The sequence below is a fragment of the Rattus rattus genome, chromosome 2 (assembly GCF_011064425.1).
Source record: "Rattus rattus isolate New Zealand chromosome 2, Rrattus_CSIRO_v1, whole genome shotgun sequence".
Lineage (NCBI taxonomy): Eukaryota > Metazoa > Chordata > Mammalia > Rodentia > Muridae > Rattus > Rattus rattus.
Genome location: NC_046155.1, coordinates 39,862,766 through 40,006,944, shown reverse-complemented (window position 1 = coordinate 40,006,944; position 144,179 = coordinate 39,862,766). Strand labels below are relative to the sequence as shown.

The 144,179-nt window shown below is 43.5% G+C and overlaps 2 protein-coding genes across 6 annotated transcripts; both read right to left on the bottom strand.

Annotated features, from left to right (window-relative positions):
* Window positions 1-29,141: 29,141 nt before the first annotated feature.
* Ccnj (cyclin J) lies at window positions 29,142-47,420 on the bottom strand. 5 transcript variants are annotated; one of them, XM_032891944.1, is made up of 6 exons: window positions 47,129-47,420; window positions 45,971-46,080; window positions 40,696-40,906; window positions 32,769-33,068; window positions 32,526-32,685; window positions 29,142-32,020 (listed from the first exon to the last, which is right to left on the bottom strand). In XM_032891944.1, the coding sequence occupies exons 2-6, from the start codon at window positions 46,037-46,039 to the stop codon at window positions 31,621-31,623; spliced, it is 1,140 nt and encodes a 379-aa protein (XP_032747835.1). In that variant the 5' UTR covers window positions 46,040-46,080; window positions 47,129-47,420; the 3' UTR covers window positions 29,142-31,620. The 5 variants fall into 5 exon arrangements, with proteins under 5 accessions (XP_032747835.1, XP_032747836.1, XP_032747834.1 ...); XM_032891945.1 differs by lacking the exon at window positions 47,129-47,420 and adding an exon at window positions 46,991-47,025; XM_032891943.1 differs by lacking the exon at window positions 47,129-47,420 and adding an exon at window positions 46,637-46,819.
* Window positions 47,421-50,546: 3,126 nt separating this feature from the next.
* On the bottom strand, window positions 50,547-135,538 carry Cc2d2b (coiled-coil and C2 domain containing 2B). The gene is made up of 34 exons (XM_032895496.1): window positions 135,497-135,538; window positions 132,386-132,455; window positions 131,327-131,391; window positions 130,430-130,495; window positions 128,668-128,751; window positions 121,034-121,232; window positions 120,745-120,881; window positions 120,514-120,642; window positions 114,979-115,188; window positions 113,626-113,723; window positions 111,992-112,132; window positions 107,883-107,985; window positions 107,635-107,753; window positions 101,531-101,708; window positions 100,571-100,721; window positions 98,575-98,722; window positions 96,521-96,659; window positions 95,381-95,584; window positions 94,016-94,108; window positions 90,979-91,070; window positions 89,797-89,967; window positions 88,218-88,314; window positions 87,352-87,461; window positions 75,969-76,065; window positions 71,093-71,191; window positions 68,659-68,841; window positions 68,311-68,508; window positions 66,901-66,990; window positions 63,985-64,098; window positions 61,556-61,690; window positions 61,095-61,217; window positions 54,772-54,830; window positions 52,771-52,945; window positions 50,547-50,735 (listed from the first exon to the last, which is right to left on the bottom strand). The coding sequence occupies exons 1-34, from the start codon at window positions 135,536-135,538 to the stop codon at window positions 50,547-50,549; spliced, it is 4,308 nt and encodes a 1,435-aa protein (XP_032751387.1).
* Window positions 135,539-144,179: the final 8,641 nt, after the last annotated feature.

The window sequence follows — 144,179 nt, the reverse complement described above, 5'->3', positions numbered from 1 at the left end:
TACCATCCACAGCTTACTTATGTGATGCCTTGTCTATGAGTGAATCAGATGCCTCCCCTTTTGCTGAGTCAGTGAGATGCTTCCCCTTCCTATCCTGAATAAGAACGGTAGACAGGATTATCTAGGGTTCCCCAAAGCTTACTAGCATCTTCCAATCCCGCCATGAGTTTCCTGGAGTGGTTGTGATGGGAGCAAGTTCTGGAAGAGCAGTTGGGCTCTAGCAGCAGTCTTGGTTTGCAGTGGTCCTTGCAGCTGGAATAGAGTTCTCTCCATGTCATGGGGTGTTCAATAAGGCTGGACTGCCCTGGGCATGTCAGTCAGTTGCCAAGGAAGAGCGTATAGCTGACACCTCCAAGGTCAGGGCAGCTAGGCTTTCCTGCAAGGGGCCAGATGTCCCATTCTTGACTCCTGCTCAGTCACAGGGGAAAATATCATAGGATGCTTACAATGAAGAGCTAAGAAATTAATATTTTTAACATTACCTAATAATGCTGAACCCCTCACCATGGGTCCCTCAGGAGGGTTGGCTCTTTTTGATCTTGATCTGCCTTCACCGTACTGATGATATTCAACTACTCTTTTCAACAACTAAATCTTTCATTTCCAAGACCTGTAACTGACTTATAAAATAACTTATACTTGTCTGTGTATTGAAACTGTTTATGTCCTTAAGCAGGGAACATGCATTTTTTAATACATTAACAATTCATGGTCAGTTCCCTGTTTGCTACCTCTGTTCATGGTTTATGGTCCTTAACTGTCTACTGAAACTTGACATTGAACCTACCTTCAGAGTTGGGATTTCTTGCTGGTCTTGAGTGAGATCTTCATGGTAAAAGAAAGGAAAGTAACTTGCTAGGGGTTATTGTCTGCTTCCAACAGGAGTGAGTGTATTATGAGGATCTTGGGTAAGGAGTTGTCACCTAAGGGCATCAACAGGAGCACAGGTAATTAGAAAGTGAAAGGGTCAGCTGGAAGGGCCAGGGCTGCCTACCTGAAGGGCGGGTGCCTGGAAAGTGAAAGTGGCAGACAGGAAGAAGAGGGTCACAGCCACGGGGAACGGAAAAGCAACAGTCACAGAGGAAAGAGAAAGAAAAAAAAGTACAAATTACATTAAAACAGACATCTCCTGTCAGCATAGGAGGGGCCCCAGAGTTGTGAGACCATGATGGAACTCTGGGTACAGATTTATAGGATTCGGGGGTCCTCATCTTTCCAGACTCTCTCCTCTTCTTCCTCAGAGGTTTCACTTGGAGTAATCTTCCAGGAATTCCATGGATGGGCCAGCCATTTGTAACAATCAAAATATCCTGGGATGGGCAGAGAGCAATCTCAGGAGCAAGTGACAGCCCCTGCCTTCCTGATCAACCTGTGTTCTCTTAAACCCTCCTTCAGGTTGGATAAAAATGGGCAGCCAAAAAGAGATATCTGAGTTGCTAGTTTTTTGGATTGCTCTATGCTCACAATTAGTAAACTGAGAGGTATTTACCCTTCGGCCAGCTCCTTTCTAAAAACCAGACACCTGTATTATAGCACTTGATTTTTTTTGTTAATATTTTATTATTTATGCTTTTACTGTATTTGTTCCTCATTCTGTACTTCAAAGATTATACACTGTGGTTGACACAAAGTAGTTGCTCAAAAATGTTTACCAAGCCTATGGAAATGGTTCACTGGTTAATGATCTTTCTGCACAAGCATGAAGACCTGAGTTCAGATCCTTAACATCCATTGAGAAACCAGGGGTGGATGCATGCTCCAGGAACCCCAGTGCTTGGAGGGAGAGAGATAGGATACTCTCCAGGGCTCAGTAGCTGCCAGGCTAGCAAAAAAATGGTGAATTCCAGTTCAGTGAGAGACCTTGTCTGAAGGGAGTGAGGCTGAGAGTGATAGAGCATGAGGACACTTGGTCTCATATGTATGTGTGTGCTCACTCTTCCCCCCAAAACACACACACTCATGTGTGTGCATGCAAACACAGGCACAGGGACACACACACACACACACACACACACACACACACACACACACACACACAGAAAAAAGTTTAAAATTTTTTGAGTTAAAAAATTTAAGTCTGAGGAATTCAAACACTCCCAAAAGTGGAGGCAAAGGTGGAGGCAGCAAGATCAGAAATTCACTGCTGTATTCTGGCCATTCCACATGACTACAGGAGACCTCGAAATGCCAGTAAAAGCATCTCTCAGGAATTTTGGCTCTAAAGAAGCAGGGACCATAAGAACACATGAACAAGCAGATTGCCCTACATAAGCAACATTCAGTTTCTCTATCAATACTTCACCTATCCATTGCTTTGGATTTTCTACTAATCCAAGCCAAGCAGGCTTTGTCTTCTAAAGTCTCGTCTCTCTTCTTAGGCATGTCAAAAAGGTTCTGACAACTCTCTCGCTCTTGTGGTCCACACTTGATGCATTATTTGCCTTGACACACTGTGGTACAAATGGCCAGTATCAACATAGTGACTCTCTGTCACCTTTGCCAAAACTTCTTACTGTTCCATTTCTCCTACTTTTGACATTTCTCAGATGTCAGGGTATTTTGAAAAATACCATAGTATCTCTAAAAGCTCTGATGATACATAGGCACTTCTCTGAGTAATGTCACTGGAATTAAAGGAGTGTAGGGGAGTAGATAACACTGTAAAATTCCTTCTCCTCTTATCATCTCTAAAATCCTCTCTTAAGACTTGAAACTTGAGGCTGAGATAGGAGGACAGCAGCAAGTTCAAGGCCACCACAGCTACAGAATAACCGGGTCAACCCAGACTGTATTACAGTAACCTGAGATGTAGGAGAGCACATGATGCTTGTAAAGTTTCCAACAATTATGAAACCAATCTTGAACTGCTATGGCTGTTTAACACAGAGAGCAAAATTGGTCAAGGGTCCCCATGTACTACACTCAGAAATCCTTTGCTGCATTTGCATCAACACATGCTGTTCCGGTCAATGAAACAGAGATATAAGGCAAACTGGTTCCAGGGAGGTCTCCTCTGACAAGTGATTTTTAGATTGAGGACCCTTAATGGATTTGTTCAAAGTTAGTTAGACTGTTAAGTAGGACACTTTCACCAACCTTTCTGGCCACTGCCCATCCCATCTTAACTGTTTCAGACTTGGAGCCTCCCCTGGTTCTTGCCCATTTTTGTGCTGAGTGTTCCCTTTATACATTTTTCTGTACATTTACTCTCATCTTTAAGATCCCCTCCCCGCCTCCAACAGACTCAGACTTACATAAAGAAATCCCTTTGGAAACATGTATTTTGTCAGGACCTCACTTTGGCAGTTCAGAGTTACTGCATTGTAGTGCTGAGGTCATTATTATTATTATCAGCAGCAGCAACAGTGAATAAATAAGGCAACAGTGAAAGTGCAATATTCTGATAGAAGACAAAAGTTTTATTGTGCCGAGTCTGAAATAAATTGTTTAAAACTACAGTTTCCCAAGGTTTGTTCCCTAACACGGGAAGGTACTATAACCCCAATGAAGTCAGAATTTAAAAAAAAGATATTTAATTAAAATCATGGGCGAGCTGAAGTACCACTTCTTGGGCTACTATGCTGAAGAAAGGCTTGCAGAGGCAACAATCTATGGTGACAAGGTATAGGGATTTAAATTTTCCAAAAAGGGAGTCATCACGAAATACTGACTTAGGTCAAATTCTATTCGTATGGGCTTAGATAAATTGCTTGCCCTCTCTCAATCTTAGTTCCTCCATATATATGAAATAAACACAACAGTTTCTGTCTCTCCGATTGTTGAACAAGGTACAGCAGGGTTGGCTTTAAGCACAGTGACTGGGCTTGTGTCATGGGCCACGCTCCTCCTACTGCCCAGTCGGACCAGCAGAGTCAGATTGCACCCACTTCCGGAGACCACTTCACCTCAGCATCCCTGGGTCGAGCGCGTATCCTTCCGCGTCGCGTCACTTCCGGGAGACTCAGGACTTGGCTCATCATCATACCCGGATGTAACTGTCATGGCCGACGTTTGTGAGCGCTCGCAATGGACGTGGAGTAAAGGGCTGTCCGAAAGGCGTTTCAAATTAGGGGTTTCGAAGCCTGTTATCTAGACGCAACGGACAAGACTGCCGCGAGGCAGGGCGTCCCCTGGCGGCTCCCAAACTGTGCTCTCGCACTCCTGTCAACCTGTCAGGCTTTTCCAGACCTGTTGCTCCCCCTTGGCAGGGCGAGGCCGCGCGGCCCACTCAAGTCTTTCTTTGATCCTTTTGCAGTCCAGGCTCTGGGCGGGCATTGCGACTGCATCCTACAGGAAAAGGCGGGCCGGACGCCCGGAAGAGGTGGGGGCACGGAGGACTCTCCGCCGCGGCGCTAGGGACCCATCACCAAGTGCGACGGGGCGCCTCCGCCCTCTGGGGTCCTGGTCAGCTCTCAGCTAAGGTTGTTCTTACTGTGGGGCACTTCTTTGCTGACTCAGCCACACGCAAACAGTCTGCCCTGCTCTAGATTTCTGTCCTCTGAGTCTCAAGGACGGGTTGAGGTGTGGTCTGATTGGTTTCAGAGTTCTAAAAAAAGAGTGAGAGAGAGAAAGAAAAGAAAAAAAAAACCCAACTCAAATATAAGCAAAGCAGTACTAGTTTATAATTCAGAATTTATAAACAATTTCACGTGTCAAGTTGCGACAGTGTTAAAGATGCGATTTAAAAAGAAGTGTTCTTGTAAAACAAGAATAAATACGAACATTTAGAGAGACCGAACTCTGCTACCACGGTGAACTGGAGAGTTCCTCGTAAGGTTGTTTTTTGCCAAAGGTTTCTGAAAATATTCTAGGTACATTCATTTTAATTACATTTTCTCTTACCAGGAGTGGGGAGTCCTAAAGATCCTGTCACCAAGTTAACAGAAAGAAGCATTAATTGGTGTATTAACAGTTCATAGTAGTTAAAGTCAACTTACACCACTAGGGTTAAAAATCTCAGTTAAAACTTTTCCTGCCTGAAATGGGTAATATAAAAGACAGACTGTAGCTGCTGCATTTATAGAAACACAAATGTAGAAGTACTTAACAGCAGGCTGACTTCACTTGGTAGTGTTATCTTAAGCCACACAATTAGCAGAGATGACTTGGAAAGCATTTTTTTAAAAGTAATAATAGTAAAAGAAAAGAGGAATGATGGGCATGACCCATTTTTCAGACTATTCCATTACTTAAAACATAATACATGAAATTAGGAAGCACCTTGGAAAACAAATTTTGTTTTCTGTTGTTGTTTTGAGACAGTCATAAACTATATATTGTTCAGGGGGGCCTGGAATTCACTGTATCCCATACTGGCCTCAAATTCACAGCAATCCTGTCTTAGCCTCCTAGATTTTTTTTTTTATAATTATGTACAAAAGCACTAAGTTGGTAATGAATGAGAAGGTGCTTTAAAATAGGCCAAGAAAAATCACAATCAGCTATTATGCTTCTGACCAAATTATGTGTCCTGTCATAATTCAATCACCGGTGTTTCAGTGTGTGTGTGGGGGGGGGCACGTGTGTGTTATATACTCACACACATGCAGTTTTAGTTTTTGTTTGTTTTGACTTAATTTTTTGAGACAAGGCTTCTCTTTTTAGCCTTAGCTGTCCTGGAACTCTGCAGACAAGGCTAGCCTCGAACTCAGAGATCTTTCTGCCTGTGCCTCCAGAGAGCTGGAACTAAAGGCATGTACCACTTTGTTCATCTAGTTTCAGTATTTCAAAGAGAACAAAAGTGAAGTAGCTGTTTAATTACTGTATTTTGTTCCTTGTATTAAGATTGTTGTGTCTAATAAAGTGTTTAGTAATTTGAACAAGGTTAACCTAGATCCTTACTGTTTGTACGACCTCGTGAATGCAAGTCTTCTGGGCCCATGGCATAGTTTACCAACAAAGTAGAGTTGAAGTGGTTATTTTTGTTGTTGTTGTTGTTGTTGTTTATTTGTTTAATTGCTTTAGTTGGAACATTAATCATTGTATTGGGTTTTTCATTATTGTAGTTAGCTGCAGGCCTTGTGTAATGTCTGTTAGTTGAGGGATAATCGAGGCTTCCTTTAAATTATTTCCTACTAAATGTAAATTTGATCATAAGGCCTTGCCATTTATAGAAGACTTACCATATGCCAACCTCATAGTGCTTAGTTAATATTTATGGCAATACTATAAAGTGGTCTTTAAACAGATGGAGAAACAAGGCTAAGAGGGATTTGCCCATGGTCACAAGACTAGAGCCATATTCTTATGTACCTTCTCCTTGTTCTCTTTTAGTGTGTGTGTGTGTGTGTGTGTGTGTGCGTGTGTGTGTGTAGTTGTGTGCATGAATGCACAGGCAGAGATTGAATTGTCTTTCTCAGACACTCCCCACCTTATTATTTGAGACAGGGTCCCTCACTGGACTTGGAGCTCACAGATTCAGCTAGACTGACTGAACAGTGAGCTCCAGGGATCCTATGGTCTCTGAACCCCTAGACCTGGTAGCAGGAGGTGCCAGGCTCCCCATCCTCTTGTTGGCAGTTGGTGCCTGCTTGTCTTTGAACTCTAAGAGTTGCAAAGGTACAGGTAGTCTGCTATGTTTCTGAGACTAGTGTCAGAAAAGAGACAATTTTCAAGGCCCAAATTATTCATTAAATTTGCCTTTGTGTCCTAAACCAATAGGATAGGAAACTTGGAAAAAGGACAAGTCCTAGCCTATGGGAAAGGAAGGACAAGAATTTCCCATGAGGACATTACAAATTATTATCTTCCAACAAATCAGCCACTTTGCTTTTCTCTCTGCAGAGCAGACTACTCAAACCTGCTTTGTTTTCTCTAGTCTCTCAGATTTACCGTCTCACGACTCACGGACTGAACATGGCTTCAACATACAAGGCAAGGTTGATGTGGTCTCTTTCATCTGACTTCATTTCCTTAAAACTGAAACAGACCTGGACTCAGCTGTACCTACCCAGACTTGTCTGTGGGGGGACATAATCTAACAGTTCCTACGTCTTACTATTTTCACATTTAGTAAGTTAGCCCATAGACCCTTACCTTTAACCTTTAATCTTTTGAGACAGAGTCTTGCTATGTCTCATGCTATTCTTGAATTTGATATATAGCCTTAACTAGCCTCAAGCTCCTGATAATGCTCCTGTCTCAGCTTCCTGAGCACTAGGTTTACAGATGTATACCACCATACCTGGATGAACTTTTGTATTCCTTCAGATCTTGAGATACCCAGAATCTTTAAAACAATCTTTTCCTATCGAGTCTGGGATTTTCTTCTAAGACCTCATACTGATTCTGTAAGTTTCTCTGCTTCACTTGTGCTCTCTCCACCTCTGGCTGTTTGACTACATCCTAACTATGATGTCTCTGATTTCCAAAATGTCCAGGTTTAAAAGAATGTACATCTTGGATTTAGGCGGTTTTCCCATCTTAATTATATATCTTTATAGCCTTTTATTTCTGTATTGTGTGGTTTTGATATGTAGAATTCAAGGTTGAAAAGGAAAAAGCTCTTGTTAGGCATAGTGGTGCAGGCCTGTCACTTCAGTTCCTGAGAGGCAGAGATAGGCAGTCAGACCAGCCTTCACTACATAACAAGACTCTGTCCCAAAAATAAAGCAAAGCAAAACAAAACTGAAGCTCTGTGGTGATGGGACAGTAAGAACCGTTTCTCTCATTCTCTCAATCAGACATTAGCACAGTAGACATGCAGTAAGTTCTAGGTAAACATTTGCTAACTGGAAACATGCTGGCACATGCCTGTAATGCTAGCACGGTGAGGCGGAGGGAGGAGAATCAGGGATTTAAGGTCAGCCTTAGCAACACATCGAATGGGGTCCTGTCTGAAAGAGACCCCTCCCAAATCGCTAAATTAATTAAAATTTAAATTATTACAAATGTATTTTTAAAAGATTACATGTGGCTTTAATTTTATATAAAATACAGTATACCAAAAGTGCAAAAGTAAGGCTGGAGAGGTGACTCGACAGTTAAGAGTATTGGCTGTTCTTCCAGAGGACCTGGGTTCAATTACCACCTCCCACATGGCAGGGCACAACTGTCTGTTCCGGGGGATTTGACTTCCTCACACATGCAGACAAAGTACCAATGTAAATAAAATAAAAATAAATATATTCTTCTAAAATGCAAAAGTACCTGGGCCTAGTAGCACCAACCTATAACCCTAGCTCTTCAGAGGCTACAACAGGAGGATTGCAAGTTCAAGATGATTTGAAAGCCAGTCCGATTTAAAGAGTCTCAGGCTCTATTCGTCTGTCTGTCTGTCTCTGAAACAATACTGGGAATGTAGTACTTGCCAAGCATGCCTCAGTTCCTAGCTTTAACACTAGTACTGAAAAAGTAGGGTGGGGGAAGGGGGAAAGGCAGAAATGGTCATACTGTTGTTGTTGTTGTTGTTGTTGTTGTTATTGTTGCATTTAGAGAGCAAACACTGGGCTTGGGAGATAGCTCAATTGGTTGTGTATAAGAGACTTCCTGGGCAGACACACACACACACACACACACACACACACACACACACACACACACACACACACACACACACACACACCAATGAAGCAAGGAGTGTGGGGAGGGGTTAATCACAGGGAGCAGGGATGACTCAAAAGCAGCTGCCTCACAGAAAAGTAAGGACCAGGAAAGCGGCAGAGCCCTGTGCAGCTGCTAGAATGCTGGAGAGAGAGAGACATTCCTCCTCCCCACAGTTGTTTTCCTCCTTGTTTCTGCTGTGGAGGGGTCCTTGAGACTCAAGTTTCTGTTCTTCCAGTCTGTGACTTCCGGCTTACCTTCTGCGGCTCCTGAGTTTCTACCTTCCTCCTGGTGGGACTGTTTTAAAATGCTAGAGTACAGTTGGTTAGTAACAAACAGTTGTTACTTTGTAAGGGTGAGGATCTGGGCTCCCGCTCCAGAATCCACATGGAAAAGTCTGGGTTTGATGTTGGGTGTTTGTCATCCCAGCACGGGGGTGCGGGGGCAGGGTGCCGAGACAAGCAGATCCCTGGGACTTACTGGCCAGGTGCCTATCCTGTTCTGAGTTCTTCTGTGACCGCGAGATCCTATCTCTAAGAACAATGTGGACAGCACCTGGGGAAAGGATGCTCAAGGTCACACTCAGCTCTCACACATCTGCACACACAAACACAGGCACACACACAGAAATCACACTGTCTCCAAGTTCCTGTGTGCGTGCGTGCGTGCGTGCGTGCGTGCATAGTGATGTGCATGAGCGTAAAGGCAGAGACTGAAATCACCTGTCTTTCTCAGGTACTCTCCACCTTATTTTTTTGAGGCAGTGTCCCTCACTGAACTCGGAGCTCACTGATTGAGCTCACTGACTGACTCAGTGAGCTCCGGGAATCCAATGGTCTCTGGACACCTAGTGCTGGGGTTACAAGGTATGCCACGGTGCGCAGTTCCTCTGTGATGGCTGGAAATTCAAACTCAGGTCCTCAAGCTCTTTACCAATGGAGTTATCTCCCCAATCTCCACAAATAGCATTCTTTTTATCCTGATAACTTCAATCACCTTTTGTCCCTTAGCGGTGGCCTCGTAAAACTGAAATGCTGGTATATACAATCGTAAACAAGAAACCTAACCGATCTTGTTTTCAAACTGACTAAAAGTCTTTGCAGTAAGAAAAGTTATAAAAATGGTGATAGCTTATTACATCCTTGTACCATGGAGATGTGTAAACTTACAAATAGCATGGGGGTTTTCCGAGCTCTGAATTTTAAAAACTATAATTGAAAGATAATCTGAAAATGTGTGAGTAGACAAGTGTTCGGTGGGGGTGGTGGTGGTGAAGGGGAATATGGTGCTCCAGCCCAACTCAAGTGCACCTCCTGAGCTCTGTACTTCTGTTAAAATGAGAAGGGGCTCAGGGCTTACAGTACTGGATACAGATGGTTCCCTGCAGCTACTCTGCGGCCTGTTGTGTCTGTCTAATCGCCCTCGTTCTTTTTAACCCTGTCATTGTCACTTGAAGCAAGTTGGTAAAGCTAGGTAAGCTGATTATTCTGGCTAATGGCCACCCAAGGGACCCTCTAAGAGGACATTTAAGGCTTTGCTTTACCACAAAAAGGATGGTTGAGATTTTCTTTTTGTTTGTTGGGATTTTCCCCCTCCATCCAGGTGGAAATAGGCAATGCCCTTGGTATTGGTGGTCCTAAGCTCCAGACACTCAGAGGATGGGCCCTGGGACCTAGAGATTTACAGTGAGGCCTGGAGGACTAAGGGCTTTGGAAGCCAAAGATTTGCAGCTGCAGGTACTCGAGTAAGGGGCATAAGAGGCCTTGAGTACCAGTGACCTGGCACCCAGCCGCTGGAGTCCCAGTGCAAGCTGCAGATGTTGAGCCCCAGCTCTTAAGTGTTGATGGCCCTCTGGAACTTTTCCAGTGGCAGCTATGGTCATCCGTAGTCCCCACGGGTTCTACTTCCAGCCACATTCTGGAACTCCTCAGTCTCCTCTTAGCTGCTGAGTTGAGAGACTATAGCGTGGAAGTCATGAGGACTTATAGCTTAGGGGGTCTCTCTGATGCAACTGTCTACAGCTGCCAGCCAGAATTGTGTGTGTGTGTGTGTGTGTGTGTGTGTGTGCGCGCGCGCGCGCGCGCGCGCGCTACCAGCCATCCCACTCTATCCACGATAAGGACCATCTGAGAGATGCGTTGACTAGGGCTTCATGTTGAAGTAGCAGGGGAGGGGGCAGTACCTGGTGAGGAACCTCCTGCACTGACCCAGGGAGTCCGAAAAACACATTGCTCATAATCACAGAAGGGCGTGGCACGCTTGTGCACAGCCTCTAGGTGCAACAATCTCAAGTCTTGAATGTGTACCAATCATGAGCCTTTCCTGAGTCACTGAAGGCAGCACTCCTCTGAATTCCTGGTGAGAAGAGCTACAAGATGGGTGGGGTCATCTGGGTGTCACAGAGGCTTGTCACAGCTGTAGTGAAGTCTCCCGGAGCCAGGGCAAGCTGCCTGGAACTGCTCCAGTTAGAGCAAGGCCTCCTGCAACTGAAGTTGATGCTTCAACCATGGCAGCCAGCTTTACACTGGAACAGAGATCTCAAGGCTCCAAGAAGTGTTCACTGCTCAAAATCGCTGGAATGTCTTGATGGAAACCCAGAATGTAGCTTAGGAAAGAACTGTTTGTTTTACAGTTCCCTGTTCAAAGCATCTGCCAATCAAGTGGCTGACACGACTGTTCCTAACAGTTTGGCTACTTGAAAAAAATATTAAAGGATTTGTATGATAAACATTTACCAGTGACGTTAATATTCTCAACAGTACTTAACAGTGTTCAAAGTCAAGTACTCATAGGGGGAGTTGGGTCCCTCTGATCTCACGAGAACATTTTTAGTTTCTCTGTGCAGCAGATCTTTCCCTGTCATTGGTCTTACATACTTAAGAAGGCAAACTTTGCTCTTCTATATAATTGGAAAGATACCAGTAACTTTTTACCCTTTGTGGTAGTTGATATTACAAACTTGACAGGATCTAGAGTCACTTAAGATGCAGATTTCATATCTGTGGGTGGCACCATCAATAGTGGGGTTCCTAGACTGAATTAAATAGAGAACTGAATAGCACAATATCTCTCTGCTTCCTGACTGAACACCCATTATGACCAGCCACCTCAGTCTCCTGCTGCCCAGCCTTGATGGACTGTATCCTCAAATCGTGAGCCACAATAAACTCCTCTTTCCATAAGCTGCTTTGTTAGGGTTTCTTCAAAATAATGAGAAAAATAACTAATTTATGATTTACCTCAGACATCATAATTTCTGAGTCTCATACTTCTCCACAATTCTGACCTGACTTTGAGCCACTCAGTTTCACCAGCAAAGAAAGACTGGTGAAGAGGGAGTTTTTTTGTTTTTTGTTTGTTTTTTTTTTTTTTTTTTTTCTTTTTTTCGGAGCTGGGGACCGAACCCAGGGCCTTGCACTTGCTAGGCAAGCGCTCTACCACTGAGCTAAATCCCCAACCCCAAGGGGAGGTTTCTTGTAAGCCTCTCGATTCCTGAAAGATGCCCTGAGGGGGAAATCAAATGCTGGAATGGAACTGCACACCCTGAGTCAGTGAGCATAACTTCGCCTGTTTCCCTGTCTTCGTAAGAGAACCCATCTGTTCCCTCATTTCAGTGATGTGGGGACTTGTGATGCTCACATTGGCCTCTAGTTCCATTTTAGCTTCTCCAGGAGCTTCGATGAGCACAACCACTGCTCTGACATCAAGGACTCTGGAACATCTGCTTCCCTCAGTCCTCCCTGTTCCTCCAAAGCTCTCGGCATTTTCATCCCCCACAGATTATCTCTGTGATTCTCAGAGAAGAGAGAATCCATAAAGCAGGGGCTTCTCACATTATTAGTACCACAGGACACTCTGGCATTTCCCTGATGTCCTTCTTTGTTCCCTTCTCCTTTCACGTGAAGAATGAAAGAGAGAGAGAGAGAGAGAGAGAGAGAGAGAGAGAGAGAGAGAGAGAGAGAGGAGAAAGGGAGAAAAAGAAGAGAAGAGAAGAGAAGAGAAGAGAAGAGAAGAGAAGAGAAGAGAAGAGAAGAGAAGAGAAGAGAAGAGAAGAAGAGGCTCTGGGTGCCTTCCCTGTCCTGCCTTTCAAGTCCCAATAGCTCCTTCATGTTGGTGCTATCACCAACCATTGGGTGCTCTGAAAACCATCTACCTTAGAAGAAAACAAATAAACCTTCTCCCAGTACTTTATCTTCCTCAGTTCTATGCGATGCCTTTTTTCATGCCCATGGTTCATGAAAACATGCCTCTACCCACTTTTTTTTCCACTTTGCACTTCCTCTTAATTCTTTGTTTAACAGCAATATTTTATCTCCACTCAAATTAACCAGTTTTAAAATGATTAGTTACCACACTGTTTCTAAATTCACCATGTACCTCTCAGGACTTGTCCGACTTGGCCCAGGCTCTAAGGATGACAGATTAAACACTCCCTTATCTTGAAAGCTTTTCCTTGGGCCTTATTGACAGTGGTTTCCTGGTGGCTAATAGCTATCTCTCTAGTAATTCTTCCTTGAGTTTCTAGAAATCTTCATTCATCTGTTGTCTTATTTTCATATCTTCTTACCTTCATAAAACATCTGTCACATTCCAGTAAGTACACTACTTATGGGCTGGAGAGATGGCTCGGTGGTTAGGAGCACTGATTGCTCTTCCAGAGGTCCTGAGTTCAAATCCAAGCAACCACATGGTGGTTCACATCCATCTGTAATGAGATCTGATGCCCTCTTCTGGTGTGTCTGAAGACAGCTATAGCATACTTATATATAATAAGTAAATAAGTAAATAAATAAATAAATAAATAAGTAAATAAATCTTTTTTAAAAGGAAAGAGAAAAATACCTTGTTTAAAAAAAAAGTATACTATTTATTGGAAACTGAGAAAAAATTGCAATGTTTAGATGCTCCAGAAAAAGGCAATCCTTAACATATACCCAAAGTTTACTTAGCATGTGTTTTCAAGCATCTCACAGTTATATGTGTTTGCTTTCATTCTAGATTTTTTAAAACTGATGCTTCAAGACCTGTACCGTATTTTGATAGAAGCTTTTACGGAAACATTAAAATTTTTTAATGTTTCTGGTAGGATAGTTAGGGAGATGTCTAAGCAGAGAGAGTGCTTGCAGGGATGGGAGTTAGGATCTCCCAAGCCTATACAAAAGTTGGGAACCTGTAATTCCAGCATGCTGGAGGTAGAGACAGGTGGTCCTCAGTGCAAGCTGGCTAGCTAGAATAGTTATAAATTGGCTTCTTCAAGGTTCAATGAGAGACCATGCCACAACTTTTATTTAAAAAAAACGAGAATCATGGGAAAACATCCAACATCAACTACACAACTACACACACACACACACACACACACACACACACACACACCACACACACACACACACCTGTATATACCACACATATATACAGACTAAAGAAAAGTGTCTCAAGAAGATTAAGGGTTTAGGCTATAGCTTAGAGATGATGTGTGTGTCTACCATGTAGCTACTGGTTAGATCTTCAGCTCTGCAAAAAAAGAAAGAAAAAAGGTTAAGTTTTACAAAAGAAGGAAGTTTGCAGAAAGCGGAAATGAAGACAGTTGCATAAACTGAGGGCTTGAGCAGCAGATGTATAAACTGAGGGCATGAGTGCTCCAAGGCATGTTCAAGGAGAAGGTTTTTATTGTGGACACGAAGGAGAGCACAGCCAGAGGAATCTAGAAGAGTCTAGAGCAGGGAGAGAAAGTAGTACACTGAACATGGCAGGAAGACTTGATTAGACCATGGGTGTGAGGGGAGTAAGAGAGGAAGAAAGAGAGGGTGCAAAGGACACCAAGAGAGAGGGACACAGGATCCACAGGCAGGAACCTTAGGGATAGCCCCTGTTCCAGTTGTTGGGAAAACCAGATGCAGACCAAGCTCATCTGCTCCATATGTGCTGGGAGGCCTAGGTCTAGCCATGCTCACTCTTTGGTTGGTGATTCAGTCTCTGGGAGCTCCCAAGGGTCCAGATATGTTGACTCTTGGTCTTCCTATGGAGTCCTCTTCAGGTCCCTCAATCCTTCTCCCAACTCTTCTGTAAGACTCCCCGGGCTCCATCTAATGTTTGGATGTGAGTATCTTCATCTCTTTCCATTGGCTGCTGGGTGGAGCCTCTCAGAGGACAGTTATGCTAGGTCCCTGTCTGCAGGCATAACAGAGTATCACTGATAGCGTCAGGGATTGGTTCTTGCTCATGGGATGGGTCTCAATTTAGGTCAGTCATTGGTCAGTTATTCCCTCAGTTTCTGCTCTACCTTTGTTCCTGCATATCTTGTAGACAGGACACATTTTGGGTCGAGTGGAAGAGGATGTGCCTAGTCCTACAGTGTCTTAATGTGTGTGTATGGTTGTGGGATGTTAGTGGAGAGTGTGACGTCCAGAGGGGGCTTCCCCTTCTCAAAACAGAAGAGGAAGGTGGAACGAGGAGGGGGCAGGACTTACATGAGAGGCTACTTGGAGGAGATGAGGGGCTGATACTAAGTTATAAAGTGAATACATTTTTAAAAATTAAGCAAACAAAACAAGAAGGATATCAAACAGACTCTAGAAATAGAAATGAATCTTCATTGACTGAGAAAATCCAGGGCTAAAGATAAGTACTTTCTGCAATTTCCCTAGTTTGGCCAAGGACTAAACACAAGGGCATGGTCATATTCTTCAGGTAATAAATATTCTTTCTTTTCATCAGAGGAAACCCTGGGTAAAAGACAACATTTGTCTCTTCACTCTTGACAAGCCACACTCAGTTCATTAAAGACGCGGAAATGGAATGATAGGCTAACTTTACTCTGAGATGAAGCTCAGTGGTGTCTTACCTTCTATGGCCTTCTACTAGAGCAGAGAAGGGGCTATAGAGGGGGCTGAATGATTCCTTACTGGATGATGAAGTTATGTCCATCGGCAAACAAGGATCCTGGTGTTGATATCTTACAGTCACAGTACTAAGCTACTTGCAGTCTGGGCATTATCCCTGTGTGTCCTCCATACTTAACTAACTCCCTCCATGTTGAATGGAAGCTAAGACGACCTAGCTCTGTGTGTCTAGCAAGATATATTATTAAAGAAGGGGTCTTCTAGCTAAAAATCCCAGAGTTGGCTTCCTAGGGACATTAGTAACAACAAAAGAAAAACTATGTGAGATTCATGTTTCATTAGGGACTGCTACCTAGAGCCAAACAGTTATGGATTGCCAGTAACTCCAAATCACAGACAAACATAAAAACATCGAAATATATACCATGGATCACAATTAACACGAGAACTGGACTGTGTCAGGGAGTCGGGAAGTCTTTCTAAAGTCATGCTCAGCTGAAATCTGGAGACACAAGGAAGTGTTAACTGGAGGAAGAGGGGAGGCTGAAATGGACAATACCTTCTGTGGAAGAGAACAGTGAAGAGGAAGAATTGGAGGACAGAGTCGGGAGGAGACGATGTTGAAGCCAGCTTTGGACTTTGAGATGGCCTTAGCTACACTTGTACAAAGCACTACAGTGGGACAGGGAAGACCTCAAGGGGCAGCCACCCAGGCATACATAACAGTAGCTCTCAGCGGTGGTGATGGACAGTGGGAACAAATCGGTAGTTACCTCTCACTGTTTTGATATGAACGCTAGATTAGACTGATTATAATTTTTTGAAGGTAATTTATCAGAAACTAAATTTTGAGTACTTCTTTAGGCAGTGGAATAAGAATATTGGCTATAGAAGTATTCACGGGTATGAGGCCTTTTAACAGCACCTACAGTGAAGGTGGAAGGAGCCCTGAGTGAGTCTATCATTCTCGAAGAGATATACGTAGAAACACTCCATTCTTTTAGAAGACCAAGTACAGACATGCTATGCCTGAAAGCAAGTGTGTGTGTGTGTGTGTGTGTGTGTGTGTGTGTGTGTGTGTGTGTGTGTGTTTAGGGCGTCATAATGGAAAGTACTTATTGTTGGCCACGTTGGAGGTATGAAGGATACAAAAATATCTGTATTAGTTATAATGGTTTTGACTACAAGAAACAAAAACCCAGGGTCAAAGATTAGTACAACTGTGGTGGTTTGAATAAGAATGGCCCTGATAGTCTCATAGATCTGAATGCTTAATCATTAGAGGGTGGCACTATCTAACAAGGAATAGGAGGTGTGGCCTTGTTGGTGTCGATGTAGCCTTGTTAGAGGATGTGCGTCACTGGGAAAGTACTTTGAGGTTTCAAAGGCTCAAGTCAGGCCCAGCGTCTCTCTCTTCCTGCTGCCTGTGGATCCAGATGTAGAAGTCTTAGGTACTTTTCTAGCACCATGTCTGCCTGTGTGCTGCCGTGCTTCCTACCATGATGACAGTGAACTAAACCTCTGAAACTATAAGCCAGTCCCAATTAAATTCTTTCTTTATAAAGGTTGGTGTGGTAGTGGTGTCTCTTCGCAGCAATAGACTACTAAGGCAGCAATTAACTTACAGAATAAAAACTGCAGATGGAAAGGCATGTGTATGCAGGCTCAAGGTGTGTGGCGCCTGTTCACAGTGATATCATTACAGAAAGGCTATTGCCACTGTCTCTGTCACTGGCCCCACAACTCCCGCCCTCCTCCCCCAGCATGTGCCACACACACACTCTGCAGGGGACTGAGCCCAGTGCTTCAGGAGCGCTATGCAAACACTTCACCATTGAGCTACGTTGCCAGCCTTTGGTTGCATTTCATATTATAGTTGGTGGATAAAAAGGTGGCATAACTTCAAAATCAAGCTGCAGCAATGCGGCTACAGCAGCTGCAGGAATTCCATGCAGAGCTGGCAAGGTTCTCTTGACATTGTTAGACAGCTACTCCAGGAATCCAATCATGAGTCTTACTGGCCCCAAATTAACCACGTGTCCATTTCTGAAACAAAAACACATTCTTTCCCCTTCCCATGTCCAAGCTGGAAGATGAAGTGAGCAGGTCTTGCTCATACCTGCTGGAGGATTATTATGGTAAGCCTGTTCTGGTGGAGAAGGCCTACAGTTGTCCTGTCCAGCCTTTCTGGTTGGGAATACTGAAGTCTGTTGTATTTATCTGAGTGGCCATTGGGTTAACACATCAGAGGCACGTCCTCAAGTCAGAGTCTTTTCATTCATCCTCAGAGACAGAGAGGGAGCTGAGCAGTGAGCGTGACTGGGAAACATTGGAAAGGAAGGATCTGACTCTAGAAGCCCTCAGAACAGGGCTTCTCAGACTGTGGGTCACAACTGCTAGAGGAGTCAAGTGGCCCTTTCAAAGGGGTCACATGTCAGATATCCTGCACATAGGTATTTGCATTATGATTTTAAATAGTAGTAAAATTACAGTTACGAAGTAGCAACAAAAAATTATGTTTGGGATCACCACAACATGAGGGACTCTATTAAACTTTATCAGGAAGGCTGAGAACCACTGCCTTAGAAACTGCTTTACTCAGCTCTGAGACTCAAGGGACTCTTTTCAGGGGAACCTGCAAATGTTTTCTATCTGTATCTTGCTTTGTAATGGGCTGAGTTGCACAACCCTTTTCTAGATCTAGATAAAATTGAGAGCCCCAATCCATTTGTTAATAAGAGTAAGTGTGCCAATTGTGTGTGCTGCTTTAGAGACCTCGCTGGACGGGGGAAAGAACTCTGCACATGTCCTGGAGCACACTCTTACCATGTGGGCTGGCGTTTCACCAAGGCTCGCAGCCATCACGAGAGGCCTTGCCAGCTGCAGTGTGCAGCTCTTGTTTAGAACCTTGGCTTTGTCTGCAACGACACCGTGCCAACCTTGTGTCAAGATTGGTATGTGTCAGTTTTAGCAATCTTATCTCTTTTGGCAAGAGCCTCATTAACTTCCTGGGGCCTATAGATGGTCTTGAGATCCATTTCTAGATGGTGAAATAAGAAGAAACCATCTGAGGACTTCTGGGAGGATTCTTATTTTTCCTATAAAAGTGACATATATAGCTCTTCCTGCCTGGAAGCCGTCTGACTTTGTTCTAATGATAGAATTCAGGAAGTCTCCAGAGAGCATTGACTCTTGTGCCTCATCACTTTAAATACTGCTCCATAGTCTTCACATCCCTGCATAAAGACTGGGGCGCTGGTATATTTGATCACAACAGAGCTTTTTTCTAAGGTCAAATGTATTTGTATGTTTTAGTTTTAGTTTGAGACAGGGTCTTGAGTTGGGGTCCTTTTGCTTCAGTGTTCCAAGTACTAGGATTCTGGGACATGTGGTACTACACTTGGCTTATAGTCTACATTTAGCCAGTGCCTGGCTGGCTATTCCTGATAATAGAGTATTCAGAAAAATGTCTGTGGAATGAGGGAAAAAATAATTGTTGAAAAGATTAACGAGTTCTATAATCCTAGTGCTAAAGAGGGGAAGATAGGAGGATCTCCGGGACTTGCTGGACAGTCAACCTGGCCAAATTGGTGAGTGGTAGGTTCAGTGAGAGAGCCTGTCTCAAAAACTGATTAAAGAAGACAGTTGAGGGGATGGAGAGATGGCTCAGCAGTTAAGAGCACTGACTGTTCTTCCAGAGGTCCTGAGTTCAATTCCCAGCAACCACATGGTGGCTCACAACCATCTGTAATGGGGATCAGATGCCCTCTTCTGATCTGTCTGAAAATAGCTACAGTGTACTCATAAATAAAATAAATCTTTAAAAATCTTAAAAAAAAAAAAAAGAAGACAGTTGATGTGGATCTCTGGTCTCCATGCATGTACACAGATGTGCATGTGCTTCTGCACACATAAGATCACATCTGCACATGCGCGCACACACACACACACACACACACAGAGAGAGAGAGAGAGAGAGAGAGAGAGAGAGAGAGAGAGAGAGAGAGAGAGAGAGAGAGAGAAAATGTGTGGGTGAATTAATGAATGCTTTAATGAATCCAAATTCATGAATTTCTAACATGATATGATTTGTTCTTTTTGTTACTAAGTTCAAACAAAACACTACACAGAATTAAAAGCAAACTGGGCTGACAAGATTGTTTAGTGGGTAAAGTTCTTGCCCTTCAAGGTTGATGATGCCAGGTCTACACACAATAATAGCAAATAAATTAATTAAAACTTAAAAATAAAAACAAACAAGATGATAAATCTCACAAACAGGATGGAAAATAAAGGAAAGTCAATCCCAAAGGGAACATAGCGTATGTATTCTTTGTTTGAAAGTCTTGGTGTCCTGAGCTAGCAGGAGTAAGGGTTCTGAACAGCAAAGTATTGTGTGGAAGGATCCGGGATGAGAAATAACGAAGACAAAAGCAATAGCTGGGACCAGTTCTTGTATATGCTGATGACTTATACCAAGCAAGTTTATTGAGAAGTATGGCCTCCTGTTTACTATTTTCAGGGGGGATGGGGAACAGCCAAGGTCAGCAGAGAGTTAAGTCAGGCAAGGTTGGCAAAGAGAGCATGAGATACCTCAGACACAGCTGTCAAAGGACTGATAATCATAGCCCAGGAGGGTCTGGTCCCCAGAAGCCACAACCTAGAGTCTTCTGAGGCACTGGCTCCAGCCCTAGACCAGCCCTGCCAAGTCCATTCCTGGACAAGGACACGGAATTAAAGTTCCCTTTGTCTTCTGGGAAAATCTTGGGTTGCTCTGGCCCCTTACATCTAGGAAAGATAAGTTAATCATACATCATCAGGTCCTTACCTTGTGGCACTGTTCTCAATGGCTGCCTCAACCGTGGGTTTGTTACAGGGAGGGTTGAGCACAGGGGAGCTCATCGGGCAATGGGAACATTCTGAGTCTTGATTGTGGTGGTCATCACACAGGTCTGTATTTGCCAAAGCATACTGAAGGTGTGCATCCTGCTGTTTACACATTACACTCGAACCAAGTGTGGTAGTTCACACTGGTAACGCCAACATTTGAGATTGAGGCAGGAAGATTACAAGTTCGAACTTAGCTTGGACTACAGAGTGAGACCCCGTCTTCAAAACAAATAAAATGGCTGGTTGTTCTGGCTGGTTTTGTGTGTCAACTTGACACAAGTTAGAGTCACCAGAGAGGAAGAAGTCTTAGCTAAGGAAATGCCTCCCTGAGATCCAGCTGTAAGGCATTTTCTCAACTAGTGATTAATGGGGGAGGACCCAGCCTATGGTGGGTGTGCCATCTCTGGTGGTGGCCTTGGGTTCTGTAAAAATGCTGGCTGAGTAAACCGTGTAGAGCAAGCCGTGTAAAGCAAGTCAGTAAGCAGCACCTATTCGTGGCTTCTGCTTCCTGTCTCCAGTTTCCTGCCCTGTGTGACTTCCTGTCCTGACTTCCTTTGGTGATGAACGGTGATGTGGAAGTGTAAGCTGAACAAACCCTTTCCTCTGCAATGTGCTTTTGGGTCATGGTTTTTCGTTGAAGCAATTAAAACCCTAACTAAGACATTAGGCATGTAGCTCAGTGGTAGAACACTTGATTGCATGTGCATAAAGCCCTGTATGAGAGAGGAAAAGAGAGAGAGAGAGAGAGAGAGAGAGAGAGAGAGAGAGAGAGAGAGAGAGAGAGGCAGAGACAGACACAGAGACACACAGAGTCAGAGAGACAGAGACATGAGTAGCCAGTGGTAGGGAGGAACACCAAGGCTGAACACAATTGGTAATTCACAGAGACATAAGAGGCCCCATGTTAAGCAAAACAGAGATTAAAGTGTTACTTTCCAGACAAATCTGGGGCTGGAGAGATTGGCTCAATGCTTGCTGCCCTTCCAGGTAACTAGAATTCCAGTCCCAGTACCTATACTGTGCAGTTCACAACCACTGGTCACTGCAGTTCTAGGGGACCTGATATCCCTGATGGCCTGTAAAAACACCTATACATATGAATCTGTCTTCGTGTTCTATTGCTGTGAACAGATACCATGACCAATGACAGCTCTTATAAAGGAAAACGTTTAATAGGGGCTGGCTTAGAGTTTCAGAGGTGTAGTCCATTATCATCATGCTAGAAAGCATGTCAGCACATGGGCAGATATGATGTTGGAGTTTTAGCTGAGCGTTTTACCTCCAGATCCACAGGCAGCCGGAAGAGAGAGACTCTGGAAACCCTAAAGCCCAACCCCAGTGACATACTTCCTTCCACAAAGCCACACCTCCTAAGCCCTCTCAAGTAATGTCACTCCCTGATGACCAACACTCAAATCTATGAGCCTATGGGGGCCATTCTTATTCAAATCACCACAAGGTGCACACATTCTGAGACATGTTAAATAAGCATTTCCTTTAAAACAGTTCTAAAGCTTCTAGAAGTTAATTTTTTAATGCAAAGACTCGGGTTTCTTCAAACTGCGGAAAAAAATCTGCATAACTACCTGTTGAAATTTCTATCTAGGACAGTTTTTTTGGGCTGTAAATTGGTTTACTTCTTGATATGAGAAGCTATTTCTCATACACACACACACACACACACACACACACACACACACACATACATGTGGTGTTCAGACTTACATATTGCTGTGGATTGCCCTGAAGTTATCTGTATTTTGATGCTAATTCCACTGCCCCAAGGACAGCTGCCTAAACAGAACTCAAGTGACTTCACCAGAACCACCTCCCCATTGAATTTGTAAAGTACAGGAGAGGGGCAGGTACAGGATAGAAGGAAGCCTGTCATTGGAGGAGAAGGAAGGATGGGCGGGAGAGAAGTTTGGAGGAGGAGGAGGAGACTGAGGAGACGAGAGAGAGAGAGAGAGAGAGAGAGAGAGAGAGAGAGAGAGAGAGAGAGAGAGAGAGAGAGAGAGAGAAGCCGTGGCAGGACAATATGGCAGGTGACGTTAAGATTCTACTCTGTGTATTTGTTGTTATCAATGTTCCTAAGGGATGGATGGTACAGGGCTTTGTATGTTTAAGTGGACAATTGGATCTTATCAACTGGATCTAAGATTATTGTGTCGTGTGTTCTTTTATATGAGTGTTTGAGTGTAGGAAAGTGTGCGGCTGGGATGTGTTTCCACCAAGATGTCTAGCAGATATCCAAGGTGCCGGACCTAGCGGGGTAAAAGACCACAATACTTTTTTTTACTTTTATATTTTTACAACAACAACAGATGGGCAAAATGGGCACACACATAAAATAATTTTTAAAAAGATTTGAAGAAGGCTGAAGGCCATGTGTTCACAGTGCTTACTTCTGATATCAACTATCTAAAAGACCCAGCACATACCGCAGGTGCATGGCACCTCTACAGTTCTGTAACTGGGTATTTGTCTGTGCTCTATTGAGAAACTTCTGGAGAAAAATGTGGGTTCCAGACTTTCATCCTTACACTATGATGTTAACATAATAGAATGGTCAATAGCATGAAAGAAATGAAATATCAACTATACATTTTGGAAGGAAAGAGGCAATTTTTAAAAATACATAAATTTTAATTGGGCAGTGGCTAGTGGCGGCACCCACCTTTAACCCTAGCACATGGGAGGCAGAGGCAGGCAGATCTCTGAGTTCAAGGCTAGCCTGGTCTACAGAGTGAGTTCCAGGACAGCTGGGAATCCACATGAAAAGCTCTGTCTCAAAACAACAACAACAATAACAACAACAACAAGACAACCCAAAGAAACAAACAAATAAAATAATTGAGTTGGGTCAACTGGGTAACCAGCTCAAAAAGATCAAGTTGCATTCACATCTCAAAAAATTAAATTTTGACCTGGGGGGGAGGGAACAACTTATCAGGCTGAGGTGGCACAGAAGGCAGAGGTAGGCAAATCTTTTGAGGCCAGTCTGGTCTACAGAGCAAGTTCCAGGACAGCCAGGGCTACACAGAAAAACCCTGTTCCAAAAAACCCACAAAGCAAACCTTTCTAAACGTATATAAGAATTCTAAATGTGATGAACTTTTTACGTAGCTATATAGATGTAAAGCAAGATGGGGTGGATTCCCTATTCCACTATTATTCGTAAGAGTATAATATCACACGTGACTGACATCCTTTAGTAGGGGGTGTCTTGCTATTAAAGTATCATTAAAAAGTAAAGTATTTCTCTATTACATATAACTGGCCACCGAGATACATCAGAGGATGAAGATGTTCTTACACGAGTGCATACAGGATGACATATATCTTACATGACCTGTATATTAAATATGTAATTTATATTCTACTTTTCCTATTTCACAAAGTACTAGTACCACTCTGCATGAATTCACTATATAATCAAAGCATATTTAGAAAGGTTGTCAGAATAAATTGTATGAATGGCACATATTTTAAGCATTTTTAATGTGTTGAAGTGATCGCAATTTCTTTAGTAAACATGCATTTTTACTTCTCCAAAACTTACACCTTCTGATGTCTAGTTGCATTTTCCTGAGTGTTTTCCATGTTAATTCTATTCTTTGAACTGGACTGCAGCTTTTCTTTGCAGACGAATGCAGTCAAGAATTGTTCTTTTTTTTTTTTAAGTTCTGATTAGTTTAACTTTATCAAAGGAAACATGAAGATAAAATTGCCAGTTTGCTGTGTTGTAGAGGGAATTAGTAATAGGCTGCATTCATTGAATAACATCAAACACGAGTGTCTTAGCAGTTTAGAAACCATAATTTCTTTCCCCTTTGAGTATCTGCAGACAGATAGAAGAGGGCAAAGAAGCAAGTTACTGTAGTCTGGCCTTAGGCACCTGGCTAGGCTGATAAAGACAGTAATTTCAGTGTCTAAAGACTTGTGGAGAAAGGAGCGTCATCCTTTGGAAAGCATCGTAAGATACATATGTTGTGCCTCCACTGTGGCTCTAAGGCCTTCACCTTGAGAAGGCAACCTGGGGAAAACGGGGCTGTCCTGCCAAGAGCAAGAGAAAGTATAACTGCGTTAGCCAAGGCTAACACTAGTCTATCACACGTTCAGACATGGATTCCGTGAAGGAACAACATTGATGTTACAGCATCTAGTTCATCTTGAGAATTTCAATCAGTCATAAAACAAAATAAATGTTCTATTTTTTAAAAAAAGACTTGGGAACTGGGTGCTTTGCTGACGGCATGGTGACAGGCTGTCTCCAGGAATCACTTGGTGTCTTTTGCTTCCGCCGCCATCTTCGTTTCATGTCCAATTTGTACCACATTCCTTCTTAGAACTTCTGTGCACACTGTCAGGGTACCGGAGTGATATGCTAAGACCTTTAAACCCTTATGTTGGGACAATTGATTCCTGCCACTCGTGTTTATCCTTTATTTCTCCTAATTTCCCTATAGTTTATGTTCAATGTTGCTAAATTATTTGTTCCCAGCTGCTCCTAACTGCTCGCCCTTATTGCAGGTACAACTTTGACACTAGATGCGTGTCTGTTAGTAAGACTGTGTTTTGTTTTTTTTCTGTTTGTGAGATAGGATCTTCCTACGTCCATCTGGCTGGCTTTGTATTGTTCCTAATCCTCCTGCCTCAGCTTTCAAGTGCTTGGATTACAAGACTGAGCCACCATACCTGGCTTGTTATTAAAATCCTGATTTTTTTCCCCCCTCTGAGTTTTTAATGGTAATTCTTAACTTCTATATTCAGTCTTTCTGAATAATGTTATAGAATCTTCCATAGAACATTGAGTTTTGATTCCACTTTTTAAGTGGTGAATTCCCTTGATGTTGTGTTACGTATGACACATGATGGATGTGCGTGTCTTAGCATGCTTATGCTGAAGCCAGAACTGTGTTATCTTTTATTCTCTTCTGCCTTTTCCCCTTGAAACCTGAAGCTCACCTGCTCAGGCAGGTTAGCTAACCGGGGACCTCTGGGGAATCTGCTTGGCTCTGTCCTCTAGTACGTGGGCTACAGGTATGCCTAGCTACTGAGAGGCCTGGGGATTCAAACTCAGGTCCTTATGCTTGTCTGCAAATGCTCTTCCCGCTTTGCTATCTCCCCTGAAATCACCTCTCCCTTGGTGGTTGTTTCCCTGAATTACATTGATCTGCTACTTTTAGACTTAAGTTTTATTATCTTTTGTTAAACTCCCGGCTCTTGAATTTTTCTTTAGGTAACATTTCTTACAAGAAATGCTATATTGACTTATTACTGTTTTGTCTCAAATTGTTTACACATTTAAAAAACCTTTTATTGGTTCTTTGTGAATATCCCATCATGCACTCCAATCCCAATCATCTCCCCCTATCCTTCTACCTGGTCCCGCACCCCTGCAACCTCCCCTACAACAACGGGAAAAATCTCATTGTGGAAGCTGTAATGTGTCAGCGTGTCCCACAGTATTTTCTTCTGTCAACACTTCTTTGCTTGCCTTTTTTTTTTTTTTTTTTTTTTTTTTTTTTTTTTTTGTGATGATTCATTGGTTTGCTAAGAGGCCTCTGGCTTCTGCTACTCTGCCAATACTGGATCCTCACTGTTGCTCCTCTCAGACGTTCTGTTGTTGCCTTGTGTCGTGGAGAGCCTGTAGTTCCCCTCCATGCACTGCAGCATTTCATCAGTCATCCATACGGTAGATGTTGTGGATCTGGGCCTGAGAGGTAGCAGAGATGTTCAGCTCTCCAGTTCTCACGTTCTTGACACCCTTGGAGCCAGCTCACCTGCAATCCCTGAAACCAGGGCCAGCTCTACCTTGCTACCCAGGTGAGGTGCAGAGACTGCTCTCCATGTTGTGGCTGTGAGGGACATGGCCAGTCCTCCCACTCTCACAACCCCTACACAGCTCTCCCGCCTGCCATAGATGGTAAGAAATGAGGGAAGAGGGTGTCTCTCCTTGTCTACACCACCGCCCAGCAAACAAGAGACAGGACCAGCCCTTCCACACTCATGCTTTCAGTGGGTGGGGGTGGGGTGGCTCACCCACAGTCCCCACATCCTGTGTCAACTTTACTGTGCTGCCCAGGTGAGGGGCACGGTCTGCTCTCCCAAATGCTCTCCCCGGCCTGCCACTGGTGGTGGGGGTAAAAGAGGGGAGGAGATATCAATGGCACGGCATGGCAGGCAAGAGGCAGGGCTGCCAGCACTTGAACTTTAAAAAAAAAATATTTAATGGGTAGTTGATTTTTTTCTGTATTTCTTTTAATAACATTTGTAGTTTTGTTCTTAGAGTTCTATCTGTGGAATACCATGATTGTATGATCACCTGTTTTATTAGCCAGCATCTTGCTATCTGTAAGTCACTTTTGTAAATAATGAAGAATTAGTTTATCCATTCTAGTCTCTCTTGGTGTTCACATCTGTATATAAGCACTGTGTACCTCTACTTCCTGATGTCATTCGTGCGAACTCATGCTGACAGTCTCCTCTCACCTCCCACTGTGTGACATCACAAGCCCCGAGGCATGGACATCCCGTGACGCTCACATTCCCTGTCAAAGCGCCACAGACCAGTGCTAGCCTACCCTCACCCTCACCCTCATTACAATCAGAATACTCCTCCTTCTAGGTTGGCATAAGCCTGTTCCACAGCCATAAGCCATTCAAAGATAAATAAAGAAAAGTCCATAAGAAAATGTACCCAGGTACCTGACTCAAAACTGTCAAAATCATCACTGAGATTCTGTTATAACCCAGAGTTGCTTTAAAAAAAAAATCTAACTACTAAATGTGATATGCTGGGTAGGAAACTATAATGGAGGAGAGATATTAGGGACCATGTAAGTCAGAATTCTGTTGCAACTGAGAAGCAAAGAGTGAGGAAGAGAGAGAAGTCCCAACCTCCCCTTCAAGAGTTCACTCCTATCTCCCATCCATAGGCCCCATCTCGAAAGGGTTCCAGCACCTCTTGTTGAGTTAGCAACCCTCCTCATGATTGAAGACAGTTGACATCAACCTCTGGCCTACACAAGCATGCATACACGTGTCCCCCTCATCACATACACATTTACAGGGAGGGAGGGAGGGAGGGAGAGAGGCTGGATGGATTCAACAATACAAGTCTGTAATCCCATCCTTGTGGGTTAGGGACAGAAATTCCGGAGCTGGCTAGCTACCTGGTCTAGCCAATTAGCTTTAGTTCAGTTAGAAGTCATCTCTCACCCCCACTTCCCCAAATGGTATAGATCAATTAAAGATACCTAAGGTAATCCTCTGGCCTCCACACACAGATGCACATGAACTCAGACATAGAATACAGACTCCCAATAATGTCCCAGTATCGGTTCACGGTGACAAATGTGTTACACAGTGTACGATGAATGAGAGGAAACTGGGTGTGGGATATATGGGGATCCTGAAAAGCTCAATCTGTTCTAAAACGGAAGGTTATTAAAAAGGAAAAGGAACTCGTCCTACCTGTGGAGCATAGCAAGTCAACAGCGTGCACAAAAATGGTACCGTGGACCGGGAGACAAGATCTCTGCTTTGACAGAACTTTAGGGACAGAGGCTATCTCCTCTCTTCCCTAAGCTGCAGAGCATGCCTGAGGCCCATGACTCCAGTTTAAGAAGTCCCTTAAGTCAGGGTGGCAGTGAGTCTCTGACACCTTGGGAACAAATGTAAAGAATACAGTGGGGCAGGGGGAAGTAGCAGCACGTACCCCTTCCAGATGGAGTGACTTCAAGCTGTGTGCGGTCAACTGACTGTACTTTTACTACTTTAAAAAAAAGAAACGAGGATTTTAAAATGCATTTTGAGTGATTCCTAAACCACCATTATTAAATAGAGTCCCAGACTCTATGGCTCATTGTTACTAATGTGCCAAGTTATGAAGGTCAATGTAAGCTGCCCGTGGGAGGGCGAGTGGTGGTCTCACCGTCTGCTTCAGAAGCAGCTATCAGCATCCTGTCTCCTCGGCTCGGGTCACAGTGCAAAGCTTAGAACACTTTGCCGCGCCTTTTCCTGCTTCCTAAATTCAGCCTTTCGGGACACCTCATAAGAGCAGGTGCTAATGCGGCATCAAAACCTGCTTAGGCTTCAGCTAAATTAAGTAACAAACAATATTTATCCTGAGGTGAATAAAAAGGTTTACTCATTGCCAAGACTCTCACACGCCCATCTCTAACCAAGAAGCTATCCCCAGTAGACAACAGCACACAAAGGAAAAATTACCTTCTTCAATGGAGTCTCACTGAGTATACAAACCACACTCAAGGCAGGCCCCACGCCCAGCAGATGGTCAACTCTAAATGAACGAATGATGCTTTGGGAGGCTTTGTTTTGTCTGTCTGTCTCCTGATGATTTGGCTGTCTTCCCCTTACTGGTCTTTTACTTATATATTCTGGTTTCTGATTTCATGCTTTAATGGGTTTTCTGTGTGCCCCGTCTCTGCGTGTGTGCATGTGTGTGTGCGTGTGTTGCTTTTTTCTGTTTTGTTCTATCCTGTATTTTTGCTTTTGCTTTTATTTTTCCTGTTTGTTTTCTAAAGATTGAGATAAAGAGGCTTGGAGTTAATAGGTGGGAGGGATCTGGGAAATAAGGGAAAACTTACCAGAATATGTTATATGAAAAATCTATGTTCAATTAAAAAAAATTTAGTTCCTAACACACAACTCATTTTAAGGCAACAGAGTTGTCTGCTAAACTCTAATAGCTTCAATGCTCAGGATGTAATACACAAAAGAACAAATGTTTCCAGCCCCTGCACAATGTTTTATATCTGGGTGCCTCTTATTAAATATACTTGTGACTGCGAGTTTGACACACATGACAGCACAGCCCATATTTAAAACAAAAGCGGATCGTTTTAGTGAAAATTACTTTTATTTTAAAATCAAGTGCACAGCACTCACTGACCCTGCTGTGTAGACCCTGCTGTGTAGACCCAGCACCATACTCACTGTGTGTAGTTAGTCAGAGCACAGATATTTTGGTTTGCATTTTGTACTTGAATAGTGTTTATTTCATGGACTCTGGTTAAGTCCTTTACACACATCATTAATCTTTTCACAGTACACATTTAATGATGGTCCAGTAATCTCAAAACAAAACAGAAAAAAACCTTTAAGACTAATTAATAAATTAAACAAAATGAAACCCACACACTCCCACCCCCCAGCTAACTGTCGTTGAGTTGCATTTATATCGAATCCTGCTGTTTTTAGAAACAGTCATGATTCTCCAGCCTCCCCATCTGGGCATGCAGCAATAGTCATGAATTATTTGACTCCACCCCCAGAAGGATTAATCCAGTGTTCTTTAGCTTTTAAATATAAACTGGAAAGTGTTAATAAGCTTTTTAAAAAAGGCAAGTCTTCTTTGACAACAAGAATGACACATAACCAATCAATAAAAGCACTGACAGGACATTAAGTTACCACAGGCACTGACTGTTGCTTCAAGTTAGGATTCTATCCCAATCTCTTACATTCATAGCATTACTGAGGTAGTTACAACACTGAAAACTGGACTCCATGTTGCTGGGCTCTATCTGTGAACGTGAAAGATACATTATCTTTTGAACCTACTTCCTCCTAATAATTCAAGTTTTCTTAAGAGTTATAAAATCCAATTAGCAGCCATTTTAAAGAGGAAAAGCGATACGTTCCTACAACAGTTTTCACGCTTGAAAACCATTCACGAGTGTTCTTACCTGAGTGGTTTTCATCACTGACTAGTAGTAAGTCCACACCATGCCTTATGTACGCTAAATATAAAAGTTAGCTTCCTTTTAAGGAAAACATTTCTCTAAGAATTCCTGTTGGCAGAAGCTACCCACCGCACTTCTCCACCGGAGCTTCCTCTCTCAGTCCACCACGCTGTGGAGCCCTGCCCTGCCCTGCCCTGCCCTTCCCTTCCCAGCAAAGGCCACTGACTCCTGCTGCACACCCACATCTTTACAGTGAGCTCTCATCATAGACACTGTGGTCTCTCAGCGGCCACAGTCTCCCTTCTATTCAAGTGCTCTCTTATAAAAACACACACATCTGACTCGTCTTAAGCCAGGAAGTCTCCCTCCACCAGCTCTCTGCTCTTCCATGGTAAGAGTACACCAGACTCACAGCTTGTCGGTTCTCACGTCTGTCCTCCCCACCTCCTGACGGTACCTCACAGCCAGGTCGCCCTTGCTAGGACTACTGTTGCTGTTTCACTCACGCCCAGTACAGTGAGTTGTCCCTGGGTAGTTACAGTCAACCACAGAAAGCAGCTATTGGAGTCAATGCCCTGCCCTGACTTTCTGGATCCCAAGGGTGCTCAAGAACCACCCTCCCCACAAAGTGCTGCACCAGCCCGACCTGAGGACGACCCTAGCCACCCTCAACTCCAGAACAATCCTACCAGACTCCACTCTAGCACTGACCCTTTCCAGGAGGCCTTCTCCTGAACACTGTCTTACGAGCGACAACCAATCTGAGTACAGGCCTCTGACTGCACTGCGTGATGCGCACGCCGTCCATGCACGAACTCAGGACCCATGTCGTTCATCCTGTGCTATGATCTAGTTCATCCCAGCAGGGGCACTGCAGCCTTACACAGGTAGTTCATGTCCTAACATTCTCAAGGCATGTTGGTTACAACTAAGTGTTTCCAAGTACTACAAGTTCCCTGAGTTAGATGTGCTAAACCCTGAAGAATCGGGGCTGATCACTTAGGGGGAAAGGTAGCAGAGCAAAACAAAATTATGACCATGATTTCAAGGTATGTATCTGCTTCGCCTCTAACTGTAGTATATAAATCCAGCACCTATATTTATGATATGAAGTTATATAAAATCATATGGATTTTTTAACTGCACAGATTAGTATACTTAGCAACCGATGAGTTTGAATTTAGAAACCTACCAGTAGGTCACAAAACTCTGAGCTGCAGGATTAAAACAATTCTTCAAAAATTAATACTGTAACTTTCCTTCATAGAAGATGGTTTGGCAAGTCCACAGATAAACACTAAGTCTTTGACATGTATGCCAGCATAAGGCCAAAGCCCACCACAGGTCAAATCTTAGAATGGCAAATTTTCTGCTGTATTGAGCATTTCGAAATATTTGGACCATCAGCCAAGGACTGGGACATTTCTGTCACATAGGATTTGACACATGTCACTACTTGCCAAGTCCTCCTAGGTACTCATGGTACTGAAAGGGACACTCAGTCTTCTGGTGCTGGGCCGCTGCTCTGTGGTACTATTTGCATCCTTTCCTTCTGAAGAGGAGTACATGAGCCTGCTCCAGAGCTCTCCGTCTCAGCACCGTCCGGGTTATCTATGACCCGCACACATACGTCATCACCTCTCAAAGCATGGGGTAATGCATGGGAAATGCTCGTTTATCTGGTAACTCCGGTTATAGGAGACACTGAGGCAGGGTTTAACTTCCACTGGTATTGCCAGGGACATCCCAACACCAGTCTGCATGTGGCCAAGGCCCTGAACACTGGTCTGAAAGCCGGCAGGACAAGTCTGCAGCGTGTAAGACGAGGCGTGTGTGGCAGACACAATCTGCTGACGGCTCGGCTGTTCCGACACAGGATGTCGATACTGCACGGAGGGCTGATGAAGATACTGAGGCTGCTGGAAGTGAGCTGGCCGTGAGGGCTGCGCTGTCTGCAACACAGTCAGCTGTGCTGACTGAGGAGCCGACTGTCCCCTCTGTTTGTTTGCTTCTTTCACGTCATTGTCGTGAGCACTGAGACAGAAGAAAGGGAACAGTAACAGCACCTGGCAAGAACACAGCGAAGCCCCTCCTCCCACCCCTGCCACTGCTCACTCCACAAACCACTGCTGCCACCCAGGTCTGTCAGTCCAGCAAGTCACACCTTCCCTGTATCCTTCTCAAGTGTCCATCTTGACATGAGCAGTGCTGGTGGCTTTGGGGACTCTAGGCCACACCCTGGCAACTCTTAAATTCAGTGGCATGGACATGGGAATGGAGTAAGAGTGGCCTGGACTCAGTGCTGTGGGTCTGCAGACATACAACAAAGCTCCTTGTCCTGCCAAGTGCTGAGGGTCATAGCAGTGACAGGGTCACAGCAGAGGGCTCCTGGGCTGCAGAGCCCGTTTGTTCACAGTAGTGAGCGACTGACAGAAGTGCTCTGAGAACCTCGAGCCTCTGAGAAGTAACTTTTAGGATACACTGTACACAAAGGAAAACACCACCTAGAAACTAAAAATGCAAGAGCAAAAAGGCTTACAGCAGCAGCCGCTCAATACACTGCACCAAGAAGTCCCAGGAGTAAGCAGTGAGACGGTGCAGTCTTGTGGGCCATGTTGGAGACAGACGAAGGATAATTCTCGAAGAAGCCACACATGCAGCAGCTACTAAAGAAGGTGCATAATTTAGAAAGGCATAATCTGTGGAGACATCAAAAACGAACTTGAGCAACAGAACACGTGAGTCAGCATGCAGTCACACGAGGGCACTCTCAGCAACTCACCTTGCAGAGACACTTCCAGGAAGTAGTCTGCATACTTGGCCATGTAAAGTTTAGTCTTTTCCAGGCAAACCATCGGCCAGCCGTCATGAAGGTCCGTCTCGTGTACTGCCTCAGAGAGGTAATACTCAATGAAATGGGCAGCCGTGGGAAGGCAGAGGTTCCACTGGAAGGTCTCCAGGAGCAGGAGCTCCATGTGCAGCAAGTTCTGCTTCGTCAGCACCAGGTTCATATTAGTCATGCAGCCCAGGCTGTTGAGCTGCTCCAGCTTAGGCACGCTGTCCTCTTTCTCTTCAAATTTACCTTGTAAAAAGGAGTGGGAATGTTAGCAAAGTGGGGTTCGGAGGTCTCGCCAGCCAAATGGGATGTGCCAGCAGGATTCAGGTTTAAGAACCGTTTCCTCTGTGTCCTAAAGATGCACTTCACCAGAGCGCTCTTCTGTCCCGTGTCATCCTCTTCCTAGGATTCCCCACCCTTGACCTTTAACCATTCTCTGAAAACAACATGTGCATATACCTGAAGTGTGTCCTATGGCACAAAGGAAACAGTCTATGTGCTAACAAGGCCAGGGGTTTTTGTGGACAGAGGGTAATTGGAGAACATTATTTTCTCATGTCAAGAATTTAACATGAGAACTTTACGTGGCCGAAGTAGTTCTTAACTTCTTCTGAAAACCAGTCAGCACCAAGTATATTTAATCTTGGCAAGTTTTCAACATAATCTCAAGAGCAGAGAAAAACAAATGATGGAGGGAAAACCGAGTAAATGTGTCTAATACAGGCACTTCTATTTCATAAACAAAAGCACAAAGAGTAAGCCTACTGCTAAGTCTCTTTTCTGTACATGTGTTTTTAAGAAACAGAGCGGGACTAGGTATGGTGGTGCATGCACACAGCACGTGTGCCTGTAACATCTGGGAAGCTGACACAGAACAGGAAGTAAGAGGCTACAATACAGACTACATAGTGAAAAGCTCACTGAGGTGGTTCAGTGGGGAGAGGTGCTCAGTGTGCAAGCCTGGAAACCTGAGTGCACCCCCAGAACCCCAAGGGTGGAAGCAGAGATCAAACTTCACAAAGTTGTCCTCTGATCACCACAAAGCACACGTAACCCCAGGGTGGTGCGCCCCTTCCCTCTAGTACTGTTTGAAAGCCAGAGGGGGGGGGAGGAAGATTCTTATCCTCTTTTAAATCCCTTAGCAAAGCAGAACAGTAGTGAAGGTCACACTGTGGAGCTCATTATCTGAGCATTAACTTCTCAGAACATACCCAACTGATGTTCCAACTATTCACGGTGAGGGGTAAGCTTTCCTTTCTACCTAAGAAAAATGTTCCTATGGTTTATGAAACAACTTCCATTTCCATTTCCAAATAAACATTCCTATGCGTAAAGCACGCCCTTGGGTACGTCTGTCTCTGGGACATGGTGGTTCACAGAAGAACAGAGACTGGGACTAAAGCACACACTCTCTCAGAACTGTGTTCTATTTTACACTGAAGGTAAAAAATTATAATTATAGACTTCTCTCAAGGGATTATACACTAATTCTTTTTCAAAACTATTATTAGAAAGTTATTTTCCAGAAGCACACATTATTATATATAAAACTGTTTTAATATCTTGACAATGATCTCAATATATCTGCTTGCCTTGGAAACCTTGTAATTTTAATCTACCCATTTATAAACATTTTATAAAGAAGGGAAATCTGCCAAAGCAAGGAAAGTAATATTTCCTGGTGAAGGGTCTCTTCTTGAAGGGCTGGATTTGTAACCCTGGTTAAAGCTGGTACCACAGATGGCAGAGGCCAGGGCCACTGGGCGGGCTGGTGTGCCGGTGGTGGGCAGCCAGAGGGGCTTTGCTCACACTGGCTCACCTCGGAGAGAAAGAAAATCCCGCTGCTCACCTAGGAGTCTGCTTAGGGAACAGAACAGGGCTAGGAAGATGTGTCCCTGACACCAGGAAGCGCTAAGCTATTTTGAAAAAAAACTTAAACCCAAAGAAGCAGAAGACAGCTATTCTTGCTCTAGAGAGACTGAACTTCTTTAAATCTAAACTCCAACTGCTCTTGAATGAGCTTTATCCACACGTTAGCAACTGTTTTACAAAACGACACTGCTGGCCCTTTTCAATTTTAATTTCAAAACACGGTTTACACTGCCCAGGCTGGTCTCCGGAGTATCTGGAATCCCAGATACACCCCACCCCACCGCTGCCGCCATCTCTCCAGCTCGAAACCATTCTAAATATTACTGCTGAGGAGGAAAACTTAATAATGCAGACTTTAGGGATCCAGACAGCCTCTCCCAGTTCAAGTCATGTGAAAGTGGCATTTTACAATACCACGACAGTGGCCTTCACATTACAGTGGTGCTCAGCATTACCCCTGAGCAGGAAAGGAAGCCACTGTCCCCAGAGTAATCACAAAGCTCGGTGGAGGAGAATGGTGCAGGTGGTTGCTGTCTCCCATGAGTCACTAAGGCTTTCAAGCACTTGGCCAATTGGGTAGCAGCAGTACTGGCTGCACACTTCAAAGAAATGTTATAAAAGTTAATGAGTTTACTTATGTCATATTTTAAGTTGCTTTGAAAACATTAATATACCATAATTCACCATAATTCAAGGATCAAGGGGGTTTCAAATCCCCCCTTTGAAACTTTCATCATCAAAAAATAAAAACTATTTATGGTCAATTTCAAGCTCAAGAAACCAAGGCATTACGTAAGGTTAGCCAGTTCACCCAAGGACAGTAAGGTGAGTGAAACCAAAACTGAAGGGCAGACGGACGACTTTTACATTCCCAAACCAAAGCACGACGCCAGACTACATGGGACAGCTATCAGGATGGCAGACTGTATCTATGTTTATAAATATTCAGCTATAAGTGTCTAGGAGTCTATATGCTGATTTTCAAACTTAAAAATAAACTGCATGGGCTGGAGAGACGGCTTATCCATTAAGAGCTCTGGTTCTTTCAGAGGAGCCATATGGCAGCTCAAAACTGTCTGTAACTCCAGCTTTAGGGAATCCGACACCCTCATACAGACATTCATAAAGGCAAAACACTAATGCGCGTAAAATAAAAATAAATCTTTTAAAAATAAAAATAAAATAAATTTTATGCCAGGCACAGTGCACAGGCTTTTAATCCTAGTTCTTGGGAGCAGAAGCAGGTGGTTTAGGCCAGTTTGGTCCACCTAGGAGGCATCAAGTCAGCCAGCTACACAGTAAGACCCTGTGAAAATAGACAAGTGACACGCTGCACAATAACCACACTGGGGTCTAATCCAGTCTTAAGTTCCTAGGAACCTTTCCATCATGGACGGGGGAACACACCCAACCGCATGGACAAGAACTTCCCGAGCTGTGAAAACATACGAGCTCTGTGCATCTGCACCTATCCCTGTGTTAACTGCCTCATGTCTCTTGTTACATAGATCACAAAGATCGGGGTTTCACTTGACAGGAAATACCAGAAGCCATGTGACTATATCGATAAAGGACTCAGACAGGAAACGAGGACACAGGAAATTAATTCATCTGATTCCCGGAAAATAAAGAATTAGAGGCCAGAAACAAAATACCATGTTGTCTTCCCTTTGCAGGAAATGTAAGATCAGACATGGAGACCGCGGTTCCAAAGTCAGCCACAAATGACGGCTTCGTGGCGGAGGCGACCGACACAGTGACTAGGCTGACGATGCTCTCTGGTGCCCAGCCAGTGTTCTCTCCCTTCATTACCAACTCAGAAAGTCATCCACATTGTACACAAAGAATCCTCACAAGCACTAAGGCCATCAGCTTAGAAGAGAAGCAGAGAAAGAACAAGAAAAGGCAACTTATGGGGACTGGGAAGCAAATTCACTAAAAAATAAGACTTAAATCAAGCCAACTGTAAGCTTTAATTTTTCACCTAATAAAAAATAAAACTCAAGTCGGTATTGATGAGCAAAGAGAAACATCACTTGCTACAAACTGTTAGCACTAACAGCCTCTGACTGAAAGTCTTCACCTTGAGTCCACGATCATGAGCATCTATCAGAAGCCTCATTTCAAGGCTGCTTGCAAACTGCCCGCAAGCTCAAGGCTGCTCGAACAAGCCAAAGCAAGCCACAGAAAACAACTGAAATGTAAGAAGTTATTTTCCTGAAAAACACAGATCCACTTTAGAAACAGGCAGAGTCTTTAGGAGTGGAACAGGGAAACTGGTCCATACAAAGCAACACTTTCTATACTGCAGTTTTCCTGTGTGGCTCTATTTGCTCCTAAGATCAACTTGATAAGCCCAGTGTCTTTATTTCCATCTTATAGAGAATTAACCTGAGACTCAAAGTACTGCACTGGTGATTTAAACCTACAAACCTCACTAGTACAAGTGCTTTCAAATCAGAGAACATCCAGGCTCCTTCTTCCCACCTCAGTAGTGTAGCTCCCCAGGCAGGCGGTTTAAGCATTAGTTCCAAGAACATACAAACTCTGATCTGTCTTTGGCCACATTACACACAGCACCCAATCTATTAAATAATTGTCTCCTGATCTAATAGTTATGAACTATTCTTTATTTCATAATACACTCTCATATGCAGGGAGCAGACAGTGGGCAGTCAGAATATGAAGTCAATCTTTCTAATGGAGAGCTGCCACTGGTATCCAAATGGAAGAAAACAGGCAGAATATAAGAAATGCTGGCTACGGTGGCACAGGCCTTTAATCCCAGCAAGTGCACAGCAGAGGCAGGTGGATCGCTGAAGTTGAGGTCACCCTGGTCTACAGAGCAAGTTCCAGAACAGCCAGTACTATAAAGAGAAACCTTATGCGGGGCAAGGATTGAGAAAGAAGGAAAACAAAAATACAAGAAATACTAAAATAATCCCACAAATTTATACGAAGTATCAGACACTAAAAACAGACTATGTCTGTTTTGACCCATATTAGAGACTGAGAGAGGGGAGGCTATATTGTTGCTAACTAAATTCCAATCTTCTCAGTTCCTGACTGAGAATTGCTCCAACTCTGTAGGGCTGATGGGTTACCTGGACACGCCCCACTCTACAGTGGAAAAGTGGAATGTAAAAGCAGTTCTCTCAGGAAAACAGGTAAAAGGTGACAGCAGAACAAAGGGAGGAGGTATCTGGCTCTTCCAGTAGTAGCTGACTCCGGTGGTTTGAATGAGAATGTCTCCTAGGGTCGTATGTTTAAATGCTTGGTCCCCAGTGAGGTCTCAGAAGCCCCCACTGTTCCAGTTGGTATTCTCCCCCCCCACCCCTGTCCCCTCTCTCTCGTGGTTGTTTTCTCAACATGTAAACACTCAGCTACTGTTCCAGTACCGTGCTCGCCTGCTGCCATGCTCTGTGCCACAAAGGCACTGACACCTGCCCTCTAGAACAGCAAGCCCACTAATGCCTTTGTAAGTTATGGTCACGGTGCCTTGTCATGGTAGTAGGAAGTAACTAAGACAGTGACATGTGTCATTCATATCTAAACTAGCGCAAAGACAAACTACACCTTGTTACTAGAAAGAAGTTTTAAATTTAACAATTACACATTGCCACATAATTACACCAAATAATATTCCATAGAATAAAAGATCACAGCCATATACTGCAGTACATTTCAACCTATCCTAAGACACTACAAGAATCAAATTCCCTTCCTCTGTTGTGGAAACAGCAGACTTAGCATCCTGCACACAGGCTCTTACCATGCTGCCTGAATGCAGGTTCTACCATATCTGGCTTAAAATTCTTTAAGAACCAACTAACTCTCACAGTGAACCTTGGTGATTCTGTATAATATAAGAGACCCTACCTAGTTTGGTAAGTTAGTAAGCAAACTAATCACAATGTAAGCTATTTTATGAAACTACATTACTGTCATTCATAATTTCACAGTTCATCAAGCTTAGCTTCCTATCTGATTCAGAATACTCCGAGAACCACTGAAAGCAAGGTGGGACTTAGCAATCGTTGAGTTGACAGCAGCAGCCATAGCAGGCTAAAAAAAATATTTTTCATTAATGATCTAAAAAACTTAAGGTAGCACTCCCTGCTTTTATGTCTGATTGCCAGAGTTTGGCCTACTATGAGCATTATACCCTTAGCCTACATTCTATGGGATTAAACAAAACCAAACATGTTACCTGTGGATTTTCATACACCTGACCTATCAAGTATGAGTTTTTCCAATCTCATGTAGACAATTAAACACTAAAGGGCTCCAATTCAAAGCCAGTCATGAAACATCAGTAGTACTGTATATGAGACATCCTTTGAGTATAAAACTTTAATTAAATTATAATGTGTAAGTACTATTTCTCTGTCTAGATCTTAGAGGAAAACCGATTTCTGTGGGAGAATAAGCTATTCGGGGAGTACAGAGTACTCTGATAAGAACGGCACCAGAGGCACACACTGAGACTAGGCTGATGTGTAGTAAGGGTTCTAAATGCTCCACTAAGCAGTTCCTACGCTAAGGTAGGGCAGCGGGAAGCCATCACGGCTGGGGTTTTATTTACATTCATTTAGTTTCAAGAAGGATCTGAAGTTAATTTACAGAAGCCACTCAAGTAGAAGTCTCGGAGTAAGAAAATACAATCTAAGAGGATCAGGTATGGAAATGATCACTAACAGTGCACAGGGTTTCAGGTTTATTAGTGTGGAGAAGCTTCACAGCCTACCAGGAATGCTCTTATCATAGCAACCATACTGGATTCAAACTTTTCAGTGAGATCTGAGTCAAGGGAGATGATAGCAACTATATATTACTTTGAAATGAGGCTTAATGGCATAAATAATATAAAAACAGTATTACCAATTCCACTTCACATCAGATGTGACCTTTTTACATTACTGAATAAAGAGAATAAAAACTCAATTTTAATTATTTTACTTGTCCTTTCTCTTTAGTGCAGACACTAGCAAACCTCAAAATGAGTTTTGGCACCAAGAGGCCTAGCAGCACATTCTAAGTGGGTAATAAGTACAGTTCTATCAGATTATATACTGAAGCCACATTTGTACCTGTTGCAGAGAACCCGACTAAGTTCAGTAAGCCTATGTCAGCAGGCAAGACAAAGAAGTAGGGGCACCTTTAAGACAGAGTTTCTTAACGTCAGCATACATTCATGTTTTGAGAAAGAGAATCTTGGTTCCGGGGAACTGTTCTTCCAATTATAGGATATTTAGCAGCACCCAAAGCATTTATGCATTAGAAATTAGTAGCATTCCCAAAGTTGCTTCTGGTTGTCAATCACTGATCAAGAAAAAATAGATCTCAATCAAAATGGTACATCGAAATCACCTGTGGGATTTTTAAAGTGTTCAAAATAAAAGCACCCAATGCCTATTACTCAAATCCTGGCACGGATCTTAGTCACCCCTCTGCCTGCTGTTCCTGAATGTGTTGGCTAAAGGAGAAGGATTTACTTTGGCTTGTGGTCCAGAGGAAGACAGTCTATTGTTGGTGGGGAAGACAGTGGTAGGAATGGCTCCATCTGTAGGGAACAGGAAGCAGAGGCAAGGGAACGTAGGGGTTAGCTGGCTTTCTCTTCTTCTCTCTATGTAGTCCTGGCTCCAGCATGTAGTGTCATTTGCATTCAAAGTGGGTTTTTCCTTAGTTAAACCTCTCTGGAAATTCCCATGTGTAAAGTATGTCTCCTAGGAGATTCAAAATCATGTTTAGTTGACAATTACCAGTATTGTCTGAGGTGCCTAGAATTTGTAACAATCTTGATGAGGTAGGGTTTGGGCATTTGTTGTTCTAAAAAAAATGCCTGAACTATTTTTTAATATCTAGCTAACAACCATAATACGCATTTCCTAAAAGTAATAACGGGAAATGACTGGGCTTTGATAATAATTCAGTGAGTTCTCCACAGTTTTATCATATAAGCAAGTACGTCTTGGGTCGTGTAAATCAGAACCATACTCACTTGCCAGAAGCAGACAGGAGAGCGCAACTAAATGCAGCTGCTGGATGGAGCTGTCATAGCGGTCCATGAACAGGTCCAGCAAGTAGACTGCAAGATGTCGGGCAGAAGGGCAGAGTGTGAAGCGATTGCTCACAATGGCGATCAAATCAGCAAAATACCGCCTGAGATTCAGCTGAGGAGACTGGCCCTTGTAAGAAGGCAGCTTCAGCTCCTAAATGAAGAGGAAGAGTATTCCATCTATAGACATATCCTCATAATATCAAGAAAACATTTTGCTAACATATTATGTAGTAATTAATAGCTTAAAGACACGCTTTGCTTGAAGGGAATGCAGAAATAAAGTTGAGTGGAAGGTGTAGGCTTTAAGAAAAACACACACACAGCCAACCATACTGCAAATACAATCTTCCTCCGAGGAGGTCAACACTTTGGTTGAAAGGGAGCAGACTGGTGAGCAGGCTCCTGGAACTATGCAAACAATGTACCTGCAGGGTTGGGAAGGACCCAACAGCATCTTGTAATCTTGCTTCCCTCCCATAAGTCACAATCTTTATTTTGCTTTATTTTGCTAACATTCTTTATATACCTAATATTTTTCTAATCAAGATAATATTAAACAATTTATTTTAAAATTCTGTATTATTAGGAGATTCTGTGGGTGAGAATATAACTTAGTTCCTATCATGTACTAAGCCCTGGGTTCAGTTCACACAACACAAAACATACACACACACACACACACACACACACACACACGGGAGGGAGGTTGTACAAATGTGTATCAAGATGGAAGGCTTTGAAATTCATTTTGTAAGATCCATGTGACGTTGAGACTAAACCTCACAGGTAATCACAACAGAAGAACCATGAATACCAAAAGCAGAGAGAGATAAAACAAAAATGAGACTTCATAAACAAAGTGTATCTTGAAGGAAACCATCAGACTGAAAAGGACAGTCCACAGGACAGGAGGAAACATTTAAATTCATATATCTGATAAGATGTTATTAGCCAAATTACTTTTAAAGCTTTCTTTCTCTTGTTCTAGAATATGAGGAATTGAACCTATGGCCTTGCACAGGCTAGAGACCATGTTACTGAGATACATTCCCAATCCTTCCCAAATCACACAAGGAATTCCTACAACTTAAAAGCAATAAAACAACCTAATTTTAAAGTGGGAAAATAACGTAAATAGCCATTTTCCCTAGGAAAACAGACAAGCTTTCCAGGAAAGCATGGGGATCCAAACCAAACCCCCAGAACCTATAAAACGCTGGGGACAGCTGCCCATGCCTCCAACTCCAGCATCAGGGGAAGGCAGAGACAGGCAGACTCCCTGGGTTTGCTGGTTGCCAACCCAGCCAAAAAGAGTTCAGTGAGAGACGCTTTCCCAAGGCAATGCAATGGAGAGAGGAAGACACCCGGAGTATTAATTACACACACACCACACACACATCAATTCAATGTAACTTGAAGACATACAGAGAAAAAAAACCAAAGAAACCAGAAAGCACATAAATAGATGCTCGACATCTTTAATCATTAAGAAAATGCAAACCCAAAACCACAAGCTTCTACTTCATACTCATCTAGAGTGCTATTATCAAAAAAACAGCCCACCCGCAAAGAGCCCTAAACAAAGGGAAAATAACAAGCATTGTGTAGGATACGGAGAAACTAGACTCCCTGCCCATTACTAATGGTGATGTAAAGTGAGGTAACTGCTATGGACAGCGGTCTGGTAGTTCTCAAAAACTTAAATATAGAATCGCTCCAGGACTCCGCATTTCCACTTTTAATCATATATCCCAAATATCTGAAAGGAGGGAGAGAAGACAGGCATTTGTACACCCATATCCATAACACCATTACCCACAATGAGCAAAATGTGGAACCAGCAACCCCAATGCGAAGGGGCAGACGTGTGGGCACACATGCTACTTGGCTTTCAAAAGGAAACTGACATATGCTGCAAGGGTGAACCTTGGAGATCACACACAAGGACAATTATTATATTAATATGATCCCATTTACCCGAAATATTTGGTCAAAGTCATAGAGGCTCAAAGTAGAATAGTGGTCACTGGGGTAGGAACCTGAGAACTGGGAAGTTTGTACTGAGTTTTAGTTTAGAAAGCTGAAAACTTAGATTCCCAGGGATAAACAGTGAAAACTGCCTCAACAGAATTAGAATGCAGAGATCATACAATGTGCTGCTGAGAACATCAAAGAAGACCTAGGGGAAAGGGAGTTCTAGAAAAAGAGGCCTGAATATTACCTTAAAAGGCAAACTGTGGATCATACCTGGAAAATATTGGTGGGCTTTATTTTTAACTATGATAATCTTACCAACATTAGTAAAATCAGCCTGGACCCCAGGGCCATCAATGAGAGTTGGTTCTCACTGCTATCACTGTGTGAGTCATGGTATTTGTGGGTAGGCACACAGGCCATCAATGAGAGTTGGTTCTCACTGTTATCACTGTGTGAGTCATGGTATTTGTGGGTAAGCACACAGGCCACAGTGCACACATGGAGATGAGAGGACAGATTTGCAGAGTTGCTTTTCTCCTTCATCTTGGTGAACTCGGGGTAAAACTTGGATCATAAGCACCTTTACCTGTTAAGCTACGTCCCCAGCCTCAACAGAAGAGTTAAAGTAGCACGAAGAACATGGTGCACTTGCCTTTCTCAGTGGGAAAGTACAAGTACTCACCAGACTGTCAGAACCTATTGTCTGCGCAGGTATGGAAAAGAAACTACGCTGTCCTCAGCTGCATGTTCCCTCTGCTATCTTCCTTAGTGCCTTAGGATGGAATACCCATGCTCAAATCACAGGATCAAATTGGGAATCCAGAGCACAGGACGCCAGATGTAGCACTGTAAGTCTCCTTTCTAGCCAGTTTGGAAATAAAGGCCTATAGGAAACTAACAGGTGTAACTACAACTCCTTGGACCAATACTCTTAGTTTCTCACAAAACTATGATTGTTCCCATTTGTCTGTGTAGCTCCTCAAATACTTTCCAGAGAGTTACGAGACTGGAAGATGGGGCAGAATGATAAGAAGAGAAGACAGGCAGTTAAAGGGACAGCTGAGTGGTAAGTCTTTTTGCATGGGAAGCTGTATCTACAAAACTAGCCCAGTTGGCGTTCATTATATTTCACTTCTTCCCAGTCAATACAATGTTGGTCACATCAACTATTTCTTTAGAATTAGGTGGGTCTAAACCTAGACTATCTTTCATAGGAGATGAATGGCAACTGCCCTGGGGAAAAGTTACATTCAGATGCCTTCAACTTAAAAAACAGATCGTTGGAGTCTATGCGGGCAAGGGTCATGCTGGTGTCACCAGTTACTGCTCTAACTCCTTGCACATATTAGGTACTGATCAAACCACTGATTAATAGCTGACTTTAGCATTTTTAATGAGAAAATTTATTTAACTTGACTCCAGTGCACTACAAATAGTGACCTGTCCAGCTGTAAAGTTAATGTGAATCCTTTATAAAATGTTACCATTGCCTGAAATCGGGACCATCAAACTGAGCTTAAAGACAACATAAAGGCAACCCTAAGTAGTTTGCAACAGGTGGCTGGAGACAGGCTTCAGAGGGAATCCTCCACATCCATCCAACTGACTGCAGGGCTACCTTATTCCCTGGTTCCTTCAGAGACTATGTAAAAGCGTGCAACAAAACCTAACTTAAAAAAAAAGAAAATTCTTCTTCTAAGATTACCTACAAAACTAATTCTGACAATTACTTATGATTAAAACCACCTACATATAAAATATTATAACTAAAAATCATAGAGAGCACCATGAAAAAAACATCTTTAAACTGTCACATACTCACACACAAAGTTATCATTTATACCAAGTTAACTAGTTTTGCTACATAGTAGAGAGGTTAAAAGACTGACACTTAGAAAATCCAAGCATCTCTCCCCAAAAATCAAAAGTGAATTGGGACAACTTTTCCCTCTAACATTCCAAAGAACCATTCCATAGTTGGGACATTTATGTAGAGCAATCTCACAGGGGCTTGGGGTGTATTGAGGGTAAGCGACTGAACATCAGGATTAGTAAAGAACTGTTGGAAATTTCAAGCTGGGTGTGTGCGATTTTATCAACAAGCCAAGATCCAGTGTCCCAACCTGCTTAATTTGGTCAGATACACAAGATACAAATCTATTATCATTCTAAAATCCTTAAACCGAAAGCTGCAAGATCTTATTAAAGAGTCAGCTGTTTTGATTCTTTCCAAGTTTTCTACACTTAACTTGGCCCTTTCCATCCAAGGTGAAACCGAGTTGAGTTAATCTTTCTGGATCTTTCCTCTGGCTGTCAGAGAAGCAGGGCTAGCTCATAAATCTGACTTATGACACACATGGTGAAAATCATTACTTAGACAACAATATACATACTTTGGTCCCAAAAGAGTGTATTCTTTTTTTCAGTGTTTATTAAATACACTGTTTCTGCTCTCTACACTGCCATTACGAAGGGTAGCTCCTTCCACCATAACAAGGCTTGCTGAATAGCCTCGATCTGAAGGACCAAGTAACAGTACGTTAGCACATACTCTTCCACTGTTCTAAGTTCCTCTACGGTATATGCTTATCAGACTTCACGATCATCCCATAAGAAATGTTCCATCGGGGATTGGGGATTTAGCTCAGTGGTAGAGCGCTTGCCTAGGAAGCGCAAGGCCCTGGGTTCGGTCCCCAGCTCCGAAAAAAGAACCAAAAAAAAAAAAAAAAAGTTCCATCGTTATTTCTCCTTTTGAAGATGACAGAAACTGAGAAACAGAAAATTAAGTAGTCTGAAGTCTCACGGCAAGTTTGGCAAAAGCCCGGAGAACTGAGTATGTATGGGGCTTACAACAGCTACTTGTAACAGCAAGGTATGAAGGAGGGGTGTTTTCTAGAACAAGGCGCTCGCTCTCTCTCTCTCTCTCTCTCTCTCTCTCTCTCTCTCTCTCTCTCTCTCTCACACACACACACACACACACACACACACACACACACACACCCATGGTCCACCTGGCAACACTGGAACATCATCAACCTTCCTTCTCCAAACTACCACGCCCCAGTTCTCTTCACATTTACACGTTCTCCTGATGCATTCGAGGGAAGGAAGAAGTTAATTAACTTTGACAAATAAGCAAACTCGCCTTCTCTGGCCTGGAAGGAAGAGAGTAAAGAACCTGACTGGCCTTTCCAGGAAGCCCAAGAGCCGGGATGGGAAGGTCGGGTCTCGGGGTTACCTTGTACCGAAGCGCCTGGTGAATATCCGCAGCCAGCTGTCCTCGCCACCACTGCCCCTCCAGCTCCATGGAAGCCGGAGGCGCGCCCAGCCAGACGCCGCAACTTCAGTCTGGAAGACACGCCCCAGACGCGGTCACCTCCAGCAACTCTCCCCGTGTCCCCCCACGACCCTCCGCGTGCCCCCTCCTCCAGGGATGTGATCTCAGGTCACCCCGCGCGGCTGCTCATCTTCACCTGACCCGACCCCAAGCCATCTTCCAAGGCCAGCAAGGCCCGATCTACCCAGTTGGGAAGCTCCGGCTTAGTCTGCAATCGCCCGCTGCACGAGCTACAGAAAAGTGCGAGCTCGGAAAGCTCAGGGTCGGACGGCCCGCTTCGGGCTCTCTGAGTCCTGGGTTCGAACTCAGTCGCCCGCACATAGGCGCGGGAGCCCTGACTCTGTCGGGACGCCGCCGGAATGGAGGGTGACCAGGGCGCGAGGCCAGGTCCGCGCCGACAGCCCGGCACGCTCCACCACCCTGGGGATCTGAGGTGCGCCCGCCGCGGCGCGGCCCCGGAGCAACGAACAAAAGGCCGGGCGAGCGGGCGGCCGTGCTGCGCGCCTCGGAGCCTCCTCTCGCTTCGCTGCCCTCCCGCAGGCCTGCCCGGCCCACGCGGGTTCTTACCCGGAACCGCGGCCCTCACAGCCCCAGCCCGGCCGGCGTTCGCGGGGCGCCGGCAGCGTTCATGCCGCGGACGGTCGGCCGCGAAGCCCCCGCCTCAGCTTGGGCCCAGCACCCGGGCGCTCGCGCCGCCCATTGTTAAAGGACCGGCAGGCGGCTCGCTGTACAAAGCCAGCGCCGGGGCACGGGCCGCCCGGCGCTGCCAATCCGCTCTCGCGATACAGCGGAGTCGCGCCGCGCCATCCAATCGGCGGCCGGGCCGAGCCAGGTGCGAGTCCGTCTCCACAGCCCCCGCCTGGTGTCGGGCAGTCTCGCTCTGCAACCCGGGCTGTCTGTCGGCGCCCGAGGGCTGCTCACCTGCAGAGAATCTCCGATCCGTCCCGGGTGCGGGCAAAGAGCGGCGCGGGTCTGGCCCGCTGTCTCACTTCCGAGGGGCTGCTCTCCCGGACCCCCCAACCCCAACCCCAACCCTTCCAAATGGGCTTTAGCTCTTACCAGTCCCTAAAGCGCTTTGGTTGTCAAGTTCTACTCCAGTTTCCTCTCTAAATCCAGTACTCTTTGAGCTCTTCTAACTCAGCTTTTCTTGTTGCTTTCGCTTCAGCGATTCACGACTGGAATTAACATCTTTAGCAACCTGGCTTGTCAAATCCATAATGGATGTAATTGGCCATCTGTGGTGGTCAATGAAGAAACCCTAAACGGTGGGAACAACGCTCACTCAATAGAGGTGATGCTGGAATTGGTGTGTGAGTAACAGAAACCCCATCAATTGTATTTGAAAGTGGACCACCACAAAAGAAGTAGACCGGTCCACAGATATAGAGCGACTTTTTTTCAATATTTAAACATAAATCATGAGACCTCACCCCTTACTTTGAATATTTTGTTTAGAAAGAGGAAGAGTGACAAAGGGCTACTACAAAAAGATGAGTGCACACGGCGGGGAGCCTGACTTATCACACCGGTGTTTGCATACATCCCGGAAGGACTGCTGCAGACCCGGGTGTGACAATGTTACACAATGCCCTGGGAAAGCAGGGATTCAGGAACTGATGGGAAGAAAATGGAAGCGTACACGTGAAAGTTGGCAGAACCCAGCCTAGCCTGGTGCAGTTGGGGAAGAGGCTACTGGCAGAGGAGAAGGACGTTATCTGACTAAAATTTTCATGTCGTTTATGGTATTTAAATAGTCCCCAAGTCCTCGGTTTCCAATTCATGACTAGTAAGCAGCTTTATGGCGATAATTTGGCATCCAAATGACTTAAGAGTCCAGGCCTTCTTAAGAACCTTTTCGGAAAAGTGGGTCATAGACTGTAATCGTCTGTGTGATCCTGTAATAAGCAGGTTGTCCTACAGTCTCTACTTTGAAGACGTTTGCCGGGAGATACTGGTTTAGAAAGCATGTATTATTCTAGGCTTAGATGGCTCAGAATAAGATGCCAATATTCATTCTTGTTCATGCCTGTGTATGTCTCTGGTGGTCTTAGAGTCCTAAAAGGAATTTCAGCCCCCCCCCCTTTTTTTTTTTTTCATTTCTTTAGAGTGAGCTGGGCAGAAAGTTACCTCAATTGTTGTGTTCCCATAGTTTACATTCTACTGGGAAGAGAAAGTCATAATAGATGAGAAATAAATCCATACCACATGGTAACAGGTGCGGTGAGGAAAACAAAATGAAAGACTAGTTAGGTGGATGTTGTTTTATGATAGGAAAGCCATGCAAAGGCCTGAGGGGAAGTAAGTGACTGGGTATCTAGCTGGCGGACGGGTGTGCCAGACAGAGGGGCTATAAACGCAAAAGGGTTCTCAGGAGAAAACGGATTCGGAAGGAAAGTGGAGGACGATTTACATCTTCTGTAAAGATACTCCAAACTTGAAGTGACTAGCAAGGGTTTCAAAGTGAACCGGACAAGGCACCCCACAGCCAGAGAATGGAACCTTGAGTCGGGTTGCAAGAGGTGAGGGGGGGACCAGATTCTCCGGTAGGCCTTTGTAATTCCAGGTACTTCAGGCAGTGGGAAGCCGCCATGCTCTGGCGGCCAAGACACTAACTAACATCAGAACACGCAGGGGAGGGGATTATTCATGAAGTTCTCTGTACTTGATGCAGTGTTTATCAAACGCTGTATGCTGAGAACTAGGAGAGAGGGCCAGCAACACAGCGTTTGCCCAAACATACCTGAGTCCCAGGCTTCAAGCAATGGTACCACAAACCAAAACATCGTAAACAACACACAAAATGTATTTAAATGTTAAAAAAAAGAAATCTATTGCTTTTTGTCAAAAAAGAAAACACTTTTAAAATAAATGCAAGCAAAAGGCAAAACATCCAACCGACATAAAACTATGCATAATAACCAGCTGATTTATTTCTCCACTTCTTCCAGAGGTGGCCTTTCCCAGAGGCACCACTACTGTCGTGGTTTCTGCTGTATCTTCCCAGAAGCATGCAGGTCTTTTTCGTAGCACCTGTGTAGCCTACTTGCCTTGTTTGTGTAAAACGGTAGTTTACTCCTAGGTATACTGTGCACCTCTCTTTCGCCCGCCATACATCCTAGTCTAGTGAGCATTCTACAATGGAACATTCGGGGCTCTTCCCAGGCTCTATCCAATTCCTTTGGATATAGAACTCTCACTAGGAACCAGAAGTCCCGGGCCCTGTTCTTGATTTGTCTCCTTGGTACAACTTTACACCTGGGCACTGTTTAAGTCACCACCAACACATTCGCATCCAGTGTCTTTGCCCGCAATGCCGTCATCTCCCACTTAGATTTGGATGAGCCCATTAACTGCTCATATTGCTGTGACATCTGTCATCCTTCTCCAAAATATTTGACACTTGGCACTTGGAGCAGTTGGGAGAAGGGAGATCACACCTGTAACGAACTGGATCCGGGGGAGCCTGGGTCATAGTTCCGAGCCACGACGGTGCAGAACGTTAAGGTTAGTCTTTATGCTATTCTCAGAAACCGGAATCAAAATCCACAGGTATTTATAATACGTAATTTATGAATCTACGTGACTGGGGCACCCACTCATCAAACATCCTGGATTATGCCCTGGATACTCGTGGGAAGGCAGTGCTGGCTTGGAGAATATGTGACTTGGTAAGCCAAATAAAGCAGACTGCCCTTCTGAATGTAGGCAGTTCTCATCCAGACAGCTGGAGGTCTGAGCAGAGTTAAAAGATCGCCCTCCCTCAATTGAGAAAGAGATTGGGGATTTCCTCCTGCTTAATTTCTTTAAGCTGGGACATAGTTCTTTTCTGACTTTTAAACTCAAACTGAAACAGGTTTTTCTTCCATCTCGAGCCTGCTGGCTTTCAGACTAGAATATGACCTCAGAGTTCCCTCTGAGAAATTTCCACCTGGAACTGTACCAGAACTAGCATCGGATGTACCCGCGTCTCGTTAGTACTGATGACATTCCGCAAGGGTGGTCTCTCACTCCTCATTGGGATCGCAGTTGCTTGGGAGCTTGTTGAAAATGATGCAGCTCTCCTTTCGCAGGTTCTGATTCAGGAAGTCTTGGGTGGACCTAAGCATCTTCATTCTTAACAAGACTCCCCGGATGGCTCAGATGGAGATGTTGTGACCTCCACATTTTGAGCAGTCTGAAGCAGGCCAGAATTGCTTCTTTTCCAGAATGAGATCTAGTGTGGACTGAGGTACACAAAGCAGCCAGACTACCTGAAGTGTCTCCCAGAAGAGGTGTGCTGGCAAAGAGGTCTTCTCGGCTTGTCAGCAAAGGCTGGGGAAGGGGTGCTGATGTGATCTCCACAGTACTCAACTCTATGTAGGAACCCAAATTATGCCCAGCATTGATCAACTCAAAAGAAAGCAGCAAAATCTTAAGGTGTCAGGAAAGCTTGGGTCTAAGAGAACACAGTACTCTTTGTCTTTTCCCCTCTTCCGTTTCACTGATGTCGGGCTAAGGAAGCCAAATAGATCCACACAGATAAAATGTTGTTTGGGTATGGATGAATGTACACAGCCAATGCAAATTCCGTCTGGGGAAATTCAGAGGAGTGAACTCCTGTCTGGTACACGGCATCAATGACTGCCTGGACATCTGTGTAGGGCATCTGGATGGGAAATCCTGTGACCTGGATCAAGGTTAGAACAACACAAAGGTGTGTTACGGTCTCAGAAGTAGCCTGGGAATATGGTATGCAGAAAGATCACAGAAACATCAGCAGTGTGGCAGTTACAGCAGTAGTTGCCTTTTGTGAGTGACTATGATATTCTAGATGGTGTTAAGTAAGCAACAGATAACTGTTTGAGGTAAGTTCTGCCACTGCCCCTGCTCTACAGACCGGGTTGGAACACAACCAGGGCTCTCTGATGCCAGAGTGTGTACAGTTGTTGTAGCATAAACTTGGACCCTTTAGCTAGCAAACTGCCAACAGGGAAATGTTCTACCGGAGGGCTTTAAGTGGGAAGTTGAAGGGTTTACTCAGCAGCAATCAGGCTTATTTGGAGTCACTACTGTGTGACAGTATTGAAGGAACAAGGAGCATGGGTCTAAGTAACTAACGTTACATAATAGGACACAGATGACAACCATGGACTCTTCGGTCAGTCTCCCATCGCTTCCGTCAGGAGAATTTTTCTCACCCTTAGATCTGCTCACTTGTTTTCCCCATGTGCTGCCATTTCTCTAGCTCGCCTAACAAGACTTCATCATTAGGAGTTTCTGATCTGCCACTGTAGGCCAGACCTCTGTGAATGCATTTGATTATATCTTTACTGTCCACTGCTTAAGTCCTGGCACAGAACGGAAACAATGTCTAGCATTTACTAGATAGATAGTAGAAGTTGAGCGCAATGCTAAGAATAAACTCATTTAATCTTCACTACAACCACAAAACAAACAACTATTTTTACCCTCTTTGTCCAATGGGGCAAAAGGTAGAGATGGGTTAGTTACTCGGCCTCTGTTAAAACCAGTAAATGGTCAAAATAAGATCTGACTACAGGCTTCAATCTTGATCTGATCTTGACCTGTCAATAAGTCAATACCTATTAGTCTGGTATTTTTACACAGAAACTCCAAGCTTCAAACCTTGGCTTCTATTTAACTATATTTAATTCGTCTAATTCCAAATTCTATTAAAAACAACAACAAAATAGGAACAACTTCCTCCTTATTCCTGAATGGTTGGTACCTCAGACCCCTCCCTGGCAGCTGAAATACTCAACAGCTAACAGAGGTCATTCTTTCTCATAGGAACTTCTCCTGGGAGACATCTGCTTCCTGGAGGGGGGAGGGGAGAGGGGAGAATCTAAGAACCTGGTGGAGCAGTTAATAGAGAGCGGCTGAGGTGATGAAGGGATGCTGGTACTAGACAGTAAGGAAAGGGAAGAGTCTATCAAATGACTGCCTTGCTTGTTTATGGACCTGCTGAATTTGAGATGTCTTTTCGCTCTCCAGGGAGATGTCAATGCACAGGTGATGGTAAAAGGTGAGGTTGATGCACTTGAAACTGGAAGTCATTGACACATGGAAGTCACTGAAGTTTTCTGGACTCCTCTTGCCCAGAAGCAATGACACAGAATCAAACATATTATTCGAGATCATTTCTCAGTTTCCCAGTTGCATGGTGGACATCTCTTTTCAAAAAAATCATCATTTATGTGTCATTAAACATACAGTTGATTCTAAGAAAATGCCATTCATGGGATGATCATCACAGCACAACGTTTTGGTCTATAAGTAAGTAGGATCCAAGCTGAAGAGCTCAGTCTCAACCCAAGTATTGTCTACTGTGCTCTATTAGTTAGATATTCTCACACAGAAGCTCCAAGCTTTACACCTTGGGTTATATCTGACTATATCTCACTTATGTCTTTAGAAAATTAACATCTTCACTCCTACTTTCAAATGAACGGTACCTGCAGACCCTCCCTGACAGCAGAAGCACTCAACCCCTAACAGATCGCTTCCTACTTTGTCTCAGGAGAGTTCTGGGAGACATCTAGCCTCCTGGAACAGGAGGTTCTCAATCTTTGGATTTCCAAACCATCTGTCTTTGGTGACCAAGAAAACAGGCATTTCAGAAATAGTTTAGAGTGCTATTGTTTGCCAGTTAACAACAGGTTAAAATCAAATGTCATTTGCACATTAGGTCGTATACGAACCCAATAAAACTGTAGCAGCCTTTCCAACTCACTGTCTTCAAACGAAGCAAAGCTTCCCGTGTAAAACTCTAGTTTAGGAAGGATTTGCCGCAGAACAGAAGTGCACTGTCGATTCCAGCGTGTTGGGTGTTTAGGCCGCCATTCCATCATCTTACATTTCAGTGCTCTTTCTATCCTACAGTGAGAAGGCAGAGATAACTTGGTGACAAACTGAAACTCTACTCACTTAGTGTCACAAGAACTTTGTCACTTCACAAATGAAAAGAAACTTCTGGGATTTAGGAGGAAAACCAGGCACCTACAGTGAGGGGTGCCAACTATGATTCACAGTGATCGATCAGATATGGAGAGGCAGGTTCTTGTTGGCTCAGGAAGGCCAGAATCTTCCATGCACAGCCAGAAACAGGGCTACTAAGAGAACCTCTTCCAGACACCCAAGTATAAGCAGGTGCTGTCATGTGATTACTGACTGAGACAGTTACCAGCGGTCAAGGCTCATTTGACAGAGGGCATAGTGTTTCCAGGAATTTGCCTTTACAGAAATGCAGATGTCTAGTCTGGGGTATTAGCATGAGTGGCATCATTAGTTCGGTCAATTCAGGATGTGGACTTGGAAGAAAAGGAACCACTCCACCCACAACCACCCACCCACACTAGAATGTAGTTCCCCAGGGGCAGGGGTGTGAGCCACCCCCAGTACTAGTGCCTGGCGGCACCACGGTGAGAAAAGGGAGAAGGTTGTAAGTTGGATCGTGGGATCCTGTGAGTGAGATGACTTTGTGGGGTTGTGTCTACAGGTTGTCACAGAGAAGTTGCTAAGAGTCTCTTCTTGACTGAGTCTACAGTGCAACTCCTGAGTTCATAGTACGTCGGCTGAAGTGTGCAGTGGGTCTCGGTGGTGTCTGGCACCTGAGTGCTTTACCTTCTGATAATGGTGTGAGTGGACTCTAGGCCATTAGAGCCTATATGTATGTGTGTGTATACACACACACACACACACACACACACACACACACACACACACACACACACACACACGCACACACACAGAGTTCAGTTAGTTCTGGAAGCAGCTCCAGTGCAAACCAGTTGGGAAACCTGTCTCTACTGTGTTTATTCCTTGTTTTCTTAAGAACTGGGAAATGATGACTGGAGAGATGGCTCAACGGGTAAGAGCATCGGCTGCTCTTCCAGAGGACCCAGGTCTGATTCCTACCTGCCACATGGTGGCTCACAACCATCTGCAACTCCAGTTCCAGGGGATCCAATGTCCTCTTTTGGCCTCTGTGAGCACCAGACATGCATGTGGTGCCCAAGCTTACATGCAGATGAATACCCACGCACATAATAATATTAAAAGTGGTTTTAAATACAAAAGGGCATAGTGATGGTTGTACATGGAGTAGGCCTCAATGCTAGCAAGAAAAGGTAGTGATGGGATTATTTTGGCCACAGTGATTTGATTAACTGACAGTGGGTTACATGCCAGACTGCAGTGTGAGTGTGATCCCCTGCAGGAAATCAGATCTAGAAAGTGCTGACACATGAGGAGGAGGAGTGAAGACTACTACAGTCTATGGCCTGTTTGAGGCTTGACTGAAGCCTTCCATGAGGCAATGAATTTATGGGGAAACGTGACAGTGTTGTGGGTGCTTCTACTCTCCAATGGGTATGCTTTCCCACCACCGTGGCCATGGCCATTCCTTCATACCCTTCGAGAGAGTGTTGGCTCTTGCATACCACGGGCTTATCAACTACCTACACTGAGGCTATTTCATGGCCAGTGATGCCCAGAGTTAACTTAGGCTATGCTTGCAAGGGCTGCCTTAGTTGGTAGAGGGACCATTTATCAATGCTGACACCAGGACTTGGTAGTTCAGTGGGTCTAGCCATTGTCATCTCCCTTTTCCTGCTTCTGTCCTCGAGTCTAATGAGTAATTAGGGAGGCTGGGCTGGATGGTTAGAAGGTGGCTGGACATGAGATGGGAGGGAAGACAGCACCTGCTCTTTAGATCTTCTACCATGCTTTTATTGGTATCCGAGTAAACTATTTCTTCAGGCTGAAATACAGACAGATGAAAGTTAGTAGCAAGTCTAGAGACCACCTTTAAATCCCACTCACCCCTGAAGTCCTGGTGCTGGGGAGGCCAGACCCAAACCAGTCTCATGAAAAAGCAATCTCAAGTTCAAAGGTCACACATTTCCTCTGACTTCCACACTACTTACTCAGCATGGGGGAGGGGTTGTAAAAGACAGTTTTCATGGGCAAAGCACATTTGCTATTCTCATTTCTTTTTGAGGCCAGTATCTGGCATACTTACTGAAAGCACTAAACGATCTCACACACTGGTCTCTTACACTTGTGGTGACTTTGGCATAGTTACAGGACGTAAGTTTGTTCTGAACCTCAGATGCTTTGATCGTAAGAACAGGAAAAATAGTTATGGCTGCTGCTGTGGATTCTTAGAGCAATTGTAAAATGAAGCAGTACATGAAAAGCCCAGCATTCATGGGCTGTTCAGTAGACATCAGACAATGCCGTTACTCTTCTGGCACGGTTTATAACTATTCTTCTCTGGGTCTATGGGGTCTGGGTTTCTTATAGCTGGCAGGAACCCATTCTTTGTGTCCATGTGTACCTGCATTTGTGTATGTACTTAAACACACACATTTCATCTCCCATCTCCAAACCTCCGCCCCATACACCCTATCCTACAGTAGGGAGCATTGTTCTTCATGTTTCTTCATTTCCTGTCCCAGGTCGGGTTTACATCTCAAGGTCCTGCCTAACCCTACTCAGTTCCTGTAAGAGTCACAAGGCCAGTGGTGAGAGGCTGATTTTCAACAGTCTCTACCTTGGGTTTCTGAACCAAGGAATAGAAGCAGCTGAAAGGATGGGAACAGGTGATTCCCAGAATGAAAAGAAAGTTGTGTAAAAAGGGAACAACACTAGAACCTGTCGGGTCTCTAGGTCCCCAAACTGTGACCTTACAACCAACCCCAGACAATCTGAACTTGTTAAAAACACAAATTCTCAACTCTGCTTTCATGGCCACTGAATCAGAAACTAGGGTGAGATCCAGTGATGCCGGCTTTAACCAGTTCCCCAATGATTCTCGTGCATGCTGTGAATAGACACTATTGTAGTAAGAAGCGGACTCAGGCCCATTGATCATGACAGAGCAGAGCAAGAAACAGAAGTCTGAACTCCAAACATCTTGAGGGGGCTGCAGCTACAACTAGACAGAGCAGGGAGACTGAGTCTGTGATCCAGCAACCACCTCCTACCCACGAGGCAACTCCCGTGGATTAGTGAATTCCTCAGGTCTGAGAATGGGGCCTGAGTATGTTGACTTGGTAAATCCTGTTTATCAAGGGGTTTTGGGAGCTTTTTGATTTCACTGAAGGGACCTTTCTTTGCAAGAATTTGTGTTCTTTAAAACTTCAAAAAGGTTCCCTGTTAATCCTGCATCTGGGCGTGCTCGTATTACACAATGAAACATGTATTCTTGATCATGTAAAATAGTGGTCAGATAGGAGCTTATTCTGGGATGCATGTGGTAAGTCAGGAGACTGACTGGAGAGAGGTACAGCTCAGTGCTAGTGCTTGCCTTGCATGCACAAAGCTCTAGGTTAAGTTTCAAGCACCATAAAAACTCAATAGAGAAGCAAGTCCAGCAATTGTATTTCATTATAGCCTCCCCTCATGGTGTTGGCTTCTGACTTTCCTGAAGATTGAGGCTCAGGTCCCTACCAGGATTTTGCTCATCCCTCAACCCATCTCTGCTCATGCAGCAACCAAGCTACTCTGGAAGCTTCTGGAGAGACAATCCCTGGCCACTGCAGATTTTGCTGCTAGCTATCTCCTAAAGGCCATTCTTTTCCCTGGATTTCAATAGGCAAGTTACCTGGGTTACCTCACTCAAGATATTTTCTAGTTCCATCCATTTTGCAAAATTCATGATGTCCTCATTTTTAATAGCTGAATAGTATTCCATTGTGTAAATGAACCACATCTTCTTTAGGACATGGTATGTATTCACCAATGAGTGGGTATTAGCCAAAAAGTACAGAATACTCATGATACAATGCACAGACCATAAGAAGTTTAACAAGAAGGAAGGCCCAAGTGAGGATGCTTCGATCTCTCTTAGAAGGGGGAATAAACTAATCATGGGAGGCAGAGGGAAGGAGGGATCTGGGTAGGAAAGGAGAGGGATAGGGGAGAAGGGGAGAAGGTTCAGGTATGTGGGGTGCAGGAGAGACGCCCAGAGGGCCAAGAGAATGAATGGAAATATGCAGCTGTAGGGGTGGGGCACGGAGAACCTCTAAAAGTCCCAGAGACCTGGGATACGAGAGGCTCCCAAGACCTAACGGGAATGACCTTAGCCAAAATGCCTAATAGTGAGTGGGGAGATGGGGCCTGAAGAAAGCACCTCCAATAGGTAGACAGGGCCACCAGTGGAAGGATGGAGTCCCCAACCTACCTTCACGTTTTTGACCCAGTATTATTCCTGTCTAAAAGAAATACAGGGACAGAAATGGAGCAGAGATTGAAGGAAAGGACATTCAGTGATTGGCCCAACATGGGATCCATCCCACGAGAGGGCATCAAACCTTGACACTATTACTGATACCACCTTGTGCATGTAGACAGGAACCTGGCTTGGCTGTCCTCTGAGAGGCTCTACCAGCAGCTGACTGAGACAGATGCAGCCAACCATTGTACTGAGATCTGAGGTCGGGGACCCCTATAGAAGACTTAGGGGAAGGATTGAAGGAGCTGAAGGGGATGGCAACCCCATAGGAAGACCAACAGTGTCAACTAACCTGGACCCTCTGGGAGCTCCCAGAGACTAATACACAAACCAATGAGATACATGGGCTGGTCCATGGCTCCCGGCACATATGAAGCAGAGAGCTGCTTTGTCTGGCCTCAGTGAAGAGGATGTGCCTAATCCTGTTGAGACTTGGTGCACAGGAAAGGGTGATGTGCTTGGGGGCTGGGGTGAGGGAGCACACTCTCAGAAACAAAAGGGAGGAGGGGTGAAGAACTCTTGGAAGTGGGACTAGGAAGGGGAGGGCAATGTTTGGAATGTAAACAAAACAATTTTTAAATACAGAGGCAAGTCCTGCTCACTTAGCTTGTCATCCACTCTCCTGAGAACCCACCCCATCTCCCTTCTCCTGCTGTGAGCTCCCCCAAACCCCCCACCACCTCATCCCCACCCCCCACCCCACCCCACCCCTCCCCACCCCCGCATTCATGACTTCTGCAGCAGTTCTCCTGACTCCCCATGGCTCCTGCTGGGGATTTTGTTGTTGGCTTTTTCCTCCTTGAAAATGGAAGGTCAAAGAATAGGGATTTGCCTTTTACCTTATGGCACGACCTCTAACGCCAACACCAACAGGAAACCACTAAACCCCACCTGACTGGACAAGAAAACGCTAAACAGACCAAAACAAGACAAAACAGAAACAGAGCTAAAACCTCTAAACAGACGACTCTCTCTAGGAGGCAGCAGTGTCGCAGCCAAGGCCGGAGGAGGATCAAGGAAAGCACAGATGGACTGTACTTGTGGTTTCGCAAGAAAGATAAGCACGTTTCCCTTTTGTAAAAATGGCGTTTCAAACAGGAAATATAAAAATACATAGATATGCCTGATCTGCATGGAGAAAGTTTAGGAGAATGCACGAGGAACTGGTGGGCAGGAGTTATTTCTTAAAAGTGTTGGGGGGGACTTTGAAGGTGGGGGAAAACTGCATTCCTTGGTATTTTGATGTTGGCCCCTGTGGCTATGCATTTCTTTTGGGTTCCTTGAATAGACACACAGTCATAGAGCATGACAGAATGGATACCTACCTGATATACGGCCACTCAGCTGTATGTGACCATTGCATTCTCTGTACCTGCTTAGGTTTTTATTCGTTTGTTTCTATTTTTATTTACTATCTATTTATTTGCAGTACTGAGGATCGAACCCAGGGCCTCATGCATGATAGCCAAATGCTCTACCACTGGACTATAGCCCCGGCCCTTACTTTAGATTGAAAAAAAAATGAATAAAGACAAGATAGCTCTCTAGGTATGTATATTTCACAGCTACTGCTCCAGTGCGTGCCTGCAGGCTGCCATGCATCCTGCCATGATGATAATGGACTGAGCCTCTGAAACTGTAAGCCAGCCCCCAGCTAGATGCTTTCTCTTATAATGGTTGCCTTGGTTATGGTGTCTCTTCAAAGCAAACAAATAGTGACTAAGGTAGAAGCTGATACCAGGATAGTAGGGTATCGTTGTGACAGACCTGACTGTGCTGTTTTAGGGAGGATCATGGAAGGACTTTGGAACTTTTGGGCTAGGAAAGCCCATGGGTGGTAAGAGCTCCTTGGCTGTTCCATAGGAGCTTAGAAGATAAGAGTGTTGCAAAGAGGACGGCCTTGTTGAGCACCAATGGAAGGAGAAGCCCTTGGTCCTGCCAATGTCAGGGCAGGGAGGCTGGAAGGGGTAGGTGGTTGGGGAGGGGGGAACACCCTCATAGAAGAAGGGGAAGGGGGGATGGGATAGGGGGTTTATGGACGGGAACTGGGAATGGGAATAACATTTAAAATGTAAATAAAAAATATCCAAGAAAAAAAATGAAGAAAAAGAGTGTTGCAAATAACGCAGATGAGAAATGTCTGGCTTGTCCCTTCCAGATGTAAGCAAAGGCTTGTGTGAAAAATCTGTGGTGTCTGGTCTGCTGGGCCAGAAGAATCAGCTCTGATTAAGAAGATGCCAGCATCCTTGAGGTAAAGTCTTTGTGAAGTGTTTCCTCAGAGTCAGCATGCGTACACTACACTCCTTATTCCGCCATGCATACTTCTCTCTCCCCCTCCCCCTCCAGTCTACCCTCCAGGTAACTTCCAACCTGCATTTGGTATTAGCATTCCTACAAATGCTTTTACAAATCTATTGTATATAAGACTATGTATACGTGTATATACACATATAGGTACACAATGTCATTTGCAAACTGCACTAAGTGCTTTCATACTTTGTGCATTATTTCACACCCTCTTTATTCTTCCTCCTATGACACTTTTTATATCCATTCCTGTTGCTATGCATAGCTCTCGGCCAGTGCTTCTCAACCTTGGCTGGAAACAGGACTTTGGGGAGCTTGAAAAACTACTGATATGCAGATTCACCCATCCATCCCAAGGCGATAACGTATAGATTGAGAGCTACTGCAAGCTTGTCCAAATATTTTTCCACTGCTGCGGAAGGATTCGCTGTATGGGTATTTCACAACTCACGGGCTAATTTCCTAATTGGGAATGGTTTCCGACTCCTTGCTACTTCGAATGATTCCCTGCTGACCACTGTGTTTTTCTAACCTGTGTGTATTCTCTAGGGCACACAGCTAGATGGTTCAATTGATAGATCACAAGTTTAGCAAGTTCAACTCTATCATACTACCAGGCAATTTCTACCTCCACCATTTCTCTGCTTCTTGTTAGCAGTCGTCTGATTACACATCTTTTATTCTCACGTTACATTTCTCCAGTTTTATGTGAGGCTGAACATTTGAATTTCTGCTTCAATGCACAGGGTTTTTTTTTTTTTTTTTTTCCTATTGTTCTTTTTCCCCTCTTTCTTTCCTCCTCCCCACCCTCTTCCCCTTTCTCTTGGCTCTTAGTCTGTGGACTCTGTATTGCTTTCACTCTGCCGCCCTGTGGCCCTCAATTCAGAAAGTTCTACTGATGGCAGCACAGATCTGCTCAGCTGTGACATTTCGATCCTGGGTCAAGCTGGTCTCCCGTCTCCCGCACACCAGGCCTTTCCCCTCCTGTCCTATTTCAAAGGTAAACGAAGCGAGCTCCATCACAGAAGGAGCAGAAGGGATGCCTATTCTAGCTCCTTCACTTGCTGATGTGGTTTTAGACCTCGCTGCCATCTTTGCTTTACCCCCAGCAACTGGTACTGTTTCTGTCCTGTCTTCATCCTGCAAGATCATCACTGTCCAGAGAAGCACATTTATTTATAATTTTTTATACTGGATCATCACCACGCGCGAGAACTTTATAAGCCATCTTGAACGTATTTCTGATGGGAAAGGTGATAAGACCTAAATATAGCATTTGAGATGACATTCTTTTTCTCAAATGACTTTTTTTTCCTGCAGATACAGGAAAGGCATCAACGAAGCCCAAACAAGCTTGACGGCAGAGAAGATTCATCTTGGGTGAGCACTGCTGAGTAATTCAACAATTGGGCTGTCGTAACTAACAAAGACCAGAAGCAATGGTAACACTCACGCAGGTACGCCTGGAGGAGTGTTTACCTGTACACTCTGGGCTTTGGTACACTGGAAGTTTTTTGGAAGCAGCTGTTTCCAGAAGCTTTCTTTTGAACAGTCAAAATGTACAGCCATTGGTGTATTATTTTGTTGAATATTAAACCAGACCTGTGAAAACATTAACAAAAGGACGCTGTGAGCCCCCAGGGACACACGGCCTGTATCAGGGAAGGATGATGCAAAAGCTTACAGGCTTGGAGTTAATTTAAGTGGCTGGAGCCAAGGGGATCTGCAGGAGGAGCAGATTCCAGGCTTTGGAAGGGTAGCATTAGCTTGGTGGTGCAAACATTAGAAGTGCTAGAGACTGGCTCTAAGGGTAAAAGCTGGGCTAATCCCTGCCCCAACAGACTACTGGGTACCATGACTTCAAAGGTCTTGGGAGACTCTAATGTGTGCTCAGGATGACACGAAGAAATAACTCAAGGTTTTTTAATTCACATACTTACATTTTTATCGTTGAACAAACAATCTACACTTTGCAAAGGGCAAAATGGGTCAAACTGCTTATAACATTGCCCCGTTGATGGATTCCAAAGCAAACACTCGCCAGTCTCTTGAGTTAATACATAAGCCACATGGCCCTGCATAAGCAAAAAGGTTCATCATACAATGTATTTGTTGACTACCTTCTATATGTAGAAATTAATAATCACTCTGAGTTATAAAGTTTTCTTTGGGTTTAAAAGACTTTTTTAAAGAAGAAAAACAACTTAACAGCAAAAACAAACAAACAAACAAACAAAAAAACTCAAACAAACAAAACCCCAACAACAATAAAATCAAAGTCAAGAAAGTTTCAGAAATCCTCAGACCCAGGTAGAATGATGACTTAAGTAAGAGAATCTGTGACCTGGTGCTACCGTTAGAGGTTCTATAAGGAGCACTGGTGGCAATAAAATGTTACTCTAACAAAATCAATATGCTATAACGACTTTCTAACAAACAGTCCTAAGGCTCAGAGGGAATCATTAAAGGAGTTTAAAATCCACTAAATTAAAACTGGCAGAAAGACTTGGAACTAGAAGGTTAAGTAGACAGGAAGGCAGCCTAGTGGATAAGAAGCCCAGGACTGGGAGCATCTTAGCGGCCAGAGACACTTGCCCTTGAAGGCTCTTTAGTAACCTGAGCTCTGTCCTGGGGACCTATGAAAAACTGCAAGGAAAACTCCACAGAGTTGTCCTCTGACTCCTCATGTGTGCCTTGGCGTCTCCTCACCACCCATACACGTACGCACTAATAATGACAATAATGTTTACTTAGAAAAGATAGGAAGTATTAGCTATGGAGTCAGTGAGACGGCTTAGCTGGTAAAAGCCCGCTGGCCTAGCCACAGGAACCTGCCCAGGCAGCTCGAGTTTTCCTATGACCACCATGTGTGTGCTGTGGCATGTGACTCCTGAATAATAAATACAATTTTTAAAGGTTTTTTTTTTAATAGTGATTATTTTGCTCTACGTGTATCTTCTCATTGTGTTGAGACTTTCTTAGTGGAAAAATAAATAATTCAAGTAATGATAACAATATTTAACATTTATTGGTTATGCTAAGATTCACACTGATTTTCTCCTTTCGATTTACTCTCAGTTCTGAAGGTGGGGAAGTTTATTACGCACACTCTTAATGAGGAATTGGAGTTTAAGGGGCTAACGTGACAGTGAGAAGCAGCATTCACTTTCAGGCAGAGGTTAACAGGATGGAGAAGCAAATAAAGCCAAGCCCACACCTGAGTGAAGCTGCTGGCTTTAACCCAAGCCGGTCTTAGCACTGCTCTGCCCAGCTTGACATCCCTGTCCTGTGTTTCAACATCTCTGGCCCAAAGCGCTTGCTTTTTATTACTGTGCCTCTCCTTTCACCCCAACCACCAACTGAGGTGAAACCTGCCTGCTATGGAGTTCCTGTCTGGATCAAATAACAGCTATTTATTGAGATCTTAGTAGTGCCACCTACTGGTACTTACAACCTGAGTAGTGGATCAAGGGGGACATTAACAAATTTGACAAGTAATAAGATATGGCAAGGGATCTTGGGAAATAAGTCATGTGATAGTAAAGAAGAAGAAAAAGAAAGGAGAAGAAGGAGAAGAAGGAGAAGGAGGAGAAGAGAAGAAGGAGGCGGAGGAGGAGGAGGAGGAGGAGGAGGAGAAGAAGAAGAAGAAGAAGAAGAAGAAGAAGAAGAAGAGAGAAGAAGAAGAAGAAGAAGAAGAAGAAGAAGAAGAAGAAGAAGAAGAAGAAGAAGAAGAAGAAGAAGAAGAAGAAGAAGAAGAAGAAGAAAAGAAGAGGAGGAGGAAGGGAGGAGGAGGAGGAGGAGGAAGAAGAAGAGAAAAGGAGGAGAAAGGAGAAGAAGAAAAAGAAGACAAGGAGGAGGAGGAAAAAACGATGGGAGAAAGAAGAAGAAAAGAGTAGGAGGAGGAGAAGGAGGAGGAGGAAGAGGAGGAGGAGGGGGAGGAGGAGCTGCAAGACTGGAAATGCTGAAACACGACCAGGCATCCATGTCAGGTTAGAAGCAGAAAGGGATACATTCAGAAGTATAATGTAAAGTGTTGAAGCCTGGAAGACTTCAGGAAGACACCATTAGAGTGTTTGTTCAAGCCTTTTAATGCAGTTTCTGAAACCGGATGGTGGCGGTGGATAAGAAAGGCCACAGTGCCATGCACGGGATGCTGCGTAACCCCCCTGACCTCATTCACTGCACATTCACCAAGCACAGCTGTTGTGGTGTGAGGTGATTTAATATTCCCAGAGCCCATGTCAAGCAGCACCACTTGACAAGAAGAAAAGTAAAATCTCTTCTTTGTACTGCAGAAATGTTGGTGCACCAGCATTGCCTCCACATCACAAATGCTTGTCCGTGAAGCTCACACTTTCCCAGCACTTACTTCTAGTACTGAGGTTCCCAGGATCACCAATGCCTTCTTCCCGAAGTACAGAAAGAAATTACAGAGAAGTATGGCGTGTTCTTCTTTGTTTCCAATAGCCAAACTAATGCAGCACTGGGCAAAAAAAGGGACAAGAATAACCCAATGTGTTCTAAAAGGAGGGGGAGAGGAGGAGAGAGGAAAGAGAACGTGGAGTCCAGTATAGGGAGCCTTACACTCCCTGCAGTTCTTGCATTACGTTATCAGGCTGTTAATATAAAAGCCAAGCAGAAAGCTGTGGCTTTGATAAGCTGTAAGAAGAAGAGAATATTAACTTGGAGCACCAGGCCACTCTGATAAAGGGACAGTTGATATGAATATTACATAGAGTGGCCATACAATTTATATCCAAAACAAGACACTTCGTTCAAGACAAATATACCACCCTGAGCGTCCAAGAGAGTGTATCTGCTAAGGAATCACACAGGATTCAGGGGGTGAGGGTGGGGAGTATTATTTTGGGCCTTGGAGGCACAGTCTGTCTTGTACCAGACTCAAAGTCTTGTGCCAGAGTCAGAATATGTCTCAAATGAAGAGGTATAAGTTAAATGACGCCCAGTCAGGACGCACAATAGGAAAACGCCTTACCCTAAAGTGCTAGACAGATGAGCTACAGGTAAGAGATCAAACACGGGACACGGAGTAAGGGTGTGTGACAAATAGGAATGGGTACAGCAGAAAGGGCAGCCTGGTGGCCTATGACCTCGGCAATGCAAGTACGTTTTGTTTGGCCCTTAGAGACTTTTTGTTTGTGTGTTTTGTTTTGTTGTTGTTGTTTTGAAAACCTGTCTGTTCTAGAATTCACTTTGTAGACCAAGCTGGCTTCAAACTCAGAGATGTTTGCCTGCCTCTGTCTCCTGAGTGCTGGGATTAAAGGCGTGCGTCACCATTCCCAGCCTCAGCTCTAGAGCTGTTTTTTTGTTTTTTTTTTTTTTTTTCGGAGCTGGGAACCGAACCCAGGGCCTTGCCCTTGCTAGGCAAGCGCTCTACCACTGAGCTAAATCCCCAACCCCTGAGCTGTTTGTTTTTAAGAAAACTTTTGTGTAAAACTTTAGATTTCTGGCTTCTGTTGAAGAAATTCTGACTATCTATTAACAGCATTGGGCCTCCATGTTCAAATGGTAGCTGTTAGGTCTCTCAGGCTGTCCAAATACCCAGAAATGAGCTTACACTGTACTATAAGATTTCTGGCACTTAAATGAAAGCCAGAATTTCTCAGGAACTTATGGAACTGGTTCCCTTCTACCAGGAGGAGTCATTTTCCTCACTTCTAGCGGAAGGGACACATGGCTACCTGTGGCGCCTATCAGGATATCAAAGTCCATGATGGCCTCTGGGTTCCCTCGGTATCACAAGCACCTGTTACCCATTTCAAAGTCCATGCCTGCATCCTAGGCCTCCTCACCTCCTCCTCTACCCTCCCTCTAGCTCATAGACTTCCCTCCCCACAGCCATTCGCCCTTCCTATATCCCGCTATTCACTACTCTCTTTGTCACACACTTTCTCTCTCTAGCTCTCGCTGCCCACTTACTCTTTCTCTTTGCCTCTTATTCCCTCTAACTCTCTCTATTTCACTGTTTTCTCTCTCTAGCGGTTGCTATTCTCCCTCTCCCACAGATAGTCTTGGCCATGACAAGTCTGCTGGCCACATTCAGTCTTCTTCTTCTCTCTGCCCTGGGCTCCGTCAGGTGGGTCTGTCTGTCCTCTCTTTTGTATCTACAACAAAGCCCCTAACCAGATCCTGGAGCAGCTGGTCATGTCAGCAGTTTCTTTCTGTGCCCACTGGAATACAGTAGCAGCCTGCTGTTGGGTAGCAGTGATAACATGCAGATGAGAGACATGCTCTCTGGTTCATGAGAGCCCTAGAGAGGGAGAGGGAGAGCCAGGGAGATGGGGTGGGATGAGGAAGCCGGTGAGCTCCCGGTACCAGCTGTTCATTCAATAGACATTTTCTGAGAACATAACAAGAGGTACAGTCACACCAGTGTGCCCTGGCTGCGTCTGACCCTAGGTGACAGGGTTCGGAGAGAGCCTAATACTGCACTGCTGACTTTCCCACAGAGCAGAAATATTCAGGGCTCTCATGAACCAGAATTCTCTCATCTGCATGTTATCTTTTACTGTATTCCATGGAAAATCACATGACCAGCTGCTCCAGGATCTGGTTAGGGGCTTTGTTGTAGATACAAAAGAGAGGACAGACAGACCCACCTGACGGAGCCCAGGGCAGAGAGAAGAAGAAGAAGAGCAAAATAATTCATGAGGAATTACTTTGACTTTTGAATGGAAAATCACCTTAATGACTTATTTTCATAAATGATTATGGAGCAGGCAAGTATACACAAATTATCAAATACTTTCTGTTGTGAGGTATCCACCAGAGAAGACTGCTAGGACATGGGTTTAAGCTGATGGAAAGCCTTTATAAGCTGGCTGGCTACTACACTGGATGCTTGCCATCCCAGTGTAGCGCTGAACCCTTTTCAGGAAGAACTTTTAAGCACAGAAACCATGTTCTGGGTTGACATACTTGAGTTAAGGAGAATAGTTAGCCAGAATCAGAACTACAAAAGCCGAAAGGCAAGGCTAATAGGTTTAGAGACTTTCTCAGAACTATGGACTTTGATGGATTAGGCCTTTTTTGGTTTTGTTTTTGTTTCTGTTTTGGCAGGTGGTGCTATGTGCTGAGTTTCACAGCCTGAATGGTATTTCCATCATGGAGTCAGTGGTGCTAGGGTCTCGGGGCCTACTATGGTCTGGGGCCCTGTTACATTCTCCTATTTCACCTGGCAGAAGACTATGTAAGAAGTGCTGCCTTAAGAGGAAAGGCAAGTGAGAAATAGTACACATTTTAACTATAAAATGTTGTCTGTTACCTCGGATGTCATCCATATGTCAGCACCATCATTTTCATCCAGTGTCTCTGCCGCAAAAGGAATCAGAGATACAAACCGGGCGATGAGGTCCTGGAATAATATTAACTGGCATTCACTGCACATGGTCATCGTCCAGCACAGCACCCTATAGGCAGCATCTGCCACAGAGCACACTACTGGCCTCTCAGGGGACAGAACGAATGAGCTCAGAGGGATAAAGTTCCTCAGAGTCACAAAGGTAATATGCTATGTGAGCCTCTGGGGATCGGGCCCAAACAACCTGACCCAGAGAACACTTGTCTGGCATTATGTTTTATTGTAATAAATTATACAATTTTAGAATACTATAGCACTGCATCAATATTAAATGTGTACTTTACAACTGCTCAGTATTTTTTAAAGGTGAGAAGCAATGAATATTTGACTTGCTTTTGGTTCATCATCTTCCTGAACTCCTCTTATAAACTTACATGGGCTGCTGCAGCCAGAAATGGAGAGGGGTGTGACCTGCTTCCTCGAACACAAGTTACCCTGAGGATGCTCCCTCCCCACCAGAGTGTGGCAGACTGAGATGCAGAGGCCAGACAGAAAGGAGAAAGGACACCACACAAGAAATTCTTTAGCATTCAAAGTGATGTGTAATGGATGCCCATTATGAACAGCCACAACATTTTGCACTCATGACTTCACGAGGTTAAGTCCTGTGCCCCACTGTGCTCAAGAAGTGCCTGGAATACCCTTAGCTCCAGGACAGTAGGCCTTAAGACCAACAGGCAGGAAAAAAACATAACAGAAAAGCAGAGTGCAGTAAAAAGGAATCTACCTGAATCTGGGCTTTGATTTTTTAGGTCAAAGAGTCCTGTTAAGAGAGCATTATAACTCACAAATAACATAAATTGTCTGAGGACAGCCAATTACTTAGTTCGATCCCCAAATAAAAGGTACAGTTGAGCCTAGTGGTAAAGGTGAGTGTCTTCAGTCACAGAACTCAGGAGGTAGAGGCAGGCAGATCTCTGTGAGTTTGAGGCTAGCCTGGTCTACATAGCAGGTTCCACGACAGCCAGGACTACACAGAGAGAAACATACACATACACACACACACACACACACACACACACACAGACACACACACACACACACACACACACACACAGAGACAGACATGCACACAGACACACACACAGACACACACACAGACACACACACAGACACACACACACACACACACACACACACACACACACACACACAGACACGCACACACACACACACAGACACACACACAGACACACACACACACACACACACACACACACACACACACACACAATACTCTTGATTCTTCATAGGTTCTCTATAATCTCGATGAAACTGCCAAAACCAATAACTGAAATAAAAGTTGTCACTCACAAGTGTTGCATTTGAGTCGTGAAGAAATATATCCAGAAGTTGCTGAGGTGGATTCAATGCCTTGATATATCTTGTGACTAAGATTTGCATGCCTTCACCATTGAAAACAGTCGCCATGACTCTCCGGCTGGGAAACATGGCCTTACAGTTCCTGGTAAAAGTCTGTGCTCGCTGTAAAATGTCTATTTGATCTGAAAACTAGAACCAGATTTAAGACATGTCAACACTATGCCTCCCCGCTTACAAAATAAGGGAAAAGGCAATGTTTACTTCTGATAAATTTGAATTTTCTACTGGTCTTTCGAACTGTCTACACTTTTTGATGATCCGTGTCAGCATGAGACCTACCTCATCTACTTTGGGGTTGTACATGACGTATGATATCTGAGGTTCAATCGTAGCAAAAATGTTTAGGAAGGTACATTCTTTGGGGCTCTGTCCACTGCAGTCTTCTCTAGGAGAGACGTAAGTGTTACTCCAGGTGTACCCCAGCAAAATGGGTGGGATGTTCACTTGAAATGTCCCGCTAATCTGAAAGAACACAGGATGAGAATCAGCTAAACTTATATCCCAGACTAGTCTTCTGCCCAGGAGACCCTCGGCTTACACATGGACATGGGCTCCTACCGGAGAATGACCAGGCTCTCTGGGATAATCAAGGGACACTCCTGACACCTTGGATCCCTGATCAATATGTGTTTCTTGAAGAGAGCAAAAGTAAGAAAAGGGTGAACCAAGGAAGCCAGTTACCACAGCACAGTGACGAGAGCTCTCAGGAAATCTAATTTAAGGGGCTGGAGGGATAACTCAGTAGTTAAGAGTGCGTGCTGCTCTTCCTGAGGACCCTAGGGTGTCTCTCAGTGCACACGTTGGGTGGCTCACAGTAGCCTGCAACTCTAGCTCCAGGGGATTTAATACTCTCATCTGGACTCAAGGGTACATAGCCACACACATGTAGAACCCAAAATAAAATAAATCATAAAATGAGGAAATCTAATTTAGGCTCAACGAAGATGCTGAAAGATCATGTCGTCTTTTGCATTTGAGTCTGGAGTGGGGGTTGTGGGGAGATGTATGGGCAAAGCCCACAGCCCTGAGTACAGTTGTGGAAGCAGGGACTGTGAATGTCAGTGAGAAAGTTAGAGGCACGGGGTGGGGGTGAATCAGTGACACAGGCAGCTAAAGGTCAGGAGCCCTGACTGAGGGCAAGACCCTTACACTGTGTATACAGCAGTTCCCAGTGTGCCAAATGCTGGGACAGCGTGTTCCACTCAGCGAGGCAGCTACCGCCTTTACCTTTATTTAAAGTATTAAAGCTGAGGTTCAGAGAGCTGATGCACCTTGTGAAAGATCGGAGAACTAATGAGTAATGGAGCCAGTATTATAATCCTAGCTCTGCCATCTTTGAGACCCACACTTCGGAATTAGCTGTCCGTCATACAGACTGGCCTGAGGCAGACAGATGTCTGCAGAGATCTGCAAGTATAGCAAGCCCTGTACCTCTGACCACTTGGATCTCTTCATCAGTAATGTGTTCTGTCATATCATGGCCTCATTCGATTGTCCACAACTTCTTTCTATCTTTCAACTACCATCTATGATCTCGTTTTTTTAAAAAAACAAAATGGCAGCAGCTTCAGTTGGTACCATGACAGAAGGGCTGTAGTCACATAAATAAAATGCAAGCAGAAGTCTGAATGGCTAGAGAACTTCTTCCCTGACATGGGGACTGGCTGTCTTGTTTCTCCCTGCCTCCCGTCATGCACAGCTAAGAAGCTGGAGTTGTAGTGGACAGTTTGTATCTCTGAGGAGAAAGAGGACAGCAGAAGGATAAAGATAACCTGGGTACGTGATGATAGCCTTGAGCAGCTGGCCCCTGGCATCATCTGAATTTCTTTCCTGGAGAGGTAAGTAGACCCCTGACTTACACAGCCATGGTTGGTTTTTCTGTTGTACTTGCCCTAATCAGGTCCTAATAAATGATTCGTTTTTACTCAAACGCCCTCAAGTGCTTGTGAAACTCATTAAAACACTTACTTCAAAGAGTCAAACAAGTAAGGGAAAAATAAGTCACAGAAACAGTCTTCTTTTGCCTACCACCAAACTCTCTAAGCCTCTATTGCCCTAGCAGCCCAGGCACAGCAAGGTCCTGCTGCTCTGTACCCTCAGAGAACCCATCCCGAACCAACACGGAGATACTATAGCATTTCACACTGCATGAAAATGAAATTCACTTCTGAATCTTCAAATCCTCAGGGTTTGGCATAGCTTCTGGAATTTCGGGCACCCTGCTTTCAATAAGATCTTTCCATAAGTAGCTGCGCCTAATGTGGAGCCTAGACTAGAGTTCCATACTTGCTGGTCATGCAGGCTGCTTGCTGCTGCAGAATCCAACAGGTGAGCCCCGCCCCCAGGTTCTTTCAGAGTCCAGTCTCATCATCAACCAGACATATCTGATAAGCAATGCTGCAAGGATGAAGTTCTTGGTACCTGGATCTGGACTTGCAAAGGCCTTCGTGCAAATACAAACTTTGCTTTAAGACTTAGAACTAGCTATTTTATTCTGTCTTTGTAAACACTTTAAAAACGCAAGAAATAAGTTTATGGGTATCGCCTAGAGATGGCCATGCCTTGCAAGCCCTCTCCTGCCCCACAGTACCTGGTAATGGTTAATAACCTTCTGACCTGGTAGTAATGGAATCTGACTTAAAAACTCCAGAAAGTACTTTTGTTAGACAGAGACAAATCTTGGGGTAATATTAACAAAGAATGTTTCTGTTACCTCAGGCTGTTGCAGAAGGGCTGAGAAAGGGAAGCTGATGGAGCCCAGCCAGTTCTTCTGTATGTATGAGTGGGCACTGCAGCTCTTGAGACAATGGTCCTATTAAAGCAAATTTAAGTTTAAACTCACAGAAATGTTTCCTATAAGACAAATACTTTTACAAACTCATAGGTAATTATGACTAATCAATATTTTTCTGTTCTCTCTCTCTCTCTCTCTCTCTCTCTCTCTCTCTCTCTCTCTCTCTCTCTCCCTCTCCCTACTTCCCTGTCTCTCTCTCTCTTTCCATGCATGCATTTTTGCGTGCATGCATGTGTGCATGCGTGTGCCTGTGCCTGTGCATGTACATGTTCCTCTGCGTGCATGCGTGTGTGTGTGTGTGTGTGTGTGTGTGTGTGTGTGTGTTTTGCATCCAGGTACACTTTGCATGCCTGTCTCAATGGGTGTTCTCTTTCACTTTGTCTAACTCCTTTGAGGCAAGATCTCTCCCAGAGCCCATGAACATAACAGACTGACCTTGAACTGTGAGCCTTTACCTTGAAAGCGCTAGAACTCCGACCTGAATTACCACACCTACTACAAATTTTATGTTTAAAATGGCCAGTTTAGTGACCCACTTGTATCAGTTAGTATGGGTCAGGAGGATGCAGATTCAGAGTCAGTTTAACATTTTCAAATGCTAACATTTCAGCATATAATCCTTACAAATCGTAATAATCCTTTCCTTTTCATCTTAGGTTGTGACTTCTTTGTAATCTAGCTTGCCCAGTGGGGCCTTCTCTTTTTATTAGGGTCTGTTCAAGAGCAGCCATAGAGTGGGACCAGTGACCCCATGAAACTGGTGACCAGGAAGTAAATGATCGGATTGCTCATGCAACTAAACAATGCAGCTAAAAGTTAAAGCTGGAAGCTTACACTGAAACCTCTCAAACGTTTAAAAATGTAAAAGCATAATATTCAAAAAAAACACAAACTAAGGAAGAATATGTAATAAAAACACACACAGAAAATAATACAAATTAAAAACAGTAGATACTCAGAAAATATGCAGACCAAGATGGTTTGAAGATGAGGTCATAATTTTAGAACAGTTCTATCATTCAGGATTGAGTCAGAGACAAAACAAACAAACAAACAACCGAACCAAACAAATAGATACTGAACACATTTGCCCAAATAAATTCAGAAATCCTGGTCACAGCTATATCAGGAGAACATAATAAAACTCCAAGCAGAAATAAAACAGAAAACGCAGAGTGAAGTATAAAAATTCAAATAGTTGGTGCTTTTCTAAAACATTGAGAAATCTGATAGAAGTTCCATGAAATTCTAAATTTTAGGCACAAGGGCCAGAGGAGGAGAAAAACCAGGGACACTAATTAATCAGTTATCAAGACACAGACCATACAGAACCCAGGCCTAAAAAATCACTCCAGCATATCAGCAGCAAGTGCTGCCCATTCCGCTGACAAGGACGACCCATGCAGAAGCAAGTCTCTCTGGTCATGGGCTATCCTCCTGCCTCAGCTTTTCCTGCTTGGTGTAATCCCACCCCTCTTATCTATGGCCAGGGTAAGTCCAGGCTAAGTGGTTTACGCTCTCCTAAGTCACGTTTCCACAGGTCTTTTTATTGGCAACTGCTGTCAGGCAGCTGCAAGACCTCGCCCAGGGACCCCAATCCTTGGGACTGAAAGCTGTGATAGTTAAATAAGCTTTCCTTTTATTTCAAAACTCTTAGATCTCAAAGAATCTGGGTGCACTGGTGCACACTTGTAATCCCTTCCTTTGGGAGACCAAGGCAGAAGAATCATGAGTTCTAGGTCTGTCTGAACAACAGGTTAAGATCTTGTCTTAAAAATCAGATACAAGGGGGGCTGGAGAGATGACTCAGAGGTTAAGAGCACTGTCTGCTCTTCTAGAGGTCCTGAGTTCAATTCCCAGCAACCACATGGTGGCTCACAACCATCTATAATCAGACCTGGTTCCCTCTTCTGGCCTTCAGGCGTACATGCAGGCAGAAAGCTGTATGATGTATACATAATAAATAAATGTTAAAAAAAAATCAGATACAAGGGGCTAGAGTGATTGCTCAGTAGTCAAAAGCATATGCTGCCTTTCCAGGGATCTGAGTTCGATTCCCAGCACCCATACCAGACTGCTTACAACCACCAGTAGCTCCCAAACTCCAGTAGCTAACTCAGTCCAGCTTCAGGGGAGCTGACATCCATCCCTCTGGCTTCTGTATACACATGCACATAAACACACATGGACACATGAATGATTAGTGACACAAACCTTTTAAATAATAGGACACAAACGATATAATCGGAAGAAAGCAAAGCACTTGGAAGAAGTCAGAAATGACAAGAGGCTAACAGAGCGAGCGTTAGAGCTGAGACTCTGGTAATGATATGCTAATGATGTGAAGTCTTTCAAAACAATCTTTTTTCTTCCTTCTCCTTTCTTCCCATCCGTTCTGCCCTCCACTGAACTCTCCACCCCTTACTCCTGCCCTCCTCCTTTCCTATTTAAACCACCATCTGAACACTGGATTCATTGACGTTCATTCTGTGCCTATCAGGATTATGTTACAGTTGTCCGTAGCCCAGGTTCCAAGCCTGGAGTGCCTAGTCCAGCTCCAAATGCCGTTTGCCACCTCTAGTGTTGAAAATCAGTGTTGTGTCTGTGAGACTTGCAAGTCCTCAGGGTTCTGCATGCATATACATTAACAAAGGGGAGATCTGTGGGGAGTAAAGATTTGATAATGGGAAAATAATATAGGAGGAAAGAGCCTTTTGGAGGAGAATAATGAGAAATTATAACCCAGACTGCCTTTCAGGTGGGGGCTTGCTCTTGTGGGATGTTCACCATGCCTGGACATGGGTGCAAGCCAAGAGAAAGTCTAACAGCCAGCGACTACACTGGTGTTAGGGATCCATACCAGTGTAGCCCTGAGCCTTTTTCAGGAAGACTTTTAAACACACACACACACACACACACACACACACACACACACACACACACACACACACACACACACACACACACACACACACACACACACACACACACACAAACAAAAAAACAACAACAAAAAAAACCCAAAAAACTAAAACCAAACCAAACCAACAACAACAACATACTTCAGTTAACAAGAACAGTACTCAGTGTAAATCCTTGGATGTAACCCATCAAGAAATTGCCATTTAATGCCTTACCCTTCATTTTCATTAAGAAACCATTTACAGTTTTAATGTGAATGTTTGTACACTCTTGGAAAGCTGGCTTGAAGACATTGCTGCTAAGAATTTTTTCAGTCCTGTTTATGGTGATCTGACCCTGAGCTCTGCACTGCAAGGGCTCACCCAAGTCCTCTGACCTAGAGCCTCCATTCCCCCAGGCAGAACTGTCTGTCCCTTCAACAGAACTGGGATAGCAAGGCCAGTTCTTCGGAACATTTGTCTTCATCTCGGCCACTACCACTCCCCCTTCCTGTTGTCCTTTTTACAAGTTGCCGTACACACCATGCCGATCCTTTGACAAGATTCGCGCCTTTCCCTTGTCCCTGGCATTCTAAATTCTAAAGTAAGGGTGTCTGATTTTTTGATGTCATGTATGGTGTCATCTACAGATGGGTTGGGCCTCATCATGGCTCTTCCAGGATGCATGTGGCCCATGTGTCACAGGTTGGACACGCCTACAAGAGAAGGCTCACCTGAAGGGCTAAGATACTAAATAATACTTCTTTCAATGTAGATTTACATGACCCAGAACGTCTGTTGATTTATAATGCCCCTTCCGTTCTGTTCATTACAGAACACAGCACAGGTAAACTGTTGAACAGTTTAACTTGCAGGAGAGTAAGATGTCTGTCTGAACGGAACTACAGGGGACAGCACCAGGTGGCTGAGGTCCATCACAATGTTTGTTTCAGAGAAGAATAAAAAAAAAAAGAGACCCTTGGATAACAAAACCAAGCATGTATCCTGCCTGCCACCATCTCACGGTGAATCCTTTCCCTCCCGACAAAGCCTCTGCGTAGCTGAGCTCCTCCAGGCTGAGCTCTGAGACTGAGAGCCTTAGCAATCCTGACTTCTTCCTAGCTCTCATCTCCTTTCGGCAGTGCTCGGGATAGACCTCATCCTAGTAAGTGTTCCAAGGACCTTTAAAGCCACTTATATGAAAGCATTTAACTTATCTGCCTGAAGACCGTAGCTATGGTGGATATATACCTTTGCATTTTTCATGTCAAGCTAAACAGAAGGAAACGTTTATTACAGAGCTTGCTGTGGTGTTTGCTAGGCATAGGGTTGGGACCTTCCACTAATGTATGGGGGAGGTAGATATTAATTTTAGAAATTATAGAGAACAATAAAATTCTGGTCTTAAAATAACTTAGTGTCATACATAAAGCCATGTGGTTTCTTTGGTCAGCCAATGGAAAATGTGTAAGGCTTTCTGCCTACCTTCCTATTCTTACTACCAAGAAGCTTCTATTTAAATGTAACGTTCAGTCGTAAACACCGCTTCACCCACATCCTTGGCGGGTTTTCCATTCCTTCTCCTCAGCGCCTGTTGTGATTTGCCATATCTAGAGTGCTCTGTCATCAGTCTGACGTTATTGCACAGTGACTCGAACTCTTTTAAGAAAACATTACATACATCATTAAAAGCAAATAACGCAGGTGGCATACACTGGTTATGGGACTGCTACAAGTTCAAGACCAGCCAGGGCCACACGGGGGACTCTGAGGCCACCCTGGGCTGCATAGGGTGTCCCTGTCAGAAACAGATAACTTCACAAATACGTTCCAAGATTTCATTCAGTGTGACCTCATAATTATCTCAACATTAGTCAGCTATTTTCCTGCGTTACCTCATGTTTTTCAATCACCACTTCATCAAAAACGTTGATGTGTATGTTGTCTTTTATTTTAGATAGACTAGTGAAACTGTAATCATGTCCTGGCGAGCTGAAAACAAGAAAAGCATACTTGAGTGTTTAAGGTTTTTTTTTTTCCAAAATTATTTTCTAAGTACATTGTTGATAAATTATCTACTATCCTTTCCTTTGTAAAGCTTAAACTTAGAAAAAACCGTATGTCTTACAGCCTTGCTTCTACTGTTTATTAGGATTAATGCCTATATTATAACTTACCTTATTTACTCTTCAGATGAAAATAAAAGGGCTTGGGGATTTAGCTCAGTGGTAGAGCACTTGCCTAGTAAGCACAAAGCCCTGGGTTCGGTCCCCAGCTCTGGAAAAAAAAAAAAAAAAAAAAAAAAAAAGAAAAAAGAAAAGAAAAGCAGACAACACCATGGGTTCAGCTGGAGGTCATGGTAAGACCATGACCAAATGAACCAGGAAGAGAGAGACAGTGCTTGGCGCTGCCGATCCTAAAGAGAAGACTCATCAAAATAGCCAAGACTGCAGAGAGCCCGTCTTTGGGTTTACAGTTCTCAGACCAGCTGCCAATGACTGCACTGCTCCAGAGTGTGTGACAGCCATCTTTAGACCTTAGTTCTAAGTACAGAACAAGGACATTGCTGTGAGGTTTAACTTGTACAAAAGTAGTATGCTTCACTGAAGAAAATTTAGGAATTAGTTTCAGGAGGTCGACTGAGTTATCCTGGCCAGGGTGATGCTGGCTGAGCCCAGCAGTAGCCTTGCTGTCCCTGATCTCCCTCTACTCCTTCTACCGCTAAGAGCCCTTTGTACCACCCCTGAGTGTCCCAAGATAGAGCTTTGAGGATGACCTCTCCCATTCCAGGATGCTGTCCCTTTAATAAAAGTTATTTCTTCGGCCCAAACCCTTGGGTTCCTACTATTGGCTTCTGAGTGGCAAGCAGACCAGCCCCATGTCTGGTAATATCTTTACCAGATGACTGGTACTGACATTATTAAAACTTTTTTTTTTTTTTTTTTAGTGAAGCAAGTACTACTTTAAGGAATCTCTAATAATGCCTATAATTTCCTGATAACAGTTTCTGGCAGTGACCACTGAAAAACACTGGTTGAGTTTTGTGACAATGTTAAATTGAATGCTCCCTATGCTTCTGAGAAATGAAATAAGCTAATTCTCCTACATTACTTCTCTGGGGTTTCATTTTATGCTAGGAGTATCCAGGCCAAGTCAGTGAGGCACTGTGCACTTTATTACCATGAGAACGGACAAGAATCACCTCAAGACACCTTTCTGCTTGTCCATTTGGTAGACATCTTACATTTCCAAGTCCTCTGCACTACATTGAACAGTCTTGTTGTTGTAAAAATATAAAAATAATAAAGTAATGGTGTCTTTTACCCCACTAGGTCCGGCACCTCAGTGCCCCAAGATATCTGCTGGATATCTTGGCGGAAACACATCCCAGCTACACTTTCCTACACTCAAACCCTCACATAAAAGAACACACAACACAATAATCTTTGACCCAATTGGTAAGATATAATTGCCCACTTAAACATACAAAGCCCGGTACCATCCATCCCTTAGGAACATTGATAACAACCTGTAAATACACAGAGCAGAATCTTAACATCACCTGCCATGGCTTCTCCCCCTCTCTTCTCTCTCTCCCTGTCTCTTCCTCTCTCCTCTAGTCTCCTCCTCCTCCTTCAAACTTTTCTCCCACCCATCCTTCCTTCTCCTCCAATGACAGGCCTCCTTCTATCCTGTACCTGCCCCTCACCTGTACTTTACAAATTCAATGGGGAGGTTCTGGTGAAGTCACCGGATTCCTGAGTACAAGACAGGGCAGCTGTCCTTGGGGCAGTGGAATCAGCATCAAAATACAGATAACTTGAGGGCAAACCACAACATAGTCTATTCAAACTTTCCTCAAATATTGCCACAATTCCCCCTCCAAAGTAGAGTTTGCTAATTACTCTTTGTTTACTGTCACCATATGTTGCATTTGCATGTAGGTGTTGTTTTCCTTTTCTGGTCCTGGGAATTGAACCTGGAGCCTCATGCATTCTAGGCAAATGCTATAGGACTCTACAGTTCTGTATATAGTTCTTACTCACTAGAATGTCACCGGGAACAACGAGATGGAATGGAGTCATTATTACAGACGACAAAAAGTGATACTTGGATCCTTAGCTGACTTTCTGGTTCCCACTGCATCTTTGGCCTTTCTCACTGTTAGAATCAATCATCAACATTCTAGTCTTCCCTTCAATTCACTTACAAATTTATTTCTCTTACTGGTTCTTTTATGCTCTCCTAATTAAACTACTACAACATAGGTGTTTGTCTGAGCACATGGGAACATGGCATTATAATCCAAGCACTCAGAAGACAGAGGCACATGGAACAGGAGTTCAAGGCCAGTCGTATTTATATAGCAAAATCTAGGCCAGTCTGGGCTACACGGCAAGGCCTTGACTTAACAAATGACCCCAAGAATCAACTCCAAACTCTAAGGTATACTTTAATAATCCAAGTAGTTCCAAGCACATAACCAATATCTTAATTTACAAATTTTTCAGCAAATATATTTTCCTTTCATTTTCTCCACACTGGTCCTTCTTCCTTCCCCTCTCCACCCCTTTCTCTCTCTCCCATTCTCTCTTATGCATCCTGGTCAGTGTCTGGTAGCTTTCCCTTTGAGAGAGGCATCTTGAATGAGAAAGCTCATATAACCTGAAAGATGCTACAAAAGAGACCGCAATAATTATATTAGTTCTTCTGAGTTCCCTTGGCATTTGTTGGAAGAGGCTATATGTTTATATAGAACCAGATAAAACATATAATATAAAATCATATAAATAATTATATATAATCATAATATAAAATCATATAAATAATTATATATAATCATGGCAGTATCATATGGAGCAGAAATGATAAATATTAATAGAAAATTACATAACATATGGGAATAAAATTTCAACTTTCCCAGTCCTCAAAATAAAGTTATACTATTTGAAAAATATTTAGGTGTTTAGCACCAATGGACACTTGATCATGAAGTAAACTGTTAATCATGTGCCTAGCAGTAAAGACAGTGAATCAGAGAGAGCAGACATGGAGTCTGACCCATTTTTATTGGGTCATGTGTAGGGTCATTCTAATTACACATAGTTATTGGACTTTTGAGACCATACTTATTTTTTCTTCTTTGAAGCAAAAGGAAGCATGAAGACATGTTTCTTCTGAAGTTAAAATCTGATTTACTAACTTTCATTAAAATGTCTTTTATGCACGGGAATATTGTAGGAAATGTGGTTTTACTCATTCTCTTTTTTTTTTAATTTTTTTATTATATATTTCTTTACTTACATTTCAAAGGTTATTCCCCTTCCCGGTTTCCTGTCCATAAGCCTCCATTCCCTCGCCTCCCCCTCCCCCATACAAGTATTCCCCCATACATCCCCCTTATTGCCTTCACCCATATTCCCCTGCACTGGGGGTCCAACCTTGGCAAGACCAAGGGCTTTCCCTTCCACTGGTGCCCCAACAAGGCTATTCTCTGCTACATATGCAGTTGGAGCCCTGTTCAGTCTTTCGATAGTGGTTTAGTCCCTGGAAGCTCTGGTTGGCATTGTTGTTCTTATGGGGTTGCAAGCTCCTTCAACTCTTTCAATACTTCCTCTAATTCCCCACAATGGGGTCCTATTCTCAGTTCGGCGGTTTGCTGCTAGCATTGACCTCTGTATTGGACGTGCTTTGGATTGTCACTCAGGAGAGATCTACATCCAGTCCCTTTCCGCATGCATTTTTTAGCTTGATCAATCTTATCTAGTTTTGGTGGCTGTATATATATGGGCCACATGTGGGTCAGGCTCTGAATGGCCATTCCTTGAGTTGCTGCTCTAAACTTTGCTTCCATATCCCCTCCTATGAATACTTTCCCCCTTTTAAGAAGGAGTGGGAGCATCTGCATTTTGGTCATCCTTCTTCTTGAGCTTCCTAGCATCAAGACTGTATCTGCATCTTGGGTAATTTGAGCTTTTTGGCTAATATTCACTTAACAATGAGTACATACCAAGTGTGTTTTCTGTGATTGAGTTACCTCATTCAGGATGATATTTTCTAGTTCATTCCATTTGCCTATGAATTTCATAAAGTCATTGCTTTTGATTACTGACTAGTACTCCACTGTGTAGATGTACCACATGTTTTGAATCCATTCCTCTGCTGAAGGGCATCTGGGTTCTTTCCAGCTTCTGGCTATTATAAATAAGGCTGCTATGAACATAGTGGAGTATGTATCTTTGTTGTATGTTGGAGCATCTTTTGGGTATATGCCCAAGAGAGGTATAGCTGGGTCCTCAGGTAGTGCAATGTCCAATTTTCTGAGGAACCTCCAGACTGATTTCCAGAATGGTTGTACCAGTCTGCAATCCCACCAACAACAGAGGAGTGTTCCTCTTTCTCTACATCCTCGACAGCATCTTCTGTCACCTGAGTTTTTGATCTTAGCCATTCTGACTGGTGTGAGGTGGAATCTCAGGATTGTTTTGATTTGCATTTCCCTGATGACTAAGGATGTTGAACATTTCTTTAGGTGCTTTTTGGCCATTCGATAATCCTCAGCAGAGAATGTTTTGTTTAGCTCTGTACCCCATTTTTAATAGGGTGATTTGGCTCTCTGGAATGTAACTTCTTGAGTTCGTTGTATATTTTGGATATTACCCCTCTACCAGATGTAGGATGGGTAAAGATCTTTTCCCAATCTGTTGGTTGCCATTTTGTCCCAATGACAGTGTCTTTTGCTTTACAAAAGCTTTGCAGTTTTATGAGGTCCCACTTGTCGATTCTTGATCTTAAAGCATAAGCCATTGGTCTTTTGTTCAGGAAATTTTCCCCAGTGCCCATGTGATCGAGACTTTTCCCCACTTTTTCTTCTATTAGTTTGAGTGTATCTGGTTTGATGTGGAGGTCCTTGATCCACTTGGACTTAAGCTTTGTACATGTTGATAAGAATGGATTGATTTGCATTCTTCTATGTGCTGACCTCCAGTTGAACCAGCACCATTTGTTGCAAATGCTATCTTTTTTCCATTGGATGGTTTTAGCTCCTTTGTCAAAGATCAAGTGGCTATAGGTGTGTAGGTTCATTTCCAGGTCTTCAATTCTGTTCCTCTGATCTACCTGCCTGTCTCTGTACCAATACCATACAGTTTTTATCACTATTGCTCTGTAATACTGCTTGAAGTCAGGGATGGTGATTCCCCCAGAAGTTCTTTTATTGTTGAGTATACTTTTAGCTATCCTGGGTTTTTTGTTATTCCAAATGAATTTGTAAATTGCTCTTTCTATCTCTATAAAGAATTAAGTAGGTATTTTGATGGGGATTGAATTGAATCTATAGATTGCTTTTGGCAAAATGGCCATTTTGACTATATTAATCCTGCCAATCCATGAGCATGGAAGATCTTTCCATCTTCTGAGATCTTCCTCAATTTCTTTCTTCAGAGGCTTGAAGTTCTTATCATACAGATCTTTCACTTGCTTGGTTAAAGTCACACCAAGATATTTTATGTTATTTGGGACTATAGTGAAGGGTTTCATTTCGTTAATTTCTTTCTCAGCCTGTTTATCCTTTGAGTAGAGGAAGGCTTCTGATTTGTTTGAGTTAATTTTATACCCCAACACTTTGCTGAAGTTGTTTATCAGGTTAAGTAGTTCTCTGGTGGATCTTTTGGGGTCACTTAGTACACTATCATATCATCCGCAAATAGTGATATTTTGATTTCTTCCCTTCCAGTTTGTATCCCTTTGACCTCCTTTCACTGTCTGAATGCTCTAACTAGGGCTTCAAGTACTATATTGAATAAGTAGGGAGAGAGTGGCAGCCTTCTCTGTTCCCTGATTTTAGTGTGATTACTTCAAGTTTCTCTCCATTTAGTTTAATGTTAGCTACCAGTTTGCTGTATATGGCTTTTACTATGTTTAGATATGGGCCTTGAATTCCTGATCTTTCCAGGACTTTTATCATGAAGGGGTGTTGAATTTTGTCAAATGCTTTCTCAGCATCTAATGAAATGACCATGTGGTTCTTATCTTTGAATTTGTTTATATAGTGGATTACATTGATGGATTTTCAGATATTAAATCATCCCTGCATCCCTAGGATGAAGCCTACTTGATCATGATGGATGATTGTTTTGATGTGCTCTTGGATTCGGTTTGCAAGAATTTTATTGAGTATTTTTGCGTCAATATTCATAAGGGAAATTGGTCTGAAGTTCTCTTTCTTTGTTGGGTCTTTGTGTGGATTCCGTATAAGAGTAATTGTGGCTTCATAGAAGGGATTTGGTAGTGCTCCGTCTGTTTCAATTTTGTGGAATAGTTTGGATAGTATTGGTGTGAGATCTTCTATGAAGGTCTGATAGAATTCTGCACTGAACCCATCTGGACCTGGGCTCTTTTTGGTTGGGAGAACTTTAATGACTGCTTCTATTTCCTTAGGAGTTATGGGACTGTTTAGATGGTTTATCTGATCTTGATTTAACTTTGGTACCTGGTATCTGTCTAGGAAATTGTCCATTTCTTCCAGATTTTCCAGTTTTGTTGAGAGTATAGACTTTTGTAGTAGGATCTGATGATTTTTTTGAATTTCCTCTGATTCTGTAGTTATGTCTCCCTTTTCATTTCTGGTTTTGTTAATTTGGACACACTCTCTGTGTCCTCTGGTTAGTTTGGCTAATGGTTTATCTATCTTGTTGATTTTCTCAAAGAACCAACTTTTGGTTCTGTTGATTCTTTGTATAGTCCTTTTTGTTTCTACTTGGTTGATTTCAGCTCTGAGTTTGATTATTTCCTGCTTTCTACTCCTCCTGGGTGTATTTGCTTCATTTTGTTCTAGAGCTTTTAGGTGTGCTGTCAAGCTGCTGACATATGCTCTCTCCTGGTTCTTTCTGCAGGCACTCAGCACTATGAGTTTTCCTCTTAGCACAGCTTTCATTGTGTCCCATAAGTTTGGGTATGTTGTACCTTCATTTTCATTAAATTCTAAGAAGTCTTTAATTTCTTTCTTTATTTCTTCCTTGACTAAGTTGTCATTGAGTAGAACATTATTCAACTTCCATGTATATGTGGGCATTCTGTCATTATTGTTATTGAAAAACAGTCTTAGTGCATGGTGATCTGATAGGATGCATGGGATTATTTCTATCTTCCTGTATCTGTTGAGGCCTGTTTTGTGACCGATTATATGGTCAGTTTTGGAGAAGGTTCCATGAGGTGCTGAGAAGAAGGTATATCCTTTTATTTTAGGATGGAATGTTCTATAAATATCTGTTAAATCCAACTGGTTCATAACTTCTGTTAGTTTTTCTACGTCTCTGTTTAATTTCTGTTTCCATGATCTGTCCAGTGATGAGATTGGGCTGTTGAAATCTCCTACTATTATCGTGTGAAGTGCAATATGTGCTTTGAGCTTTAGTAAGGTTTCTTTTATGAATGTAGGTGCCCTTACATTTGGAGCATAGCTATTTAAGATTGAGAGTTTGTCTTGGTGGATTTTTCCTTTGATGAATATAAAGTGTCCTTCTTTATCTTTTTTGATGACTTTTGGTTGAAAGTAGATTTTATTCGATATTAGAATGGCAACTCCAGCTTGTTTCTTTGGGCCATTTGCTTGGAAAATTGTTTTCCAGCCATTTATTCTGAGGTAGTGTCTGTCTTTGTCTCTGAGGTGTGTTTCCTGCATGCAGCAAAATGCTGGGTCCTCTTTACGTATCCAGTATGTTAGTCTATGTCTTTTTATTGGGGAATTGAGTCCATTGATGTTGAGAGATATTAAGGAATAGTGATTGTCGCTTCTTGTTATTTTCATTGTTACAGGTGGAATTATGTTTGTCTCTCTTTTGGTTTCAATGCAAGGAAATTATATTCTTGCTTTCTGTACAGTGTAGTTTCTCTCCTTGTGTTGGATTTTTCCATCTATTATCCTTTGCAGGGCTGGATTTGTAGAAAGATATTGTGTAAATTTGGTTTTGTCATGGAATATCTTGGTTTCTCCATCTATGTTAATTGAAAGTTTTGCTGGATATAGTAGCCTTGGTTGGCATTTCTCTTTAGGGTCTGTATGGCATCTGTCCAGGATCTTCTGGCTTTCATAGTCTCTGGTGAGAAGTCTGGTGTAATTCTTCTAGGTCTGCCTTTATATGTCACTTGACCTTTTTTCCTTACTGCTTTTAATATTCTGTCTTTGTTTTGTGCATTTGCTGTTTTAACTATTATGTGATGGGAGGAATTTCTCTTCTGGTCCAATCTATTTGGAGTTCTGTAGGCTTCTTGTATGTTTATGGGCATCTCTTTCTTTAGGTTAGGAAAGTTTTTTTTTCTATAGTTTTTTGAATATATTTATTGGCCCCTTAAGTTGGGAGTCTTCACTTTCTTCTATACTTATTATCCTTAGGTTTGATCTCATTGTGTCCTGGATTTCCTGTATGTTTTGGGCTAGGAGCTTTTTGCATTTTACATTATCTTTGACAGTTGTGTTGATGTTTTCTATGGTATCTTCTGCCCCTGAGATTCTCTCTTCTATCTCTTATATTCTGTTGGTGATGCTTGTGTCTACGGCTCCTTGTCTCTTCCTTTGGTTTTCTGTATCCAGGGTTGTCTCCCTTTTTGCTTTCTTTATTGTTTGTATTTCCATTTTCTATTCCTTCACGTGTTTGGTTGTGTTTTCCTGTAATTCTTTCAGTGATTTTTGTGTTTCCTCTCTAGGGGCTTCTACTTGTTTACTTGTGATTTCTTGCATTTCTCTAAGGGAGTTCTTTATATCTTTCTTAATGTCCTCCATCATTATCAAAAAATGTGTTTTCAAATCTAAATCTTGCTTTTCTGGTGTGTTTGGATATCCAGTATTTTCTTTGGGGGGAGAACTGGGCTCTGATGATGCCAAGTAGTCTTGGTTTCTGTTGCTTATGTTCCTGCACTTTCCTCTAGCCATTGCGTTGTCTCTGGTGTTTGCTTGTCTTGCTGTTTCTGGGAGTGACTTGGCCCTGCTGTAGGCCTCTGTGTCAGCTCCTGTAGAGCTGTTTTCCTGTTTTCTTTCAGCCTTTCCTGAGAACAGGTGCTCTGATTTCAGGTGTGTCTCCGCTCCTGGAGACTGTCTTCCAGTTCTAGGTGTGGGCAGGAATCAAAGGGTCCTGTCTCTGATTGCTTGTGTAGGTCCTTGCACACCTCAAGCACAGTTGGCACTATGCGATTCCCTCTTGGATCTGGACTTCAGGCAGAGGATAGTCTCCTCTGACTTCTCAGGAGTGTCCACACTTCTGAGGGTCCAGCTCTCTCTCCCATGGGATTTGGGTGCAGGGAGCTGTTTGGCAGCATCAGTTCGGTGCAGACCAGAACCACAGGTACTGGCGGCTGTCTGTTCCTATATCCAGAGGCACTGTGCAATTTCCCCTTGGACCAGGGATGTGGGCCAAGGTGTGCAGAGGTGGCGGTCTGTCCTGCGGCCTCAGGATGTCTGCACTCCTGGATGGTCCACTCCCTTCCCCATGGGATTTGGGTGCAGGGAACTGTGGGATGGCATCAGTTCACTTCAGGGCAGAGCCAGGAACAGGAAGTGCCCTGACCCAGAGGACTTCTGCCTCTGTGTGTCCTGTATCCACCAGGCAGGTCACTTGGTAGCAGAAAAGTGGGTTTTACCTCTGCTTTCAGCTGTGGCGGCGCTCCTGGTGACGGTCTTCCAGCTCTAGGCGCAGGCAGGAATCAAAGGGTCCTGCCCCTGATTGCTTGTGTAGGTCTTTGCTCCCAGCGGGCACAGTTGGCACTATGCAAGCTTCCTGAAACTTCCTGACCAAATTCTGATCTACTGGTTTTGTTCCTCTGAAGCACTAATAAAGGCTCTCAGGTCAGGCTACTGGAGGACTGGCTAAGAACGGCAGTACCAAAAAACGCTGCTCGCACCTCCGCAGCTCCTGCACTCAGAGGCCAACCTCTGCCACCTTCGCATGATCCCAGGAGAACCTCCACCGAACCAGGAGAAACTGAGCCCAGCCGGTCTCAGACCTCTCCTTCCACCAAAGCTGAAATCGCTACAGCTCAGCTCTCACCCTATGTGAAGTGAAAAGCAAATGACGTACAACCTCACCGGTTTTACTCATTCTTGACAAAATAAAGTATTCTAAAACATTGATATAAATGACTACAAATCTTAAAGTAAGGAAAGTAAAGGAAATCCACTGATGATTAAAAACATACATGTTGCATAATTTCACTAAACATAGAACTACTGCGCCCTACCCTAAACCTACAAATTTAGAAACTAAGACAGTAGGTCCAGCCACTTATGTTTAAGAAGCTGTCTGGGTAACTACAATGCACAAAATGTTTAAGAGCCACTGACTTAAACAGTGTAGTTTTGAGGGCAAGTACAAGAAAGTACAGAACAATGCTGTTTGCAAAGGAAAAAAAAACCAAGACAAGAAAGGGTTAAATAATCATGGTGTTTTTGCTCAATAGTACAGTATGTAGATATATGCAAGGGGATGAAAGTGTCTTATGGCCTATTTAACACTGCAATTACAGAATACCTGAGACAAGGTAAATTGTAGAGAACAGACCTTTCCCACAATTCTGGAAGCTGCAAATATTAAACCTATGTAGTGAGGTGAGGGTTTTCTTGCTGTCTCTTCACATAGCTTGAGGAAAAAACCCTGTCCTGAAAACCCACTCTGCACTTTCTATAACAGTATCAAGTGAATACTAAGACAATGAAATACCCTGTGTCCTACAGTGATATCCTTGGAACCAAAACATTTTCTATAATAGAGGGAAGCTGTTTAAGACTCATAAAGTAAACAACTGACAAGTCTCAGGAAGTCCCTAAAACATACTAGATTCACAAGTCCTACTTCTCAGGCAATATAAGTAGTAGGCCTTGCTGAGGAAAGCATACTCTGACCCATCAAGTTGCCTACAGGTTCTGAAGAGTACTCTAGGACTGCAGTTTTCTTGATTTGTCATCTAGGCTGGATGGGTTTTCTGGTGATGGTGCTGCCTTTGAGTCATTCATGCTTCTGTAAGTAACCCTTCTTGAATACTCATGCCAGTAACCTTAGTACATTCATTGGACTTCTAAGTTGTATTTTGGCAGAATTATTTCTTTGGTCTGTTTTCAGACCATTTGTTTTTGCCTCCCTACAAAAAGTCACATGCATCACTCTCTCCCAAGAAAAAGGTGTAAGGTACCTACCTTCACATGTACACACACACAAGCATATATGAACATGCTCCCTCACCCCAGAGTTACTCTGACTACAAACTGCAGGAAAAGAGACTCCAACTTACATAAAATCTACCTTGATTTCTTCATTCCAGCATGGATGAGATCCATTTGCAATGTTGGTTTGATATACAGTATGTTGAAAGGAAACTTCTATGAAAGGGTGTACAGTATCCTGAAATACAGAGTAAACACTGACTAGATTTTTTTTAATAAGGTCTTACATAATACAAAAAGGCAAAAAGTTGGGAGATTACTTTGTGACTGGTTTCCCTAGTTTTTATAGCTCTTTCTTTCAATAGCCATTACTTAGTTATTGACTTAATAAATATCTATTAGTCTTATTCTATATCTAGCACTCTTCAAAGATCCAAGGATAGACAGAACTTTTCTTTAAAGATTTTAAAGTTTGTTGGGAAGGAAAAAAAAACAAAGAGACAAACAAGTAAGAAATAGGAGCAATGCAGCAAGAGAAGAGGCTTGCGGCTGTGGGCTACAGGACAGGGTATGGGTGTGTGTCTGGGGTAGGACCGGATGAGCATCACAGAGGAGATCCTGATTGAGCTAGGGCTTTGAAACAGTTGTGTTTATCTGGCCAAGAGCAGGGAGATGGTGGAGGCTGTTCCCAGCAAAGGGAACAAACACTGGAAGCCAACACAGCGTGGCTGTGCAGTGGACAGACAGGAGGACAGCTGGAAGACAAGAGAAACATTGTCAAAGAGTCTGTGTGTGAGCAGGGAGCTTACGCCTTGTTTTATAGGGCTTGAGGGCAGAGAATGAGATAATATAAATTACTTTAATAAAGAATACCTTTCCTTTCTTAGAGGAAAATAACTTTAATCAGAACGACACAGACATGAAGAGAGCAGGTGGGAGCCAGAGGCGACCAAGAGCAATCAGTCAATATTAGGCCTTATAAACTGCTAAGTACCTCATGTATGACTTCATTTGAGGGTACAAATTTGGCTTCATTTTGATGTCTGAGATAAGATGTGGATGACCTCAGGTAAGAAGGCATACTCCAAGTTCTTCAGGAAAAACAACATGGAGACATAGTTAGTTTTAATTTAAGTGTTGGTAGGCATAAGGGTTACCCCGGGTCTTACAGAGGTTTGTTTTTATTTTTTTGTTTTTTTGTTTTGTTTTGTTTTGTTTTGTTTTGCTTGTTCTTGTTTTTGCCTTTTGTCATTTCACCTTGGTGACCATCACTGCTGTGGTAGAGTGGCTCCTAACTGAAGTACAAGCCAGATGTCGTCTGTGGTAACGTGACCACTGGTTCTCAGCATCCAGGGGTAAGTAAAGCTAAGCGGTATTTTGGGAAAATAGCCTTTCTCAGCTTTTTATTCATTATTTTTTCTTTTTGGTGTTACAATCTTTTCTTCTGGAGAATGACAATTATAGAAAATGGTAGTGGTTTTACGTTCTTCACAAACAGCCATTAAGAGGTGCATTGGTTGTGAAAATAACCAGTTGTGCCAAGGAATAAGGTCATAGTTTGTATAACAGAATCAAAACCGTTAAGGGGTTTTTAGATATAAATTAACAGCCAGCAAGCAGAATGTTTGTTTATCAGAGATAGAATCCATGAGCTGTACCAAGCTAAAGGCAAGGAAGCAGAAAACACGTGCGGTAAACAGGGAAGAGGGAGATACTTGATATTCCTGGGGCATTTGGGTAGTAATATCATAGTTATTAATCATCCTTGACACTAGATATCCAGGATACATTTAACGAAATGGATACTTAACATTCACAGTGCTTTAACTTGACTGCCCATTGGTAGGCAATGTCTGAGTTGGTCCCAAGGAGTAGACCATACTCAGTGCATACAGGAAAGAGAGATGAAATCCCGCTTTGGTAGAGCTATCTATGTATCCTAAGCAGAGCTGACTTTCCCTTTGAAGACCGGAAACAAAATGTGTGTTCCATCTTCTTTCCCCGTCTCTTGTCTTTCTGCTTCTGACATTGAGGGCTCGCTGCTGTGACAGAGAATGGAGTGGCAGGCAGCAGAAACGTCAAAAGCTCCGAACAGGGAACAGGAACAAGAGGAAATGACTTGGTGATACAGAAGACACTTGTGTGGCAAATATCTCCAAAGCATATACTGAGATTACTTAGGGAATCTCATATACCTGTGATGGTTTGGCTTGGTTGGGGCAGTTTGTTCTGGGCCGGGGCTTTGAGCATGTGAGGCAAAAAAATCCTACCTCTGAGCTACTTTGGAGAGTCTCGATATGTGACATTAAAAATAGGTCTGAATCTCCAAATGAAGGTTTAAAGGTTTGTTCATTTTATACATATGATTTGAGTGTGTGTGTGTGTGTGTGTGTGTGTGTGTGTGTGTGTGTGTGTGTGTGTGTACGTGTTAGACATCAAACCCACAGCATTGGTACTAGGCAAGTGCCCCACCACTGAGTGACATCTCCAGGCATTAAGCATAAGTAATAAGGATGCTTATCCCATTTAAGATAGACGTTCTGCAACTGCAGACATTGGAGGCCATCACTTACCTATACGATGTTGTTTTTCTGGTAGGAATGTTGTAGGCCCTCAGGATCCTGACGAGAATCTTGATATCTCCATCAGAGATGCTCTGGGCTGTGACTTTTCTTCTTTCTTTCCTCTGAGGTTTTAACTTCCTTCGTGGTTCAATGAACTTACAAAGTGCATCTGTCAATTGGCTAAAGGGTAAAAAGTGATCAGCTCCATATACGCGAAACAGCATCATTCTAAACACAAGGTGTTCAAAATAATTGCGAATGAGGCCAATATTCTGAACCGTATTATGTCCATTGCAGAAGGGGGGACAGAGCTCCTTTCAACCCAAAGTAGAAACTATTTCCTGACCTTACAAAGGAAAAGACTCTGTGTCCCCTCACGCCAGGAGGGCATATGATTGCACCAGCTCTTTGGCCACCACATGGTCCAAAAAGAAGTCAGTGGCAGTAAGATAAAGCTATAAAACATTTATCTTTCACCACGATTACTACTTTTTTAAAGCAATCACTCATTCTCTTAAAGATGACTAATGTTCCAATACTCTTCATTGCTCTAAATCAGTTAGATGCCCATGCTGACTACCTAAACCTGTGGAATTACAGTTCGATAGTCACAGCAGTGTCTGTTCAAGGTCTGGATATGTGTGGCAGTAGATTTCAGTGCCCGCAGCAGTCAGAACCTTACTGGTGATGCTGAGAATTTACATGTAGCCCCTGCAAGGGCTCAGATGCTCTCTTGACCCTCCCCTTGGGTTTCAGTATGACCGTTGTAGAATAAAGACAATTCTGCAAAAGTCCACCTCCTGCCCCTGTGCTGCTCAGTGCCCTGGCACCGCTGAGGGGGAGAGGATGGGGTTATAGCATTGCTACCAACCATGGCTGATCCAGGAGGAGACTCATGGGGAAACCTCAGAACAACAAAAGGAATAAGAAGAGATGTTTTCTTCTGTTTCTGTCTTATCCCAGAGACTGCCCTAAAGGAGAGAGAGCCCAACCTTCTCTCTGTAATATTGTACAACTACAACAATGTCAGATAGGTGATCTAAAGTGGCCAGGCACACTTTGTCACCAAACCTCACTCTGAGTTCTGAGGCTGCAGTTTTGACGTGTGACATAAATATTTGTAAAATACAGAGAACCCAGAGGATTCTGAAGAGACCAGCCTTAATTTCACACTTAAGAGTTGGGGAGTACCTTGTAGATACAATTTCTTCATAGTCGGCCACAATATCTGACAAGTTAAATTTGCTGACTTTGATGATTTTTTTCATGATCAACCTTCTCACCTAAAGAAAAAAATCTGGAAGTTAAAAGAAACGGAGTGTCCCTGCTTTAAGACTGTTTTTATGGTGCTTCTGGACCACTGTGTACTTTACTCCTTGATATTTCGAGCAGTGAGTACGAAGGAAGTTAGGTAAGTGGAAATATGGCTATATCTACTGTTACTAAAATCATTCTCAACGCAGTTATACCAAGGCAAATTCTTCCTATACCCTTTCCTGTCTCATTCATTTGATCTTCTCCTCACTCAGTTTTCCCATTGGATTCAGTCTTCTCTGCTGGATTGGGTCTTCACTAAGAAAACAGACAGTCCTGAGGTCTCATTTCTACAACAACCACTAGTGACCCACATGGACCCTGACCTACAGACTAGAAGAAATCTGCACTTCTGTGCTTCCCTCAAGCATGTCCTAGCTAACTTTGAGTCCCTATTCCACCAGCGTGGCAAGAGTCAGCCAGAGCTTAAAGCTTCACCTTGGCTACTATAAACCTTGATTTTTTTTTCCTCTTAAAATTTGAGCCAGAGTCTCAGTGTGTAGCACAGGCTGGAACGATCTTAAATGGCCCAGGTTGGCCTTGAACTTGAAATCCTCAGTCAACCTCCCAAGTGAGGGGGTCACTCCTGCTGTTCCTCCTTCTCTAGTCTTTATGACAGGTTTAGGCTTTCAGACATGACCAGGCAGTGGGGTTGGCAACCTTCGGCTTTCTGTTCAACCACACATCATCCTGGAGCCAGTGCACCTAAAACTTGGCTACCTGCTTGAACTGGTTAGGAAATGGAGATGGTGGCAGGAGAACGGGCAACAAACTGTTCCCTTGAGGGTGAGCCAGGCCTTCCTTCCCTCAGGAGTTTAGCTCTGTGTCCCCTTCGGCATCATCTAGGACTGGGCTTCTTGCTCTTCCTCCCATAGAACAGATGGGTTTCACTTGAGTTTTCAAACATGTGTTAGCCTGGAATGTTCTTTTCCAGAAAATTCTATGGCTGTCTCCCTTACCCAGTTCAAGTCTAACTGAGTAAGTGGTGAGTTCTCACCAACTGTTGTCTTCTCCGGGGCTTCCTTTCTCAGCCACCTTATTCACAGTCACAGATGCACCCCTAAATACACACACACACACACACACACACACACACACACACACACACACACACAGAGAGAGGGGGGAGGGGGGGGAGGGAGAAGGAGGAGGGAGAGAAGAGAGAGGGGGAGGGAGAGAGGGAGGGAGGGAGAAAGGAGGAAGGAGGGAAGGAGGAAGGGACGAGGGGAGAGAGAGAGAGAGAGAGAGAGAGAGAGAGAGAGAGAGAGAGCGAGCCCATGTTCTCATTTTCTACTCTGTTCCCTAACATGTTTCATTCTCTCAAATATGACTTACTTTTTTATTGCATGGCTTCTTCTAGAATATAAACTTCAGGAGGTCAAAACTCAACAACTGTCACTGAATAGCCAAATTAAAGGAGCACAATGAAGAAATGCGTAGCTCCTTAGATGCTATCATTTCAGCAAAACGTTACCTAGTGACCCTTGGGCCAGCTTGGACTGTACAGTTAGAGCTATAGCCCTAGCCTCAGCTACCACTGATACCGGTCCTACAGCAAAAATCTACGGAACACAACCCATGTCCCATGGAATGCATATAAACCTCAATAACACGCAATTACACTGACAGAAAGGGAAGGGTTAAGAACCTATAGATCTAAAGAATGTAGGGTAAAAAAATTCCACTATCTGTAAATCTAGTATTATGGTGTGAGCCTACCTAACTTGAAGGTTTAAACTAACCCTAGAGCATAGTCTTTATATGAGTTTCCATCCAACTGCATGGCCACCCGACTTTCTTTTCTTTTCTTTTCTTTTTTTTTTTTACATTTTATTTTTCTTGGATATTTTATGTATTTACATTTCAAATGTTATCCCCTTTGCCCCTTCTCCCAAACCCTGTCCCCCTCTCCCTGCTACTGTGATGATGCTCCCACTCTCACCCACCCACTCCCACCTCAACACCCTGGCTTTCCTCTACATTGGGGAAAAAAACCTTCACAAGGCCAAGGGCTTTTCCTCCTATCGATGCTGGACAATGCCATCCTCTGCTACATACATGACTGGAGTCAGGGGTCCCTCCATGTGTACTTATTGGTTGGTAGTTTAGTCCCTGGGAGCTCTGGGAGGGGTCTGGTTGGTTGATACTGTTGTTCTTCCTATGAGGTTGCAAACCCCTTTAGGCTCCTTCAGTCTTTTCTCTGACTCCTCCATTGGGGTTCCTGTGTTGAGTCTGATGTTTAGCTGCGAGCATCCTCATTTGTATCAGTAAGGCTCTGGCAGAGCCTCTTGGGGACATTCATATCTGGCTCCTGTTAGCAAGCACTTCATCAGCAATAGTGACTGAGTTTGCCACCCAGCTTTCTTTTTTCTTTCTTTTTTTTTTTTTTCTCGGAGCTGGGGACCGAACCCAGGGCCTTGCGCTTCCTAGGCAAGCGCTCTACCACTGAGCTAAATCCCCAACCCCCTCCCCAGCTTTCTTAAGATTCCTTTCTAAGATGCATTTCCAGCATCCTCAGCAAATACCACCTTAGCCCTTGGTAGAGCCAGCTCACTGCCCTCTTAGACTTTCCCCAAGAGCAGGCGCATTTTTCTCTTTTCCAGTGTGGCAAGCCCATTATTAAAGTATATTCTAAGTCCCATTTTTAAAGGGTAGTGTTGGCCAGGATCGGGTACAAGGGTGACACTGTAAAATTCTCGCTTAAATAGGAGCCAGGGCTGTGCCCTCACAGAATGCTCCCTGGTGAAAAGGCAAACTAAAGAGAGTTGTCTGTCCAACTCTCTGGAAAAAGTGTGTACCATCTATGGTGTGTGTGTGTGTGTGTGTGTACACGCGCCCACCCAGCATATGTAGAACCAGCAGATGGATTCTCACAAAGGTAAATCAAATACATTGACAATACCACGTTTATTACCTTTCTCAGAAAATTGACAGAATTAATCCTTTGCGCAGTGATAGAGTTTACATCTGAAATGGACACATCCTTCTGTGCTTGAGTTTCAAACTCCTAAATAGAGAATTGGGTTAGTTTGTAATGCAGGGATCAGTCTGACATGCTCCAACAAAAAATGCTATCATTTGCTTCCATTCAATCACAAAGATGGTGGCAAACACTTCTTGGGAAATCACCCTTTTTGGATTACCTCACTGAGAACTGGTCCAAACCAGTTTCTGAGTCTATTCCATTTTCTTCTGGTATGAAGCCCACTGATCTTTTAGATACTGTGTGGGTCTCGGGAATAAGAGTCAGACTGCCAGGCTTGGCAACAGGCGCCTTATCCTCTGAACCATTTGACAGACCCGCTGGTCTTCTACAATGTAGTGATGACCGAAAAAGACCGCCATTTTGAAAATGAGACGCTGAGGAAAAGTCACCAGTTTGCATCTCTTCTTTCCTCTCTGAGCCACCCCTAAGGAGCTTCCATGACACTTCTGACTGGGCTGTGAGCATGTTCCCACCTACAGCATGAGGCTTAAGTATGATAGGATGACTCCTGGGTAGTTTTTGTGTAGCTTCTGAAGGGCCGAGTGGACATCAGAATCTGGCATGTTCAATCTAAAATGGCTGCCATCAACCTACAGCAGCCATTTCACTGCACAGGGGTGTTCCATAGAGATGGAACTATCTCTTAGGAAGTTTTAGTGCCGGGTTATGACAGTTGGCCGTTGCCACAGCTATGAGCTCTTATAAACCCCTCCTTATGGGACTGGCGGTGTGCTGCTGAAGTGTTTAAAAGCAGGTCCTTTTGAAGTCAGAAGAGTATTGAAATGCCCCAATTTGGAACATTTACTAATCCATGAGACAAACGCAGCCACCAGGAACTCCCTGCAAGTGTGGCTGGGAAGGGACTTTTATTACAGGCTGCAGTGTATAACCCAACAAGACCAGTGCTTCTCTTGTCTCTCTTTTTGGGTTCTAAAGACCTGAAGTTGAGATATGTTTTACAATTAATATCTACATTCACTGTGGTAGTGTTTCTTCCCTGACTCCTCCCCAGAACTGCTGAAAACTTGGTGATATATTTTATGATAACAAAAATACATCAGTAGCATCAATTCAGGTAAACCTAAAGGATTTGGGCTGTTAAGCAGATTCGGTAGTACCACATTGTAAAGTCAAGCTAAGGGCATGGTGGGATTTAGGTGTCTACAGAGAAAGGGGAAAAAAATCTGTGTTGATTATTAATTACTAAAATTAACACAGAAATGAAAATAGGTTGAGAGCAGCATGATATTAACGCTGTCACGTGGTGAGCTGTGTTTGCATAGGAGCCGGTACCTGGAAGACTATGTCTGGAATCTCGTTGTCGTAGAGGGGCATCTGCTGCAGGAGGAAGAGATCCAGCTGGCCTGCGTTTCTCAGCTCCAACAGCTGGAAGCGTTTGCTCCTTTTCATTTCTTCCTCAGACACAAAGTTAAATTCATCTTGCAACTGATCAAGACGGAAATATTTGGGGATTTCCTGTCCTTTGTGTCTCAAATACTGGAAAACACGGACATGTAAAGTCTTTACTTAGGAAATTCTTTTTGACTCAAGAATTATTTCAGAGTACCATTTTCGCGCCATCGACAGTGTGAGCAGGAAGGGAGCAATTGGACCCATGGAGGCACGTGACCTGCAGAAACACGCACGCTGCCTGACATGGCTTTCTACCCTGTCTGATCAGGCTTGCAGAGAAAGAGAAAATGTTGGTGTTGTATGTAAACAAAAGGCAGAAAGGGACATCATTGGGATATGAGTACCGGACCTGGAAGGCGCGTGACAGCCACTACTAGTTCCTAGGATGAGAGGTGATACTGATGAACGGGGCGGCCGAAGAAAGGCATACTGGGAACACAGAGCAGTTCGGTTGGCTGTAGGGATGGGCACAAAGGACCAGATAATGGTGGCTGAGTGCAAGAAAACATTTCGAAGTCCTCTCGATAAATCATCACGGCATTTTAGCGCCTAATAATATGGTTAGCATGTGACGGACTTTTAACAGATGTTAACTTAAAGGTTAGCCTGCCTACGATCAGGTCTAGAGTAGTCATTTCTTTCTTTTTTTAAGATTTATTTTATGTTTATGAGTACACTGTAGCTGTCTTCAGATACACCAGAAGAGGGCATCGGATCCCATTACAGATGGTTGTGAGCCACCATGTGGTTGCTGGGAATTGAACTCAGGACCTCTGGAAGAGCAGTCAGTGCTCTTAACCGCTGAGCCGTCTCTCCAGCCCTAGAGTAGCCATTTCAGTTGTTGTGTTTCTAATGCCTTTTCAATACTCTAAACCGATTGAAAACCATATGCGCCCTCAATTTTACTTTTGTATGCACCCTAAGCATCTAGAAAAACACATAGCAAATAATGGAGAAATATACAAGATGCATATGAGGAAATAAAATATATTTATAGTGATGATAGTTTCTAAAACTTACCATAATAAGTTCTGTTATATCTGAATACTCTGGATTATTTGGGTCAATCCTGATGTCATCTGCCCAGTCACAAAGCTTTTGTGAGTTCACGATCCACGGGAGTCCAGGAACACCTCTCGCGTCAACATTTCTTAGCACACTAATTTGGAGAAAATATGTTGTTACTGTACATACAACATGCAGGTTACACATTACACAGGTTAAAGCCTGCTCACGGTGGGAACCCAGAGGTAAATCCAGTCATATGTATTTAATGATGAGAGAGAATCTCTTTATGATACGCAGACTAGTACGTCTCATGTTCCAATTTTGCCTTCTAATAAAGTGTCTACTCTCCCTTAAAGACGAGATAGCTTGTTAAGGATAAATCTCTATAAACATTCACCTGCGCCATCTCTGATTTACAGAGTAGCTGAAATGTAGTAGATATTTAACTGAATAGTGCCCTTTGGGTATATTTTGTAAACTCTAAACATAATAATGGGTTAAATATTTTATGTGATGCACAATACTAAAATTTAATCTAAATATCAGCTTGTGCAAAACCAAGGAAACACACAAGGTAAAAAGTGACCCTAAGGGGCTGGCAGGATGGTTCAGTGGGTCAAGATGTCTGCTGCCAAGCCTGCTGACCTAAGTTCTGTCCTTGGAACCCAAAGAGTAGAAGGAGAGAACTCTCTGAGTTGTCCTCTGACTTCCACGGGTGCTGTTGCATGTGTAAATAAATGTGAAACTAAAATAAATACACAAAACAAATAAGTGTGAAAAATACTTTGACAGCATCGACTTTAAGTTGTGCTGTAATGACTGGGATGTAACAGAACGCAATGTGATTAAATAGGCAGGATGGGCCAGGGGAGTATCTTTGTTCGTGAACAGCTATCTTCAAACACTGGGGCTATAAAAATAAGCTAGATTCGTGATATATCCTAGTGGCTCAGCTATTCAGCTATAGACTAAGGGAAAAGGCGGCAATCCTGGAGTATGTGCGTGGAGTTGTCAATTAACTCCATGTCCTCACAGATGAGGTGTTGTGTCCTGTAGAATGAGAAGAACTTGGAATGTGTTTCCAAGCCTTTTTTCTCTCAACCATCAGGGAACAGTTCCCATCTGTCAGCTGAGCTCACAGAATTACAGTTTGGACAGATTCTATAACAGTTTGGCCCGAGCCTGATGTCCGCTCCTTAAATTCTCCCTTCATCAGTGTCGGGTCTTACTTCTCTAGTGACGGTTATCAAGGTATGGTGGACCCACCCCACAATATGGTGGCTGGGATGGAATTCACAGACACTACAGGTAGAGTGAGGCCTTTTCTTTCATTTCCTATTTCTGTTCTTGAAGCTGAATTATTTTTCTATATTTATTAAAACTTAACAGCCCTGGCATCTTGCAACAAATTGTCCTTCCTCTTGGGACGGTGTTAGCCCACATGCCCCAGAACACAGGGCTCAAGGCAAAGCTTGAATGTTCACAGGTGAACCAGAGAGAGAGAGAGAGAGAGAGAGAGAGAGAGAGAGAGAGAGAGAGAGAATTATATAACTTACCTTCTAAAAAAGGAGGTTGAATTGTACCACAGTCCTGTGACATCTGCTTCATAAAATACCACAAACCTCAGAACCAAGTCAGTGAGTCAGTCACAGACAGTCTCTTGGCTCAGGGCCAGTTGGAGACCTGAAGATTGCACCGTGCGGGTGGAGTACTCAAAGAACATTCTAGAATTCTAGGGTTTTTCTCCAGCCAAGCTGGTCATTCGTAAGTGATTCTTTGGTGATTCAGAATGACTGGGGAATTTTAAATCTTCAGGAATAAACTCTTTGGGAGACAGGGCCTTTGCCTGTAAGTACAGGGCTTGGGAATCCCTCTCTAGCTGTCCTTGTCACTGTAAAACCTGAGTATTGAAGAAATACATCATTCTTCACATAAAACACTGTCACAGAGGGATGAGTCAAATAAAGTTTCAATACTACACTGCTATGTGCTGCCCCTTCACATGCATGTTTCAGAGGGCGTCTGCTGAGATAGAAAAGCAGGCTTTGAAATGAGAAGTTTATTACCTGCAGTATGCAGAGTTCAGTGACTGTGACACAGGTGTCAAAGGCATCCCATTTTCATCTAAGGCCCAGGAGAGAGAGTAGCTAAGTTTCCCTGAGGTTAAAAGGCACAGTTCTTCATTCTCACTCTCCTCAAGATTAAAAGGCACATCTGTTTTAAAAGGACATTTAGAACACATCACTGGTTTGGAAACGCAGGGGCTGAGGGGCTGGGAAGATGACTCGGTGTGTAAATTGCCTCTTGGGCAAGCATGAAGGTGAGGTTTGGATCTCCAGACCCTTAAGGGAGCTATCTGCAATCCCAGGCTCCCCTTGCCAAACTGATAAGCCCGTCCGTCCTTCCTAGTTCTTTTGTTTACACATTTTTTCCTGCCTCCTCCTTGTTCAATTTGTTCACATCTCCCTTTGCAGCTGATAGGCATAGTTAGATGAAAAACTCCTGAGAAGATGCAGGAAAGGAATGCTGGGAGGAATAAAAGGCCTGGCTCTCAGAGACGCCATAACTAATCTACCTTCATAAGAAGAGTGAATCAACCAAGTAACGAAGGGACAGAAAACCTCTTCTTTCCTCCTTTGCTTTTCTGATCCATTTTCTTCTTTTCTCTTTACCTTCTACACTGTCTGAAGAATAGCAGACATATCCTGCTGCATCCTTACAGTCATTAAAAGGAAGGAAGTCAGGAGCAAATCCCTGGGCTGGGGAGATAGCTCAGAAGAAGACCTGAGTTCAGATCTCCAGCAACCTAGCAGAAGGCTGGGCATGGTGGTACAGCTCTGTAATCCCAGCCCTGGGGAGGCAGAGACAGGCAGATCCTGGAGCTTTCTGACCAGCGTGCTAGGTTCGGTAAGAGACCATCTCAAAAATGAGGTAAAGAATGACTGACGAAAGACACTTAGCATCCACCTTCAGCCTACACACACAAGCACATACACACATATCACACACACACACACACACACACACACACAGCACAAATACACACACACAGCACAAATACACACCACACAAATACACTTACTTCCCATATGCACCACACGAATACACACACACATACAAATACACACACACACAAACACACACAAAACACACACACACAAACACACACACACACACACACACACACACACACACACACACACACACACACACACACACACACCAGAGCTCATATTCCAGAATGCTTCTCCTCCATAGGACTAGAAAAGCATAGGTGTTCATGGCAGTGTTTAAGTTTCCCAAAGACCTGATTCAAGAGTATTAAACAAGCTAGTTTTTAACACCTGGAGTAATTTTTTTGTAGCCAAATGCTATAAATGGGATTTTTTCCTGGGGCTTGCTATGTAGCCCAGGCTGGCCTGGAACTCACCATCCTCTTGGGCCTTCTAAGAAGTGGGATTACAGGCAGATGCCACCATAACCGTGTTGTGTAAATTTTATTCAGACTGAAACATTCTAGTTCATAGGGGATCTTTAAACAAAAAGGTAAACAACTCAAAGTAGCTTCAGGAAGTCCCTGAAACTGATCCGATTTACTAGTACCCTCTATCTCCTGCCAGAATAAGAATAAAACTAAGAATCTCTCCAAGAGGAAGGAAAACTGCCTGGGAGAAGCAGAAACCATCCCAGCTGCCTGGAAGAGGTTTAGAGCAACAGAGGCACCTAGGAAAGATACTCCCCAACATGTTGCGCTGTCTGTAAGCTGTGCAGTGATCTAGTTCCCCTGCTTTGTGAGCTGTCACCCATGGTAGGTGGGCTTTGATGATATATCTGCCTTGGAGTCATTTCTGCTCCTCCAAGGATCCTCAATAAAACTCACTGTTTCACAAAGTTGGACTGTGGTAGTACCCATACTTTGGTTTTCCTGGCTCCCTATCTAGGGTGAATAGATGTGTGTTGTATCTCCCCAGGAAGAGTTTTGTTCAGAATACCCAGCGAGGATGCCCAGCATTTGGTATACCTCAAAAAGAGGCACAGGGAGGAAATTTTAAACAAACTCACTGCTTCCTACGCCTCCGTCCATAGGTATGACCAGTTTATCAGAACTAAATTCTGTATATTCCAGGGCAATCTTGCCTTTCAGCTCTGTCTTGTTAGGTAAAGGCAGATACATTTTAACCAGTAAAGTTGACCTTTTGCTTATTTCATAGACCTGGATATAAAACAAATGGTTGACAACTCACCAAAATGCAAGACAGGAACAATGGAAAAACAGAACTCCCAATAACTCATTTGAATCATTTTTGAAAAATGCTATAATTAAAATAGCGCTCTCCTATTACATTTCATTCACATAGTTAAGTTAGGAACAGGAATCTGGTAGGTCATACTGCGACTACACGTAAAAGCAGAGCAAGAACAGGAAGTTGAGACAAGCCAGGAAAACCTCAACTTTACATTTTACATTGACTCATTTCCTCCAACAAGGCGCTATCCCCTAGGGCCTTCCTACATAATGCCACCAGTGGAAGGCTAAGTGTTCAAACGTGAGCCTGAGAGATGGGGGGAGGGGGGGCTGTTGTGTGCTCACCTACCTGGTTCCTTAATGGGATCCAAGAATAACAGCAAGAAGAGAAAAGGAGGATGAAGGAGACTCTCCCTCCAGAAAGACAGAAGCCACCGAGTCAGGGCTGGGAAATGAGTAGTGGTGGTTGGCACAACAGCTCTCTGGCTTACTGCAGTGTCAATGGCTCACTCAGAATCACTGAGTGTCCAGGCTGACATGAATGTTAATGGAATGGGATTGCATGGAGCATCCATCCACAAACAATTCTTTGCTTATGACATGAAAGACATGGATGAGGTGGTTTAGGCATTTATTAACTGTAATTACATTGCTAACTATAGAAACCAGACATTCCTTAATGTAAAGGAAATAGCTTACCATATGTAACAGGAGTCAACAAGAGAAAATGACACGTGTGGCATGAGACAAGACAAACATAAATGACAACGGCATACCTCCAAGCAGATCGTCTCGGGCCAATACATCAGCTGAATGTTAAAAATTTGTTGAAACATGACTTTAAAATCTAACTGTAGGGGAGATACTGAGGTGCAGGAAACCTGTTTATCGTTGTAAAATATTTTGATGAAGTATTTAAGCTTCTGCATTTTGGCTCTCCTCTTTTGCTCATATCTAAAAGAATCAAGCAAATCATTAGATGACCCACAAAAGTTTCCCCCAAATTATCTTAGAATGTTCTGAAAAGATGAAATAATGACTATTTCAGAAGACAAATTCTACCTTTCTGTCAAATAGCACCATAAATATTTTTATGTCATAAAAATACCCCCTTTGCAGTCAATTGTTTTTGAAGAAAGACACACACTCAAAACTAGGAAGAAACTAAAATCGAGATTCTGCTGTTAATTCTGCAAAATCATATAAATAAACTCTAGCATCTACCAGAAGTTGTATAAGAGGAGGAAGGAGGAAGCTTTGGCTTGGAATGATGCTTACATCATTAACAATTCTCTGTCTCTGTCTGTTTCTGTCTCTCTGTCTCTCTGTCTCTCTGTCTCTCTGTCTCTCTGTCTGCTGCAGGACCACAGAGAAACCAATTTTTTCCACTGAACACTGTAATAGGTGAGACACTATGTCACTTTTCTGAGACCTCTATGGAAATACTTGCTGGTCATGATATCACTCAGTGGGTGACAGGAAGTTCCAGTCTTCTCTATGCCTAATTCATTCCCCTAACCCCAGTTTTTATGTTATCATCAGGACACCTGCCCCAGTGAGGATTAGGGTTTGATCTTAGAGCTGTTACTGGGAGGTAAGCCTAGGCCTAAAGCCCTTCTCTAACTTCTGCGCTAATCAGCTTATGGGCTAGAGTTTCTTTTCCTATTACTTGCTGACCCATCTTCTTGTAACCGTCTCAGGACGTCAGGGGACAAACATGTTTCTTCAACCTTCTCTTTGTCACTTCCACCTCCCAGTTCCTCCAGAGAGAGCTGCTCTGTTTGTTGTCCTCTGAAGTCGTTTTAACAACAAACTCACAAATGGATTATGTGCTCAGAAAATAAAATAAAATATCGTCTAACTCAGAAACCATTTTTGTGTAAATCAGAAGCCATTTTCTTAGATTTGAAATACGATGCCTAAGCCTGCCATTGGGCATTTAGGGGAAGAGGAAAGTCTCAGAAGCAAGGTTCTGGGATGCCACGTCATATAGGAGCCTAGCCCAGGGACCAGCCTTACTATATTAATGAAATTGTCCCAAGATGGTGCTGATGTGCTGGTGGACTAGTCACGAGCTGTGAGTCCTGGTAGCCTAAATTCATGACGCAATAACATGATACAAAGAGTAGAATTTTGGGAATGGTCTCTGGGGTCACACTGCTGTGCTCCTATAACCTCTGTGTTGATATCCATCAGCAAGGCCCTAAGATTCTGTGAGTGGCCCTGGCCTCGGTAGCTGTTGAACTTCTGGCACTGTCACTGGGCTCATACAGTCAGTGGCCAGCATTCTTGGTGACATCCTGACCTTTGACATCCATCAGTGCCGTACTGCCACCTGCCCCAGCTGAAGGACTTCACTGAAGATGCAAGGTGGGGTTCATAGTGTTCACATCAGAGAAGATAGCCCAGTGAAACCCAGCAGCAGTATTTCAGCCCAAACGACCATTCCCTATTCGGCGAGATGCCTGGTTTTCACTTTTTATATTAGCATGATATTATAAGGAATGCTTGTGTGAGTGAACTGAGCATATTAGAAAGTCAAATCTTGTATGGACATCCTAATTGCCAAGGGCCTTACGGACCTTAGACTGTGCTCTCCACATTATGAAAATTTACCAACTCAGAATTAAATTATCTTCAGGAAACAGTGCCCCTTTTTTTTCTGTTATAAACAATCTTTAATTGTACCTTTAATTTTTATTTATTTATTTTTACACTCCAGATTTTATTCCCCTCCCAATCTACCCTTCAACTGTTCCCTGGCCTCCTATCTCTATGAGAAGAAGAAAGCATCTTCAATAAAAGGTGCTGGTCTAACTGGACGTCTGAAAGTAGAAAAATGAAAATAGACTCATATTTGTCACCATGCACAAAGCTCAAGTCCAAGTGGATCAAGGACCTCAACATAAAACCAGAAACACTCAATTTAATCAAAGATAAAGTGGGAAAGATTCTCGAACTCATTGGCACTGGGTGAAATTTTCTAAACAGAACTCCAATGGCTAACGCTCTAAGATCAAGAACTGGCAAATGGGACCTCATGAAACTGCAAAGCTTCTGTAAGGCAAAGGACATAGTCAATAAGACAGATCATCATCCTACAGATTGGGGAAAAGAAATCTTCACTAGCCTCACATCTGATAGAGGGCTAATATCCAAAATATATAAAGAACTCAAGAAGCTAACCACCAAAAAATCCAAACCACACAATCAAAAAATGGGGTATAGAATAAACAGAGGAATCTTGAATGGCTGAGAAGCCCCTAAAGAAATGTTCAAAGTCCTTAGTTATCAGAGAAATACTAATCAAAATGACCCTGAGATTCCACCTTACACCAATCAGAATGGCCAAGATCAAAACCTCAGGTGACAACACATGTTGGTGAGGATGTGGAAAAAGAGGAACACTCCTTCATTGCTGGTGGGATTGCGAACTGGCACAACCACTCTGGAAATCAATTTGGAGGTTCCTCAGAAAATTGGAAATAGATCTACCTGAAGACCCAGCTATACCACTCTTGGGAATATACCCCAAAGATGCCACCATGCCACAGAAGCACATGTTCCACTATGTTCATAGCGACCTTTTTGTGATATCCAGAATCTGGAAACAATCCAGATGTCCCATGACAGAAGAATGGATACAGAGAATGTGGTTCATTTACCCAATGGAATACTACTCAGCTATTATGAACGAGGACAATCTGAGTTTTGCAGGCAAATGGATGGAACTTGAAAATATCATCCTAAGTGAGGTAACCCAGACCCAAAAGGACACACACAGTATGTTCTCAGTAATAAGTGGATATTAGCAAAACAAACAAAGAACAAGAACAACAACAAAAACTAAGCTGAAGGGTCCAAGTGAAGACATCTCAGTCCCTGTTGGAAAGAAAGCAACCACAAGGGGGTGGGGGGAGGGGAACATGATCTGGTATTGGGTGGGGGGAAAGAACTGAAGCCCTGAGGGTCAGCAGAAAGAATGGAAACAGGCAACCTTGGGAGGTTTGGAGGACCCTCCAGGATGTACCAGAGACCGGGAGGTAAGAGACTCTCAGGACTCAAAGGGGGAAGCCCAGATGAAAGGCCCTAGAGTGGGGAGAGGGAACGTGTAAAGCCCACTTCCAGCAGAAAGACAGGGCAGCAAGTGAGGGATGGGGTTGCTATCTCTCAATCGAAACTCTGACCCATAATTGTTCCTGACTGAAAGAACTTTAATTTTTTTCAAACCTTATTTTCAATGATGTTTCTTAAACACTTTAACCTCCCTCATAGCCCACTACCCACTGGAGGTAGTGGAAAAAAAAGAATATGGGCAGGGGTGGTAGGAAGTAGACCTGTTTGGAAAGGTTCTTTGGAGAAACTCCTGTCTGTGTTGTCTGGAAATCGGCAGTTCAGGTTCACGTGTTAGCATCGGCCGCTCAGTCACTCACAAACACCTCACAGGTACACCAGCAGTCCAGTTCAGTAGAGAGAGATCGCAAATAGGAATCAGCAGCAGTGGCACTACCTAGAGAGACAGCCAGGCCACCACCTCAGCTGGGGTCAGCAGGAGGGACCAGGGCCAACAGGGACACCAGGACAAGTTCTCGGCTGTGCCTCTCTCAGGGAAGTGAAGATCTGTGAAGACTCGAGACCCACACGTGTTGCACAGATAGCTCTATAAGCAAGCCAAGCTCAGCCTCCGTCACTGTCCACTGAGTCTGATCTATACCCTTCAAACATCACGTGTCCTCCATGGCTCTTGCCTCAGCATGTGCATCTGTCTCTGCTGACATCACTCTGCCAATCATCCCAAGTCTGCGAAGCGATAAGAAACTGCAGCACGCCACCGGAAGCTTTTTGGTGCATTCTCTCTATGGAGTCCTAACAAATGCAGCTCAACTACGCGATGTAAGGCGGACCAATACATGAGTGTTGTCAGCAAAGAACCTTCCATTGCATGCTTGCTTTAACAGAATATCCTTTCACCTGTGTCTGCTTCAGCTAAAAGTTCCTTCAGGAGTCTGCCTTAGTCTTTCACTTGAGTCCACTTCAGGAAAACACTCCTTCACATGTTTGCAAAGCACACATCCAACACAACTGACTCTGCAAAGAACCCTTAAGTTTCCACATTGTTTAAGCCTTCCCTTATCTCTATTCTTTCCATTTCTGACCTTGCCATGGACATTTTTTGTCCTTTCTAAAGAATTGATTTTGAGGGCGGGAGGGAAAAAGAACCGATTTTGATCTGTGAAGCAGGCAGTCACCCCATCTGATGGCAACCGCTTTGGAAGGCTGTTCATCTTGTACTTTTGCCTTAATCCCATCAAGACTTTCCTAAGTTTTCTGACATACAGATCCCTTTTCCCCTCTGTCCAGTCCCAGGCTCTCTGTACATCTAGAAATGAGCTCAGGCTGGACTGCAGGAGGATTTCTCACAGTTAGATAGAAGCCAGCATTCTGAGGGAGCTTTTGAAATGGGTTTACCCGTTCCCAAAAGGAGTCCTTTCTCTCACTTTCCTCCTTTAATATAATCATCTTCTTTTTAAATCTGCATGATTTCATTACCCCAACCTTAAGGGCAGTGGCAGTGCATGTCTTTAATCCCAGCACATAGAAGCCAGAGGCAGGCAGATCTCTGCGAGTTCAAGGCCAGCCTGGGTTACACAGAGAAACCCTATCTTAGATAAATATATATATATATATATATATATATATATATATATATATATATATTAAGAAACCATCTTCATGACTTGCCCCCCCCCCCCCCCACCCTCACTGTTCTACTCTCTGCTCTCTGGCGCTCCATTCCCCTCTCATAGACAGCCCTGGCTGTGTCCCATCTACTCTTCCTCTGCTCTGGACTCTTCCAGATTCCTCTGCCCATTTTCTCTCTCCTATTCACAATAAAAGCCCTCCCCTAAGTGACAGTCACGTTGGCAGCGTCTTTACTATGGCCCCTCCCCCATGCTCTCCCATTTCTTTTCATGGCTCATACCCTTGCCTTCTTTTGGGTGGGCATTTTGTATATGTTTTGCCCAATCCATGACCTTGGACCCTCATTTAAAGGACAAATAACAAATAAGAGTCAGCTCTCTACTCAGAAAAGGGGAGTGGTACTTGTGCCCTCTCTGCTACTCTCTGTGTTTGCCCTTCTGTATAACCATCCATCTGTTCGTCTGTAAATGTGACTGTTCACTGGGGTGTCATCCATGCTCCAACTCTGTGCTAAGTGATGCATTCACAACACTCAAATATGGAACCATCCCGCCTCCTCTGGGATGGAGATATAGAAAACTAGATGCAGTTTGGGGGCACTGTGCTGCAGTGTCCTGTTTGTGGGAGACGGGATCCATAAGCCTAGTGGATGAGAAAACGGGTGTTACATTTGTTTATGTATAATGTCCTAGGCAAGGACAAGGAAGATGATCCTTGCACCATCAAAGAAAGAAACTGTCCGGGGGCCCTCTTGATGCAGAACAGTTTTCATAATCACTAGATGTTCTAATAATGATCAAGGTGTCACTATAATCTCATTTAATAGTGGCTCTGTATCCCCCATCTCTACCTGAATAAGACTAGCACCATGACAAAGTGTAAAACTCACTAATGTATCAGGCAGGATAGGTGTTATGGCGAGTTAAAATGGCTAGCGTCCTCCCTCAGAGATGCATTTGATGTGCGTGGCCTGGAACAACTTTATCTTCCATTAGAATAACTCTCCCCCTTCCAAGACAGCATCGCGCCCCACTGAGCTACAGGGACCACGGCATGTGAAAATGTATGCACGCAAGTGCAGCAGGGATGAAGAACTGGTGCTTGAGAAACCTGACATTGTTGTTAGGAGCCGTAAGTCGGTGACGGTGATGAGGGGACACTTCTCTACGGTGCTTACAAGGAACACTTGGATATGTTTGTCAGTTCTGCTGTGAAGGAAAGCTGTGGCGCCAGAGTGATTGGCTTTCTTCTTTCAGCTTCCAATCCTTCAAGGTCTGAGGCTGGATGGGAAAGAGTCTAGAAACCAGAGACAGAAGGAAAGATAGTTTGTACTTGTCTAGTATCTGTTGCGAACCCCAAGAAGCATGGATGAGACAGTCTAACTCATCAGACCAGAGGGTCTCATCACACGTGCACGCTACACACCTCCTGGGTGTCTTCCTTCGGAAATGGCGTTTCTTCACTTTCGTCCCCGGGTCCCTCTGACATTCCCACTTGGTTCTGCTCATCCCACGTGTTCATTTTTATCCTACTTAACAACAAATGCAATTGTTTAGAGAAGAAGTGACATAGATAACTTGGGAGTTACTAGAGTTGTACATTTTGAAAGAAAATGAGAAAAGTCTTCGGGGGTGGGGTGACATGTAAACTAGAGAGTGAAGGTCATGTGTCTGCAGTCTCAGTTTTGTCTCTTGTGGTTTAAGCTGTGCAAACAACCTGGTGTAGTGATAGCAAGTGTGTGTCTCAGCTGATCACTTGGGGCTGATGCAGCAACAGGAAGTGCTGGGATCGACTGTTAGAGCCACTGTTGGCCAATGAACTCTCAGTACTTACTGGGCATGCGTCAGGCAAAGCCCCGAGTACCTGATACACGGTTCCGTTCTCACAGCTCCACACAGTGGACATCACTACAGTTCGACAAATCTTCACTTACATGGAACATTTTCAGAAAGTTACTGTCCTGGGAGCTGAATTTTCTTGATTAGGGGATTTTTGATTTGTGCTTTTCAGTTCAAAGTTTCAGTGTTTATCTTTAGGCTTTAGGGAGCCATTTGGAGCAATGTATGCGCTGCTTGGAGTGTAAATGGGCGCGGACACTCTGGAAAGCAATCTGGTGGTTCCCTAGATGCTAAGGAGATTACTGCCGTGTGATCCAGAAATGCTTGCCCCGGTGCAGCCCCGAGAGAAATGAGCCCTATCCAGAACATGTGAGGGGTAATTACAAACGGGGAGGTAATGGTTTCTTTTTCAGATGATGTAAGTGCTCTTAGACTGTGGGACACGACTATGCACACACACACACACACACAGAGAGAGAGAGAGAGAGAGAGAGAGAGAGAGAGAGAGAGAGTAGAGAGAGAGAGAGATAAAGCATATCCTAGTAGAGCTGTTTGAAAGAGTTTATGCTTCATCCTTCTGAGACAGGACACAGGGATGCTACCGTGTATAACACCTTATATGGGCTTGGGACCGGGGTCCCTGTATTGAAACCCCTGCCTCATTAAAGTCACTTCATAATTCAGACAAATGACCAAAGCATCTAGGCCTTCTCTCACCTCACAGACAGGCTGACACGAGGGCTTCAATGTGGTCAGTGTCCTATGTAAAGTGCACACCCAAACATTCTTAGCAAGACAAAGGACAACCACAGTTGCTTCTCTCTGATTCACAGCCATTAACAGTGAATCGACTGACTTGGTGTTCGTTAATGTGACCTGGTAGGGTATTATGTCTCTCAGGGAGGTTCAGCTTTAAGACTCCTGGGTTCAGACCATGCACCATGCCAATTAAATAGGAATGGCTATTATTCCAATACCTAGGTGACTTTGAAGAACAGTCATTTGGAGAACCAGTGTTATTAGTGCCCTATTAGTAAAGCTCTATTGAGTGGCATTGGTCACGTGCTATGAGGCTATACCAGAATCCATTTGAGAAAGTTATTGAGGTAGAATGATCTTGGGTCTGTGGAGTCCTTTTTCTTCTGGGCCATTTAGAAAATGACAAGATTCTGGTTAGTTTAGTAAGTATGAGGTATGAGTCTCCTCTTATGTGGCTTGCACTCAGCCTCTCATCTGAAGCACCTCTCCGTGATGTGAACCTTCTCCAGGTTGTAAAAACAGAACATAGACAGTATCTGTAGCAATGGTTCTCAACCTTCCTAGTGCTGCCAACCTTTAGTACCGTTAATGCTTGACCTCCGACCACAAAATTATTTTGTTGCTACTTTGTAGCTGTGATTTTGCTACTGTTATGAATTATTATGTAAATATCTGATATGCATGTTATCTTATATTCAACCCCTGGGAAAGGATTGTTCGACTCCAAAGGAGTTGTGACCCACGTGTTGAGAGAACCGCTGATCTATGTGAGCCTGAGTTCTCTGTATTTACCAGTGTTGTGGTTTGGATTCAGTAGCTGGTAGCAACTGGCTCAGACAGTTTCTCTCTGCTCGCTCTCGCTCTCTCTCTCTCTCTCTCTCTCTCTCTCTCTCTCTCTCTCTTTCTCTCTCTTTCCCTCCCTCCCTCTCTCGCATATATTTATTTATTTGGGTGAGGTGGGAGGCTCACACACATGAACGTCACGGCAGAGGTCAGGAGACAACATGCAGGTGTAGTTCTCTTTCTACCACGTGGGCCCTGGGGACTGAACTCAGATCGTCTCACTTAGCAGGATGTGCCCCTACCCACTGAGCCATCTCACCAGCCCAGGTCTCTCTAAGCTCAGTGAGGTGATGCTAACACTTGACGAGGTGGGTTTCCAGCCTGAGTGAGATGACAGGCTTTACATTCAACTGCTTGCTGGATCACCTCAGCCACTTTATAAGACACGCTTTACCTGAGACTGCCATGTCCTTCACCTCAGAAATTCAGTCACCTCAGGATGTCAGAAGCGGCGTTAAGTGTGGTTAGATATTCTTGCCTAGTGTAGAGCCAGTGCGCCCATGGCTGAATATGGCGAAGTGCTCACTGGGGTTCCTCTGCCTTGTGTTTGGTTTCTCCTCCTTTCCAAGACACTTAAAGCCATTTCTCAAGTATCCATCCTTGATTGTGAGCCTAGCCTTTAACGGCTGAGCCATCTCTCCAGCCCAAGTATCCATCCTTGAATCTCTCCTGGTCTCACCACCTCCCCTTTCCTTAATGTGTGTCCTGGACACTGGTGGCGTTAATTAATATTGTGCTACCATCTTCCACATTTTATTCCTGTTTGCTTGATTAACTCATTTAGGGCTATTAAGGAGCATTGAATCTGTGCCCCTGTGAAACAATAGAAGGAGTCAGTGAATTGTCAGGCTTTTCTGTTGTGAGTCCAGTCTTTCCTCCAGTCTCACTCGTTAGAATCTACCGGGACCAGGTTGGTTGTTGGTTCAAGAACGGCAAACTTAGCCAGGAAAAAAGAATTCTTGGGTGCATTAAACACCTTGCTTTTCTTGTTGGTTGGAATGATAGTTTAATAGCTTAAGCTCAGTGTTCCAACTTAGGATCACTGGGGAGAAGCCCTGCGAGGACCAACCTAGTCACTGGCCCTTCGGGGTTTAGTTCAGGGGTTTCTAAGCAAAAGCACCACAGAGAGGCAAGTCCCACCCCAAGTCTGTTGGAAGAGCTGACACTGAGAGCCTAGTGTTGGGACTGGGATGAGACTTGGTGAACAACTGCGTTACTCAAGGCCATAGTTCTGAACAGCCTATGGTCTCCTTGTTCCTCCAATTCATGGTCGTGGGTGTGTCCAGTTGCTTTAAAAGATTAGAAGCAAGTTCAAGCTCCTATTGATTCGGGGTTTTAAGGCGAAATTCCATGCGGGCCCGGTTTTAGAATCTGTTTGATGACCCCTTTGTTAAGAGCTACTGCACACTTAGAAGAACAAGAGAAAACACACCTTTCCTCCTTGCCTAAAACCACAGTCGCCCTTACTAGTTTTGAAGAAGATAGACTCGGCACAAAGGGTAGTCAGGAGGAAACTAGTTATTTCTCTGGAGTTCACAAGCAGCTTACATGAATAACACATCTAATTCCCAATTTGAATTCCTACTTAGCAGATACACTTTTATGACCTAATCTAATTACTTATGTTTCCCCACATTTTATACATGTGGAGTATGATTGCTGGATCATGGTCAACTGTGGGAGAAAGTGCCAAACCACCTTCGTGCCCACCGGGAATGAGTGGAGATCTTCGCTGCTCAGCGTACTTGGCAGCGTTTGTTAATGACTTTGGTCTTTAGCTACTTGAAAGGGCATGCTAATAGTGGTCCATTGTAGCTTTAACTTACATGTCTCTCTGGCGTGTTCCTAAGCATATTTTCATGTGTTCATTTTCCAACCACTGACCTTCTGGCCCACGTCTACCCCTTGGCCACTTTTCTATCAAGCTGCTTTCTAGCTGAATTGTAAGATTTGTTTATATAGTCAAGACCCAGGCCTTTAGTGAGTCTGTGAAGTAGTTACGTTTCTAGGACATTGCTCACCAGTTAGTGTGAATTCTCGGTATTCGCAGGGTTTCCTTGGGGACCAATAAACACAGATAGAGTGGCTGCTCACCTATGAAACTGCAGCTTCACTGGGGTGCTTGTGAATCCCTGCTTTTGTCGGAGAGATTTTATCTGTTTCCAAGTCTGGGAGACACTGTGCAACAGAGAGTGGTCCTTTTCCCTTTCTGCATCATACAGCTGCTCTGTGTCGCTGGGGAAATAATCGCAGGCCAAAAGTGGGCTGCTAGATTAGAGCTGTGAGGACTGTAAATCACGTGGAGCATAGTAGAACATACTGGGTTGAACCGATCCTCTCTCCCCCGCTTTACCCACATCGGAAACATCTATCTTAGGATGCTTTCCTTGTGCCCGCTGAAAATCCAACAGTCACTCTGCAAAGATTTTATCACCTCTCTGGGAAAAGGGAAATCTCCTAGCTGAGGACTCTGAAAGACCCTAAAGAAATACACAGAAGATGCTGGAAGAAAGACCAGTGAAAGAAAGGATCTGGGAGGCCCTGGCGTTTTGTGATGTTTCTTACTATCTATATGACACTCTGGTTGGTACTCTAGCATTTGTGATGACGTGGTATAAACCAGTCAGTGCTTTTGTCTGCTCTGATACAAGGGTGTTTTATCTTGCCACCTAGTAAGTTCCATGTGGGCAGCCCCACGGCCACTAATTTAGGAAGAGTTCAGATATTTTGGGGGGTCTCGGAATCTCAAGAGGCTTTGATGAGAAGAAGCAAGGCCAAGGACTAGTCTGAGTATCAGACACTCTGGGAAGGTGCTGGTGTTATCTAAAATACTTGAGGTTAGAGAAACACCATTCAGGATTTCAACCTGTCTCACTTCCTTAGTGGTGGGCAGAGTCCACTCTCAAAGACCCCTTTATTGAGACATTAAAACCCACCACCCATGGCCGTGGGCCTCTCGTAGCCTTATCAACTTTAGAGGGCCCCACTTTTCTCCCAGTACTTTTAACAACAGCCCGTATGGATGCCCCACTGAGGGTATCATGAAGTGAGTAGATCAGGGGGATTCTAACTTAACTAGGAGGTGGACACATGAACTGCTTATGTCACCGGCAGATGGTGGGACCTTGCGTCACTAGCATATGACCTAGCATGCGTCTTGCACCGAGACCTTCCTCTCTCCTTTCTTCTCTCTGTGCTTCCTGTCTGCTTGATATCGGGTCCTGTCTTTCCCTGACACATTCTCTCCTGCCGTGGCTTCAAGCCTCCTCAGGTCTATCTCATCCTTTCAGAGCTTCTACAAAGAGTGTCAGTCTACGTAATGTGGCTCTCGAGTTGCCCAGGATGTGATTTTCTGTTTCACAGACTCTCCATGCTTATCTCCAAGTTCACCTGACTTTTCTGTCTGCTCAAACCTGCTTTTAAACCTGTGTCCTCCAGCGAGTTTCCTCCTCAGTTCTTTTGCTTCCCAGCTCCAGACACTGTCCTCGGGTATTCTTGGAAGTTTCTCATCAAGTAATCTTTTATCGATATATATTAAACCTACCAGCATTTTCTTGTGGTACGTCTACGAAATGTTTCTACACAAACACGAGTCTTAAGGAAAGACTGGCAACACTTCTGCAATCCCCTACAGACTAGGAAGTTCTGTTCTTTCAAATTTTGTATATCCCAACGCATTCACAACTTCTCAACAAGCTACTTCCCTGGAGGACTCACTCCAAACCTACCTTATCTGTTGATAATAATCTTGTAATGATTTCTTGGTGAACTGGCTTGATTCTGGGTTTTTGCTTGCTAATTTGGTAGCATCCTTCAGGGCTCTCAGCTACAATCAAGGAAAGAGGATTTCGCTGTATTTCATAGACCTGTGACTGTCACTCTAACTCATCTATTGAGAATGAAGTCCGCATGTGTGCAACATAATCCCATGAGTGTAAATTTTGTCCTACTATCTTGTGTAATAATTAAACTTAGCAATGAAGACAAGGTGAGACCAGACCAATACATGAGGGGAAGGAATGGTCCTTACAATCATAATAGTACATAAATGTTAAGACAGCTCTGCATGTATGTATGTATGTATGTATGTATGTATGTATGTATGTATGTATGTGTATGTATGTATTCTTAAAAGGTTTCACCATCTTTCCCAGGCTGGTCTCAAACTCACAGCATTTTTCCTCCTTCAGCCTCCCAGAACTGGTACCCTAGGGGTGCACCACCACAACAGGTTACACTTGTATTTAACAATCAGGCACTTACTAAGGTACAATTCAGATACAACTTTTTGAGATGTCAACATTGCATGGCTAGTGAAATACTGTACTCTTTCATTTTAAACATACTTGAGTGAATGAGAACTACTATTTTTTTCTAGAACATTTGCTAACAAAATGCTTGGTTACCAAGAACCCCAAGAAGGCTTAGATGAGAGGAGACACAATAATCAATGGATACATCTCTGGTGGTTCTTCAGAACTCATGACTCCCCTCCTGATAGCCACAGATTGCTAGACAGATTTGTCACCCTCAGAGGATGCTTTGATTTCCCAGGAGGCTCCAGACTGCTACTCATTTTAATGAGAAATGCTAAACTGCAATGCTTAAACGTGGTGCCTCTTAAAGCCACTGTAATTTCAAATGCTCTTCTTGAGTTACAGAATCGCACTAACACAGTGGTTCTCAACCTTCCTGATGCTGTGACCTTTTAGTACAGCACCTCTTGTGGTCCTGACCCCAACCATAAAATTGTTTTCATTGCTATTTCAAAACTGTGATTTTGCTACTGTTGTGAATTATAGTGTAGATATGAGTGGTTTCCAATGGTCTTAGGTGACTCCTATGAAAGGGCCATTCTACCCACAAAGGGATCATGACCCATCACAGGTTGACAAGAGCTAGATTAGAGGATGCCCTCAGCAGGCTTCAGATGTCTCCTCGACAAACCAGACCTTCCATTCTGCTTTCAAATCGCTGTTCTAACAGGTTAAATATCAAAGCGCTGAATGACAGTGTTCTTTATGATACCCGAGAGCATCCTCTCCCACTGTAAAGTGCTGGGCCCTAGAAAACCCCCTCACCTTCTCGTAGAGCAACTGTGATAAGCTCTGCTTCTGTCTGTCCTGGAAAGACTCACAGAGCTGGAGCAGCCTGGCACACAGGACTTGTTCTTGATTGAAGAGAGGGTGATGGCTGAATTGCAAGCCCACGATGTTCAGGTCTAATTGGTACGTTTCCCTCTGACCATCCATTCTGTTTCTAAAACAGCATCCCACGTCATATTTCACTGCCTTTTAAAGAAAGGTATACACCGAGGTAATTTGAATCGGTTGCCTTTGAAACCATGAATAGCTTTTCCATATAAAATGGAGCATTTAAATTCCAGAGCTACAGAACTACAAAAGCAGCAAGAAATTTATTTAGATTCTTGAGTTAATAAAATAGGATGATATTACATTTTTTTATTATAACAGCTTGTTTTATTTAACACAGCATCTTAGTCATCTTGCTGTAAATTATTGTCCTCTACATCATTACTGTTTATACGGATATCAGATTTTTAATTTATAAGAACCCAAAACAATGTTTTATAGGAACACCGTGGTAAATGGTGTTACCACTTTTGCATTAAGGGTTTTATCTTATGAGTCAGAGTTAAATGGAATTATCTATTAAAACATTATTTATAAAGTGAATATACTGGTGATCATCTGAAAAATCCCTTCAAAAAACCCAGACTTCCTAAGTGGTCTAAGGACACCATCCCTCTCTGTACAAAACACTGTCTCTACTTGAATATTAGACTGAACCTCAATTATAATCGTTTCAGTCTAGGGGCCTTAGTTTATTTGTAAAATGGTTCATGTATGCCTTAATCTGTTGTTTTCAATTTAAACATGTATATCTAAATATGTGTGGCTGATTCTGAGCGATGCCATTTGAGAGAGATGGTGAGTTCCTTAGCACGTACCGTCTAACCTAACAGGACTGAATCCACCTCAGAAGGGTGGCACTGAGCCTTCCCTCTGAATCAGTCTGGTATAACAAAATCCACTGTTGGGGGTTTGAAAGGGGCTTTCCCCCTCTGAAGCTCACACTGAAATTTGATTGTTATTGGGGGGTTATTTAGAAGTTGGACCAAGTGGGACATTAGAAGGTTATTAGTCTGCTTTTCTCGTGAATATATTAATCACCGATTAGTAGCTTTATGCAATCAATGGCTCCTTACTCTGTTTCTATTGCTGTAATGAAGACCATGACCTGGAGAGGAAAGGGTTTATGTGGCTCATGTGCCTTGCAAGCTACATGCCCTGCAGGCAGTCTGATAAAGACATTGTCTTAATTGGGGTTCCTCATCCCAGGTAACTCCAGCCTGTGACAAAAACCTAGCCAGGACAAATAGATTAGCTGGTTATCTCAAGCGTGTGTCATCAGCTGTAAAAACCTGTTTGTCTGAGTCTTGTATCCTTCCTGCCTCTTGCCATGACACTCTGCCCTGTCTTGGGACTCTGACAGCATGGTCATCATCAGATGTGCTTGCTCCCTAGAGAGGAATCAGGAGCCTCAGTAAACTCTGAAGCTTGCACTGTCTGTGATACTGTGTTACTTAAACAGAAATTTACCAAGACCAAGTCTTCCAGCCTTGCTTCTCTGGGAGCCAGCCATGGTGGGGTCAAGTGCTACTTGAGGCAGGGCACAGCATCTCATGAAGCCCAAAGGTGTATGATCTCTGGCCTTATAACTCTTCTTTCCTGTTCTGGGGGCCAGAAGCTGATGACCTCTGGAAATTTGACTAGTTTGCTATTCTGTGGCTTAAAGTCACTGGTTTCTGGCAATTAACTTCTGCTTGTAGCAGCAGGGGATTAAGAGAAAAAGTTAGCTACTTGGCTCTTTTCTTTCTGGCTCAAGGACCCCTCACTGGCCAGGTGAAAGTCTTGAAGTTCGTTAACTTTTTGTGAACCAGAGAGAAAAGGAAAGAAAGAACAGAGACATACACACATCGGATGAAGCTGAAGCAAGCTGCAGCTCCAGTTTATTATGGTTCTTAGTTGTTATGTTTTCTCTAAAATTTATCCCATACAACTATTAGGTAGAACTGTTACAAGCAGGAGAATCCATTACACAATTTTCTAAATATGTTTACATTCCAATAGCTTCATAGTAAGTTTAAGGTAAGTTTTGTCATAGATTGATAAGGTCTTAGGAGTTACAACAGAATTATTTACATATATTTCTATTAAGACTGGTATCTGACTAAACATTCGTTATCTGTTACTAGCCCCTCATAAATTCATTATAAGTTTGAAACAATAATTTTTATGTCACAAGTTAGCTCAGTTTTGTCTAAAGACAAATCATTTGCCTTGTGTTGCATTAGTTTTGACGCTTTGTCTAGATTAACCAGTCAGTATTTTGTTTTCTGTCCTTGCAGCTAGAATAAATAATTGTCCATTCTTAGCTTATGACCTTTAGTTACCAGACAATGGCCTCACATCTAACCTTGAAGGAATGTTTTCTTTGGTTATAAATTTGTCCCAAGCCTGCTTTCTATTTATAGTGCAATTATCCTGTGACACATGAAGGTTTGCAGAGCTCTATTTGCAGCTTTTAGTCTATAGGGGGCTTAACATTACTTGTACAAATTTAGGAATTCTTATAAAATCATTATTATCAATGATATGGAGTCATCAATTTGTCTACACGGCATTCCTACATAAGAGTACATCTTCATGTTGATTTTGCAGAAAATCTGCCCCATATGGTGGGCTAATGCCCAGCACTCACTGGGCTCTGTACTAGTGACAGGAAAGCCATGTCAGCAGCAGGAAGCAATCCTGGGATGAAGTCTCTAAGAACCTTGCATTCTTAGAGTTCACCATCATAGGCCATGTAAAACAGTGGGCCATCTCCAGAAATTTCACTTGCATGCCTTTGATTTTCCTAGATGGCTTCTGACACATCCTGTGCCATTGCTGTCACAAACTGCTTTTAAGCTGGAATAAACATTGTTCCACCCTAAGCCTGAGATGGCAGTCTGGGTGCTCTCTAAAAACTAGAGGCCACCAGCATTGTTCCTAAACTTCCGCATTCTTGCTTTTCCCTGAGCTAGGAGAAAAGTCATAAAATCTTGTTTTTCACTAGCCGTATCTGCTAAGTCCCTGTCCTCTATAACGGTGGCCAACTAAGAGTCCATCTGAGGAATTTATCAGTTAATATACTGGTAAACTGGCCATGACCTGGAAGAGCACCAAGAGGACAACAGTTTCAGCTTAAAACTATTAGATGATAAACTGTGGAAATGTCAAGTTAGAGAAGCTGGTTTTGTTTAGTAAATGCAGCATTACCTTGACCTTGATCTTATTTGCTTCAGTGGGGAGACATTAGCCTTTTCCTGGTCTTTTCTTACTCAATACTCACTGCCTGTGGTCCTCAGTAGCTAAAGCACAGTATCCGAGCTGATGGAATTTCTAGTAACAATCAAAGGATGTAAGTTTATGCTGTAAGCAGAATCTAAAGGGGAAGTGACTATAGTCTATAGATCTCAAAGGGGAAGTGACTATAGTCTATAGATCTCAAAGGGGAAGTGACTATAGTCTATAGATTTGACTATAGTCTATAGATTTCAAAGGGGACGTGACTATAGTCTATAGATCTCAAGTAGTTCAGCTGTCACAGAAGTCAAGTGTCCTATGAGTTCTCTGTGACCAGACAAGTTCAAATAAATTCAGCATTCAGGAGACTGATTCTTAAATCAACAGTAGGAAAAATTAGAACCATGGAACACAGGAATGCATTATTTTGGGAGGTAATAAGTTAGAACTTCTACTCCCAAGAACTCTCCATCTTGGCATATGATACCAAAATCCATCCACTCAACTCATAAATCAAGGAATCGTCCTTTCTTTTATCAACACTGGCTTAGTCACTGTTCTATTGCTGTGAAAAGACATCATGACCAACTCCTAACAAAGAAGGCGTTTAAGTGGGGGCTTGCTTGGTTTCAGAGGTTTAGCCATTATCATCATGACGGGGAGCACGGTGGCATGCAAGGTGTTGGAACAGTAGCTGAGAGCTAAATCCTGATCTGCAAGCTGGAGAGAGACAGAGACGCAGAGAAGGATGGAGAGAGAGACTGGGTCAGAGACAGAGGGTGGGGAGCGGGTGTGGCGGCAGTCCCAAGATGGCGCCCGGGACTGCAGCTAAGTCTCATGACTAGCACCTGACTTCCTCACACACCTGAAACTAGCCATGTCCATTGTGAGAGCTGCGCAGGCTCACCATGACGCAACATCAGGCCATGTGACGTGGACCTAGGAACTGAGATTACGAAGTCTGGACTGAGGAGGCAGGGTTGAGGGTGGGTAGAAGGGAGTGTGCTCAGGGGCTAAGAGAGGAGAGAGGGAAGAAAAGAAAAGAAAGATCGCTGCTTGCATGCAGAAAGAAAGGTTCCTGAATAAACTGCTTTGAGAAGAATGTCGTGGTGTCGCTCCTTTCTGCGGGATGGAGACGGAGATGACCACAGAGAGATGAAGAGACAGACATAGAGAAAGGAGGATGGTGAGGGAGAGAGGCAGAAAGATTGGGCCTGGCCAGCTTGGGCTTTTGAAACCTCAAAGCCCACCCCAAGTGATATACTTCCTCCAAGAAGGTCACACCTCCTAATCCTTCTCAAGTAGTTCCACTCCCTGATGACTAAGCATTCAAATATATGAGCCCATGGGGGCCACTTTTATTCAAACCACCACAGAGACTATTTGGCATTATATAGCAAAACTGAATAATACAAACTTAGAACTAGCATTTCTATTCTGTGATATTTACCAAGCAAGGAAAAAGGAGATTACACACACACACACACACACACACACACACACACACACACACACACATGTATAATCAGAACATACGTGCAGACATTTCTTAGCAGTGTTGCTATAATGTTATAATGCTATATAACAACTTGATACACCTGATATCCATCAATAGAAAAATAGATAAATAAAAGGTGGTTTTCCTGCAATTGATTTTTTTAAAGGTATGTATGTACCACTACACACAGTAACATCTGATAATGTACTCTTTTTTTGAAGATATATTTATTTTATATATGTGAGTACACTGTTGCTGACTTCAGACACACAAGAATAGGGCATCAGATCTCATTACAGATGGTTGTGAGCCACCATGTGGTTGCTGGGATTTGAACTCAGGACCTCTGGAGAGCAGTCAGTGCTCTTAACTGCTGAGCAATCTCTCCAGCTACAACTGAAAAATAAGTCAACTATTGCTGCATACAATTAGAGTAATTTTTTATGATTCCATTTATGCAAAGTGGATAAACTAACAGGGAAAGAGTAATCCACAGAGCTTGAATACCATTCATTTGGCGCTTTTTTATATACAAAGTGAGAATCATGCAAATTTTATATTATGGTTTTCACATCACATTTTATTTGAACATTTCCTATCATTAAATAGATCTTAAGGATTACTTAACATTTTATCCGAGGTTAACTATTCTAGGACGGTATCCTTAGAAGGCAAAATGAAACCATAAAAACGTAAGTTATAACTGATGATACAAGAGTTATTACAAGCAGCTCTCTGTCGCTTACCTTTCTGTGTATAGTCTTTAGTGCTGGATTCAAAGATTCTTTGCACATGCAGAGCCTAAAATTCCATGACTGTCTAAGAGGCGAAGGTAATGACATTATTTCTCCACTTTCTTCAAACCAACATTTTCCCTATCAGAGATAGTACAAAAATATAGTAACCGAGTCTTCCACTAAAAAAAGAGTGTCATATGCCCTCTGCTACTGACTTAACTCGTCAGCTGGTATACTTGCCTCCTGCAGGCTGAGCAAGCGATTTTCCATTTTGTTGCAGATCTTTTTGCAAGTCTCTGGCTTTTTCTGAGTGTAGAGTCCTTCGTCTTCTAAAATGCGAGGCAGCACACCTTTGGGCAGTTTCTGCTGGCTGGCCACTAATGACAAAACTCAGACAATCACTTTAAAGATCACGGTGGGAGGACGGATAATAGAAGATCAACACCCTTTACTGCCCTGACAGGCACACGAGTTGGTGTCCTATAACACGGCACATCCATGACGTGTGTATTTCAGGGGAGCGTGTTACCTGGAGAACTACTCGGCACAAAGATAGTTGCCTCCTGTTTTTTTATCAGTTCTTGATCATCTTCATATTTCGCAGCTTTCACTTCAAATAAATCCGTTAAGATTACTTCCTCCATAAAATCCTCATCTTGGCCCTCAGTAGCAATTTGGAAACTGTCACCAGATGCAGAGTGCTTGAAGTAACTCTCACTTACTGTTTTCTGTTGAATATCAAAAATAAAAATCGGTCTGCTTGCTTTCCCCCCATGACCAGTATGCAGGTAAAAGGCATACAAGAAGCCTACAGAACTCCAAATAGATTGGACCAGAAAAGAAATTCCTCCTATCACATAATAGTCAAAACACCAAATGCACTAACAAAGAAAGAATATTAAAGCAGTAAGGGGAAAAGGTCATGTAACATATAAGAGCAGACCTGTCAGAATTACACCAGATTTCTTACCAGAGACTGTGAAAGCCGGAAGGTCCTAGGCAGGTGTCATATAGACCCTGGGAGAGCACAAATGCCAGCCCAGGCTACTATACCCAGCAAAACTTTCAATAACATAAATGGAGAAACTAAGACATTCCATGACAAAAACAAATTTACACAATATCTTTCTACAAATCCATCCCTACAAAGGATAATAGATGGAAAACTCCAATAGAGTTTTCAAATAGAGGACAAGGACATCGTACAAAAATCAAGAAATGAATCTTTTTTTAACACGTCCCAAAGAAGATAGCCACACAAACATAATTCCACCTCTAACAACAAAAGTAACAGGAAGCAACAGCCACTTTTCCTTAATATCTTTTAACATCAATGGACACAATTCCACAATAAAAAGACATAGACTAACAGACTGGACACGAAAAAAGGACCCAGGATTTTACTGCATGCAGGAAACACACCTCAGTATCAAAGACAGTACTACCTCAGAGTAAAAGGCTGGAAAACAATTTTCCAAGCAAATGGTCCCAAGAAACAAGCTGGAGTAGTCATTCTAATATCGAATAAAATTTACTTTCAACCCAAAGTTATAAAAAAGACACTTCATAGTCATCAAAGGAAAAATACACCAAGATGGGCTCTCATTTCTGAATATCTATGCTCCAAATGCAAGGGCACCCACATTCATAAAAGAAACCTTAATAAAGCTCAAAGCACACATTGCACCTCACACAATAATAGTAGGAGACTTCAACACCCCACTCTCAGCAATGCACAGATCATGGAAACAGAAACTAAACAGAGACATGGTGAAACTAAAAGAAGTTATGAACCAAATGAATTTAACAGATATATAGATATAGATATAGATAGATATAGATATATACATTTCATCCTAAAACAAAAGAACATACCTTCATCTCACCACCTCATGGAACCTTCTCCAAAATTGACCATATAATCGGTCACAAAACAGGCCTCAACAGATACAAGCAGATAGATATAACTTATGTATCCTATCAGCTCACTGTGGACTAAGGCTGGTCTTCAATAACAACAATAAAGACAGAAAGCCCACATATACATGGACATTGAACAATGACCTACTCAACGATAGCTTGATCAAGGAAGAAATAAAGAAAGAAATTAAAGACGTTTTAGAATTTAATGAAAATAAAGGCACAACATACCCAAAAGTATGGGACACAAAAAACAGTGCTAAGAGGAAAACTCATAACTCTGAGTGCCTCCAAAAGAAATTAGAGAGAGCATGCAATAACAGCTTGACAGCACACCTAAAAACTCTAGAACAAAAAGAAGCAAATATACCCAAGAGGAGTAGACAGCAGGAAATAATCAAACTAAGGGCAGAAATAAACCAATAGAAACAAAAAGAATTATACAAAAGATCAGCAAAACCAGGAGCTGGTTCTTTGACAAAATCAATAAGATAGATAAACCCTTAGCCAGACTAACCAGAGGGCCAAGAGGCAGTATCCAAATTAACAAAATCAGAAATGAAAAGGAAGACATAACAACATAAACTGAGGGAATGCAAAAAAAAAAAAACAAAACAAAAAAAAAACCAAAACAACCCCATCAGATTCTACTACAAAAGCCTATCTCAACAAAACTGGAAAATCTGGATGAAATGGACAATTTTTTAGACAGATACCAGCTACCAAAGTTAAAGCAGGATCAGATAAACCATCTAAACAGTCCCATAACTCCTAAAGAAATAGAAGCAGTCATTAAAAGTCTCCAACCAAAAAAAAAAAATAATAAAGCCCAAGACCAGATGGATTTAGTGCAGAATTCTCTCAGGCCTTCTTAGAAAATCCCATACCAATACTGTCCAAACTATTCCACAAAATAGAAACAGAAGGAACACTACCCAATTCCTTCTATGAAGCCACGATTACACTTATACCTAAACCACACAAAGACCCAACAAAGAAAGAGAACGTCAGACCAGTTCCCCCCTGTGAATATCGATGCCAAAATACTCAATAATTAATTCTCCCAAACCTAATCCAAGAGCACACTAAAACGATCATCCATCAAGTAGGCTTCATCGCTGGGATGCAAGGATGGCTCAATATACGGAAATCCTTCATCATAATCCACTATATAAACAAACTCAAAGAAAAAACACATGATTATCTCATGAGATACGGAGAAAGCATTTGACAAAATTCAACACCCCTTTATGGTAAAAGTCTTGGAAAGATCAGGAAATCAAGGCCCATACCTAAACATACTAAAAGCCATACAGCAAACCAGTGGCTAACCTTAAACTAAATGGAGAGAAACTTGAAGCAATCCTACTAAAATCAGGGACTGAAGAAGGCTGCCCACTCTTTCCCTACCTATTCAATATAGCACTTGCAAGTCCTAGCCAGCACAATTATGTAGAGCAGCAGGCTGTGAAAGGTATCCTGGTTCCTGGTCAAGATAAGGTCGGAAACCCCAATGACCCTAAGGGACAGTAGGCATTTTCCTAAACTCCCAAGAGGCCAGGCCCCTCTCACATAGCTACAGCCCCTTGTAGAGAGGCTTGTGGCCATCAGTCACATAGAAGCAGGACCACGCCCTTCCACATGTAGATGAGGTATTCCCAAGCTCTCAGGCCGAGCCAATAGAAGTACCTGCTGTCAGACCCTGACTCACTCCAAAACTGTATATAAGAATCCTATTCAGAAGGATTAAAGATATGTGAGAACTACTCCATCTTCTAAGAGCTTCTTTCATAAGAGCTGTAACACTGTGCTTGGGGAAGAGACCTGCTCTCTGGAAATCGCCCGCTGAAAACTCCCCGGAGCCCCTTGCTGGCTAGCCAGCCTCCTGCTGATTCAGCCCAGCCAGCTTCTTGGAGCAATTAAAGTGGCAGCAGCAGAGAAGGAGCTGAGGCAGCGGAGGCAGCGGAGGCAGCTGAGGTAGCTGAGGTGATTAGCCCTCCCTGCTCCTGTCCTCTCCCCTTCGCCTGAACCCTCTCTCTGTGGAAAGCCTCCAGAATGAAAGCCAACACAATTAGACAACAAAAAGAAGTCAAAGGGATACAAATTGGAAAGGAAGATGTCAAAATATCACTATTTGCAGATGATATGATAGTATACTTAAATGATCCCCAAAATTCCTCCAGAGAACTCCTACAGCTGATAAACAACTTCAGCAAAGTGGCTGGATATAAAATTACCTCAAAGAAATCAGTTGTGTTCCTCTAGTCAAAGGATAAACAGGCTGAGAAAGAAATTAGGGAAATGACACCCTTCACAACAGTCACAAATAATATAAAATACCTTGATGTGACTCTAACCAAGCAAGTGAAATATCTGTATGATAAGAACTTCAAGTCTCTGAAGAAAGAAATTGAAGAAGATCTCAGAAGACGGAAAGATCTCCCACGCTCATGGATTAGCAGGACTAATACAGTAAAAATGGTCATCTTGCCAAAAGCAATCTACACATTCAATACAATCTCCATCAAAATTACAACTCAGTTTGAGTTAGATTGTTTTCACTATCAAAAAGTATTCTCAACAATAAAAGAACTTCTGGTGGAATCACCATCCCTGACCTCAAGCTTTATTACAGAGCAATAGTGATAAAAAAAAAAAAAAACCTGTATGGTATTGGTACAGAGAAAGGCAGATAGATCAGTGGAATAGAATTGAAGACCCAGAAATGAACCCACACACCTATGGTCACTTGATTTTGACAAAAGAGCTAAAATCATCCAGTGCAAAAAAGATAGCATTTTCAACAAATGGTGCTCTTTCAACTGGAGGTTAGCATGTAGAAGAATGCAGATCGATCCATGCTTATCACCCTGTACAAAGCTGATCCAAGTGGATCAAGGATCTCTACACAAAATCAGATATACTGAAACTAATAGCAGAGAAGGGATTGGGGGGAGAGACCCTTGAACACATGGGCACAGGAGAAAATTTCCTGAATAGAACACCAATGGCGTATGCTCTAAGATCAAGAATCGACAAATGGGATCTCATAAAACTGCAAAGTTTCTGTAAGGCAAAGGACACTGTCATTAAGACAAAACGGCAACCAGCAGATTGGGAAAAGATCTTTACCAATCCTACATCCGATAGAGGGCTAATATCCAATATAGACAAAGAACTCAAGAAGTTAGACTCCAGAGAGCCAAATAACCTTATTAAAAAATGGGGTACAGAGCTAAACAAAGAATTCTCAACTGAGGAACACCGAATGGCCGAGAAGCACCTAAAGAAATGTTCAACATCCTTAGTCATCAGGGAAATGCAAATCAAAACAACCCTGAGATTCCACCTCACACCAGTCACAATGGCTAAGATTAAAAAAAACTCAGGTGACGGCAGATGCTGGTAAGAATGCGGAGAAAGAGGAACACTCCTCCATTGTTGGTGGGATTGCAAGCTGGTACAACCAACCACTCTGGAAATCCGTCTGGCTGTGCCTTAGAAAATTGGACATAGTATTACCCAAGGACCCAGCCATATCACTCCTGGGCATATACCCAAAAGATCCTCCAACATATAACAAGGACACATGCCCCACTATGTTCATAGCAGCCTTGTTTATAATAGCCAGAAGCTGGAAACAACCCAGATGTCCCTCAACAGAGGAATAGATACAGAGAATGTGGTACATCTACACAATGGAGTATTATGCAGCTATTAAAAACAATGACGTCATGAAATTCTTAGACAAATTGATGGAACTAGAAAATATTATCATGAGTGAGATAACCCAATCACAAAAGAACACAGACCACATGAAATTCAAGAAGGAAGACCAAAATGTGGATGTATCAGCCCTTCTTAGAAGGAGGAACAAAATACTCACAGGAAGAAATACAGGGACAATGAATGGAGCAGAGACTGAAGGAAAGACCATCCAGAGACTGCCAAACCTGGATATCCATCTCATATACACCCACCACATCCAGACACTATTGCAAATGCCAAGAAGTGCATGCTGACAGGAGCCTGATATAGCTGTCTCCTGAGAGGGTCCGCCAGAGCCGGACAAGTACACAGGTGGATGCTCACAGCCAACCATTAAACTGAGAATGGAGTCCCCAATGGAGGAGGTAGAGAAAGGACTGAAGGAGCTGAAGTGGTTTGCAACCCCATAAGAAGAACAACTGTATCAACCAACCAGATCCCGCCCCAGAGCTCCTAGGGACTAAACTACCATCCCAAGTGTACACAGGGATGTCCTTATGGCTCCATCAGCATATGTAGCAGAGAATGGCCTTGCCTGGCATCAATGGGAAGAGAGACCCTTGTTCCTGTCAAGGCTGGATGCCCCAGTATAGGGAATGTCAGGGCAGGGAGGTGGGTGGGAGTGGGTGGGTGGGTGGGTGGGTGCACCGTCACAGAAGCAGGGGGAAGGGGGATGAGATAACAGGTTTCTGAAAGAAATAAAAAGAAAAAAAAATCTACGGCCAAGTGGTTACAGTGAAATTCTGAAATATAGGCTTATTTATAAGAGTTGTTTTAAAATCTGACTATCAGTATGAAAACATATATAATTGTTAATAAGTGCCTCTCTCTCTCATGAGTATGGATCTGCTCACAAAGCCCGAATAAATTAGATTTGCTCCAGATGACTGTGTAATTTAAAATCTTCACGTACTGAACAGAGTGTCCTCCAAATACATCACTCAATTAAAAAAAAAAAAAAACCCTCAACTCTAAAACTGTGTACTTAGGGTAAGTCATAAAATAAAATTGCAGGATCATTTTTATTTTCATTTGGTTTTTAAGAGAGGCTTGGCATGTTGCTCTTGCCAGTGAAGAAAGAATTCGCTTTGTAGCCTACACTGACCTGAGAGAAAAGATTTCCCAGATTCCCCTGCTTCAGTCTCCTATCGGCTGCCGTGAGCTGCACACCCAACACAAGCAGTGTGTGCTCACACAACTGGATCACAGAGTTCTTGTGACTTCAGACTCTTACCTGCTCTTTGACCAATCCCAACAACATTTCTACAAGTATTCCAGAGTTGGGGGTTCAAGAATCATTTATACATGATGACATTTTTCTTTTTTTCTTATTTATTTATTTATTTATTTATTTATTTATTTATTTATACACCAGGTTTCTCGGTGCAGTCCTGGCTGTCCTGGAATTCACTCTGTAGGCCAGTCTGGCCCAACTCATGATGACATTTTTTTTTCAAACAATCTTTGTTGTTTTCCTCTCAACCTTCTTCCTCTTTCCCCTCCTCCCTCATGTCCTTCATGCATTAACTGAAGCACGGTTGGGCATCACGTGGGTTTGTGTCAAGTCCTGCCGTCCTTCCCTCCTTCCTATTCCTTTTATGAAATCCCAGAAAGAGTTTACAGGCAGATATCTTCGTGGTGTCTCTTTGGGATTCAAACAAGGTATAACGGTAACAGGCATAGGTAAGATTTGGGGGAATCTCCACATAGGGGAGCTCCTTAAGTATTCCGATCACCAACTATGAGGCACGAAGGGTCCTTTGCCCGAGCCGGTGCACCCATGCAATGTTCAGGGCTCTCAGTCCTGATGGCTAAGGAAAGCAGGGTCCCCAGTTTGTCCCTTGATGCTTGACCTATAGGCTAGGCTGGGTCTCCAGGGTCCTGCCTCTCCGGAGTACCAGTATTACACATGCACACCACCACACCTAGTTCTTTTACCTGGGTTCTGGAATCAAACTCAGGTCTCTCACGTGTGCATGGCAAGCACTTTCTCCAGGGAGCTAACTTCCCAGGCCTCACCTATCAACTAACACACTCTATTCTGATGATCTAGTAGACCATTGAGCATCTAGGAGGCACTCTGTCAGTGTTAGTATTATAACGGGCAACTCAACTCCAAGAGAGGAGGAAAGTTTAGCAATGACATTTTCATCTTTCAAGTCAGACATGAGGGTGCACGCCGCCATCTTAACATCCTAACATCAGGAGGCCAAATAGGAGAGTCCAGAGTTGCAGGTCAACACTGAGTTACAGGGAAAGACCCTGTCTCAACACACACACACACACACACACACACACACACACACACACACACACACTCACACACACACACACACATACATACATACATAAGGGCACATACATATACACATGGTACATGGATCCCTTTCCTGTCCAACCCTCATCCCTTAATCCATGTCTTTAATAAATAGCTTGGGAGAGAGCAAAGCTATAAAATGGAGACACAATTCTAACCTGCCTCGAAGACCGGCTCGCTGCTGAATCTTCTTCCCCACTCAGGATGAAAAATGAAAGACCTTCGTCCAGCAAGACTTCAGTCTGTGGGTTGAACAGCAGCAGGCCAGGAGTTAATGTGATGGATTCACACTGTCTGCGTGCGGGGGAAGGAACACTTTTCCACAGTGTGGCAGAAGGCAGCTTAGCGGCAAGCAGGAAACAGCATGGTGGTTGTTTTATCAGCTCCTTTACACTCAGCTTTGACTCATAGCTCACCTTTCACCCTTTATCTTTTACTGTGTGTGTGTGTGTGTGTGTGTGTGTGTGTGTGTGTGTGTGTGCGTGTGTGTGTGTGTGTGTGTGTGTTGGTAACTCTGGTGAGAACCAAAATAGAACACAGCCAAAATCTCCTTCTCTGCTCTCTCAAACATGCAATTAGAGGATTATTTCTCGTTTTAATCAAAATGCTGTCCCCCATCAGTGTTCTCCGTGTTCAAGGGTTCTTGTGGACACGAGCTCACACACCCACACCTTGTCATCATGGTCCCACAATATCTGGTGGCATATTCTTCACTACAGACTCATTCATAAATAAGTCCTTTTTTGTGTCTTCTATGCTAAAAATTCAAATTTTTTTAAATAAAAAGAACATAGCACTTCTTTCACATGCGGATATAACTGCCTTAAGAGAAATTTAGAGGGGACTCAATTCCAGGAAAAAGAGGAAGTCACACTAGGAATCAAACAATTTCAAAACATACACAATGTGAAGCTGTACCTCCTGTTTTGTTTCTCTCTGGAGTCTAACTGCCATTGCATGTACACCTGCCCACTGTCTCTGTCATCCCCTGCTTCCCAATACACAAGCATATATTTAGTACGGGAATTCTTATTTTATGTAGCTAATTTGTTTTTATGTTTATGCATGAGTGTGTGCCCACGTGAGTTCGTGTGCACATGTGTGAAGGACCCCTGTGCTTTAATATCTGCAACGCTAACAAGTCCGCATACTTATGGCAGAATTACCAGCTCCCCGCAGGGTCTGCCCGTCTCTAATCCCAAAGCCGGCTACTAACTGGACACGAAACTACTTCCGTATTCTTTTACCGGAAATGATATGCACAGTTTGCGTGTCTGTCTTGTAAAGAAGAAAAAGCAGCCTGCAATCCAATTCGTTTCTTTCTTTCTTTCATCTTTGTCTTTGTCGAGCAAGGGAGAGGAGTGGCGCTTTGTGCCATGGGCTCACAGGTGAGAAGCTTGAGGAAGGTGGTGAGAGACCCGTCCATCAGCCTGAGTAACTGAACGGATAAACTGGAGGAGTAGAGCCGCTAACTGCCGGCTAACTCCTGACACACTTTACCGTCACTGCCCCACCTTGCTGAGTCGGATATTCTCTCTGCCTTACTTCTTCAGGGATGCCATGATTGATTTCCCGTCATGCTTCCCTAGTGGACCCCTAACCAGCTGCCAGCAGGAGAGGCCCAATTCGTGGGTTGCTATCTGATCACAGAAACCCTGCAAACGTTTAGCGCACTTGAGTTTATCCTATTATAATTTACCAGGATGAGTAATGCCGGGTAGCGATAGGGATGGAACGGGGCACGAGGGCTTCTTTTGTGGGAGGATGCAGATGGCCTAAAACTGGATCATGGTGTCAACCACACCATCCCACAGTTTAACCAAAAGCCACTGAGTGGTAAGCTAAAGAGGGGATGAATTTTTGTCGTGTAAGTTATACCTCCACAAAGATGCTTTTAAAGAGGATTTTAAAGAAAGTTACCTTGGACCAGCGACAAGTCCTTGTGTCAGTGAGCAGCTCGGCTGAGGACTTTTCCCCTTGACTGATCTGAAACACGAAATTTTACAGAAAATCGGCATACGTGAACATGTATGTCTTCTCTCCAAAAACGAGTGAAAATAAAAATTTATGTTTTTTAATGGTGTGCGCACACACACAATCACACACACATATACAAACATTTTTACCTGAGATGTCTTATATAATATCACTATAACCAGACTGACTTTTCTCAGGTTAGGTTCACTTGAGGGGTATGTGTGACGTTGGTGGCTAGTCTTATGTCAACTTGACCCAAGCTAGAGTCCTTGGAGAGGGAGCCTCAGTTGAGAAATTGCTTCCATAAGATCTGGCTGTAGACAAACCTGTAGCGAATTTTCTTAATTGACGGGGGAGGGCCTAGCCCATTGTGAGCGGTGACCCCCTCTGCGCTGGTGATCCTGGGTGCTGTAAGAGAGCAGGCTGAGCAGGCCATGGAAGCAAGCCAGTAAGCCGCACCCCTCCATGGCCTCTGCCTCAGCTCCTGCCTCCAGGTGCCTGCCCTGCTTGTGTTCCTGTCCTGACTTCTTTCACTGATGACCAGTGATAGAGAAACGTAAGCCCAATAAAGCCCTCGCTTCCCAACTTGCTTTTCCATCATGACATTTCATTGAAGCAATTGAAACTCTAACCACAATAAGGTGTTAAGATGTAAAAGAAAAAGAAAATAGAAGAAAAGAAGAAAAAAATAAAGCAGGCGAGAAGGTGAAGCTTTTTAAAAATTGAGGTATATCAAGACAACCTCAGCTCTTTCTTAACATAAAAGAAAAAGGTTTTGTGGTCCACGTTCCACTTAAAACAGTCACTCTGAGAACAGGAGAAAGCAACTGGCAGCATTACCTTAGCATGTTTTAGTTTTTCTCTTACTTTGCCTCTCAGTGTCTCTGTTATGTTTCGATTTTCTTCTGCAGGATTTAAAGCAAGACGTCAGCGTTACACACGGGTCAGGTCATTTTTACTATAATCAATCAGCAGTGACAGTGAAAGCCCTGTGTATCTTAGCTGCAACTAGGCCTGGCCATCACGGTGAGCGGGGAGAAAAGACCACAGTCCCAGGAGCTCTTAGGAGCCTGTACCCATTCCCCCTTCTCATCGGGAACGTGCAGATTTATCTACGGTAAGCTGTGTTTCTTTTGCAACCTTTTCTCTGTCCTTTCTCAGCTTCCCTTGCTGCTTCATCCCTTGCTGTATCAGCCAGAGTCTGTCTTGTAGCCAAGCAAAGCAAAGCATAAAACAAGCTAGACAAACGACCTCTGATGCTGTTTTCTTGTTAGAAAGAAATTCCTTGAGAACATGTGTATTCCATATAGAATGCCCTGGGACATGAACTAATATCAAAGCCACGTTGTGTTGTTGTTGTTGTTGTTGTCATTAAAATGGAAGAACAGAACAGGAAAAAAAGTGTGTAAGCTCCAAGCTATTGCTACTTTCTGCTACCCATAGGATGGGTGGAGAACGGCAGTGGTTGTATGGTTCTGAATACAAATTTTAAGAAGGAAGATGAATTGGTCCTGTTCTCTTGAGTTGGCCTTTTCCTCCTGCTCATGCTGAGTGCTTGTAAGTTGCTCTGGTTGGAATAAGGACTAAGATAAGACTAGAGCTAAGTCACAAGAGGTCTTCTGAAGCAGGTTCTGCGTCTGCATACACCTAAGGTCTAAGCCAGGCACCAGGGTGTCCTCCATGTGTAGGGTTAATGGAGAGAGTGGAACATCACGAGTTCAATTTCTTGGAGAAAATGAACATCGTGAGTCCAGTTTGTACGTATTTTCCTTGGGCCCATCTTATATCGTGTAGGAAGCCTAGTTTATGTTTACGTTCTAGAATGCTGGAGTGCTGGGATGGAGGTAATCTTTACATCCTTAAAAACTAAAACCCAAGGATATGAGAGTTGCGGAGAACCTGCAGGAGACCCTTTTGACAGACGCCTGTCCATTATTTCTTCTGTGCTGCTGCTTGCTGCTTCTGACATCTGTGGGGGGGGAAGCAGGGAAGGTTAGGCTGCGGCTGGCGGTTACAGAACAGCTTGTCTGATGTCAGTCAGTCTCAACATCATCTTCTATAAAACATCCACTCATACTCTTTTGTCTGACTGCTCGAACTGGAATTATTATACTAATTCATATGAATTCTTTTTTAGCATATTCATTTTTAAAAGATTTATTTATTTATTATATATAAGGACATTATAAGCTGTCTTCAGACACACCAGAAGAGGGCATCAGATCTCATTACAGATGGTCGTGAGTCACCATGTGGTTGCTGGGATTTGAACTCAGGACCTCTGGAAGAGCAGTCAGTGCTCTTAACCACTGAGCCACCTCTCCAGCTCCTATATGAATTCTTTATATATGATTGATTTTAAAATTAAGTCATTGTCACCCGAAATCTCAAAAGTAAAAAAACAACAAAACAAAAACAAAAACAAAAAACCCTTTAAATGACAAAATCCGATGGAGACTTAGCTCTTTGTGCTTGTGTACTATGTACCTCCTGAATCTTCTAGAAAAGTCTGGTGAAATTAAACATGCATAAAAGTACTTTAAAAACCTCACACCCCACAGGTGTCATTGCTTGAGGGATTTCTCTGCAACACCTGACAAAGCAGACACCTTCCTTCCTGAAAGCTATCCGTACATTGCCTCCGATTCCTAACTGTCCCCTCCCCTCCCCTATCCCTTCAGTGGCCACGCTGTTCCCCATCACAGAAAGGCACGTGTACCCAAGGCTTTGGTGACTACATGTGTGCCTGACATGGCCTCCCAAATATGTGTGCCTAACTCCGACTTCTCTCTCAAATATCAAAAACCGTTCCAGCTCCCCCTGGTGGTGGTGGGGGGCTGAGTACCATTATCACTTTCCAGTATGTGAAGGTGAACATTTGCGGTCTTTCGAAGCTTATAAAGTAACTGTTCTCACTCTCTAGTGGTTTGGAGTTCGTTTTTAAACTTTAAATTTAAGATATATAATAGCAAAGGCTCTTGAAAAAGAAATTGTACCTGCTGACCAAAATAGCCTGAAGCTGGAATGGGAAAAGTAAAAAGACACATATTATCTTCACAGTTGCATTAAAAAATGTGGATTCAGGGGCTGCTGAGATACTCAGTGGGTGAAGGTGCTTGTCACCAATGCTGGCTACCTGAATTCTATCCCTGGGACCCTTGTGGTAGAACAAAAGGTCCAACTCCTACAAGTCTCCCTCCAACCTCCATAGGTATGCTATGGCATGCATATGTACGTGTGAACACACACACATGCATGCATGCATACATGCATACATATATACATACATGTATTAAAATGGACTCTCATTGAAAATCAAAGCAGGATACCAACGTGATCCTGATTCTTCAAAGATTAATATAACAGGAATCTAGCCAACAGACTTTACGGAAGAATTTCAAAGTCTGCCAGTGACTCTCGTATCACAATTAAAACTCCTGAATAAGGTCACCATGAGGGGCTATGCCCCCGTCTGGATAATCACGAACCTCTTCAATGGTTAGTCTTGGTTGTCAGCTTGAATGAGTCCAAGGTGAACTAAGAAACAGACTTACCCATTGGGTGGGTCATCGAGGGTGTTTCCCAGAAAGATTAGCTGAGGGGAAGGCCCCTTCTCAAATGCGAATGACATCTTCCAGGTGGCCTAGATCTAATGTAAGGTGAGCCAAAGTCACAGTTTTTGCTTCTCTTCTTGAGGTGAGTGCATCTGCCCTGCTGCTGTCACCGGTGCTACTACCTACCCTTGGCTGACATCAGAACCAAGTTTCCTCAGTCTCCCCTGGACTCAGGACCCAGCTATACACCCATACAGCTGGAGCTGCCCAGTTTTTGAAAGAGGTGTCAAAACATTCATTGTAAGAAAAAGTAAAAAAAGACATCTTTAACAAGAAGATGGAAAAAACCATATGTTTATATACAGAATGATCCTCCTCTCTTCCCTTGTTCAAAAATCAGCTCCAAGTAGATCAAAGACCTTAGTGTAACTTTGAAACTGCTGGACAAGCTGTTGGGCTTTTCTAGAAAACATGGACAAACATTTCAAGACAGAAGCACAGGCAAAGACTTTCTGAAAAGGACCCCAACAGAAGTGAAAATGGTCACCAGAAGAGAGTAATGGGATTGTGGGGCATCGAAAGGCTGCAAAGAAAACAACTGGCAGAGGAAGGACAGCCTGGAGTCGGTAAAGAACTGAAAAGTTGCACACCACGCCCCCCATCATCCTGCCAGTGGAGGCTTGGCGCTCACAACAGCTTTCAAAATAACAACTGTGGCTTGCAGAAAAGCGCTTGAAACTTCCAGCCCCCAGGGAAATGAAAGTTAAAAGTGGTGCAAGATGCTATCATGAGAGAGTGAACAGCAACAAAATCAGGCTTTGGGTATGTGGAGAGAACCCTTAGGCACTGGTGGGGAGTGAAAACTGGGGCAGCCACTAGTGAAAGCAGTAAGCAGACTCTTCGAGGAAACCTGGAGACACAACGATAATATGCTCCAGCTACCCTATTCCTGGATAGACCCAACTCAAGTCAGCATATCCAAGGCATTTGCAACTGGACATGGTGGTGCACACCCATAATCCCTCACTCGGGAGGCAGGGTCAGGCAGATCTCCATGAATTCAAGGCTAGTCTGGTCTACATACTGAGTTCCAGAACGGACAGGATGATGAAGAAAAACCCTGTCTCAAAAAAGACAACACAAAGACCAAAGACATCTCACACATTGTGTTTACTCCTGTGAAGAAATGGCCTCCAGCCCACGAACTCATAAGATGAATCCCCATTTCCTGGGAGGAAGCAGGGGGTGCTTCCAATGACCTCTGTAAGCCTATTACTTACCAATGCTATCATATCCGAGTTGTTTACTTCCAAACTGCTTAAAAATCAGAATGTATAACAGAACGCATAAAAGTAACAGGATACAAACCAAGTTTTCAGGAAATCATACATCTTGGTAAAATGCTATAAAAGCTTGTATTTTTTAAAAAGCCCTCAAGTTTTCATTAATACTTTACCTTTCTAAAAATCTCTTCTCTTCTCTTTGAAAGTTTTTTCATGATGACTCTTTTGTTGTCACTATCTAAAGAAGAATGAGAAACCGTGTTATTAAAACAAGACTGCTGTGACAGGATTAAGAGGCATAGTAGGGGCTGGAGAGATGGTTCAACAGTCAAGAACATGGGCTGCTCTTCCAGAGGACCCAGGTTTGATTTCCCAGCACCCACATGGCAGCTCAACCTTCTCTTAACTCCAGTCCCCAGGCATCTAGTGCCTCCTCCCGGCCTCTGTGGGCAGTGCATGCACATGGTCTACAGACATACCTGTAGGCAAAATACACATACACATTAAAAAACCAAAAAGAATAGAATTCGAAAAAGATACCAAAAGCAAAATGAAAAATAGTGTCACTTTGCTCTTGCCCTACCTAAGACATCTGACTATACGTTATAAAAAATACAAAATAAATAATTAGTATCTTCAATATTTAATACGTATATGTTCTCAGCTTTTAGTCTTTAATAGAAATTTTGGTAATTGATGTAGCAATTTCCTCTGAGCTAAAACCTTCCATCTTGGACAGAAGCTTCTTAGAGCACAGCATGTTTTAAAGGACAGTGAAAGCATGGAAGGTCATTAAGACTCTGAAAGTAAGCAATTATAAAGGTCCAGGAAGTTCCTGAAACTGACCAGTAGCACTAGGCCCCTCCTTTCCGAGCTTATATAAGTGTAAGGACTGCAGACAGGCACTCTCCAACTTGTCTAGCAAGTTGCACAGTATACTACAGCTTTAATGAGATGCCACCCATTCTGGTGGTGATGCAGCATGGAGGCAAACATATATGAAACACTCAGGGAAGAGGGCTGGACAAGATGTAAAGATACTGAATAGGTTGGAATAGAAAAGAGTCAAGACCAAGTTAGCTAGATTTTTTTTTTTTTAATTCGTAGATGGGACGAAATTCGAATTTCAATGATTGACATAAGGACACTTAAGATTCTCACTGATGACGTGTCAAGATAAAACACAACAGGAATAAGTTGACAAAAAAAAGTCAGTGTTGCGGTAAATAATAAGGCTAAATGCACCAACCCACACTATTGCCAGCATTGGCAGGCCACATGGCATCTGCGGGGTAGTTTCATCTCAGTCAGCAAAGCAACTCCACCTGACTCGCTAAGTTCCCAATTTCTATCCCACACTGCTGCCAGCTACTCTCTGGGCCCTTACAGCAGCGTGACTAGCCCCATCAGCGACCATCTGTCTCTGGCCCCAGCAGGAGCTGCCCTCTCGGGACTCTCTGCTGTGAACTCTGTTCACAGTCCCAGCATCTGCCCCCTGTGGTTATAGTCACAACTCCCAGTAACCCATTAAAATAAAAAACTCAACAAACTTGTAATTTAGCGATCAGATTTATATCAGTAAATTCAAACTCCACGAAATGTCCATACGATAAACTCAGAACCAATTGATATTAATATAAACTGCCCACCTAAATAACACAAATTTTCCTGTAAAAATCCATCCCTTATGAAATATTCATAGCTACTGTGGCCACTTAAAGCTACACAGATCTGTATCTCCTCTCCTCTCCTCTCCTCTCCTCCCCCTCCTCTTCCTCCTCCTCCTTCTTTTCTTCTTCTCTCTCTCTCTCTCTCTCTCTCTCTCTCTCTCTCTCTCTCTCTCTCTCTCTCTCTCTCTCTCTCTGCTCCCACCTTACTTTTTCACTGCACAATCACAGGCCTTGCCTTATCTTGTGCCTGCATATGGATGTCAGTCCACAAGTCAGTTTCTAATTTCCCAATACTTCTCAATCTTCAACACCTTTTAAAATGAACGCAAGCCCAACATGATGGTTCACACCCATAATTCTAACATCAAGCAGCCTGAAGCAGGAAAACCCTAACTGTTCTTTATGAGGAGACCCTGTCTCAAAACACCAAAAACACACAATAAAATGAACTTCCAATAAATACGTGGTTTCTGGTTCCTCTGCAAATTTTGTTCATAAACCACAGAAAACATCCTCTACATAATAAAACTTCAATGATTTATTAAATAAAACAAAGCAGGCCAACCCTTTCTTTCAGAATATTGTCATTAATTTTTTGCAATGAAAGCTTCTTCTAAAGGCTAAGGAAACCGGGGGTTAACAACTCCTGTACCAGATGCCCTACAAGTCCAATGTCAAAACACAAAAATTAAAGCCAGAGTTCTTGATACACAGCAAGGAGATGGCAAATTTATTAGTAAAAGATTTTACTCTGCCTGCCTAAGTGGCAGGCAAACCCCTGTATGCTGGGAAGGGAGAGACTAATAGTGGCTAATAGTGATTCCAGACATATGCTTCTCCCTTGGTTCTTTAGTTTGTTTTTTTCATGACAGAGTTTCTCAGTTTAGCCCGGACCATCATGGAACTCACTCTGTACACAAGGCTGTCCTGGAACTCAGAGAGATACGCCTGCTCTGCCTTTGGAGTTCTGGGGACTAAAAGTTTGTGCCACCATGGCTCCGCTTCTCTGTGGGTTCTTACTGGACCACTTTTAAGATGTACTAATGTCCCCTCTTTCCTGCTCAGAACAAACTTCAGTCCAATGTGGTTGCTGGCTTCATCTTTGACTGAGTGGATCTACTGTCATACAGCTTGACTAGTTATGCTTCTTTTTTAAAATTTAATTTATTTTTTAATTATTCACTTTACATCCCAATCACTGCCTCCTTCCCCCAATTCTTCCCCCAAACCCCCTACCCTTCTCCTCTGAGTGGATAGGGGTCCCCTGGGTATCCCTCCACTTTGGCACTTCAAGTCTCTGTGAGGCTAGGAGCTTCCTCTCCCACTGAGGCCAGACAAGGCAGCCCAGCTAGAAGAACACATCCCACGTACAGGCAATGGAAATGTGCAACTGACCGGGGTGAGGAGGTAGGGGGCGGCATCGCCAGGACAGACAGAGGCCTGGGATAAGGGAGGCACCCAAGAATCAAAGGGGAGGACCTTAGCTATGACTCACAACTTTGCAAATATGGAATTTGATGAGGCCACTTCCTGTAGCCAGGCAGGAGCCCCAGTGGAGCCATAGAAGCCACCAATCCACCCACAAATCTTTCAACCCAAAATTTATCCCATCTATAAGAAATGCAGGCAAAGGGGATGGAACAGAGACTGAGGGAATGACCAACCAAGAGCTGGCCCAACCCATCCCATGGGCAAGCACCAATTCCTGACACTGTTAGTGACACTCTGTTATGCTGTGGATAGGTGTGTTTCTTACATCATTCAGAATTTCTTTTACTTGAGTTAGAAGACTGTGCCAAAAAAAAAGAGTCCAATAAGAATTAAAACACTGGGCAGAATTTTGTCCAAATAAAAATCCACTAAACACATAGCATTGTCTGCCCTTCAGGAGTAGGTTATAGAAAAAGCAGAACTGGATGAAAAGCTTCCCACCTGCCATATTCTTTAAAAAGCATCATGACCCACGGATATTCCACTACCTGACATATTGAAAAATATTCACATCTTTTACTTAACTGTGATTTCCCCCCCTAAATCAAGAAGTGGGAATCTTGGCTCAGGCTCAGCCTCAGCACCGGAGGATCCAAGGAATACATGGCCTGAAAGGAACCCTTCTGAACTGTACATTGGTATCGTTGGGAAACATCAAAACCAAGTTCCCTGGGCTCTCTAGACCGAATGGTAAATCCTGGGCAGCAAAGATTTCACTTCGGTCCCTTTGCCCCGTCAAACACCTGCTGCAGGGTTTGAGGAAAGTGTGGTGAACAAAAACCAAAATACGGAAACAGGTGACACAAACTGTCATACGGACTGAAGATTTGTATCCAACATACCCAAGACGATATAATTATGCTGCCTGGAAACTGATCTAAAGAATTATCAGAGTGTACTGATTTACAGGGCAAACATGGACACCAGTCCAGTAAGCTGGCGGGAGTCCTGTTTATAGTCTAGGTCAAAGAGCTATCTCTGGGTCTGGACTAGCCTCAATTGGAGAAACCCAGAGGCTCTTCTCAATGGGAAAGCCCTCAGGCCACACTTGCCACACATGGGCAAGACTACTTTATTTTCCCGGGTCATCCCTTTGCTTTGAGTTTTGTAACTTTTCTTAATGGACTGCACGCTGTGTTTCAAGCCCAATTCACATTCTGCAGTCTTCTAGGGACGTTCTCCTCGCTCTTGTACCTGCCTTCTGTTGGTACTTACCTTGAAGCTTATATTTCTGCTGATTCTGAGGTGATGTCCTAATGCTTACCCTAGCAAAGAGTTCAACTCCAGCCCCCACAGCCTCCTCCACTCGGGAGATAATTTTCTGACCCAAACTTAATCTAAATCCCTCCCTGACCTCGAAGCTGTAAGGCGTACATATTTTCATCCTACTCCTAACCCGGATGGCTGGCTAAGGGTCTACCTGCTCTCTTGCCGCTTCACCCGTTGCCTTGTTATCCCAGCCCCAAGATTTGGCACAGAGGAAGGCTCCATCCCTAGTGTATTCTGGTATTGTCATGGGGACCTTGAGGGACAGGACATTCACCTGACAGATACTGCTTTTCAACGTGCCTAGGAAGTGAAGACAGATCCCGAGCAGCTACTAACGCCTGCAACCCAGGAGCATGCGCGATGTGAGCGTTCTGCACTCTGCCCTTCCACTCTCCAGCCACCAGGTTTTGACCCAGCCTCCGTGCACGTGATCGATCGCCTGAGCTGCTCCCTCAAGCCTCAGGACCCCAACCCCCTCGCCCAGTGTGGTCAGCCTCTCGTGCCCCTCCCCACAGGGTGGGGGTTGGTGGCGGCTTGCGAACCGCACCTGCCACCAAGAGAAGACAGGAGAACTGGCGCGCAGGGTGTGGGAGCTTTTCATTTCAAGGGACCAGTGTCTGGCCCCATGCAATAGCTGTCAATGCAAGCGATTTATTTTTTATTTTCGGAGCTTGCAATTCATGTCACAAATTTAATGTCTTTTAAGTCTTGGGCTGGGTGCTGGAGAGAGAGAGAGAGAGAGAGAGTGTTAAGAGCACCTACAGCTCTTGCAAAGGCCCAAGTTCCCAGCACCCAGTTCGGTGGCCCACAACCGCCTCTAACTCTGGCTCCAAGGTGTCTGCTGCCCTCTTCTGGCCTGGGTAGCACTTGCACACACACACACACACGCACGCACGCACGCACGCACGCACGCACACACATCCTCCCACCCCCATACAAACATGATTAAACATAAAATAAATCTAAGAAAAAGAAAAAGAAGAAGTTCTGGGCTGGGGAGATGGCTGAGCACATAGAACACTTAGTGTGATGTCAGTGAAGTTAGGATCCCCAGAACCCATGTAAAGCCAGGCAAGTGTGGAGGCAGCAGCAGGGATCCCCGGGACAAGCTCAGGGGTTCAGAAGAGAGCAAAGTCTCAGTAAATAAAGAGTAGTGTGATGGACGAAGACATCCGGTGTCCAACTGTGGTCTCCGCTACACCGTGAGTGTACCGCTCATGGCAGTAGGGGAACACACACCAAACAGCAGGATGTCCCCGCCCGCACGCCTCTTTGCTCCTTTTTAAATTATAACCTAAATAAAGCTTAATAAAGTTGGGAGTTTGCTAGTGGGACTCAGCACAGTGGTGTGTGTTTCTTCATTCCAATATGATGTTTTTATGAACTGCTTACTGTGTCCACCCCATTGAGTGGTTGGCCCGGAATTCTGAAGACACTTAGGAGGTCTTTAAAACTTAACCCGCATTACACTTGAGAAAAGGGAGGTACAGAAATAAGGCCACTGCAGAGGTAACTCTCCAGGCTAGGCACAAGGGACCCTGGGGCACAAGGAAATGAACTCAGAAGTTCCACTTGCCTCATTCTGGAAAAAACAACAACAACAACAACAACAACAACAACAACAAAAAACTACTCACTTTTAACTATGTCTAAGCTTCAAAATTATTGGGACAAATTCTCGTTCCAAATAAAATTCTTGCTGTCTAGGGCTCATCTGGTATAGCATTTAAGAGCAATGACAGTAGATTCTTGTCCTTTTGGTTGTGAGCCTAGCCTTTAAGGGTCAAGCAAACCATCTCTATAGTCCAACCGCAGAGTCATAAAGCAAAATCAAGAATGTTTTCCTGGGGCTGGGGATTTAGCTCCTGGTAGAGCGCTTGCCTAGCAAGCGCAAGGCCCTGGGTTTCTGTCCCCAGCTCCGAAAAATAGAAAAAAAAAAAAAAAAAAAAAAAAGAATGTTTTCCTTATGTACTGATGTCACGGATTAAATGGGAAATGTCTGCATGTTGTATCACAGAACACAATGAACTTTAAGAACACTGACTTCCAGGATTATCAACCAGTGCTATGCATTTTTAAAAAAGTACACATGGTGCGTGTGCATGTGTGTGTGTGTGTGTGTGTGCGTGTGTGCAAGTGTGCATGTGTACGTGTGCATGTGTGCGTGTGTGCGTGTGTGCATGTTTGTGCATGTATGTGCATGTGTGCATGTATATGTGTGTGTGCGTGCGTGTGTATGTGCTTCAGTATATTATTGTTATCATTATTATTATACCTAAGCGTTAGGTATATGGATCCAAATACCTAAGACAAGGTAATGTAGGATTCGAGATCTCCTGCCAGAGAGTTTATAGAATAGACATGGAGAAATCCTAAATATTTTCAAGGTTAAAGAGCATTTTCTATAAGAGAGGAGGAAGTAGGAGAAAATACTAACCTTCAGTCGATATTTTAAATTAGTGGTCTAACCTCATAGGCAGAACTGTTTTGATTCAGGATATATATATATTTTTTTAACCACTCTAGCTAAAGATAAGATTTCATATGAAAATTTGAATCTCTTGACAAAGATTTAGACAAACGACATCTGCACAGGCAGGCAGGGCAGTCAGGCAGGCAGTGCAGGCAGTGCAGGCAGTGCAGGCAGGCAGTGCAGGCAGTGCAGGCAGTGCAGGCAGGCAGTGCAGTGCAGGCAGTGCAGGCAGGCAGTGCAGGCAGGCAGGCAGGCAGGCAGGCAGTGCAGGCAGTGCAGGCAGTGCAGGCAGGCAGTGCAGGCAGGCAGGCAGGCAGTGCAGGCAGGCAGTGCAGACAGGCAGGCAATCATCCAAGGCAGCAATTGTTACTGGTAAGGGGTCTGCAGTGTCTTCTGTGCACAGAGAAAGCCTTTCCGGTTCTCCACAAGCAAAGCTGCCCTCTCGAGCTCTCCAGCACTGAGTCTCAGCTTCAATTGCCTTTTCAAAGTCTTCTCTATCTTAGTCACCTTTTACTTGGGGTGTCAATCTGCCTGAGCCTTTGAGTCTAAAGCAGCAGCTGCAAAGGTTAAGTGAAGACTCCTGCAGTCTTCCCTCAGGAGGCTATAGTGGGAAGGTCCTGAGTTCCAGGTCAGCCTGGGTTAGCTACACAGGGGGACCTTTCCCTACTCCCAGTTAGAACAACAACAATGATGTCCTTAAATAAGGAGAAGTGCCGTTTCACAAGTACAAGTTACCTGCTGGGTTCAAGCAAATTGTGCTTCGGACTGTCTGGTGAAAAAGCTAACCCTCCATCACTTCAGGTGTAGACGATGTGTCTACCTCACGCCTCCCTGGGATCCCTATTCGGTCAGGTCTGAACAGTGTGGAAGGCTAGGTAACCATGCTGCTTTCTGTCCTCCTTTCTTTCTGGATGATGACGGAACATAGCAGTGACGTGTGGATGTGCATTGTAAGCTGCAGCCAGAGAAGGGGTAATACGTTACGACAGCACGTACTCATACAGAATATAGATTTATTTCTTCCTCCCAAAGGGCCTCTCTTTAAAGTTTAAAAAGAAAAAGAATCACATCATCACAAACACCTCAATTGAGAAAGAACAGAAAACAAAACAACAATAACAATAACAACAACAACCACAACAGGTACCAATTACATTTTAGTGAGCATTTCGACCTGTTCTGGGAAGCTGGAAAATGATGGTGTAGAATAAAAGGACATAATGGGGGGTGAGAAACGACCTTCCCTAAGCCCTGCACTTAATGAGCTTTATTGAAGTTATCAGATACGAATTATTATAACATCTTGGGGGGGGGGCTGAGCAATGGTCTCCCTTCACTTTGCAAAAATAGAAATTAATTTTCCATGACTTTGTAACATTTGTGGAATAACCTTCAGACACTCCTAATGTACTTGATTCCTTCATAAGAGTCTATAAGTTTGCTGCCAAATTAATTTTCCATCATAGAGCAATTCTTGGCAATCCAAGTGGGTAGCAATGAGCATCAGGTAACTCATCTTGTTGCTCTGATAAAATTGCCCCAACAGAAGCAACTGTAGGGAGAAAGGCTTTATTCTGGCTCAGTGAAAGGTGGAGTCAGTCCTTCTTGGCAGGAAGCCACCAGTGGGAGCTTGAGGGCTGGTCACATTGTAACCAAAGTCAGGAAGCTGAGAGAGATGAGTGCCCAGTACTGATGTTCACTTCTTTTTGTTTAGCCCGGTACTGCCATCCATAGGATGGCATACCACTGACACTCAGTGTTGATCTACCCAGTTTAATTAACCCTATAGAGGTTAGCCTCATTTAGATAACCCCTCACTAGCTAGTCTCCTAGGGGATTCAAGACCCTGTTGGGTTGACAGCTAATATTGACTACGAGGTACTAGATCTGTTCCGACAGTGTCACCACAGTAGGATGATGTCATTATGCAGGTGAAAGCAGGTACAAGGCAGA

Excerpts from the sequence above, each read along its gene's own strand:
- Ccnj (XM_032891944.1), bottom strand. The coding sequence starts at position 46,039 with ATGGAGCTGGAGGGGCAGTGGTGGCGAGGACAGCTGGCTGCGGATATT. Across the intron at positions 33,069-40,695 it reads CTCCTGTCTGCTTCTGGCAA|GTAAATTTGAAGAGAAAGAG; the intron begins GTGAGTATGGTT and ends CCTTTTTACAAG. Across the intron at positions 32,021-32,525 it reads TGTATTGAGCGGCTGCTGCT|TGCTCACGACAATGACGTGA; the intron begins GTAAGCCTTTTT and ends CTTCTGTCTCAG.
- Cc2d2b (XM_032895496.1), bottom strand. The coding sequence starts at position 135,538 with ATGAAAAAACTTTCAAAGAGAAGAGAAGAGATTTTTAGAAAG. Across the intron at positions 91,071-94,015 it reads CTGTCAATTTTCTGAGAAAG|GTGAGAAGGTTGATCATGAA; the intron begins GTAATAAACGTG and ends TTTTTTCTTTAG. Across the intron at positions 50,736-52,770 it reads GGCTGCTACAGTTTTATTGG|GTCACAGGATTTCCCATCCA; the intron begins GTTCGTATACGA and ends ACCTTGATCCAG.